Here is a 144,179-nt window from a genome sequence, read left to right as displayed (position 1 = left end):
AATGTAGATGTTTTTAGGTAGGGCTTATATAGTGGAAAAGATATGGATGCAAACTCCCTTCCCGGACTAACTGAGGAAGGAAGATTTCTCAACCTCACTTTCTGTAATCCTAAAAGAAACAGTAGAATAGGAAAGGAGGAAAGGAGAGAAACATAGAAAGAGAAAAAAATTGACTCCACTCTAAAGAAAAAGGTATTGATAGCAATAATACTTATAACAGAGAACAATGGAAAACTACCCAGATGCTTGGCTGGGTGTGATGGCTCATGCCTGTAATCCCAGCACTTTGGGAGGCTAAGGTGGGTGGATCACGAGGTCAGGCATTCAAGACCAGCCTGGCCAACATGGTGAAACCCTGTCTCTACTAAAAATACAAACATTACAGGCATGGTGGCGCATGCCTGTAATCCCAGCTACTCAGGAGGCTGAGGCAGGAGAATCACTTGAACCCAGGAGGCGGAGGTTGCAGTGAGCTGAGATCGCACCAGGTTGCAGTGAGCTGAGATCGCACCATTGCTCTCCAGCCTGGGCAACATAGCAAGACTGTGTCCCCACTGCCAAAAAAAGAAAGAAAATTACCCAGATGCCCAATAGGTAAATGGACAATCATTATAGCAATGCAACAGAAGATAATTAGATCAATTTCACAAATGGCAGCCTAAGTAAATGGGCCATACAAATCACAGAGATAAGTATTTTAGTATGTATTTAAATATACACAAGCATGCAATATATAAATATAGCTGACGTATTTTAATATAATAACTCATGGGAAAATAATCCAAGAGAGATTAAACACACTGGTTAGATTCATGCAAAAATACATTAGACTGTTCAGAAAAATTAAGAACAATATGTGAAAAGATATGAATAGAGCTGTGCTGTCCAATATGGTAGCCACTAGCCACATGTGGTTAACTGAGTACTTGAAATGTGGCTAGTCTGAATTGAGATTTAAGTGTAAAACTGGATTTCAAAAATGTACTATTAAAATATATATCTAAAATATTTCATTAATAATTTTTATGTTGACTCCATGTTGAAATGATCTTTTAAATATATCAGATTAAATAAAATATATTGCTAGAGTTAATTCCACTTGTTTCTTTCTACTTTTTAATGTGGTTACCAGAAAATTTTTAATTACATATTAATTAGTGACTTGCTTTGTGGCTTGCATTGTATTTCTATTGAATAGTGCTGGTTTAGAGTTTAATGTTTACTAGATCCTTTGTTCTACAAAATTACCAGGAAACTTCCTGCTTTGTTTGTATTTATGAGGTATGTGAGTTGTGGAATGTGGAGTGATTTGAAAGCAATATTTCTGCACAGACCAATTCTAGGGTTGGCTTTTTGCATACTATAATAACTCTAGACAAATAATGGAAATTGTGACTTCCCCAGGAAGATGGGGTCTGGGGGGAGAGAAGTACAGAGGAAGGGAAAGGAGGTTTGGAGAGGAAAGGAAGAAGGCCACATACTCTAGAGGTGATAGGATCACTGAAAAAAACTAAATGTGTGGCTTGCAAGAAGAGAAGGTGGCCTCCTTCTAAGATGTCCCTTGTCACTCTGAAAAAGACTTCCTTCCCAAACCAACTCTTTCCCATTGGGCAGTCAGCTTGATCTCTTGAAGCTGAGGAAGGCCCTGCTATTAATTGTCCTAGGAGAAAGAGCATATCCACTGAGCTATGACTCAATGATCTGTCTTAGGGTGGGATTTATTATTTTCATTATTTGTGTGTTTGATTTTGCTGTTAGAGTTCCTTCCTTAAGACTATTTGTTGCCCACAGCTTTCAACGAGGTGGATGGGGGTGGTAGTGTGCTGAGCAGAGCAGTGCTGATGCTGACGACAACACCACAGCAAACAGCAAACAGGACATGCAGAGCAGGAGACAAACTCGCCTTCCCAACCAACCTTTAGCTGAGGACTAGTCAGGGTGTGTGGCTATTATGTTCTAGTAGCTAGGGGAGTCCCAGCATGTGCTCTTAGAGGCCATTTTGGAGAGGATGAAATGGAGAAACTAGGCACATTATTCATCTCAGAGACTCTCTGGACCTGAGAGAGAACAGTAACTGTATTCAGGCCTAATCCCTCAGGTGGCTGCCTTGGCGGCCACTCTCTTTACCACGGAAAATTGCCCCCCAGATGGAAACCTGTTGAACTTGGAAAAACCTCTTTGTTTCCAAACAGACAAAAAAAACCCAAAAAAACAAAAAAAACACATGATATATTTCTTCTTAACAAAAAAATTGTTATTCAACTACTATGTCCCATTTTCCCAATAAACATTAATTGAACTGCTAGTGGGCACCATTCATCCATTTAACAAGTACTGAGCCCCTAGTATGTAGCATATAGTGTAAATGAGACCCTAGACTCTGAAAGATCCTGAATTCAAATTTTGGCTCTACTATTTCCTGTCTGGGTGACCATGGAAAATTACTTAATCTCTCTGAGCCTTTCTTCATCTGTAAAGAGGGGAAATAATTAATACAGTGTTGTTCTGAGATTTAAATGAGTTAATACATAAAAAATACTTTAAAATACATAATAGGCCAAGTGCGGTGCCTCACGCCTGTAATCCCAGCACTTTGGGAGGCTGAGGCGGGCAGATCACTTGAGGTCAGGAGTTTAAGACCAGCCTGGCCAACATGGTGAAACCCCGCCTCTACCAAAAATACAAAAATTAGCCAAGTGTGATGGTGCATACCTGTAATCCCAGCTACTCAGGAGGCTGAGGCACAAGAATCGCTTGAACCCAGGAGACAGAGGTTGCAGTGAGCCAAGATCATGCCCAGCCTGGGCAACAGAGTGAGACTCCATCTTAAAAACAAAACAAAACATGATAAATGCTTACAATGTGGAAAATACTGACACAGAGTAGGTGCTGTAAAAGTATTTGTGGTTATATGCTAGATAGTGTCTGTTAAGGATACAAAGATGAGCACAACACAAACTTTGCCCTCAAGGAGACTCCACCTGGTGGCCTTTCACACACGCTACTTCACTGAACCTTCACTGCCAGACTGAGTTAACATTGTTAATCTGAGGTTCAGACAGATTTTTTTTTCTTTTTTTGAGGCAGAGTTTAGCTCTTGTTGCCCAGGATGGAGTGCAATGGCGCTATCTTGGCTCACTGCAACCTCCGCCTCTCTGGTTCAAGCTATTCTCCTGGGTCAACCTCCCAAGTAGCTGGGGTTACAGCTCGACTAAATTATTATTATTATTATTATTATTATTATTATTATTATTTGTACTTTTAGTAGAGATGTGGTTTCACCAGATTGGTCAGGCTGGTCTCGAACTCCTGACCTCAGGTGATCCACCCACCTCAGCCTCCCAAAGTGCTGGGATTATAGGTGTGAGCCACCACACCCAGCTGGCTCAGATGGATTAAATTACCTGCCTGAGATCACACAAATAATAAATGGCAGGTGTGATTCAGAGCTAGTTTTTCTGACCCTAAGTCCAGGGCTCTTTGCTCAGGAGTATGCTGCCTTTTTAGTCTAGAGGCCGCGTCTTAGCTCAGCCTGTGAAGCAGAAGTCTCTAACCCCAAGAACCTTAATATGGATATTTTTCTTCTGGCAGTATTAGTAAGGGTGTCTAGGGAAGCAAGTAACAGAAAGTCCTAACTTACACATTAAGAAAAATTAATTATCTCACATTTTTACAAAGTCTCAATGTAGGTTGCTGCAAGGTTTGATGCTTTAATGACATCATGAAGGACCCAGATTCATTCCATCTCTCTGCTCTGCATTCCTCAACGTGTCAGCTTTGTGCCAGAGTCACAAGATGGCTACACTCCTCCAGGCATTATATGCATATATAACAACATACCCCAAAAGAAGAGAAGACTTCTCCAGAAGCCTCCCAGGGGACCTTCACTCATGGCTTATTAGATCAGAGCCCCTCCTTAAACCAATCACTAAAAAGGAAAATGGAATTGCCATGAGTGGCTCAGCAAAATCATGATTTACCCCTGGATGGGAATCAGGGTCACATTCAAAGAGCATATGGACATGTGAAGGAGCATAAACACAATCACAAAATCGGGGCTCCCACCACTGGTTGCAGAGGCAGTCAACAGTGTCTGCTACAAGTGACATCAAGTAGCATCTATCAAGTGGCATTACTTTAACAAATATTAACAATAGGATTCCTCATCTCAGTTTAGAAGAAAAATCCAAAATCAAAGTAGACTGAAGATAAGGTAAACGGTGATGTTTGCCACACTAGTGGTGAGGTTTTCATAGTTTTGCCCAAACCAGTTTTTATTTTTAGTGCTTGGTTGGGGTCACTGAAACTTCCAGGTTGTCCTAACCTGTTAAAATCTTTTAAAACATTATTTGTGACTGTTTCTCTTTGGACAGTGCTTTTTGTTAATCACAAAAAACAGGGTAGAAGGTAATGACATATGCAAAGGGATGTGTAGCAATCAAAGGGAAATGTTATCCTTCCTAGGAGACAGGATTTATGGGATTCCTGGATCTTTTTTGTGTCTGATTGTCGAGGTCTTGACAGCCTTTCAATTGAGGAACACGTTCGTGTCTGTTAAACTAATTGTAGCTGTTCACTCCACTATATAATTTTACAACATTTCAGCTTCAAATAGAATGGCTTCAATAAACATAAAGCAGACTGACACATCCCAGATTTCTGCAGTTTATTTTACACCAAGAAATTACATTTAGAGATTTCCAGACACATACTATAAATGAAAATTCAACAGGAAGTTTCTTTCATTTCCTCTAGATCTGACCTATATTTCAAAAATATATGAGTGGGCTATAACCAGGAACTTCTTCTCTTGCTCCCATTATTCACACTGTTTTCTGAAGAGTTTTTTCTCATCCGTGACTCTAATGGCCATTAAGGGAATTGCAGACATTGGAAGATTATACAACCCTAAGTGAAATGAGTGAAATGGTAAATGTTACCCATGAGATGGCCAAATTATATGGTTCTGGGCTACCTATCTCCATCAGATTAACTAGAAAAGCTAGACCTCCTCTGTGCTTTTAGCATGAAATAGACAACACACATCCTTTTCCATTTATACAACCTTAGATTTTATTTATTTATTTATTTTTGAGATGGTGTTTCACTCTTGTTGTCCAGGCTGGAATGCGATGGTGCAATCTTGGCTCACTGCAACCTTTGCCTCCTGAGTTCAAGCAATTCTCCTGCTTCAGCCTCCCGAGTAGCTGGGATTACAGGCACCTGCCATCACACCTGGCTAATTTTTTGTATTTTCATTAGAGACGGGGTTTCATCATGTTGGCCAAGCTGATCTCGAACTCCTGACCTCAGGTGATCCACCTGCCTCAGCCTCCCAAAGTGCTAGGATTATAGGCATGAGCCACCGCGCCCAGCCAAGCTTAGATGTTTTTAATGTGAGCAGCCATTTGGTAGCTACTTCCCCAGATCATATACCACCCACCTAAAAGAATAATGTGACGATGAATTAGATCCAGTGTATGTAATTTCTATGGTTTGAATGTATGTGTCTCTTTAAAATTGTTAGAGCTTAAACCTTAAGGTGATAGTGTTAAGAGGTGGAGGCCTTTGGCCAGCATGATGGCTCACAGCTGTAATCCCAACACATTGGGAGGCCAAGGCAGGCGGAACATTTGAGGTCAGGAGTTCAACCAGCCTGGCCAACATGATGAAACCCCATCTCTACTAAAAATGCAAAAATTAACTAGGCATGGTGGCGCATGCCTGTAGTCCCAGCTACTCAGGAGGCTAAGGCAGGAGAATTGCTTCAACCCAGGAGGTGAAGGTTGTAGTGAACCGAGATCCTGCCACTGCACTCCAGCCTGAACAACAGAGCGAGACTGCATCTCAACAACACCACCAAAAATGAGGTGGGGCCTTTAGCAGGTGATTAAGTCATGAAGGCCTCATCCTCGTGAATGAGATTAGTACCCTTCTAAGAAGGCTTGAGGGAACTAGCTAGGCCTTTTGCCCTTCCACCTTCCACTATGTGAGGATGCAGCAACAAAGTATAATCTTGGAAGCAGAGAGCAAGCCCTCACCAGACACCAGACCTGCTGGCACCTTGATCTTGGACTTCCCAGCCCCAGAACTGTAAGCAATAAATTTCTATTCTTTATAAATTATCAAGTTACCAAACATGATCTAGTGTAAAAGAATAGCTAGGAGAGGTTGAGGTTTTTGTTGTCTGTTTTTATTAGAGATGGTGTGTCTCATTATGTTGCCCAGGATGGAGTATGGGGCTTTTCACAAGAGAAATAATCACAGACTGCAGCCTTAAACTCTTGGGCTCCAGTGTTCCTTTCACCCCAGCCTTCCAAGTAGCTGGGATTACAGGTGTGCATCACTGCTGGACTGGAAGATGGCTGCTTTTTAAGGTCTTGGGTATTTCTGCTTAAAACTCAACTAGCCAGGCTCTACTTCAGATAATGTGTAGAACATGGTGTGCACTAAGACTCACACGTAGTCTTGGGTTAAATGAGACATTGCATATGAAATCTCTCACTGTGCTCATCATCACATAACAACAACCGTAATAACCACCAACACTCATGCAGTCCTACTACGTCCCAGGCACTCTTCTAAGCACTTTACATATATTAACTCTTTTTTGATACTCAAAACAACTTCATGAAGTGGACTCTACCATCTTACAGGTAAGGAAAGAAAGGCTCAGAGTCATACTATTAAGAAGTGGTGGAGGTTAGATTTGAATCAGGACAGATACTCACTCAATGCTTCTCTACTAAACTCAATATAATTTGAGCTTCAGAAGGATTTCAATGGCTTACTCATGATCTGGGGATCACATTAACCCTAATTCAGTTGATTTAAAGCTTGAATTTCAATCTTTAAAACATTTTTATAGTAAGAAATGCATTTTCCTCATAATCCAGTACACAAAATACACAATACAATACTCACCTTCACAATATGCAATGCACAGGCATTTTCTATTCTTTCCTATTCTGTACCTTTTTTTTCAACCTTGTCACAAATAATTAAATTAATTTCTGTAATTTGAAAATCCCTAATAAAAGAATTTTTTTCTCAGCCCAAATGGATATATGGGTCAAACATTGATTGACATGATGTACAGAAAAAAAACCTTCATAAGAATTATCACTATCGCCTGATTTTTACCTCCCAAAGATCAGCATTAGCATACTAGCAAAATAGTGAATTCATGTCACTCTCTGCAAGCACAAACACCTCTTTCACAATTGTCATAGTCAAAAAACAATTAGTATACATACAGCATCAAAGTTCTGTCCTTGCAGCAAAATGTCACATTACTGTCCTCTATTCAAATGCCACTCAATATATCTAACTTAAGTCAGCTAAATAAAAGAAATTCACTTTTTTTTTTTTTTTTTTTGAGATGGAATCTTGCTCTGTCGCCAAACTGGAGTGCAGTAGCGTGATCTCAGCTCACTGCAACCTCCGCCTCCCAGGTTCAAGCGATTCCCCTGCCTCAGCCTCCTGAGTAGCTGGGACTACAGTCACACGCCACCATGCCTGGCTAATTTTTTTTTTTATATTTTAGTAGAGACGGGGTTTCATCATGTTGGCCAGGATGGTCATGATCTCCTGACCTCGTGATCCGCCCTCCTCAGCCTCCCAAAGTGCTGGGATTACAGGTGTGAGCCCCCATACCTGGCCGCTTTCTTTTCTTTCTTCTTTCTTCATTTATTTTTGGCTTTTAAAATTTCTTTTCTTCTATTTTTCCTTTTTTTCTATTTTCCTTTCTTCTTTCATTTCTTTTTTTTTTTTCACTGCAACTATAACAGATAAAATTTCTTTCTTTTTTTTCACCCTTGAATTCAACAAGTATTGAGCATCACCAAGACAGGCACATTCTCTGCCCACATGGAGCTTACAATTCCAATGAAAGAATAAAACAAAGTAGGCCATTAGCTCAGATATTTATGTATTTTGTTTTTGTTTTGAGATACAGTCTCACTCTGTCACCCAGGCTCGAGTGCAGTGGTGCAATCTTGGCTCATTGCAAACTCCGCCTCCCAGGTTCGAGCGATTCTCCTGCCTCAGCCTCCTGGGTAGCTGGGATTACAGGTGTGCACTGCCACACCTGGCTAATTTTTGTATTTTTAGCAAATATGGGGTTTTACCAGGTTGGCAAGGCTGGTCTCGAACTCCTGACTTCAAGTGATCTACCTGCCTTGGCCACCTGAAGTGCTAGGATTACAGGCATGAGCCACCAACACCCAGCCTTTATTTTATTTTATTTTTTAGATATTTAGATGTAGATACCAGTTTAATTCCCTCTTTTTTATAATAATTGACACATCAAAATATCTCTAGGTCGGGCATGGTGGCTCACGCCTGTAATCCCAGCACACTGGGGGGCCAAAGTGGGCAGATCACTTGAGGTCAGGAGTTTGAGACCAGCCTGGCCAACATGGTGAAACCCCATCTCTACTAAAAATACAAAAATCAGTCAGGCATGGTGGCGCACGTCTGTAATCCCAGCTACTCGAGAGGCTGAGGCAGGAGAATCACTTGAACCCAGGAGACGGAGGTTGCAGTAAGCTGAGATGGCACCACCGCACTCCAGCCTGGGTGACAGAGTGAGACTCCATCTCAAAAAAAAAAAAAAAAAAAAAAAAAAAAAAAAATATATATATATATATATATATATATATGTATGTATGAAGCAGTTCAATACATATTTTATCTTAAGACACCAGGCATCTAAAGTGAAAACAAATACAAAACCCAGTACTTCTCATGTATTATTATGCTTTTTCACTGGAAGAGTTTTGCACAATAATCAAGACCAGAGAAGAAATACATATTTGGCTTTAAAGTAACTTCTCTTCTAGTCCCCTAGGTCAGTTACGTATGATTTTTTTTTAATCTTTTTTTTTCAATCTTTTTTTTTTCTTTTTTGGTAGAGATGGGGGGGTCTCACTATGTTGCGCAAGCTGGTCTTGAACTCCTGGCCTCAGGTGATCCTCCCACCTCAGTCTCCCAAAACACTAGGATTACAGGTATAAGCCACCACACTCAGCCCTGATTGTTTATCTTGTCCTTGAGTTTTATAGATATCCTTTGGATTGAGTCCACATACCTACATAAATCAGACATACTGGAGGCAGCGGGGAGGGACATCTCTGTTTTCACCTAATGTCCAAATAATTGAGACCAAGCTGTATATTATTGGTTACCGTTTTCAGTAACTTGATAATTTAAGTTTGGGTCCTCTGCTTAATAAAATTTCCAAGGAGCCTACAGATGGTACTGTAAGTACAACATCACCCTATAAATAGTAGGTAGCAGATATTATGCTGGTGTAAATTTCACTGAGAAATTTTTACAACTATAGAAAAAGAGGAATTGGATATGAGTCCAAAAAACTCGCTCTCCTCCTTCAATTGTTGTCCAAATGCCAGGCTCTCAATGAAGCCTGTCTATGTAGACCCACTCCCAATCCCCGTTCCCCTGCTCTCTTCCTTTTTTTTCCCATTGTACTTAACACCTTCTAACATACTTTATGATTAACTTAATATGTTTATATGTTATTATGTTTACTATATTAATATGATTAATATGTTGATTATTGGTTGTTTATTATCTTGGCCCCCTACTTCATCCCCACTGGAAAGTAAATCTCCAATAGAACAGGAGGTTTATCTGTTTTGCTTATTGATGTATACCAAGCCCAATAAATGAACACCCTGATTGATTGATTGATTGATTGATTGATTGGATAAATAAAGGAAGACTGCATCTATTGACTTTCTAGTATAATCCACAGTGCAAAGTAAGGGCTTTGGAATCAAACTGCCTCTGTTCAACTCCCAGTAATTCTATTTATTATAATGCCCCAACGCCCCAGTTTCCTTAACAATAAAATAAGCACAATAATGATACCTAGCTCTCAAAGATGTTGTAAGAGTTAATTAGAATAATTTTCCTGATGCAGCACATACTAAATTCTCAACAAATATTAGCCGTAATTAAGTGTGTGCCTGGTATCTTCACACACCTTATTTAATGCAGGATCCCAACACTGTGCCAGTGGAGTGCCCTGAAGAATTTTATAAGGACTCTAGGCTGATGTGAATAGAACCCTCAATTTGGGGATCCTTGGTAAAACCAGAATAATTAAAGAATGATCTTAGAATCACATGGAATTTTATGGGAAAGTAGGAGGTACTGACTTTTCTTTCCTCCAAATAGCAAAGAATGAATTCACCAATCATTTCTCCTACACACTAACTTCCCCAAATAGGGGCTCCAAAGAGAAACTCCTGTAAAGCTCAGCAAGAATAAGGTTGTGAATACAAGGATATGTTCTCTTATAGTAAAAATAAGTTGGTCAAGAGCACATTCCAGAAATATTGTCCTTTCAACTCTAGACAATTGATGAGAAAATCACATGTAACCAGCCATTTTCCATTGACAATGGGCCAATACTAAGAGAACCAAATGCTAATACTGTCCCAGCTATGAACATGCTCAGTGTAGGGGCTGAGTGAAATGGAAAGGCTGTAATCATTTGCCAATTTTTTTTTTTTGAGATGGGGGTCTCACTCTGTCGCCCAGGCCAGAGTACAGTGATGGGATCTTGACTCATTGACTGCAGCCTCCACCTCCTGGGCTCAAGTCACCCTCCACCTCAGCCTCCCAAGTAGCTGGGACTACAGGCACATGCCACCATGCCTGGCTAATTTTTAAAATTTTTTTGGAGAGACAAAGTCTCTCTATGTTGTCCAGGCTGATCTCAAACTCCTGGACTCAAGTGATCCTCCCAACTTGGCCTCCCAAAGTGCTGGGATTACAGGCATGAGCCACCGCACCCAGCCTATTTGCCATTTTATGACAGGTAGGGATACTTACCACCATACTAACAAGGAAGACACTTTGCCAACATTTTAAAGTGTCGGAAATAAGACTTTGTATTTTGTTTTCTGTTGCCTATATTTAAAATAGCACATTAAACAGCCAAACTGCAGGGTTTCCAGATAAACAACCTGCTCCAATATTTTAAATTTGTTGATAAAACATAAATATGAGTCATTATTCCGATGTTTCACTCCAGTCCCTGTATCTCCTTACCAAGAATTGGCACTCTGAGCACGTGGAGAGGCAGACCACCTGTGTTCCCCTGGGAATGTGGATTACTGTGGCTTCATCAGAGCTCACTGGAGGAGAAAGGGTAGACACACTTTGACCAAGAATATCTTGTGTTTCTTTTTTCATTTTCTTTTTTCCTCACTCAATTCCCTCTTCAGAGAAAACCAGGAATTTCATTTCTAGAATTTACTGGATATGTAATCTAAGATAGGTCCAATGAATTGCCCACAATAATATTTACTAGAACATTGTGTATTTTAACTTAAAAAATGGAGAGAGCTGGGTGCAGTGGCTCACGTCTGTAATCCCAGCACCTTGGGAGGCCAAGGTGGGCAGATAACTTCAGTGCAGGAGTTTGAAACCAGCCTAGGCAACATGGCAAAACTCTATCTCTACAAAAAATAAAAATTATCTGGGCCCGGTGGCACCCACCTGTAGTCCCGGCTACTCAGGAGGCTGAGGCAGGAGGATCGTTTGAGCCTGGGAGATCAAAGCTGCAATAAGCTGAGATCATGCCATTGCACTCCAGCCTGGGCCAAAGAGTGAGACCCTCTCTGAAAAAAAGAAAAAACAGAGAGAGAGAGAGACAAACTGATGTTGCAAAATTGGAGATTACATAGATCAGGAGTCAGAAAACTACAGTCCATGGACCAAATCCAGCCTGCCTACCGGTTTTGTAAATAAACTTTTATTGGAACACAGGCCCGTCCATTCACTTATGTATTGCCTATAGCTGCTTTTGGTACAATAGCTGAATTAAGTAGTTGTAATAGAAATCACATCTATTTGTTTCCTATTGCTGCCATAACAAATTACAACAAACTTAGTGGCTTAAATAATACAGATTTATTCTCCTAAAGTTCTGGAAGTCAGATATCCGAAAATCAAGGTGTTGACAGGGCAGCACTCGTCCTGGAGGCTCTAGGGGAAAATCCGTTTTGTCTTATCTATTATAGCAACTAGAGATCACCTGCATTCCTTGGCTCTGGGCCCCATCCTCTATCTTCAAAGGAAGTAGCACAGAATCTTACAATTTGTCTCTCTAATCCCTCTGTGTTCCTCTTATAAGGACCCTCGCGATTACACTGCGCCCACCCCGATAATCCAGGATAAACTCTCATCTCAAGATGCCTAATTTACTCACATCTACAAATTCTCTTTTGCCATATGAAGTAATACATTCTCAGGTTCCAGTGATTAGAATGGGAACATTTTTTGGAGGGCCCATTTTTCAGCCTGCCATACCCTATAACCCACAAAGCCTAAAACATTTACTATCTGGCTCTCTACAAAAATGTTTGCTGACCCCTACCTTAGACCTTGAGGCTGACACATCAGAGCAGCAACACATGGCCTGTAGAAAGAACTGCTCTGCCATGTAAACCCACAAGAGCTCCCCTCTAAGCCAGTCCTCATTGGAAACACTTACCTGTAAATAACTATGAAAAACCTCAAAAATATATTTAGCATTAGAAGAAAATCTAAATTTTCAAAACATAATCACGATTGTTTTTGGCTAAACGGTGCCCTTTTTCTTGACTTAGACATCTATATTTTTTATTTTCAATAATATTGGCAGGCATAGCTAATAGCTTAATCAGTATCCATTTTCCCCTTCTTTCTTACCAATGCAACCTCAATTTTTAACCAGGTAGCAATATGCCCAGTTAATATTCATCTCTCCAGCCTTGCTTACAACTAGAGATGGCTCTGTGACTCATTGGATCGATGAGTTAAAAGCAGAAATCTGCTGAATGGAGCCTCTGGGAATACTATTGTTTTTATAGCTTAAAAAGAAATAGTGCTGACTCACTCAGTTAATCCCTGCTGCCCTTTACCACATCACACTACCCTGTCCTGCTGCCTGCACTACCCCCTTCTTGCCACTTCTATTCAATGCGGTACTGTAGGTTCCAGCCAGGGGAGTTCAGCAAGAAAAACGAAAAAAAAAAAAAAAAAAAAGCATCCAGTTAGAAAGGAAGAAATAGTTGGCCGGGCGCGGTGGCTTATGCCTGTAATCCCAGCACTTTGGGAGGCCGAGGCTGGCAGATCACCTGAGGTCAGGAGTTCAAGACCAGCCTGGCCAACATGGTGAAACCCTGTCTCTACTAAAAATACAAAAATTAGCCAGATGTGGTGGCACACGCCTGTAATCCCAGCTACTCAGGAGGCTGAGGCAGGAGAATCACTTGAACCCAGGAGGTGGAGGTAGCAGTGAGCTGAGATAGCGCAATTGCACTCCAACCTGGACGACAGGAGCAAAACTCTGTCTCAAAACAAAAAAACAAAAAACCAAAAGACAAAAAAAGGAAAGGAAGAAATAGTTATCTCTATTTGCAGATGACATACTCTTGTCTGCAGAAAATCCTAAATAATCTGCAAAAAAATTGATTGCAGCTAATAAATCAATTTGGCAAGGTTGCAGGATACAATATGAATATATAAAAATCAATTATATTTCTATACACTAACAATAAATAACTCCCAAATGAAAACAAATCCATTAACAATAGCTTCAAAAAGAATGCTTCTGTTTTACTTGTTTCCAAAATTCTCACCACTCCCTTTACTCTCTCTGCCTATCCCAACCCCTACTCCTTAGCCTCTCAGCCCTCTACTTTCCCTGCTTTACACACACACACACACTCAATTTGTATCACAGCAGCAGTTTATCGAAAACATGGATTTGGATTTGGACTGATCTAACTTTTAATCCAAGTTTCGCTTTTTGTTTGCTTGTGTCCATGAAGCATGTACCTAAGCTCTCTGAGCTGTTTCCTTGTCCATAGAAAGGGGATAATAAAAATACCTAACTCATGGGGGTTTTGTGATGTTTAAATTAGATGTATATAAGATGTTTAGCCCAGAACCTGGCACACTGTGTGTTCTCACCTAATGGTGTATAGTAGCTGTGACTGCCGCAACTTGCTAACCACCAGAGATGTTTGTAACAACAAAACAAAACAAAAAACTCATCCTGGACTGGTTTCATTCTGCTGAAGATTAGAGAAGAAGAGACCATGGCTTACCCATGGGATGGCAAGAATTATATCTGTAAATAATAATAATAATAATAATAATTTCTTGTTCCAGTGGAAATTTTCCTAGATGTAATACTCCACTGTTAAAGTACTGACCTGTCTTTAGATGCTCTTAGTAAATACACGGTTCTATCAAATCTGTTGTTTCTTTTTTCTTTTTTTTTTTTTTAGATGGAGTCCTGCTCTTGTTGCCCAGGCTGAAGTGCAGTGGCGCGATCTCGGCTCACTGCAACCTCTGCCTCCGGGGTTCAAATGATTCTCCTGCCTCAGCCTCCCAAGTAGCTGGGATTACAGGTACATGCCACCATGCCCGGCTAATTTTTGTATTTTTCATACAGATGGGGTTTCACCATGTTAGCCAGGATGGCCTCAATCTCCTGACCTCATGATCCACCTGCCTTGGCCTCCCAAAGTGCTGGAATTATAGGCATGAGCCACCATGCCCAGCCCAAATTTGTTGTTTCTTAATAAGGAGACTTTTTGGCTTACATATAAAATTATTAAGGGATAGAGCAATAGATACTCTGTGAAAGAGATAATAGGAGCAGGATATGGCTTGGAAGAAAGAAGGCAGGATATGTGAAATTAATAATGGTCTTCAATAAGGATTTAACAACCTATTATGAAGAGTACAGTGCTCAGTTCTGTTCCATTTCCACTAAAACAGAGATGAAGTATGAGGCTTAACTGTGGCATTTAAAGTAGAGATTTAGTCAAGTCTGGATTATACACGCTTAGAAAAGGGAGTCAAGGAACGGATAATGAGGACCATTTTATAATGTAAAACTGTGTTTGGCCTTAAAGTGAAGTCACTGACATTTATTCAGGGAATGTCTTTATGAAAACAACCATATTGATTGTCTTGAAGATTGTTTTTTTGCTGTTGCAGTTGCATTCATTAATTGCGCAACTGATTAGATCACTCAGTAGATCATTCTTGGTAATTTTTCATGCTAAGGCATCTAGTTAATTAGGTTTTATCACGATTAAAAAAGAAGAAGAAGAAAGAAAGAAAGAAACAGCCCATTCTTAGATTGGTTTGCAGACCACGGTCAGCCAAGGGGCACATTCCCATACTCATCCCAGCCTCCTGGGACCAGGACTTCTCCACTCGCCTATAAACTGCTTCATACAGGCTCCTGTCTTTCAGTGAGGATTTGGGCTCTGGCTTTGAACTGTCTCCTCCCCAAGTACCATCAGCATCTTAGGTGACCCGAAGCCTACCTCAAGGACCCATCACACCTGAGTTCCTCGCTTCTTTGCCTTTCTTCTCCCCTTCAGCCGCCAATGAGTTAAAAGTACAAATCTGCTGAATGGAGCCTCTGGGAATACTATTGTTTTTATAGCTTAAAAAGAAATAGTGCTGACTCACTCAGTTAATCCCTGCTGCCCTTTACCACATCACACTACCCTGTCCTGCTGCCTGCACTACCCACTTCTTGCCACTTCTATTCAGTGTGGTACTGTAGGTTCCAGCCAGGGGAGTTCAGCAAGAAAAATGAAAAAAAAAAGGGCATCCAATGGACACACCTTGACCTTGTTGTCCCAGATCCGCTTCTCCTCTGAAATCAGAAAACTGAAACTTCTCACCTTTCCAACCAGGAGACTCAGTTACTTCCCAGACACCATCTCCTTGGCCCCTGCAGCCCCACCTTGTTTCTTGAGTCAACTCTCCTGATCTCCTGCTTCAAATCTCCACCCTTCAATTCTGTCACCCCCACCTCACCCTCTCAGCAGATCACCCCACCCCATCAGAAGAAAACAGATGCTCCAGAAGAGAAGATGTGGAACACGTGCCATCACATCTCTACACTGCTTCCGCCTTCTTCCTTCCCTTCCGTTATGACAGAGAAAGTCGCTCATCCGTCCTAGCTCCTGGACACTAGACCGCTCCTCAACTCCCTGCTCAGGGGGAGACTAGCTCCTCGTGTTATGTTCAGTCTCTACCTTTCTCTACAGAAAGGCAGGAACCAGGGAGCGTTTATTATTTTTTTATTTATTATTTTTTTTTTTGAGAGGGAGTCTCGCTCTGCCGCCCAGGCTGGAGTGCAGTGGCGCGATCTCGGCTCACTGCAACCTCCGCCTCCCGGGTTCACGCCGTTCTCCTGCCTCAGCCTCTCCGAGTAGCTGGGACTACAGGCGCCCGCCACCACGCCCAGCTAATTTTTTGTATTTTTAGTAGAGACGGGGTTTCCCCGTGGTCTCGATCTCCTGACCTCGTGATCCGCCCGCCTCGGCGCTGGGATTACAAGCGTGAGCCACCACGCCCGGCCGAAGCATTTGAACACATTTGTTTTTACCCAATCTTGAAAGTAAAGTCAAAGCCCCTTGTCAAACCCCCTTCCAAATCCTAAACTGTCTTTTTCCTCTCCATGGAGAGTCATTTCTTCTCTCCCTCTGCAGCCCTCCCAGGTCCCACAGCAGCTGGGTCTTCATCTCTCCACTGCACCCAGAGCCACGCGCTGACCCAGATAAAGCTCAATGCAGTGAACACTCTTAGGTTTGTATCTGTTTTACCTCCAGGCAACATTTGTTGCTACAGACTACTCCCCGCTCTCTTCCTTTCTGTAATTCAAGTGCTCTCTAGGTCTCATATTTAGTCTCCCTCCTAGACTCCTCCACCCTGGAATAATGTGTTTTGTGTTTTTTCTTAGGGCTGTGTCCTGCATTCTTTTCTCTTCCCGCTCTTCCAGCTCTCACTGGCTGCACTTGTTTCCTCTCGAGGCTTCATTTACAATCTGATGTGTGACAACCTTCAGTCCTTTTTCCCTAGGGTAGACTTTTCTCCAGAGCTCCATGTAGCTAACTAACCACTGGACACCACTTCTTGGAGCCAGCTCCTTCAAACCGCTCAACTCATCCTGTCCCCAACAAAATCATCCTTAGCCCTTCCTTTCTCCCAACTCACCCTGCAGGTTCCCTTGCTCCTAGTAATAACGCCACTGTTTACCCTGTTGCTCAAGCCACAAAGTTAGGAGTTACTCCTAAAGCCTCCCTCTCTTGACTCCTCAGATCCAATCAATCATTAAGTCTTCAGTTCTCCGCTCTAGATATCTAGCTAGCTATTTCTAATCCCCACCAGCCTTGCTTAAGTATAGCAAAACCCTCCTAACTGGTCTCCCTGGTTCCTGCCTGGCTCTTGCACACAGCTTTGAATCTATAAAATGTTAATCCAATTGTGTCCTGCATTCCCTCCCCTTCATCTGAAACCCTCTAAGACTTCTCGTGGCCCTTAAGGGAAAATGCAGCCTCCCAAAGAGGGCTCAGAAGACTCCCAGGGCTCTGCACAATTTGGCCCCCTTACCCAAGCACCGGCCTCACTCCTCTGCACTCTCTGCTGCACTCCACACCTCACTCCGGGGCCTCGTTGTGCTCCCCGCTCTCTCTGGACAGTCCTCCAGTACTCCTCTCCTTCTCCCAACTAGGCTAACCCTGACTCAGGCTTCAAGTCTCAGCTTAAATGTTACTTCCACGTGAAGCCCTCTCTAGTGAGTGGAATGATGCCCTCTTACTCCTCCCCTCCACAAAGGCTATTCTACATCCAGGCCGGGTAGCTCACACCTGTAATCCTAGCACTTTGGGAGGCTGAAGTGGGTGGATCGCTTGATGTCAAGAGTTTGAGACCAGCCTGGCCAACATGGTGAAACCCCATCTCTACTAAAATACAAAAATTAGCCAGGCATGGTGGTGGGCGCCTCTAGTGCCAGGCGCTCAGGAGGCTGAGGCAGGAGAATTGCTTGAACCTGGGAGGCGGAGGTTGCAGTGAGCTGAGATCGAGCCACTGCACTCCAGCCTGGGTGACAGAGTGAGACTCTATCTCAAAAACCAAAAATAAAATGCTATTCCACATCTTAATCCCTGGAACCTGTGACTATCATCTGATATGGTAAAAGACGTGATTAAACTAAAGATCTTGAGAGGAAAAGCTGTTCCTGGAGTGTCTGGGTGGGCCCTGTCTCAGTCTGCTCAAGCTGCTATACAAAATACCACAGATAGTGTGCCTTAAACAACAGAAATGTTTTTCCTCTTGCTTCTGGAGTCTGGAGGTCCAACATCAGGGAGTTGCCGGGACTGATTTCAGGTGAGGCCCTGCTTCCTGGCTTGCCTTTTCTCTGTGTCTCTGTGTCTTTCTTCGGTGCTAGTGCAGGGGGAGAGGGACGTCTCTAGTGTCTTCCTCTTCTTATAAGGGCACCAGTCCTATTGGATTAAGGCCTCGCCCTTTTGACCACATTTACCTCCTTGAAGGCCCTGTCTCCAACCACAGTCACACTGGGGGTTAGGGCTTCAACATATGGATTTGAGGGGGGCACGATCCAGTCCACAAGTCCTAGATACAATCCCATGTATCCTTATCATGTAGACACACGGAGGAGAAAACACACAGAGAGAAAGAGGCAGTGATGTGACCACAGAGGCAGAGACTGGCATGATGCAGCCGCAAGGTGAGAATGCTTGGAGCTGCCCAGTAAGGGAGAAGGAAGGAACCGATTCTCTCCTAGGGCCTTCCAGGGGAGTGCAACACCTTACTTCAGACTTCTGGCCTCCAGAACTGTGAGAGAGTAACTTTTTGTTGTTGTTAGCCCTCCAGTTTGTGATAATTTGTTACAGAAGCCACAGGAAGCCAACATACTTCCATGACCTCATGGATAAGATTAGGTGCCCTGCCAGCTGCTCCCAGGGTCCCAGTACTGTACTTTCCGTAATCCCCATCACATTCGATGTTTAAAGTCAATCTCGACCTCTAGACGTTAAAGTCATGAGGACAGGGACTTTGCCTTTCTTGCACACCACTTCTTCCCCAGGGCTTGGTACATAGTAGGTGCTCAATAAATACATGTGAGATGGATGAATTCATGAGCTGATATTGAGAAGCTCTTGGCTGGGAGAGTAAATAACCAACTAGCCTATGAAAACAAGCTGGGGAAGTTCTTTCCTGTAGGAGACATTCTCAGTCCTTTGAAATAATTAGGTGAGGTCTTGTCTGCAGACCACAGGAATGACCTTTCAGGGAGTTTTCTAGTCCCTGATACTGTGACCCTGTGGTTTTCAGTTTTCCTAGCAACTTGAGCTTTGGTGCCCTCTGGTGACAGAAATTACTTGTCTCTTGGTCTCTTCTACATCTGTCAAGATTGACACAAATCTAGTTACCTGTTGCTGTATAGAATTTTCTCATTATGGAGAAATTGAATTTTGTCTGTGCAGTTACAAGAAATCTGCTAGAATTGTGTGATTAACCAGTCTGTAAAAGTTTCATAAAGCACATAACCTCAAAGACCTTACAGATGCCCATTCGAGTGTTTCCTTTTGAATATGAAGATTTTCTGATGAAACACAACATTTCAGGTTACGTTTGCTACCACACTTTTCTCCTCAAATAGCTAGGTTTGTAATGTCAAATTTAATTACCATTTGGAAAACCAACATTGTAGTTAAGTGGTTGCTTATAATCACTGGAGGCTTACAGTACTTTCCAATGCCTCTAAACCTTTATTGTGACTGAAAAGCAAGTTGTTAGAAGATTGTGTGTGTGCTGTTTGTAAATGAGAAGTTATGGGTCTGGCTGCCTGTCCGTAAACAGACTTGCTTTATCTCCTGAGCTCGTGCAAATGCTGACAGCTCCACAGTCTTCTGATTTTAATTCTGTGAGTTGTGATCCAGACTGTTCCACATGGCAACTGCACGCACAAGTGTGCTCAGCTTCACACCAAAGATGTGTTTCTCAATGTGTCATTTCAAGACGATTTGAGAGGAGGCAGTAAACACAATTTTCTTTCCTCACGGGTGACATAATCCTCCTAGCAATAATTTATCATAATTTCTCATTGAGCTTCAGAGGGACAAATGGGTTTGTAAATATTTCAGATTGAGGGTTTTCTGACTCCAACCACTTAGTCAAATAAATAAGCTGCTATTTCCAGGAATTCAACATTGGTTTCCTTACTAAACGGAAGAATCCTTTATATAATGTAAACAACCACCCTCTCATTTTGTTTGTATATTCCGAGTTTCATTTTCCTATTTATACATCTGTACCTACCCACAAGACACTGATGTCCCCAATCTGCTTCTTATAAAGAGGCAGGGTTATGCAGGCCTCACGATGCAACTGCTTCTGGAAAATGCAACTGCGCGTGTGGTGAATCTTCAGCTGGTGAGATATTACAGGTTTCTTTTAAAATTTTTTCTAGAGAGAAATGGGTTAAGGAAATAAAGATATTGGAATGGGGCGGGAAGGTGAGGTGATTATTTTAAAGACTTGGGAGGGAATAGAGTATAATAGTTGAGTATAGCTTCTAGAGTTAGACTGCCTGGGTTTGAAAGCAAACATTGCTATTTGCTAGTTCCGTGCCCTTAGGAAAGTCACTTAAGCCCCTGCACCTCACATTCCTTATTTGTAAAATGGCGGTAAAGACAGTAGCTATCTTTTAAAGTTGTGAGAATTGAGTGACTCAGTGTTGTAAAGACCCTCGAATAGTGTCTGGCACATAGAAATACAGATACAGTACATATAAAAAAATATATATATAATATGTACATATATAATAAATATATAAACACATACATACATGTAATATGATAATTATATATAAAATATATAATAGATATATACATAGAATAATTATATGTACATATTTATTTTATATGTTTATTATATGTATATTCATATATATATTCATAAATTATATTCATAAATATATATGTATTTATATAGACTTATATGTATATATTTATAAATATATGTATTTATATATACTTAAAATGTATATATTTATATATTTTATTATAAATATATACATATATAAATTATATACAATATATCACATTTATATATAACATATAATTTTTATGTGTATATATGTTTATGTAAATTATATACAAATATGTATATGGACTGGCGTGGTGGCTTATGCCTGTAATCCTAGCACTTTGAGAGGCTGAGGCGGGTGGATCATCTGAGGTCAGGAGTTCCAAACCAGCCTGGCCAACATGGTGAAACTCCGTCTCTACTGAAAATACAAAAATTAGCCTGGCATAGTGGCACACGCCTGTGATCCCAGCTACTACTCAGGAGGCTGAAGCATGAGAATCGCTTGAGCCTGGGAGGCAGAGGTTGCAGTGAGCTGAGATTGTGTCACTGCACTCCAGCCTGGGAGACAGAGTGAGGCTATGTCTCAAAAAAATGTTTATTTATATATATAAAATCCTTCTCCCTCAGTTACTAAACAGCCTTCCCTGGACCTGACTATCAGCAATGACAATTACTCTTCTTTGCCCCATTTCTCTCCTTCTGCCTAAGTCAGAACAATTACTTCTCCTGGAGACAGATTCATTATGAAAGGACTTTAATTCTGGTCTGACAGACTGCTTGACATCGGAGTGAATCCTCAAGGCTTATCGAGATCATCTCATGGAATGATGAGTTGACTTGCACCCACTAAAACAGGGGCAAATCTCCCAAGCCAAAGACTGTGTGGGTATTGGAAAGGCTGTGTGGCAGGGAAAAGGCTTGCTCTAACCTAGAAGCCTGCAAGGTCCCCTCTGCACCCCCAAGCAGGGGGCCCGAGTTCATTAAGGCCAGCAAAGCCAACTGACATCACAGGAAACAGAGCTCGTGGGACACCCCGTGACACGAAGTTTTCAACCTCATTGCTTCCCCCTGAAGTCAAGTTTAGTTACCTGTGCTGTGCTGGACCAGCCATGAAAGTAATGAGGGAACTGGATCACTCCAGGGAAGCCCAGGTGGAATAATAGGTGTTACTCAAAAGTACGGCTTTCAACTTAAAAAGGAAGGAAATTCTGATACTTGCTACGTGGATGAACATTGAAGGCATGATGCTAAGTGAAATCAGCCAGTCACAAAACGACAAATATTGTATGATTCCATTTATATGAGGTACTTAGAGTAGTCACATTTATAGAAGCTGAAAGTAGAAGGGAGGGTGGTTGCCAAGGGCTAGGGGAAAGAGGGAATGAGGAGTTAGTGTGTAATGGGTATATTTCAGTTTTGCTAGACGAAAAAGTTCTGGAGATTAGTTGTACAACAATGTGAATGTACTTACTACTGAGTTGCAGACTGAAAAATGGTTAGTATGGGCCAGGTGTGGTGGCTCACACCTATAATCCCAACACTTTGGGAGGCCAAGGTGGGCAGATCACTTGATGTCAGGAGTTCAAGACCAGCCTGGCCAACATGGTGAAACCTATCTCTACTAAAAATACAAAAAAATTAGCCACGCGTGGTGGCACATGCCTGTAATCCCAGCTACATGGGAGGCTGAGGCACGAGAATTGCTTGAACCCAGGAGGCAGAGGTTACAGTGAGCCGAGATCACGCCACTGCACTCCAGCCTGGGTAACAGACCTAGACTCTTGTCTCCAAAAAAAAAAAAAGTTAGGATGGTAAATTTAATGTTATGTATACTTTTCCACAATTGTTAATTAATTTTTTAAAGTGCAGCTTTTGATGGCACACATATCTCTCCCTCTTCTTTGTCTCCAGAAGATGAGAGGGAGCATGAGACAGCAGACAGGATGCGTCATCTTATTGCATTTATTTCTGTAGACCATGCATTGAGGCTGTCTGACCTTCAATTATTCATTAAACAAATATTTACTGAGTTGAGTACTTACTACATGCCAAGCATTGTTCTAGAGGCTGGAGTTACAGCAGTGAACAGAAAAAGATCTCCCCAGTTCCCTAGCCACAGGGATCTCACCATCTAGCAGGTGGAGAAAAACAATAAATAAATAAGCAAGTAAGATATATGATATTTATATGGCAATAACAGCTATGGAGAAAAATAAAGCAAAGAAGGAGGAAGAAGAAGAGTGTTTCAGGGTTGTATTTTTAAATAAGGTGGTCAGGGGAGACCTCACTGAGAGGATGGTATTTGAGTAAGATTTGAATGAGATTAGGGAGTTAGCTATTTAGGTATCTGCAGGAAGAGTGTTTCAGACAAAATAAAAAGTCAGTGCAAAGGCCCTGAGGCAGAAACATGAATGGTGTGTTTAAGGAAAAGCAAAGGGGCCATTGTGGCTGGAAATGTATAGCAGCAGCAGGGAGACAGTCTGAGAAGAGGTTAGAAACATCACAGAGGCAGCCCAGATCATGAAGGTTGAGACGGAGTCTCGCTCTGTCACCTAGGCTGGAGTGCAGTGGCACAATCTCGGCTCACTGCAACTTCTGCCTCCCGGGTTCCAGTGATTCTTCCGCTATACCTCCCGAGTAACTGGGACTACAGGTGCCTGCCACCATGCCCAGCTAGGTTTTATTATTATTATTAGTAGTAGTAGTAGAGGCAGCGTTTCACCATGTTGGCCAGGCTGGTCTCAAACTCCTAACCTCAAGTGATCCACCCTCCTCAGCCTTCGAAAGTGCTGGGATTAAACGCGTGAGCCACCGTGCCTGGCCCCATTATTTGTAAGACTTTGACTCCTACTCTGAGATAGTAACTAGAGGAATGATATGATCCAACTTCCATGTTAAAAGGATCACTGGGGGTTGGAGCCGGGGGTGTCAAGGGCAGGATCAGGAAGATTAGTAGGACTGCAATACTCTAGGCAAGAGATGCTGAGAGCTCAGCCCAAGCAGGTAGCTGTGGAGGTGGTAAGATGTGGGCAGATTCTGGGTATATTTTGAAGATAGGGCCAACAGGGTTTACTGAGAGACTGGAGGTAAGGCTCCACAGAAAGAGAAAGAAGAGAAACATTAAAGATGACTGTATCAGTTTCCTGGGGCTGCTGTAACACATCACTACAAACTTGGCAGCTTAAAACAACAGAAATTTATTCTCTCACAGTTCTAAGGCCAGGAAGTCTGAGATTAAGGAGTTCTTGCTTCCAGGGGCTCTAGAGCAGCCCTCCTCATCCTTCCAGGAGCCGGTTTTGTGAAAGACAACGTTTCCACGGACAGGGGCAGGAGTGCTGGGGGACAGAGGCAGCAGGGTCGTGGGTGGGTGTGTGTGTGGATGGTTTCGGGATGAAACTGCTCCACCTCAGATCATCAAGCATTAGTTAGATTCTCATAAGAGCACTCAACCTAGATCCCTCACGTGTGTGGTTCACAATAGGGTTTGCGTTCCCATGAGAATCTAATGGCACTGATCTGACAGGAGGTGAAGCTCAGGTGGCAATGCTCATGGGGCCACTCACCTCCTGCTGTGCAGCCCAGTTCCCAACAGGCCATGGACCAGTACCATCGCAGCGCAGAGGTTGCAGACCCCTGCTGTAGAGGATATTCTATTCCTTGTCTCTTCCAGCTTCTGGTGGATCCAGGCGTTCCTTGGCTTGGGGTTACCTGACTCTAGTCTCTGCCTTCTCCTCTTTTCTGTGTCACCTGTCCCTTGTAAGGACAACCATCACTGGATTTAGGACCCACCCAAATAATCCAGGATGATTCCACCATGAAATCCTTAACTTCATTAAATCTGCAAAGACCCTTTTTCTGGCTAACACAAAAATGCTTCTGTTTGTTTTAAAAGATAAACCAGTTTTGTTTAACTTTGTTTACTGCAGGCACTAGAAGTGCAATTAGCCCTCTTGAAATTTGGGATTATTTAAAAATAAAGGCTGGGAGCGGTGGCTCATGCCTGAAATCCCAGCACTTTGGGAGGCCGAGGCAAGCGGGTCACCTGAGATCAGGAGTTCAAGACCAGCTATGGCCAACATGGTGAAAGCCAGTCTCCACTAAAAATACAAAAATTAGCCAGATGTGGTGGCGGTTGCCTGTGATCCCAGCTACTTGGGAGGCTGAGGCAGGAGAATTGCTTGAACCTGGGAGGCAGAGGTTGCAGTGAGCTGAGATCGCGCCATTGCACTCCAGCCTAGGTGACAGTGAGACTCCGTCTCCAAAAAAAAAAAAAAAAAAAAGATCCTTTTTCCAAATCAGATCACATTCTCAGGGCCTGGGGTTAGGATGTGGACATACCTTTTTATGAGCCACGATTCAACTCACTACAATGACTCTAACTTATTTTAATCTGAGCAACTGTAAAGGTGAACTTGCCATTAACTGAGATGGAGAAGAATGCCAGTTTGGGAGAGGAGTCCAGGAGCTCGGTGCTGGACATGTCAGGGTTGAGATGCTTGTCTGACATCCAGTGGAGCTGATGAGTGGGCAGCTGGTGAATAAGCCTGAAGCTTGGGACAGAGGTATGGGTTGGAGATGGAAGTATGAAGGTTCCCAGATGCGGATAGCATCTAAAGCCACAGACCCATGATCTCAACCAGGGGAGGAGTGTGGACAGAGGAGAAAAGCATCAGGAACTGAGCCCTGGGGCACACCAGGATTCAGACGACCCAGCCAAGAGACTGAGAAGGAGCAGCCAGGGAGAGAGGAGGGCAAAACGGGAGAGTATGAGGTCCTAGAAGGCAAGTGACGGAACTGCTTTAAGGAGGAAGGAGTGATCAACTCACAGTAGCAAATTTTCAGACCTGGGTGTTCAAGTAAAAGTTGAAATTTCCTCTGCAGTTTCCTGTAACAAGATTGTGCACTTTTCATGTCACTCCCCTCTTATGAGTGGGAAAGGCAGTGACATCTGCTTAAAATCATCACTAATACACTCATGTTATAATGAAGCATATTTTCAAAGCATGTTGTTACCGTTTTTATCAGCATAGCTTTTCCTTTGGTTCCATGTTCTATGTCTACAGCTCAGAAGGGAAAGAAAGGCACACGTCTCAGCCCCACACGGGGTCAGGAGAGACTGTTGAGACTGAGTCCTGAGCTACTGTTGCCTGGAGTCACGCCATTTTCCTAATTTTTAGTTCCTGCGGTAAAAGTCTTGTCCTTAACAGCAGTGGTGGCTGTGTGAGGAAAATCAATCAGGGAAACTGTTTTAAAAGGTTTTAAATGATTACCAGAGCATAGTATAATCACTTCAGGAACCAAGACAATAATTTGACAAGTGAAAAACTCCCCAAATTCCACTGGCTTGCCTGAAAGCCTGTTACAAAAAAACAAACATCTGACAAATCAATCAATCTAACTTAAACATCCAAACAGAGTGCTTTGTCACTGAGTGAGGGAGAAGCAGCATGAGATGACTGGGTGGGTTTTCCACCAAATAGACATCCAGAAGAGACAACTTAAATCTTGAGCTGTTTGGGAGGTTTTTAGTGAATGATAATGAATGGTTAAATTAGAGAACTGAGTGCTAAATCCTGAAGAATAAATATGTCTTGTGGAAATTGTTTTTGTGTCTCTGCAGCCAAAATATCTCAGGCTTCACTCATCTGTGACCACAAATGCGATTGCATCAATATTAATATCCTAATCTCTATGACTCACAGCCTCCACCAGCTTGACTTCAAAATCCCCCTCCCTTAAGTGCATTTGGGAATCCTCAGGGTGTGTACTGTATTTATAGTGTCCCTAAACTTGCATGCTTGGCCAAGAAGGGACTCAGCCCCCACCCCAGAGAAGCCTGTCCAAGCTGATGGCCTCTAGTGGCCTCTCTGCCCACCTGGAGTCACTTGCCCACCTGGGTGCCCACAGGGCTGTGTCTCACATCTGACGCCTGTGGAGCTGGGACTACTCTGAAACTCCACCTAGGAGACAAGCCTCAGCTCCCTTGTGAAGTAAGAACACTCCCTGGCTACTCCCAGTTGGAGGGTTGACAACGAAAGGTCTCTTGAGCCTCAAATGTCACAAGCCTTAGTCACAAGCTCTTTCAATTTAGGCACAAAGCCCTTTTTTTTTCTCCCCCAGGCATGAAGTCGTGCTGCCTGGGTGGGAAGCAGTTCTGGAAACAGCCCTCTTGCAGCCGTTCTACTTGAGTCTGCCTCACTGACAGCAGGTTCCTCTCTTCCTCAGAAGGCTTCTTACCTCTCAGATATATCAGTAGTTGTGAATAGATTGATGGGAGGAGGCTACCACCTAACTTTACTTCCCAGAATCTCTGAGTCTCCACTGTCTCCAGCTAGGATACTGTTTTTAGAAAGTCTTTTGTGTTTTTTAAAAATTTTCATTGATATGTAATCATTGTACATATTTATGGGGTACAACATGATGTTTCAATACATGTATAAATTACGTAGTGGCCAAATCAGGGTAATTAGCATATCCGTAACTTTAAACATTTATCATTTCTATGTTATGAGAACATTCAAAAACCTCTCTTGTAGCTATTTTGAAATATACAATACATTATTGTTCATTCTAGCCATCCTACTGTGCAAGAAAAAATTGTATTAAGGATTGAAAATGTTCTGTCTATAATGATAGCCCAGGAGACTATTTTCAATTCTAGCAAAAGATAGAAATTGCAGGGAAATAGGAGCAGCAGTCAAAACCTTTTGGAAGAGATCCTCTGTTCCTGTTCCTCTGCAGGCCTCCACGCTCTCCACCTGAGGGAAAACCCATGGCTTGCTTAGAGCAGAGCTGGGGATGCCAGTGGGACAGCCTTCACCCAGTCTCCAAGAACCCAAGTAAAGAGAGGGACTCCTTAAGTGGAGACCAGAAGTATTTCTTTCTTTACCCCCAACTCCCTCAGATACACACTATTTGGGTTATTTTGCAGAGAGGAAAGGATTCAGCAATCCAGAGCTTTTCAATAATCGGTCAAATTTACAATAGTGTTAATAAGAAGCAATTTAATTTCTTTCAATATTTAGTATGTGCCAGGCACTGTGCTAAACATCACACACACACACACACACACACACACATCTCTCTCATTTAATCCACACACCAAGATTATGAAGTAGATTTATTACCCCAATTTTGCAGGAAAGTAAATTGAAGTTCAGAGAATTTTCATCATCAAGACCACACAGCTGATAAGTGTTGACTCGAGAAGCCCAACCCAGTAGAACTCCAAAGCCTGGGCTTTTAACACAGTACCCTATTAGCTCTTCACATTCAGATGTAAATATCAATTCAAACTCTGACTGGAAAAAGAAAAGCCCTTCACAAAACACTATTTTATTACAAAAAAAAATTTTTTTTTAGATAGGGTCTCACTATGTTGCCCAGGCTGGTCTCGAACTCCTGGGCTCAAGTGATCCTCCCACCTTGGCCTCCCAAAGGATTGCAAGCACATGTCACTGAGCCTATGCATAAAACACAATTTTATTGAGGAGTTCCTGTGGACATTATTGCAGTTTGGTCTGTGTTCCATGAAGACTAGTGTGAGTGAGAAAAACACACATCCTGGGGCAGATCCTTGCAAGTTGTGATGCTAGGAGGCCTTAGGAGATCTCATTTCCCTGAAGCCTCCATATCTCCAATGACTGAAAAATGTGAAGTCGCTTGGCGTACAACTCTCTAGAGAGAGCCATGTATGGGGCAGAGCTCTTCCCAAAAGTCTGGAGGCTCCGGTTTTACTTGATTCAGTGGCTGTGTGTCCTCAGAAAAGTGTTGGTGCCTCCCAGGGCTTCCTCACCCCATACCTAGAAGACCAGGCTGAGGCAGCAGGCGAGGTAATGCTCCCACCGCCCGCCCTGAGGGAATGTGCAGGAGATTGGGCGAGGCTGCTGAGAGAAAGGCTCTATATCACCAGAGGATGATGCTTTTTATTATTTCAGAAACCAATGAGTTTTGTCTCTCAGGCTATCACTCTGCTTCTGTTCACCACCAAGTAATTTCACTAAAAATGAACTCAGAAATGATAAATAAAATGGCCATTAAAAATTTTATTACTGTACATGCCCAGTGGCTATTTTAAAATAAAATCCCTTTGAAATTTTATTATTTACATTTTTTCCATCAAATGGTTGGGATTGTTTGATGGATTAAATGAAATTCCACTTTCGAATTATGTTGCTTTTTAACTGCCAAAAAAATGAGGTATTCGTTTTTAGCTCTGCTTCTCATCCAAAAGGAACATCAAATTCAAGTCCAGAGAAAAGCAATTGTGACGATTTCTTCCTTTTCTTCAACATAATTGTATAAGACTTTTAAATAAATCAGTTCAGTTATTAACCTTCAAGAAATGAGGCAAATGTTAAAAACTAGGATGGCAACCAAGACTCACAAGCACATGGAATCCTTGCAGGAACTGTGTGTTGAAGCTTTGTGATAAAATGCACAGACAGAACCAATTCATTTGCATCGCATTTTATAGGATACTAAGTAGAAAAGCTAGTGTCATAATTTTATTATCCTTGTCCCTCATGCATTCTGCATTATGAATTAATGTAGTAATGCAGCATTGAAATCAGCCTGAAAGGAGTAAACATGAAGCTCAGAGCATCTTACTCTAAGATACATCAATTCTGTCAACTAAAATTTTCCATCGTTGTGTTATCTCACTCTCTTGCCATAACCTAATGACATCAGAGGCACTGAATCTGGAAACCCTGAAGTGACAGGACTTGCCTCTGTGCTGCATGTAATACTTAGAAGAAGTAAAAAACTGGAAGGAAAACCCGCCCCTTGGGAAATGGATAGCCAGTGGGAGATTGCTTTGGTGATGTCATGCCTTTTCTCCCTGGTGTGTCCTTGGTTAAATAGAAACAAAGATAACAGTAATGTGCTCCAAGAGTTTGTGAATTCCTTCTGCCTGAGCAACTCCTAGCACTTTGCAGTCATCTCATTGATCTCAGGAGGTGAGCATGATCACTATTTAGAGAATGGCAAGGCTTTAAGACGTGGCAACAGGCGAAAGCCCAAAACGACAGATGGGCCATAGCTGCCTCAGAACAGCAACACGACTCTCTCTGTCCCTAGGGTATGCCAGTCTCCCTGGGATGAGTGACATCACCTGCATTTTTCAGTGATGGTGGGCAAGGACCACTCCAGCTAACAGAGATGGTGGTGACCCTCCAAGAGTGAAGATGGGCTCCAGGGCACGGCTCTAGCATCTAGTTTCACTGCCTCCAGTCTCTCCCACTTGAGCCATTCCAGCCTAGCTCCAACAAAGCACAACACTGACCACATCTCTCCCCTGCTACAAATACAGTTCTGGCATCATCGCTGCAATCTTGTCTTTGCAAATTTAGTACCAGCTATTCTCCCACACTCCTGCTCCAGCCCAGCCCAACTATTCCCTCACTCACACCTGCGCTTTCCCACCTCTGAGCCTTTTTCACACTGTTCTTTCTGCCTGCAGTGCTCTTCCCTCTCATGTGTATACCAAGTCCTATCCAGTTTCCATGTGACACCATCTTTAATGTGTGTCACCATCCACTTTTTCCTCCAAGGGAAAAAAACCTCTCTTTAAAGATGTAAAAAGGTGCAGGATATGGTGTAATGGTGTTCAAATATTTTTGCTTGTATATTCCTCAAATAATTTTCTTGTAAGACCAGAAATGTGTAAGGAGACCAAAATATGTCTCCTTACACATTTTAAATTAACATAAAAATATTTTCATTATCAGTTTAAATAGCTGCAAAATATGTAATTTTTGATGCAGTAGTTTTCAAACTTGAACATGTATCAGAATCACCTAGAGGGCTTGTTAAAGCCCACCAGTTCTCAGAGTTTCTGATTCAGTGGGTCTGGGTAGGGCCTGAGAATCTGGATTTCTATAAAGTTCCCAAGTGATGTCAAGGCTGCTGGCTCAGGGACCACACTTTGAGAAATGCTTGTCTGGTATATCATAAATACTGACATTTTAAAAATGTCGTATCACTCCTTTGAATGTATCCAGTGGAATTTAAAAACCATAGGAATTTGAGAGCCACCATGATTTATTTTTAATAATACAAAGATTGGCTGGGCGTGGTGGCTCACACCTGTAATCCAAGTACTTTGGGAGGCCAAAACGGGTAGATCACCTGAGGTCAGGAGTTTGAGACCAGCCTGGCCAACATGGTGAAACCCCGTCTCTACTAAAAATACAAAAACTAGTCCGGCATGGTGGGGCATGCCTGTAATCCCGCTACTCAGGAGGCTGAGGCAGGAGAATCACTTGAACCTGGGAGGCAGAAGTTGCAGTGAACCGTGATTGTGCCACTGCACTCCGGCCTGGGTGATAAGAGTGAGACTCTGTCTCAAAATAAATAAATTAATTAATTAAAATAAGCTCTTCTTGACAATAGGAAATTTAATATTTTTTTCTTTTTGAACTTTTATTTCTATTCGATTTCTCCAGCAAAATTTTATGCTAATCTAAGATATTTTACTCACAACTTTATCGATTGCTCTTTCACATATCTCTACTGCAAATATGTATAGAAATTGAAATGGAAATTTATTTAAATCTCCTGTGACTATTAGGCTCTGAGTGTTTAAAAATTTTACTCTGGATTAAGTTATCATGACAATTAGTAGTAGTAGATCATTGGAAAAACTAACATAAGTATATATAAATTTTGTGAAATCATTATTTTAAAAAGTAAAGTTTTATTGAAAATATATCTTAATAAGATAGGACTAGTTTTTCTTCCAAATACTTCTTGGTGTGTTTTTTTGTTTGTTTGCTTTTTGGTTAATATTGCTAATTACTAGAATGAAACAGGTTTCTATATGAATTCTATTCCTACTTTTATTTTTTATAGACACAAGCAAGGAATATTGTTGACATAAGTAGAAATGAATTTTGTAATTGCAATTTTACTTAACTTTCTGAATGCCTTCCAAGGTCTCGATCAACAGTCACAGTGATCTGACATCCAAAATTATTTTTAAAATGTTGATACTACCAGCTAAAAACTTGATGAGCTTCTTCTTTAATACAGTTGAAAGCAAAGAATTAGAAACCACCTGGCTTGTCTGTTACCCAAATATTTGAGTCATCCTCTATTTCACTATTAATATCATTATTTCAAATTCTCCTTTGGTTGTTGCACTGGAGGTTTTGCTTATTTGTTTGCTGGTTTGGGGTTTTTGTTGTTGTTGTTGTTGTCTGCCTTTTTAACTATATAAGACAAGGGTTGGCAAACCAAGGCCAGTTTGTGCTGATCAAATCCTGCCTAGCCTGCTTTCGCGCAGCCCTCAGGTTAAGAATGGTTTTCATATTTTTGGTTTTTTTTTTAAAGGAAATACTACTTCTTATTGATCAAATAAATTCTGCTTTCTTATTATCATTATTTTGTATTTGCTCAAGGAAAGCTACTTAAAGACTAAATAAAGAACAGAGTTGGGAGAGGTAAAGTGCCAACTTCTTGACCACATGTAAGGAGTTCTTAGACTGGCCCTCCTGTGTGTATAGTTAGGTCTCAATTCACCACCAAGATCAGGCCTGCTTTGGCATATACTCTAAACTCAGGGATGATGTCAAAATTATATCTTCTTGTTTTGTTTTTTTTTTTTTTTTTGAGATGTAGTCTCACTCTGTGGCCCAGGCTGGAGTGCAGTGGCGTGATCTCAGCTTAACGCAAGCTCCGCCTCCCGGGTTCATGCCATTTCCTGCCTCAGCCTCCCGAGTAGCTGGGACTACAGGCACTCGCCACCACCCCCGACTAGTTTTTTTGTATTTTTAGTAGAGACGGGGTTTCACCGTGTTAGCCAGGATGGTCTTGATCTCCTGACCTTGTGATCCGCCTGCCTCGGCCTCCCAAAGTGCTGAGATTACAGGCGTGAGCCACTGCGCCTGGTCTAGGTTTTCATATTTTTGAAAAGATTGTAAAACATGCATGCTCACCCACCTCCCCAACACACACAGGAGAGAGCAGGTAGCCCACAAATTCTAAAATATGTACTATCTGGTCCTTTCCAAGTAAAGTTTTCTGACCCCTGATCTAGGACACGGAAGCCTGGCAGGAGTCAGGAGAGGTGGGGACACACCTTTACTTTGAAAAATGAAATATAGGCTTTATAAAAGGCACTGTCTTGATCCCAGCTTTCCATCAAGATCAATTTTAGAAGAGTATCTATAGAGGATTAGAATCTGGAAAACAACCCCCTATCTATTGCTGCATAGCAAACAACCCCAAACTTAGCCTAAAATCATCACTATCATTTACTGTGCTCACAATTCTATAATTTGGGCAGGGCTCAGTGAGCAAAGCTTGTCCCTGCTCCATGTGGCGTCAGGAGGCAAGGCTTGACCAAGGATGGGGAGTCTGACTCAGAGGTGGCTCCATCTCACAGATAGCACATTGTTACCTGCTGCCAGCTGGGATCTCAGTCAGGATGGAGGCCAGAGACTCTGGGCCCTGTGCAGAGAAGAATGAAATAGCAAGTCTGACTGCTATCCCTAGCAAGACCTATTTGCAAAATTGGTCTTTAGCTGGCATTTGGGAATTGGAATTTGGGGAGGGTTCCCACCACCCTATCACCACCCTGTGTTTAAACTACTTCTACCAAAAATGTGCTAGGCAAGGAGCGCCTACATGACTAGCTCATGATAAGAACCTCGGGCACTGTGCCACTAAGCCATTTCCTGATAGATGACAGTTCACACATATGATTTGATATGGTTTGGCTCTGTCCCCACCCAAATCTCATCTTGAATTGTAGCTCCCATAATTCCCACGTGTTGTGAAAGGGACCTGGTGAAAATCATGGGGGCAGTTTCCCCCATACTGTTCTCATAGTAGTGAATAAGTCTCATGAGATCTGATGGCTTTATAAGGGGAAACCCCTTTCACTTGGTTCTCAGTCTCTCTTGTCTGCCACCATGTAAGATGTGTCTTTTGCTTTCGTCATGGTTGTGAGGCCTCCCCAGCTACGTGAAACTGTGAGTTCACCCCTTTTTCTTTGTAAATTACTCAGTCTCGGGTATGTCTTTATCAGCAGCATGAAAATGGACTAATACATGGTTACAACTGGCTGCTGGAGAGATTAAGTGTGTCCTGTGGGACTGCCTGTGAAAGGACTGTTGAAAGCTTGTGCCTTGTTTCTTCCTGACTTTGCCCTGTGTGCCTTTTCCGTTTGCTGATTTTGCCTTATATAATTGCACCGTAATAAATAAACCACAACCACACAGAGTCCTGTGAGTGCTCCTAGTGAATCATCAAACCTGGAGTGGTCTTGTGGGCCCCCAACACAGTGCCTTCATGTGGTCCCCACAGTGCTTCATGCCTCCCCATGAGGTCTGGGCTTCCTAACTGCATGGTGACTGGGCTCCAAAAGTAAGTAAGCATCCTGAGAGAGAGCCAGGTGCAAGGTTATGTTATGACCTGTTACGTCCACACCTCAGAAGCCAGGCAGCATCACTCTGCCAACTCTTAGTTGAGATGTTTCACAGAGGCTCACCCAGCATCAAGGGGAAGAGACACAGATTCCTCCTTCCAGGGAGTGAGGCAAGACACCAGAAAAGCAAAAGCAAGTAGATGGGAAATATTGTTTAAGCCATGTTTGGATCATATCCTTAAAACTATCTGTGCCCACATACCCTTTGAAATACCTTTGAATACATCTGGATTAGATTCTCCAGTATGAGACCATTGGTACAGGGAATAAAACATCGGCTTTTTTTTTTTTTTTTTTTGAGACGGAGTCTTACTCTGTCGCCCAGGCTGAAGTGCAATGGCGTGATCTCGGTTCACTGCAACCTCCACCTCCCTGGTTTAAGCGATTCTTCTACCTCAGCCTCCTGAGTAGCTGGAATTACAGGCGTGTGCCACCATGCCTGGCTAATTTTTGTTTTGTTTTGTTTTGTTTTGTTTTGTATTTTTAGTAGAGATGAAGTTTTGCCATGTTGGCCAGGCTGGTCTCAAACTCCTAACCTCAAGTCATCCGCCCACCTTGACCTCCCAAAGTGCTGGGATTACAGGCATGAGCCACCACACCTGGCCTAAAACACTGGCTTTTGAGTTAGAAATACTGGATTGGAATCCTGGCTCTGTCACTTCCTGCTTATGTGATCTGGAATGGGATGTCACTTGCTATCCCTAAACTTCAGTGTCCTTTATTATAAATATCTATCTCAAGGTTGTTTGGAGAATTGCATGAAGCTATTTCTGTTAACCTGCCTGCAGGGCAAGGATGAGTACAAATCAGTTTCCCTTTCCGGCTTCCCCAACCCCAGCATTCTATCTTTGACTCTGCTGTAGCAGAGTCTTACAGTTATTTACACATAAGTCTAACCTTCCTTACTAGAGCATAATCTCCTTAAGGGCATCAGCTGGCCCTTCCACTTTCGGTCCCACCACCTGTCCCCCTTCCCACAAACACACACATACACAACTCCTAGCTCCACGTCTTAGGCATTGCAGTCATTTAGCAAATCTATGAGTGCAAATGTATGAACATTTTCTACTGAGCTCAGTTTAGTGTGGATCACAAAGATTGCACAATCTGGGCTTATTGTCTGGCTGTCTGCCACAAGTCCACCCAAGTCACCACCTTGAGTTGCTTTGAGGAGAATGTTAGAGCTGTGTGCTCCACAGGAGTGCATAAGCATGTGCTTGCATGCTACACAAATGCCCAGTAGAAAGGCCTTGTGGCTCTCTGTTGTTGCCTATGACTGGGAGAAGGTAGAGTGTGTCTGTACCCCTTTAGCCTGTGAGAGGCTGTACGCATCACGGTAAAGCACTGGCTTTGGAGTCAGACAGTACTTCTCTGATCATCGACCTTTTTGTTACCTACCTCTACCTAAATGTTCTCTTCTCCCCAGTTCCAGTCTCTCTGTCCCAGTTCTCTTAATTTCCCTCACCAAAGCCTTCAACTTCTCAAATACAGCAAGGACACAAAGTTAGCTCACAGCCGTCAAGAGCTGGTGGCCTTTCCATGGGGCCCTCAGTGAGTCCTGGATGAGTGGCCCCACAGTAGAGCTTGGAGTAGACCAGCTAGCCAGATGGACAAAGTGGTGAGAAGCTCAAGCTTGAATTGGGACATACAGACAAAATGTAGCCACTTTGTTTTGTCTATAATTAGTTTGATCTTCTTCCTGGGTTCTGACACTGGGTATGTCAGAAGAAAATTTACTTGAGTCCTACCATGTTTAAGTCTGTTTCAATCTAATCATTTATGTGGGTCATTTTAGGGCTCAATCTTTCTTGGATAAAAATGCACACTCCTTCAGACTGACAACTGTTGTAGTGGTAGAAATGTTCTACATCTTGATTGGGGTGGTGGTTACACAAGCATGTTTGCCAAAATTCAAACTATACACTTAAAATCTGAGATTTTATTGTATGTAAATGTCTCAGTGATGTGATTATAAAAACCAAAAAACAAACTCACTCTTTCAGGTAGCCTTTCCCATCCCTGTGTCTCTTCTAAAATGGCTCCTGATGTTTGGGAAAATGGGCCCCTGTGTCCCTGGCTTGTCTGGAATGGGGAGTCTAGCCAGTTCTCCAACAGAAGAGGAATGAAGAATCCAGCAAGACAAAGAAATCGGTGAGATCCGTGTTTGCCTACCCAGGAGGAAAGATGTAGGGTTTTCCAGCTTGGTGTGATCTGAGTAGCAAAATAGGGCACTTTTCCCCTGGGTCCCAATGTAGCTGTGGTCCGGAGTTCTTTCTTTGTGATCATTCATTCCCTTATTGATGACCATTTTCACCTGTACCACGGCAGGGTAACCAGCCAGTTTAGAGACTTGCTTGGCATCCTTCTGATGTGTTGATTGGTGTATGTGTCTGTGCTTGACTGTTCTCATGGTGCTGGGTGAAGTGTGTGACTCTGGCTTGGTTCTTGTCTCTGGATGCAATCTGCTGGTCTCTAGACAATGTTCCCCTTCTCTCTGGTGCTACTGGCTTCCAGTGCTGAAACTGGCAACTGCTAGTTCAGCAACTCCAAGTCAGGCAATGCAGAAACATGGCAGGGTGGGGATGGGGAAGTCCTCTCTTACCAACACTGCCTCATTTCAGTTTTTGCTTCAGAAGCTTGGGCTTCTCACCACTTTCTCCATCTGGCTAGCTGGTCTACTCTAAGCCCTACTGTGGGGCCACTCATCCAGGGCTAACAGAGGGCCCCATGGTAAGGCCACCAGCTCTTGATTCAGCTTCCGCACAATGTGGGAACTTAGGACAGCTCAGGAAACCTAACTCAGGGCCTTCCTTCTCCTTACCATACTACTGTACTCTGCTATGGCTGTGTAAAAGTCTGAATGGGACAGAGATCTTGTACCAGGAGAGAAATGCCCATTAGTAATTTCCAAGCATGCACACGTGTTATAGGTTCTGAGGGCTTAGGAACAGTTGCTTGAGGTCCAGAGTTCCATTATGAAGCTGAGGAATTTACTAATTTATTCATTCGTTGAATATTTCAGGGTCTTTTGCAAGTTGGCACTGTGTGAGTGCTACACTTGGCTCTACAGTGGTTAGCAAATCTGACACAGTCCTCATGGATCTTGCATAACAGGAAAAAACTGACAACCAAATGATCACACAAATGATTAACTACACAGTATGCAATGCTCCACGAAAGGAGGGCCATGGAGCTATCTCCACGAGAATATAAGAACCACAGTGGTTTTCTTTATTTTGTTCATTGATGTACCTAGAATGGGGCCTCACACATATTAAGTGCTAAATAAGTATTTGTTGAATGAATGAATAAATAAATGCATGAAATCTATGAGATTACTTCTGAGAGGTTGGGGATGAATTCCTGAGGAAGTGTTATTTTGGCTGATGTTAAAGAGAAAAAAAAATTTCTTAGTTCAAATTCTACTAGATAAATTTATATTAACCAAACTCTCAGAGGACTAATTTATACAATAGGAAACACTTATTATTTTGTAGTGGAAGATATATCTGATTTAATATTTCCCTAGAGAATATCCTCCCTAAAATACCAAGGGGAACTATCTTTGGTATTATTGAAATTTTGAAGAGTTGAGCAGTACTTAGAGACCTCTCAGGGAGCCCAATTAATTATCAGAACACTAATTTAGAAGAAGTTGGAATTAGTAAAATGGTAAATAAACAGATTAAAGAGATATTCATACAAGTCATTTATACAACTGACATGAAACCACTTTCCCACTCCGGGCATTTCGGGACATTCCTGAGTCATCATCACAGCTCTCCTGTCTTTGGGTTATGCTGGGGAATCACCTTGTCCTAGATTACGAGTGAGGAACTGCATTTATATGAAATGCCAGGGCCCTATTATTTTGCTTTTGACTGTCCATGACTTACTCTCATCAGGGCAAGGCAGTTTTCTCCTTCTTGAGCTTGTGCCTATTTTACCTTTCTCCTGGTTCCTGGCATTCTTTTTTTTTTTTTTTCTTCCTTGAGATGGAGTCTTGCTCTGTCACCCAGGCTGGAGTGCAATGCTGCGATCTCGGCTTACTGCAACCTCCGCCTCCTGGGTTCAAGCGATTCTCCTGCCTCAGCCTCCCGAGTAGCTGGGATTACAGGCAAGTGCCACCATGCCTGGCTAATTTTTTGTGTTTTTAGTAGAGACGGGGTTTCACCCTGTTGGCCAGGCTGGTCTCGAACTCCCGACCTCGTGATCTGCCCGCTTTGACCTCCCGAAGCTGGCATTACAGGTGTGAGCCACCGCACCCGGCCTGGCATTCTTTTAACTCAAGATCCATGAGGGCTTTCATGTGCCTCTTACAGGAAGACCCCCATGCATCCATCTGCTTTCTCTGGGTAATGTGTCTGTTTCTCTATGGATGTGTGTGTTGTTTCTGTGTGGCTCTCTCAACATCTGCATGAATGGGCGTTTAAACGTATGGGTTTAGAGTCTGATCGCAGTGTTTTGCCCCTGACTTCACAAGCCCACATGAGCATCAGTCTCACTTGTGAGGCACACTGCCCAGTGGTGGATACATGCAGTACATGTCAGGGTGTGGAAAGTGTGCATACATGGATTTACTATCACAGGTCCTCCAGGGCACTTTGAAGGCTGCTGGCTCTCCTTAAGTGATACTCTGTTTAAACCAAATGAAAGCCAAGTCAAGAGAGAATCTAGAAGGCTGGGCTCCAGTTGGACTCCAGAGAATCCATCATTTGCTGAGCATGGAGAAAAGAAGAGAATGAGTTAATGTGAGTGCTGGCAGATCTCAGAAGAGTATTTTGCTCACTAAAACTGAAAATAGCCTGTGGAAGTAGGACATTTGAGCCGTATGGAAAAGAATTAAATGATATTTTGTAACAAAATGCTGTTAGGAAGGTAGGGGATCTCTACAGCCCCATCTTGATCTATGCACTCTGGATCTGAAGGGTCATTTTTAGCTCATGAAACATAATAAAGCTAATTTCTTAAAAATGAAGATTTCCCCCATCTGCCTTAAAAAAAAAGAAAAAAAAGATGTTACTAATCATCAACTTCCATATCAACAATAGAACAACAAATTATTTCCTTCAAGCAGCAATGCTGTGGAACTCTTATGGACACCTAGTTCTCTATAATTTCCCCCACTAGATCTGGGAAGCAAGTATCAACAGAGCAGTAAGGAAAGAGTAAGAAGTTGTGGTTGTCTCAAATGGTCCACCCTAAGGCCCGGCGCAGTGGCTCACACCTGTAATCCCAGCACTTTGGGAAGTCAAAGGGGGCAGATCACTTGACGTCAGGAGTTTGAGACCAGCTTGGCCAACATGGTGAAACCTTGTCTCTACTGAAACTATAAAAATTAGTCAGGCATGGTGGCATGCACCTGTAATCCCAGCTACTCAAGGGCCTGAGGCAGGAGAATCGCTTGAACTTGAACCTGGGAGGCAGAGATTGCAGTGAGCTGAGATCACATCACTGCACTCCAGCCTGGGCAACAGAGCCAGACTCTATCTCAAAAAAAAAAAAAAAAAAAAAAAAAGAAAAGAAAAGAAAGAAAAATAAAAAGAAAAGGTTCACCCTAAGACCTCCAAGGTCAATATGTCAGCCTCTCTGAACTGCCCCCTGTGGCCTTGCACCTGCCTCCTCTTCCCCTCTGGGATTGGGCTTTGCCTTCTCATGAGTGCTGAATTATCTTAAATCTAACATTTCATTTTTTTAAAATGCACATTCCTCATGATGTATGATTAAATCAAGCTTAGCCTAAAGCTTCCTTCTTACATATGTAAGTTCAGCCTAAAGGTTTTTTTGTACATCGTGAACTATAACAATTGGAGGTGTAAACCAGCTGTAGCCTACACCTGTGCCACTCACTGAGTTTTGGCCAATCAAATGCAGCCAACTGTTCAAACCATGTTCAAATAAGGCAAACACAGAGCTGTAACCAGTTCAGCTCTTTCTATACCTCACTTCCGTTTCCTATACCTCACTTTCCTTTTGCTGTCTATAAATCTTCCACCATGTGGCTGCAATGGAGTCTCTGAATCTGCTGTTATTCTGGGGGCTGCCCGATTAGCAAATCATTCATTGCTTAATTAAACCCCTTTAAATTTAATTCGACTGAATTTTTTCTCTCTCTCTTTTTTTTTTTTTTTTTTTTTTTGAGACAAGAGTTTTGCTTTGTCACCCAGGCTGGAGTGCAATAGTGTGATTTCAGCTCACTGCAGCCTCTGCCTCCTGGGTTCAAGAAATTCTCCTGCCTCAACCTCCCGAGTGGCTGGGATTACAGGCACCCACCACCACACCCGGCTAATTTTTTGTATTTTTAGTAGAGACAGGGATTCGCCATGTTGGCCAGGCTGGTCACGAATTCCTTACCTCAGATGATCCACCTGCCTTGGCCTCCCAAGTGCTGGGATTACAGGCATGAGCCACTGCACCCGGCCGAAGTTTTTCTTTTAGCAATATTAGTTACCTCCTCTGAGAGAATCATATTACTTCAGGGCTGCTGCCAGTCCACATGGGACTTTTGGACAAATTGGAAGAGGTGGCCCTTATGCTTTACCTTCATCTGTTGAAAAATTGTCATAATATACTGATTCTGTTTGAATAAGACCCTTTAGCACCATCTGCAGGAAAATCATCTGTGATGTCTACGACGTGAACAGGGCTCTGTTAGAGTTAAAATCATGTGGCTTCAAAACCAAACAATTTGGATTCAGCCTCTAGCTCTGCATCTTCCAGCAGCTGACCTTGGGCAAATTGCTTAAGTTTTCTGAGCTCCAGGTTTCCCTATTGGTAAAATGGGAATAATATATGTAATTATCAAGCTTGTCATCAGGATTAAATGAGATGATGTAAAGCATTTAGCATTATGCTCATCAAATACTATGGGTGGTGGAGAAAGGACAGAAACATACACATTAGCAGTGCTCATGATGTACATTAAAAATAGTGAAAATGAGCATAGAATTAGCAGGGTGTTCATTAGGCTCTGAGGTCTCATTATCCCTTGAGAGATCCCCCAGCACAGGGGACAGACACACCATGGAAAGATCCCAAGAGAGGCAAACCACCTTTGCAAAAACTGTATCTGAGGAAATTATGATAGTGAAAGAGACCAGACCTAACCAGCTCCATCTTGCTTCTAACCTTTAAGCTGTCCTTGCTCATTCCTGGGCAAGGAATGAACTAACCTTGGGAAGGAATTTAGTTTATGGTTTGACTCTGAAACAAAATTGTTAATAGCCCTTTCCCCACAAGACTCCCTTCTAGCCTGGGGACCTGCCTGCCTTTGTAGGACTAACAAATTAGCTACAAGATTACAAATTACAGTTTAGGGGTCAGGCAGCTTCTGGCTGCAAGAGTCTGAACCTCCTCAAATTGTTCCTGGGAATAACATCACCATCGTAAAACCTTGGATCAGTGCTTGAGAGATTTCGCAGCCCCTTCACTTGATGGGTCAGCTGACACCACCCAGACTGGTAATCTGGCTCAACCAGTTCTGCGATCCCACCCAGGAACAGAAGATGCAAGAAAACCTCACTTCAACCCCCCTATGATTCCATCTCCAACCTGACCAATCAGCACTCCCCATTCCTGAGGCCCTGCCCACCAAATTATCTTTAAAAACTCTGATCCTGGAATGCTCAGGGAGACTGGTTTGAGTAGTAATAAAACTCCAGTCTCCCACACAGCTGGCTCTTCATGAATTACTCTTTCTCCATTGCAATTCCTGCCCTGATAAATCAGCTCTGTCTGGACAGCAAGCAGGGTGAACCCCCTGGGCTGTTACAAGAGGGGCTGGGCCCTATCGTGCTGCACACACAGAAAGAGAAAAAAGCAGGGTGATATGGTTTGGCTGTGTCCTCACCCAAATCACCTTGAATTGTAATAACCCCCACGTGTCGTGGGTGAGGCCAGGTGGAGATAACTGAATCATGGGGGTGGTTTCCCCCATATTGTTCTTGTGGTAGTGAATAAGTCTCACAAGATCTGATGGTTTTATAAAGGGGAGTTCCCCTGCACAAGCTCTCTTGCCTGCCACCATGTAAGACATGACTTTGCTCCTCATTCATCTTCTGCCATGATTGTGAGGTCTCCCCAGCCATGAGGAACTGTGAGTCAATTAAACCTCTTGCCTTTATAAATTACCCAATCTAGGGTATGTCTTCATTAGCAGTGTGAGAACTGACTAATACTCAGGGGAACATCTAGATAACACGGTAGTGTTGGAGCTTCTCGAGCCAGGAAACAGCTTTGGTAGAAAGGGTAGGCTACAGAGCTCAGTCTCTGGCATCAGCCTCTTTGTCCCTTTGGCTAACCCAGGCAAGACGCCACCAAAGGGGAGGAAATGAGCCCCTAGTGCCATGTGGATTTTCTCTCCTCTGTGAGAGTCACAGAAGAAAACATGAGGAAATGGAAGCATTTGCTCACCCAAGGAATGGGTTGAACTCAGCTTTGCCAGTTTCTATAGCCATGCTGCCTCAACTAACGAGTCAGGCTAGAAATCATTAAGCCAATTTAATTGAAATTAATTCAAAATCTCTTAAGAGTCATAAATTGAAAAAGACTTCAGAGATAATGAAATTCGAGCCTATATTTGTAAACAAAAGTGAGACTCAAAGTGGGTTATTTATTTGGTTACCAGTACAAAGTGGCAGAGTCAGGACTTGAACTTTTATCTTCCAAATTCCATTTCCTCCTAAATTGCAATGAAGTGCAATTTAACACACAAGTCACAGAGATCCTATTAAAAGGGCTTTATAGCTTTAATCTAAAAACGTCTGAGGAAAAGAAAGTAGCTTCCAGAGAAAACCAAGAGAGCAAGGGAACCTAAAGGTGATTGATTAATTTTGTTTAAAACCTTTGACTGCTGGCCAGACTCGGTGGCTTTCCCCTGTAATCCCAGCACTTTGGGAGGCTGAGGCGAGCAGATCAGTTGAGGTCAGGAGTTCAAGAGCAGCCTGGCCAACATGGCGAAGCCCCATCTCTGCTAAAAATACAAAAATTAGCCAAGTGCAGTGGCACACACCTGTGAGCCCAGCTACTCAGGGGGCTGAGACACAAGAATCGCTTGAACCCGGGAGGCAGAAGTTGCAGTGAGCTGAGATCACACCACTGCACTCCAGCCTAGGTGACAGTGAGTGACTCTGTCTCGAATAAATAAATAAATAAATAAATAAAACCTTTGACTTGATAAATAAGAAGGAAAAACTAGATAATTTAGCAAATAAGGCCAGGCGCGGTGGCTCACGCTTGTAATCCCAGCACTTTGGGAGGCCGAGGCGGGCGAATCACGAGGTCAGGAGATTGAGACCACGGTGAAACCCCGTCTCTACTAAAAATATAAAAAATTAGCCGGGCGTGGTGGCGGGCGCCTGTAGTCCCAGCTACTCGGAGAGGCTGAGGCAGGAGAATGGCGTGAACCCGGGAGGCGGAGCTTGCAGTGAGCCGAGATTGCGCCACTGCGCTCCAGCCTGGGCGACAGAGCGAGACTCCGTCTCAAAAAAAAAAAAAGAAAGATAATTTAGCAAATAATGATAAGGAAAACACTATTTATTAAAGCTTATGAGATGTAGTCAATATTTGGTCAAAGAAAAAGTCACAATCTTAAAATCATTTTAGCTTAAGAACAATGAAGGTGAAGGAAGTAGTTATTCAACTCAAGAAAATAGAAAAAGAATATTTTTTAAAATACAAGGAAAGTAGAAGGAGGGAACTAAAAATGAAAAAATATAATTAGTTTGAAAACAATGTTCAAGACCAGACTAGGCAACATGGTGAGACCCCCATTTCTACAGAAAAATTTTAAAAATTAGCCAGGTATGGTGGCATGCGCCCATAGCCCTAGCTACTCAGGAGGCTGAGGCAGGAGTATTAGTGAAGCCCAGAAGTTCAAGGCTGCAGTGAGCTAGGGTCGCACCACACTCAGGCTGAGCAACAGAATGAGATCCTGAAAGAAAAAGAGAGAAAGAGAGAAAGAAAGAAAGAAAGAAGAGAGAGAAGAAAGAAAGAAAGAAGAAAGAAAGAAAGAAGAGAAAGAAAGAAAGAAGAAAGAAAGAAAGAAAGAAAGAGAAAGAAAGAGAAAGAAAGAAAGAAAGAAAGAAAGAAAGAAAGAAGAAACGAAGGAAGGAAGGAAGGAGAAGAGAGAAAAAAAAGAAAGAAAGAAAGAGAGAAAGAAAGAAAGAGAAGAGAGCCGGGCTCAGTGGCTCACGCTTGTAATCCCAGCACTTTGGGAGGCCGAGGCGGGCGGATCACGAGGTCAGGAGATCGAGACCACGGTGAAACCCCGTCTCTACTAAAAATACAAAAAAAAAATTAGCCGGGCGTGGTGGCGGGCACCTGTAGTCCCAGCTATTCGGAGAGGCTGAGGCAGGAGAATGGCGTGAACCCGGGAGGCGGAGCTTGCAGTGAGCCGAGATGGCGCCACTGCACTCCAGCCTGGGCGACAGAGCGAGACTCCGCCTCAATAAAAAAAAAAAAAAAGAAAGAGAGAAGAGAGAGAAAGAAAGAAAGGAGAAACGAAGGAAGAAAGGAAGGAGAAAGAGAGAGAAAGAAAAAGAAAGAAAGAAAAAAAGAAAGAAGAAAGAAAGAAAGAAAGAAAGAAAGAAAGAAAGAAAGAAAAGAAAGAAAGAAAGAAAAAAGAGAAAGAAAGGGCATGAAAGAAGAAGAAAGAGAAAGGAAGAAAGACAAAATCAGTGGGATTGATTGATTGATTGTTGGGAGACAGTTCTCCAGCATCTCTTGGTTTCTGAATACCTCAGGACAGGGGCAGAGGCAGAGGCACTGGCTACCTTTCTTGTGGACCATCTCTTCAGGGAGGTTTGTATAGCAAACAGGTTTGCAAGACAAAGAGAGGGTCTTTACCCAGAGCCAAGCACCCAGCTTACTGTCCTTATAAAAGATTCCGGTTCCCTAAATTTAGGACTTAGATTCCTCTCCTGTAACCCACTCTGTGTGCAGACATCATGAGACTTTCATGATGTTAGGTGGAACTGGGGTTAGGGAACTGGCACAAATCTCTCACCTAGGAGACCACTGGCAGACTAACTTGTTAGCTTGCACGTAGGAGAAAAAAAAATCTCAGGTCCTTTGCAGTTCTTCATATGGATAAAGAAATCCAAGAGCTGGTTCACTGAGGGGAAAAAAAACAACCAGAAACAATAATAAATAATCCATTAACTGGTCTTGAACAGCGCAAGAGGACAGCTTCAACTCCCCATGATTTCATCTCTGACCTGACCAATCAGCACTCCCCACTCCCCACCCACCAAATTATCCTTAAAAACTCTGATCTCCGAATACTCGGGGAGACTGATTTGAGTAATAATAAAACAACTCTGGTCTCCCACACCGTCGGTTCTGTGTTAATTCCTCTTTCTTTTTTGCAATCCCTCTGTCTTGATAAATCAACTCTGTCTGGGCAGTGAGCAAGGTGAACCTATTGGCTGGTTACAGTCTAATTTTTAAAACTAGGGGAAAATACAAATAGATTAACACATATAGGAAACTATAATTCTTACAAAATAATTATTTGCACAACTATATGCTGATAGTTTAAAAATCAGAGTGAAATGGATAATTTTGAGGAAAACGTAAAATATCAAAATTCAATCAAAAAGAAAAACCTGAACCAAACGTTTTTCTGAACGGGCCAATCTCATCCAATAAACTGAGAGGCCAAAGCTAAGGTCTTGGTCTACTCAGCAGATAAGCCACATTCTTCCAGGGCCCACCCACTCACTTTCCCCTGGCTCTTAATCAAAGATTGAGACAACCTCATCAGCCCCCAGGCCCATGCTAGGCTGTGCTCGGAGTTGAAAATGGAGGTCAAGTTTCCCAGCCTTGACCCCAAACACTATAATGCCATCATATGACCAAACTTTCTAACTGCATTTTTTTCACTGGAGCAAAAAGAGAAATAAAAAATAATTTTTATTAAATTATGTTGATATATAGTCCTTATGAGTCCTAACCTTTACCTTTTGAGAAGCATTCTTTATTTATAAAATAATACCTTTGCCCTGGAAATTCTGGCTCAGAAGCACTGATTTTGATTTGACAGTCAGTAAGATCACCAGAAAGAGTCTTTTTGTGCATGTCAGTGCATTCTTTTGGCTTAATCTGCTGCTATATACAACGACTCTTCCCTGTACAATCCACTTGTTAAAACAGAGCGGTGGGCTGGGCGTGGTGGCTCACGCCTGCAATTCCAGCACTTTGGGAGGCTGAGGCAGGTGGATCATTTGAGGTCAGGAGTTTGAGACCAGCTTGTCCAACATGGTGAAACCCCATCTCTACTAAAAATACAGAAACATTAGCCAGGCATGGTGGCATGTGCCTGTAATCCCAGCTACTTGGGAGGCTGAGATAGGAGAATCGCTTGAACTCAGGAGGCGGAGGTTGCAGTGAGCTGAGATCGCCCCACTGCACTACAGCCTGGGTGACACAGCGAGACGCTGTCTCAAAAACTAAAACTAAAAATAAAAATAAAAAATAGAGCAGTGGTTCTCAAAGTGTGGTCTCTGAACAAGCAGCATCAGCACATTTTTGGACCACTCGCTACTGTAATGGACTGAATGTCTGTGTCTCCCACAAAATTTGTATGACAAAATCGTAATTCTCAAGGGGATGATGGTACTAGGAGGTGGGGCCTTTGGGAGGTGATTGGGTCATGAGGGAAGAATTCTCAGGAATAGGATCAGTGCCCTTATAAAAGAGGCCCTAGGGAGCTCCCACAGCCCTTCTGCCATGTGAGAGCATAGTGAGAAGGCATTGTCTATAAACCAGAAAACAGGCCCTCACCAGGCACCAAATCTGCCAGCACCTTGACCCTGGACATCCCAACCTCCAGAACTGTGCGAAATAAATGTTTGTTGTTTAAGCCACCCCATCTATGGTATTTTTTTATAGCAGCCCGAACTGGCTAAGATACAGGGTGAATCAGGAACTCTGGGGGTGGAGCCCCACAATCTGTCTTTCAACAAGCACCCCCAGGTGATTCTGAAGCACGCTTGAGTATGATAAGTACTGTAATAAGCTATATTCATGTGATCTCCTTTAGTATCCATCAGAGCCCACTTCCTGTTGGTTGCATCAACCCTACTCAGAAGGAAAAAATTCCATTCCTTTGCAGCCCCCCTCCCGCTATAAATAGTGAACACTTGCTCACCAGCAGCTGGAGTTCCGGCCCATCCTTGCTGGAGCTCTCCAGGCTCTGTGAGGCAGCTGCTGCAGAATACCAATAGCTGAAAGAACAAGGATATTCACATGTGCTGAAAATTTGACAATCTCTTAGGCCTTGCTCAGTAGAGTTATAAGATAGTTTTGCCTTATAGTAAAGCAAGTATTCCGCACCCCCTTTTTTTAAGTGATGGAGCCAATTCACAGCTATGGTTCCCAATTCTAGCTAAATGTGGGATTTAAAAAGGCAGCAAGATTCAAAGATGAGGCAATAAAACTAGAAGGACCAGAAACCAGAATCCTTTCTCTGTCTCTGTTCCTAATTCACCATATGACCTTGGGAACATCAGTTAAGCTTTTAATTGTTTAATATTCCTGGATGTGAAATATGAGAGATAATGACCCCTTTTTCCTTTTTCACGGACCAGTATTTAGATTCATTACATGATCTAGAAAAACAGGTTTTAAAAAGAGCCATGGGCAGAGCTGGCCCTTGGTCTAGTCTCTACCCACCTTCTTCCAAACTCAGGGAAAGATTGGGAAGGGCTAGTAATTTAAAGACTCCCTCACTCATACACACACATGCATGACATAAGCCGTTAACCCAGCACCAAAGTCACCATCAAGACAAATTGGGCCACTGCAGCCCTTGGCTTGTCTCTCTGACTTCAGGGGTATGAGGGAGGTATAGGGTGCATTTTCATGATTATCTTACCCTATGTTCACCCTGATCAAAATTTTTGAGCCCAAAATAGGGACACATAGCCTAACAAATTGAGGCTACCTATTGGGAAACTAGGCAGGATTTTTAAAATCAAAGGACATAGATTGCAAACCTCACCCCTCCTGGAAAAATCTCCCAGCACTCGCCCTTCCAAGGGGTCTTGTGATCTGCCTCCACCTGCCTCGCCTTGGGAGCACTTTCAGAACCCGAACCTTTTCTTTGCTGTTCCTTCATGCATTCTAGGTGCTCAATGCGTGTTTGTTGAATGAAAGATAAGAGTGTCTGGATGGATTCTTCCTCTTTGAGGGAGTACTTGATGCACATTTTAGCCCACTTTCACCTGCTTGTTACAGATAGCTGCATACTGCTCTGTGTTAATCCCCACCACAGATGCCTGGGGCCATTGCTTCTCAAGATGTAGGATTTGATCACAATCAGAAGCCTTAGCTATTGCTCCTACAACCTTCTTTCACATGATAAGCCAAGGCTCGGAGAGAAGAAATGACCCGGATCTATACTTTGTCTAGAAAATTCATTGTTAATACATTAAGTTATTGACAATTGCTATATCAAAAACTTGGAAATCTTCAGAAGCTAATAATGGATTTGGGATATAAAGGACATCTGGATATTGTCATTGAGGGATGAGGAGCATACTTACACACAATTCGGCACTTACTTCTTTGTTACTACAATCAACTAATTCAGCTACAATCACAAAGAGCAAAAGATAGCGCTTTTGAAACTAGGGCTGATGCAATTTGGCTCCCACAGACCTGCCTGAGTCCTTTCGAGGATTATAGACCTCCCAAAGCTCCAGGCAAGAGGGAATGTGCCCTCAAGGGTTTCTTAATATGTCCCTCAAGGAACACAACCAAGACTTTTATAGTTGCTCTTGATCTATTGCTTACTGTGCCAATCAGTTTATGAGGGAGGCCTTGGGTTTTAAGCATCTTTGTGTTGAAGAAGCTGGCATTTGGAGAGGAGCTTTCTGCCCAAGTAGAGGAATCATAATTAGGGAAATAATTCAAAATTTAAAATGAAGGTCCAGGCCGTGCACGGTGGCTCACGCCTGTAATCCCAGCATTTTGGGAGGCTGAGGAGGGCAGATCACCTGAGGTCAAAAGTTTGAGACCTGCCTGGCCAACATGGTGAAACTCCAAAAAATACAAAATACAAAAATTAGCCGGGCATGGTGGCTGGTGCCTGTAATCCCAGCTACTCAGGAGGCTGAAGCAGGAGAATCACTTGAACTTGGAAGGCCGAGGTTGCAGTAAGCCGAGATTGCGCCACTGCACTCCAGCCTGGACGACAGAGTGAGACTCTGTCTCTGTCTCAAAAATTAAAAATAATAAAGTTTAAAATGAAGTCTACCCAGCAGGGTGAGCCTGGGCAGAATTCTAAGAGGCAGGAGGCTGTCCTATCTTTAGCATCTCCCCCTTCCTCTGCTCATACTTGCCTTGCTTCCTTCACAGAGGCTGTGTCTCCTCAACCTCATGCCTGCCTAACACCTCAGTGTCCCCCTGGCCCCACCACCCCTGGCCTGACTCTATAGTCCTCTCCAGACCCACCTCTGCCTTTGCACCCCAGGCTCTAAACTTAACCTTCTCTCCCAAATGAAAGTTGCTTCCCTTCTGCGTTGATCTCATTTGTGCACAGTAAAGTGTTGCTATTTCAGGTCTGCCTATGGTAGATCAGAAAGGTGGGTAGATGGACAGAGACAATACCTCCTCCTTTGATAGCAAAGTGACATTTCTGTCTGTTCAAGCCCCAAAGGCCAGATTCAAATTATACCTTTTCCTCTGCTGATGTAAGTTACAGGCCCACTGTTCTGCCCTTGGAAGGGTATGTGCAGAAGGCCTCAAATAAGTGATAGAAAAGGTCCCCCAAAGTTCCCCAAACATTATTCTTCCATGATAATAGCACCATGATTTGCAGACTGTCTACCAGGAATGAGGCACTCCAAATCTCACCAGCAGCCTACGAGGTGTTATCACCCTCGTGTTACAGATGAGAAAACTGAGGTTCAGAGACATTAGTATACTAACTGGCTGTTGGTGATAGAGCTTGAATCTGACCCAGGTCTTCTTGGCTTCAATGAGTAAAACAGGGACTTTGCTCTCTAGTGAAGACCAGGGACCATGAGGATAAATTCTGATGACCATTTGAAATCAAGACCCAGTGAGAGGCTCTGCTGCCAGCAAGAGCGGACAGGAGTGTTGTCTCGTGCTTGTCTGGGTGGAAGGCAGAGAACAGTTCACGGGAAATGAGGCAGTTTGTAACATGTTCTTGACAGAGTCCTGCCTGAAAGAATGCTTCCCTCTTTAAACAAAACAAATAATTTGTTTTCAAGTTTACTCACAAACAGAACCAACTTAAGTTTTTGTATCCAAACATTCTTGATAAGCAACAAACTCTTTGGTGATAACATCTTGCAGGGAAGAGACTTTAGACAGCAAAATGTAAAAGAACTTTTACTGTTATGGATTCAATTGTGTCCAAACCCTAACCCCCAGAACTTCAAAATGTGATCTCATTTAGAAATACAGGCTTTGGCCAAGCACAGTGGCTCATGCCTGCAATTCCAGGTGGGAGGACTGCTTGAGGCCAGGAGTTTGAGACCGGCCTGGGCAACATGGTGAAACCCCATCTCCAGAAAAAATAAGAAATAAAAATTAGCCAGGCATTGTGGCACATGCATCTAGTCCCAGCTACTTGAGAGGCTGAGTTGGGAGGATTGTTTGAGCCCAGGAGTTTGAGGCTGCAGTGAGCCAATATTGTGCCACTGCAGAAGGAAAGAAGGAAGGAAGGAAGGAAGGAAGGAAGGAAAGAAGGGAGGAAGGAAGGAAAGAAGGGGGAAGGGAAGGAGGGAGGGAGGGGAGAGAGAGGAAGGAAGGAAGGAAGGAAGGAAGGAAGGAAGGAAGGAAGAAAGAAGGAAGGGAGAGAGAAAGAAAGAAAGAAAGGAAGAAAGAAAGAAAAGGAAGAAAGGAAGAAAGAAAGAAAGAAAAGAAAGAAGAAAGAAAGAAAGAAGAAAGAAAGAAAGAAAGAAAGAAAGAAAGAAAGAAAGAAAGGAAAGAAAGGAAAGAAAGAAAGAGAAAGAAAGAGAAAGAAAGCAAGCTTGGGAGACGTAATCAAGTTGAAATCAGATGATTAGGGCAAGCCTTAATCCGATATGACTAGTGTCATATTGGAGAAAGTTAGACACAAAGACTGATGTGCACACAGGGAAGGCAATGTAAAGACACAAGAAGAATGTGGTCGTGTGCCACCAGTGGCTCACGCCTGTAATCCCAGCACTTTGGGAGGCCAAGGTGGGCTGATCACTTGAGGTCAGGAGTTGGAGGCCAGCCTGGCCAACATGGTGAAACCCCGTCTCTATTAAAAATACAAAAATTAGCTGGGCGTGGTGGCATACACCTGCAGTCCCAGCTACTCAGGAGGCTGAGGCACGAGAATCGCTTGAACCCAGGAGGCGGAGGTTGCACTGAGCCAAGATCATGCCATTGCACTCCAGCCTGAGTGACAGAGAGCCACTCCATCTCAAAAAAAAAAAAAAGAAGAAGAAGAAAAAGAAGATGGCTGTGTGACTGGAGTGACGCATCTACAAGCCAAGGAAACACTAGAAACTTAGAAGAAGCAAGAAAGGGCCGGGCGCGGTGGCTCACGCTTGTAATCCCAGCACTTTGGGAGGCCGAGGTGGGCGGATCACGATGTCAGGAGATCGAGACCACGGGAAAACCCCGTCTCTACTAAAAATACAAAAAAAAAAAATTAGCCGGGCGTGGTGGCGGGCGCCTGTAGTCCCAGCTACTCGGAGAGGTTGAGGCAGGAGAATGGCGTGAACCCAGGAGGCGGAGCTTGCAGTGAGCCGAGATGGCGCCACTGCACTCCAGCCTGGGCGACAGAGCAAGACTCCGTCTCAAAAAAAAATAAAATAAAATAAAAGAAGAAGCAAGAAAGGATTCCCCACTATGGGTTTCAGTGGGAGCATGGCCCTGCTGACACCTTGATTTCAGACTTCCAGCCTTTTGACCTGTAAGATAATACTTTTCCGCTATGTAAGTCACTCAGTTTGTGGTATTTTCTTTAGAGCAGCCCTAAGAAACTGATGCAATCACCAACCTAGATTTTAAAATAATAACAACAACAACAGAAGCAATAATGGTGTGCAATAACACATGTCCTCATTTAATCCTCTCAATAAACCAGTGAAGTGGGTATTATTATTTTCCCATTTTAGAAACAGGCAGGCCGGCACAGCTAAGTAAGGCTAAGAAATTTGCTAAAAAGGGATGGGGCTTTGATTTGACTCTGGGCCACCTGACCTGGAAGCCTTCCATGTTTTATACTCCTGCTGACACTGTAGAGCAGGTTCCATGGAAAACCCCAACTGCCTGGAAAGGAAACCCACACAACTCCCCAACCAGGGAGGCCAATATTTATGGCCTTGTCTTATAATTTCAGTTAAAGTAAAATTGTAAGTAGCTACAAAATGTAAGTGCTCCAAACACATTATTAAGTAAAATGTAAAGTAGTTTTAAATTAGTAATAATCTGGGATTATCTAGACACTGCTTCCCACTATTAGTATAAATTAGTCACTAATTGAGTCTCTGTATTTATAATAGAGATAATAAAAGAAGTTATGTAAGAAGTGTGACTGTTTTCATTTTTTCGATTTGATAAAACTGAAACACAGAGAGACAACTGACTTGTCCAGAAGATGTGGCTGCAATAATAAATCTTTTATCATACTTTTTTTTTTTTTTCAGATGGAGTCTCCCTCTGTCACCTAGCCTGGAATGCAGTGGCACAGTCTTGGCTTACTGCAACCTCTGCCTCCTGGATTCAAGCGATTCTCCTGCCTCAGCCTTCTGAGTAGCTGAGATTACAGGCGCACGCCACGTCACCCGGCTAATTTCTGTATTTTTAGTAGAGTCAGGGTTTCACCATGTTGGCCAGGCCAGTCTTGAACTCCTGACCTCAAGTGATACACCCACCTCAGCCTCCCAAAGTGCTGGGATTACAGGTGTGAGCCACTGCGCCAGGCTTTATCATAGTCTTAGTCCAGTATGCTCTGCCTCTTTTAGAAGCAAACTTGTACTGATGTATTCCACATATGCCTGAATGCAAACAGAGGACATATGTAATACAATTCATATTTTTCCAATGAGATTCTCCCTCCCCCAAATTAGCCTAATTGGATATATAAACTATTAGGATGTAGACAAGATTCAAATGTCTATGATATTTCAGAGATTAATTTGGTTGCACATATATATTACTTTTTAATTGACACATAATTGTATATATTTATGGGGGACAGAATGATATTTTGATACACATACACCATGTGTAATAATCAACTCAGGGTAATTAGCATACTATAACCTCAAACATTTATCATTTATTTGTGTTGGTGACATTCAAAATCTCTCTGATAGTTATTTGAAAATACGTAGTAAATTACTGTTAACTATAATCCTACAGTGCTATAAAAAACTAGAACTTATTCCTCCTCTCTAGCTGTAATTATTTTTTTGGTCTTTTTTTTTTTCCTTTTTCTGTAGAACGGGGTCTTGCTATATTGCCCAGGGAGGTCTCAAACTCCTGGGCTCAAGCTATCCTCCCGCCTCTTGCCTCCCTGAGAGCTAGGATTACAGGTGTGAGCCACCGTGCCCGGCCATTTTTTTTTTTTTTTTTTTTTTGAGGCAGGGTCTCACTCTGTGGCTCAGGCTGGAGTGCAGTGGCATGATCTCTGCTCACAGCAACCTCTGCCTCCCAGGTTGGGGTGATCCTCCTGCCTCAGCCTCCCAAGTAGCTGGTATTACAAGTGTGTGCCACCACACTTGGCTAATTTTTGTATTTCTAGTAGAGATGGGGTTTCACCATGTTGGCCAGGCTAGTCTTGAACTCCTGACCTTAAGTGATCCACCCACCTTTGCCTTCCAAAGTGCTGGGATTACATGTGCGAGCCACCTCGCCCAGCCTCTAGTTGTAATTTTGTATGTTAATCAACCTCTCCCTATTCTCCCGCTCCCTCTACCCTTCCCAACTTCTAGTTACCACTATTCTACTCTCTGCTTCTGTGAGCTCAACGTTTTTAGCTCCCACATAAGAGTGAGCGCATGTGATCTTTTTCCTTCTGTGGTGGCACATATGTTTAAATCACACATTACATAAAACAATACCTTAAGAAATACAGCTTTTTAGGCCGGGCGTGGTGGCTCACGCCTGTAATCCCAGCACTTTGGGAGACCGAGGTGGGTGGATCACCCGAGGTCAGTAGTTCCAGACCAGCCTGGCCAACATGGCAAAACCCCGTCTCTACTAAAAATACAAAAATTAGCCGGACGTGGTGACACGTGCCTGTAATATCAGCTACTCGGGAGGCTGAGGCAGGAGAATCACTTGAACCCAGGAGGCGGAGGTTGCAGTGAGCTGAGATCATGCCACTGCACTCCAGCCTAGGTGACAGTGAGGCACCGTATCAAAAAAAAAAAAAAAAGAAAGAAAGAAATACAGCTTTTTAAACATTTGTATTAACTTATGAGGTACAAATGTAATTTTGCTACATGAATAGAAACATAGCTATTTTCAATCCCACATTTCGTGAAACAATTTTATTCAAACTCTTCACATACATCTTTGACACTAATGTCTTCATCACTAGACCCCGTTTCAGAATTATCCCATATAATTTTCAAGAGCATACTCTTTTTCCTGCCTAAGCACTTAACATTCCGTATAAGACACTCTTGTTGGAAATGTTACCCCATTTTGTAATTTGTCCTCTAAATTTAGATTCATCATCTAAAATATAACTATTTACTGCTATTGCTTTTAAGTGATGTTTAGGAGTTCATTTACTTGACATAAAACACTTAATAATTATGAAGTACTCTTTGCAGGAATAATTCCTAACTGTGTCTTCAATTTCTTTGCTTCCTTCTTTACCAGTTCTACTGGGGTACTCTTTCTACAAGCTTCCAAAATTAGGGTTGATTTCAGGATAATGGGTCTTTCCCAAATAGAACACTTCCTTATTCAAAATAGGAGAAATTTCAAATTCTGGAAAAACATGAGAAATTTTAGAAGACCTCCTCTATAAGGAGATGGCCCCTGTTTTTGGGGCCTAACTTTTAGGAGATAAAAAGCTTTTGCCTCAAAGTAGCAGCACAAAGATCAGATATAGGGGGAAAATGCCTGAAATTACCTTGTGGTAAACACCAACAAAACTAAAACTGAGCCCATTATTTTTTAAGATGTAGTGTCATGTTTATACTCACATAACCCAGGCAGAAGCTCTCTGAGGAACTCTATGAGACCCGGGAGCCACCCCCGTCACACACTCCAATTTCGGCCTCATGGAAGACTTCCTATAGGTTGACTCCAGCCTCCAGAATTCACTGGAGAGAAGTGTCTGCATCAGCCCTGCCTGCCCTCTGCATGCTGTGCATCTGCAGGAATGTTCCTCACACGGGCTCAGACCTGCCCAGGCCCAGCTGCTCCAGGACAGACTCGGCTTTCGTCCACAGCCCTGTCAGATGCAGGACTGTGGCCTGGCCATGACAGCTGGGCTTCCACTCCGTTCTCTGAATCTTCCACACCCCTGACCCTTGCTGCTTCATTCTTCTTTGTTGGAAGCTGCTTTTCCCCAAGCACTAATATTCAACAGAAACATTTAAGTTGTATTTCTTATTCATTTTCCCTGTTGTGTTTCCTAGAATTTAAACACATTTTGTTTTCTACTTAGCATAGTGGGTTAAATAGGCTTTTGTGGGCTAGTCTGGGAACATTGTTTCCAATGAAAAATGCATTCTGTGTTGGAAACAAACAACATACACAATGAAACTTTCGGAACACAACCTCTTTGTAGAGTGGGGACTGCCTGTCCTGCCCCATGTATCAGAATTAAAGTCTGCAAAGGTTCTCTTTTCAAATCTCGGCGGCTTTAAAAACAAAACAAACAAACAAACAAAACAAACAAACAAAACAAACAAACAAACAAAAAACCCAATCTGGGATGGAAAGGTAGGAATCTAGCCACATCTGAAAGAACATGAGAAACAGATGTGTTTTTTTGTTTGTTTGTTTTGTTTCGTTTCGTTTCGTTTTGTTTTGAGACAGAGTCTCGCTCTGTCGCCCAGGTTGGAGTGTAGTGGCACGATCTCGGTTCACTGCAACCTCCTCCTCCTAGGTTCAAGCGATTCTCCTGCCCCAGCGTCCCCAGTAGCTGGGATTACAGGTGCCTGCCACCATGCCCAGCTAATTTTTGTATTTTTAGTAGAGACAAGGGTTCACCACGTTGGCCAGGGTGGTCTCGAATTCCTGACTTCAGGTAATCCACCGGCCTCGGCCTCCCAAAATGCTGGGATTACAGGCATGAGCCACCATGCCCACCGTTTTTTGTTTTTTTAAATCATCCTCTTTCTAACTGGGGGTAGTGGTGGAGGGTGGGGGATGTAGAAATAAAGTGACATAATTGCCCTCTGCCTCCTTAGGAAAACACCAGACCTCTGAGAAGGAGGTGATTAAACCGTTCAGTCACTTGACAAAGATAATCTAATTAATTAACGAAAGGATTTAACACCCACGTCTGGAGCATTTGCAATGTGCTAGACACCCTTCTGCATATGCCGTGACAGCTCTGACATGACAAACAAGGTCTGTGGAGAAACGCAGACTAGGTAACAGAATAAACAAGAATGTGTAAGGTGGTGACAAATGCTATGATGAAAATTAACAAAGGGAAGTATTAAACCAGAGGAGTATTCAATAGAAGTGTGGCTGGGTAGCTACCCTTGGTTGGGTGGCCAGGGAAGCCATCTTTGAGGAAGTGACTTTTATGCTAAGACCAAAAACCAGCTAAGAGAAGATAAGGGGAGGGGAATCCCAGGTAAAGAGGAACTGCGAATGCAAAGGCCCTGAGGTAGGATAGAACAAAGCAGTCTCGGCCTCCCAAAGTGCTAGGATTACAGGCGTGAGCCACCGCTCCTGGCTACACTGGAAGGCTTTAAGCAGGGCAAAGCCTTCTGTGATCTGACTTGAAAGGCCACTCTCCTACCCGTGAAGAACAGGCAAGAGTAGAGGCAGAAGCACAAATGAATCAGATGACAGCGGGGATGCTGGTGGCCACCACATAGTGTACACTCAACCGTGTGCCTGGAGCTCCTTAAAGCCCTTTATCTGCATTATCCATTAATCCACACAACCTCTCTATAATTTCTAGAATTTCCATATTACACATACAGAAAATAAAGTCTGGAAAAGTAATGTGCCTCCAGCTGATAAGGTGTGTGTGTGTTTTTTAACAACCTCTATTTATAATTATATAAGTCAATAATAGTCATCATAAGAAACATTTTTTAATGAGCAAAAAGAAAAAATTAAATCACTTGAGATCACGTCATCCTGTGATAAGTACTATTAACATTTTGGCTTATTTTTACTAGATGTTGTTCCATGCAAGTATATTATCTACTGTTCTCAAAAGCATATGATTGCTTGCTTCTACACATTAAATAATTTCTAGATTACAAATGTTTACAATTTTATTATTAATTTTAAGAACACTGCCTACAAGTTCATTTTTTTTTCTTTTAAATAGAGACAGGATTTCACCATGTTGCCCAGGCTGGTCTCAAACTCCTGGGTTCAAGTTATCCACCCACTTGGGCCTCCCAAAGTGCTAGTATTATAGGCATGAGCCACCACTCCTGGCCTGCAAGTTCACCTTGAATGACACTATAAAAAAACAGTGGCTCACACCTGTAATCCCAACACTTTGGGAGGCTAAAGTGGGTGGATCACGAGGTCAGGAGTTCAAGACCAGCCTGACCAAGATGGTGAAACCCTGTCTCTACTAAAAATATACAAAAATTAGCCAGGCGTGGTGGCGGGCACCTATAATCCCAGCTACTTGGGAGGCTAAGGCAGAGAATTGCTTGAACCTGGGAGGCAGAGGTTGCAGTGAGCTGAGATCATGCCACTGCACTCCAGCCTGGGCTACAAGCAAGACTCCGTCTAAAAAACAAACAAACAACAAAAAAAACCGTGGCTGGGTGCAGTGGCTCATGCCTGTAATCCTAGCACTTTGGGAGGCTGAGGTGGGTGGATCGCTTGGGCTTAGAATTTCAAGGCCAGCCTGGGCAACATGGCGAAACCCCATCTGTATAAAAAAATTTAAAAATTAGCCAGGTGTAGTGGTGCACGCCTCTAGTCCCAGCTACTAAGAGGACACATTTAATCTATGCATATATATATATATATATATATATATTTTTTTTTTTTTTTTTTTTTTTTGAGACAGAGTCTCGCTGTGTCACCCAGGCTGGAGTGCAGTGGCACAATCTCGGCTCACTGCAACCTCTGCCTCCCGGGTTCAAGCAATTCTCTGCCTCAGCCTCCCAAGTAGCTGGGACTACAGGTGCACACCACCATGCCCAGCTAATTTTTGTATTTTTAGTAGAGACAGCATTTCACCATGTTGGTCAGGCTGGTCTCGAACTCCTGACCTCGTGATCAGCCTGCCTCAGCCTCCCAAAGTGCTGGGATTACAGGTGTGAGCCACCATGCCCAGCTATGCTTATACATTTTTATAAACTGTCTGAAAGGGCATATACCAGATTGTTTATCGTAGTTACTGTTGGTTGTTAGGATTTTGAGAGATTTTTACATTTTCTTTTTGATATTCTATTTAATATCTCTCCAATGAATGTTTTTCTTCTAAAATTAATAAAGTAAATGGTGACTTAAAATTATAGATTAAGACTGGATTTTTAAAAAATTAATGAAGTTTGGCTGGGCTCGGTGGCTCACGCCTGTAATTCCAGCACTTTGGGAGGCCGAGGGGGCGGGTCACCTAAGTTCAGGAGTTCGAGACCAGCCTGGCCAACACGTGAAACCCCGTCTCTACTAAAAATACAAAAAAACTAGCCAGGCATGGTATTGGGCACCTGTAATCCCAGCTACTTGGGAGGCTGAGGCAGGAGAATCGCTTGAACCCAGGAGGCGGACGTTGCACTGAGCTGAGACCGTGCCATTGCACTCCAGCGCGGGCAACAAGCAAACTCCATCTCAAAAATAAATAAGTAAATAAAAATTAATGAAGTTCTTCAAAAAGCATTTTTCTGTCTTCCATTTCCACAGCTCAAAAGTCATCTGTCAGCTGTAACTTGCTCCTAAGATGGTCATCCTTATCCATGGCCAGCCAGCCTGCTCATGGTGGGCTTGTTTGCATTGGGCCCTCAGTGATAGAACAGTTTTTCCTGGCAATATGCTTGCCAAACCTCCTGGACACCTATACGTCCAGCAGCATGCTAGGCACTGTGAAGGATGGCACATCTGCTGCAGAGAGAATCTCTGCCCTCCACTCAGCCACCAGAACCAGAAAAACAAATGAACAACTTGAACCCAATAAGTATATCATCTCAAATAAGGGATGGGGGTCACTTGGGACACCTCCACAAAAGCATACCCCCAGAGACAAGGCCAAAGCTCTCCTCTGCCCCTAAAGGCCAGCCATGTATACGCTTTTGTGATTTTGTCATTTCCCCTATGATGCAGTTTGGATGTTGTCCCCTCCCAAATCTCATGTTGAAATGTAATCCCCCATATTGGAGGTGGGGCCTGGTGGGAGGTGGTTGGATCATGGGAGTGGATTTCTCATGAATGGTTTAGCACCATCCTTCTGGTGCTGTCCTCATGATAGTGAGTGAGTTTTGAAGAGATGTGGTCGTTTAAGTGTGTAGCACCTTCCACCTCTCTCTCTTGCTCCTGCTCTGTCCATGTGACTGCTGCTCTCCCTTCACCTTCTGCCATGATTGTAAGTTTGCTGAGGCCTCCCCAGAAGCTGAGCAAATGCCGTCATGCTTACTGTATAGCCTGCAGAGCCATGAGCCAATTAAATCTCTTTTCTTTCTAAATTACCTGGTCTCAGGTATTTCTTTATAGCAATGTGAGAACAGATTAATACACTCCATAAGTCCATCTTGTATGGCACCATAAAATTGATGTAGAGCTTCTTTAAGAACTTTTCCTTTACTCAACAATCTTCTAGAATTATTTCTCCAAAACTGTCCTGTTACTTCCATTTTCTCTATCTGTGCCTTTTCATGGTTTGCACGGCTGTGGTTCCAATCCCACTCTCACTACTTATGTGACTCCAGACAAGTTATTTGAACTCACAGTCTTGGGTTTCCTCATTTATAAATGGAGATCATATTCTGTAAGGTCATTTTCAGGATGAAATGAAATGATGTGACTCAGTCTCCTGGGAAACAGCACACTGTCTCTAAATGCCATTTCTTGTTGCTTCACCCCTGCCCTCCGATGCCCACCTTCTGAGGAGTCTTGTCACTCTGCATGAAGTGTGAGGTATGGCTGAAGACCCAATGGGCCTTGATTTGAGCCTCATTTGGCCACATTTCAGTTGTGGGATCCTGGGAGAGTCCTTAAACATCTCTGGTCTTGGGGATGAATTATTGTGTGGTGCAAATGAGCTCAGAGATGCCAAACTACATTCCATTCAGGATACATTCCATTCAGGATAAACCTTTCCAAATACTTGAAAGGTATATGTCAGCAATAAAAATAGCCCCTTAGATGAAAATCAGCCTATAAACAAGATGACTCTACTTGGATATAACCAATCCCAAAATTCTCAATGCACATTTTCAGGATTATTTTGAAATATTAAGGAAAGTTAGTTGCAGATACTCCAAATTCTATAGGATTGGCAAGAAGGGAGAGATCACTGACTTGCCCCTCTCTCTTATCTTGTCTACAACTGAGAATGAACCTGACCTGGTTCAAATCACATTTGCCACGCCATCTTGGGGGAGAGCACAGAGCAGGGGACACAGGTGATGTCGAGGTGCGAAGACTTTACAGCTGAGTAATGACCAGGCTCCCTGCTCTGCTGAAGAACTCACACTACCTGAGACTTAAGGCATTCCCCAGATGCCAGGTTGGGAAGTGATGCTTATAACTTGCAGAAGACCTACTCTCAACTGGCATTTTTCTCCAAGGAGACAGTACAAGGCCTACCACAGGGCTGCTTTCTTTTTGGTCCTCTATCTTGAGCACAGGAGCATATGAGCAGGGCTCTTTAAATTTGTCTGAAAGACATTCCAAAAGTTGGCCACAGCATCTTTTCCCAAGAATTGATCTATGGACTCAGCAAGGAGGATCAATAAGACCTTAAATGACCTGAAAGAACACGCCAGATCCAAAGAGGCTGCAAGACAGGTCTCCAGCAAATACATACAGGAAGGGATGGCTTAGCATCAAGCCCCTCCGGGTGAGGGCTGCCTGTAGATCGAGGGTTGTCATTTCAATGCCAGGTCCCAGAAACACTTTAATCAACCTGTCTTTGTTTGTGACTGAATGGAGAGGACCACATGGATATTTTCATTTCTGGATATTGGATTCAAAGCCAGAGAGTCCCATTTGGAAAATGAAGAGGACACTTTGCCCTCCATCTATGTTATAGTAGATGGAATCTGCATCCTTGAGGTGGCGTTCTGTTGCCTAAGCCATCATAGCAAAGAGCCAGCCTCTCCACTCCTGCACAGAATAGAAATATCTTTGAGCTGAGTGCCCAGGAACACGTGGATGACTGTATCACAGGACAGGCCACATGGGTCTTAATATGTCTCTGGTCTCTTTCTCAGAAATCATGGTAGTCTAAGAAGGATGGCTCACTGTTGATGGCTCGTGAAGCAGAAATGAGGTGCTTTCCCAAGAACTTGAGAACCAGGTTGCTCTCAGAAAGTTTGACTACCAAAATCTGCACACTCAATGGTTTTGGCTAGGATTTGGGCATAAACAAAGAGAGTGACTCAATTTGTGACTGAAAAGTTTGAGGATTACCTCAAATTCCCATTAAAGTGACTTGGTTGTAATGCCAGGAAGATAAAGAATGTCATTATGACTTAGAAAGTGTAAATCTGCCTAGTGGGCTGTATAGGACACTGTGTGGAGAAACAGGTTTGAAGAAACTACAGCACGGAGAAAGAAGCTTGAAGCCTCAGAAGCCACAGGGCCATCTAAGCAGAGGTGAGTGGGATGGGTAGGCAGCCTCATTCTTTCAGAACACTGTATCAGGAGTATTTGTCTTGTGGACCACACAACTAACGTCCTTCATTCTACTCCAGATAGCTAAGCAAACTTTTGGATGGAATTTGTCTTCTCAAGTACATTTATTTATACAGAAAGACCTTTTGCCCTGACAATGTGAGTATTCTGATCTGTCCATCATAATTCAGACACACATCTCAGTCTCTCAGGGTCTAGTTAGTGTGAGTCCACTTGAGGAAGGTCAAGAGCTGACCCCGATGAATGTTATGACATTTGTGATAAATAGGTCAGCTGGAAATACTCCTGTGCCCATCCTGGGTATTGTAGTGTCAAAAGAGTATACCATGTACCTGCCCTCTGCAATGTCTACTTTTGCAGAGGACCAATTGCAGGACCCAATAATCTTAATTTTAGCCTAGTAAAGTAATTTTTCAAAAGCAATTAGAGAAAATAATATCTAAGAAAACATATTTGGTTTTGGTGATGGTTGTCTTTATTTTTCAAATTTCTGCAATCCTATTGTTTTTCTAAAGTAATTTCTAAAACAAATGCCCCTTTGAAAACTATTTCCAGTTTTTCTTTTTTTGTGTGTGTGAGAGAGTTTGTTTTTTTTTTTTTTTTTTTTTTTTTTGAGATGGAGTCTCACTCCGTGGCCCAGGCTGGAGTGCAGCGTAGTGGTGCCATCTCAGTTCATTGCAACCTCCGCCTCCCAGGTTCAAGTGATTCTCCTTCCTTAGCCTCCCGAGTAGCTAGGACTACAGGCATGCACTACCAATTTTTGTATTTTTGTATTTAGTAGAGACAGGGTTTTGTATTTAGTAGAGACAGGGTTTCACCATGTTGGCCAGGCTGGTCTTGAACTCCTGACCTCAGGTGATCCACCTGCCTCTGTCTCCCAAAGCGCCGGAATTACAGGCGTGAGCCACCACGCCTGGCCTCATTTTTTTTTTTTTTTTAATCATTTCACTCAGCAGCTTCACCAGGCCCAAGCCTGACATAAGAGTTTTCATATCCCATAATGCAAAAAACCCCAAGAACTCTGTGAAGGAACAATATTGGCCCAGAGTCGACCCAAACAGGGAGATCTGGGCTGCATCTTCCCTTCCCCCACCGCCCCACAAAGTCTAAATTTAGTTTACTGGATACACTGCAATGACATTAACACGTTGCAAAAACAAGAATCAAGCAAAAGAGAAAGAGGAAGCTTAATGTGGCATGAGGTATTTTAATACCATGGCAACTGTGGTGTCTTCTCTATTATTTAATTCACTTCCTTAGGTCAGGTTATTCTGCCCTCTCTCTCCTGCACTTCCTGTTGCTGTAATCAAATCAGGTCACCCTGAATCTGTAAGTCTTCTTCCTGACTGCAGTCATGTCTATTTCCAGCAGAATGAATTTTCTCCATTTCTTTCTTTGCTCCCTGGACCTTTATTTGATGTCCTTGATGTCCCTGCTCTTCCCAGTGCTCCACAAGCTGCAACCGCTTCCCTTTCATCCCCATCTCCTCCCCCACCCGTTTCTTCGCTGCTTCTCTCCCAGCCCCTCCCTCCAGATTCTGCAGTTGTCACTAACACGGTTAGCCACTTGATTAGTGACTCAGTGATTCAGAACCCAGGAACCTTGGTTCTCCTAAAACTTCCATGCTTCCCTCCCTAGAGTCAAGATAAAGGTTCTCCCCTCACCTGCCTGCCCAGATAGAGCCATTAAGGTGAGAGGACTTGAGTATTCAGTTTGTTAGAGTTGCCCTGGCTTCTTCCCATTTCCTTTTATGTGCCTTTTCCTGGGGCTCCTCAGGCTCTCTTTTCTGGAGAAAAGGTGGACAGAGAATGTTTGAGCTTCGAATTTATGTAGCTCAACTCTTCATTTACAGATGGCAAAACGAAGGCCCCCCCAGAACTGAATTGCCCAGTTGCTTGGCTAGTTCTTGGTGGAACCAAAACAGACAAAGTAAAAAGTCAATCAAACTGGCTAATTTGGTGGGAAAAAATCTTATGAAGGAGTGAGCAGTGCCAAAACGAGACTTGATGATTATTTAAAAGCTCTTTCACTAATTCTATCTTTGTCTTCCTGCTGGCGGTGTAAGCAAGTGGTGGAAACCAGAGCCAGGCCAGCAACCATAAAACCACCAGAGCACCTGGCGTGGCTCTGATGCGACTTCCTACTGCTGAGGTCTCAGAGGCTCCTCCCTCCCAAATACATGGAGACCCAGAAGACTGCTTGGGCCCCTCCACTCCCTGCCAGCCAGCAGGATGAGGAGTCAGTAACAGCCAACAGTAGTGAATCCCACATAAGTTCCACATTCACTACTTGTTTCACAATTCGCTTAGCATGCATAGCAGCGAATTGACAGAATTGTTTCCCCTAAATGTAGGAAGGTGCATAAAATACAAGAAGCTTGTAAAAATATATTTATTGCAAAAGTTATATCAGTCTTGTATGTAAGCACCAGCCTTCTCCAGGGAAAGACAGGGGTGGTAGAATGAATAAAATTAACTCAGTATTTTGACTGCTTGCTGCAGTGGAAGAGGGACTTATGTTTCCCAAGCTGGGTATGAAGAGAAGGAATATAGCCTTGGAGGCAATGGAAACTAAGCCAGAGCAGCTTAGAAAAGTCACCCCTCCTCCTGATTCAAGACCAGAGACAGGAAAAGAAAAGTCACTCTCAGTGTGAACAGGAAAGCAAGTCTCACGCAGCCTAGATGTTGGATGTCCTGTGCAGTCCCGTTCCTCCCTGGTAGAGCTTGTTCTGTCTCACTGGGATCTGCCAAGTTAGGAGCTGAGCCACGCTGCTGCTGCTGCTGCTGCTGCACATTGTTTGTGATTAAGAGTTTTATTGATTTTTCTAGCCCATGACCACATTGGTGGGGACAGAGTACGACAGGGGAAACTGGTGGAAAGCCAAGTAGAAAGAGAGTTTACGAAATGAGCTCTCAATGAAGAAAACTGTGGGAAAGAATGCAATGGAAGCAGATTTGGGGCCAGTCGATGTGGGAAAGTAGAACAACTCATAAATGCTCTTCAGATTTGAACTGAAACAAAGCACTTTGCCAAAACATAGGAGGAGAATCCAGTCTGTGAGAAAGACTCAGCGCTGTTTATATAAAACAGAATATTCCTATCTGCAAAATCATTGCTGACAATGCTTAACCCACATTCTGTACCAGGCACTGTGTTGTGTTCTAGGACCATAAATAAGAATCAGTCCGTCTGGAGAAGGAGACTCGAAACATAACACAACATGATTTGTAAAGATACAAGTGGATCTTAAGAGAGTCATAAAAACATTTTGCCCCAGCTTTGGGCCCAGAGCCAGCAGGAATGAATGGTGGGGGAAGAGGGATGGGACTGTGTCCCTGCTGCTGCCTGCCTCATGTGCAGATCTGGTGAAGGTTCTCTGTAGTTTCACCCCGCATCACTAATGACTTTGCTAGAAAGACCCTGCTCCCTTCCTGTCCCTGCCTCTTGTAGGTCCGGAGGACCCCTGCTTCACCGACGGCGGGGGGCAGGTGGGGGGGGTGCGTAGGCAGGGTTTCAGGTGTTCTCAAGGTAGTAGGTAGAAAGGGAGCGCTTGACAGTTTGGGTGCTTAGTACAGGCTGGGAAAACCTCACAGCACCAACGGGACAGTTGGACACTTGCAACATGATTCCTCCCCTCTCCTTCACTCCCACACGTACGCACCCACCATGAACCTGTGTCTTCTGTGCGTCTTGAGAGGAGATTTCTTCCAGCCTCCCAGCCCTGCCTCACTCCCTTTGAGTAAGAGAATAAAGTCTTTTTGCTGCTCCCTTCAGCTTTCAGCATTGTTTTTGCCCCTGAAAATCAACTGGAAACTGGGGAAGACGAGTATCTGGTATGTTCTAGTGCACCAGTATAATATGCAAGACAGGAGGTGATATGTAAAAAGGTTAAATGAGAAAAAATATCATATAATTCAAAACCAGTGAGTGACCGAGCTCAGTAAATGATGGCTTTTAAAAAATCAGATATAAAATCCTGTTTCTGTGGTTCATGTTTGAAGATGATGTAACCTAAAGTGGCTCTTTCATCTTCCACTGCACGTACACCTTCTCTGTTTAGCCTTGGACTCCCAGTATCTGCACTGGAGGACTTTAAGGAGGTCAAACCTAAGCCAAGAGACTTCAGAGAGGTCTAGACTAAGCTAGAGGGTGTCTTGCTTGAGCCAGAGAACCTCAGAGTGGTCTAGCCTAAGCCCCAAGGGCCTTATTTCTATGTAGACTAAGCCTCTAATCTGGAGGAATTCAGGCTGGCTGGTTGGGCTCCCAAGACACCTCTGCAGGTGAGCAGCACCAGGACTCAAGTCTCCTAACTTCTGGTTCAGGGCCCTCCCCTTTCTAAAACAGTCAAAGGGGCTGAAATTCCTGGAAGTGTGTGGGGCTAATGTCCCTAGCATTGTTCTCTTTTTCACAGAGGAAAAGCTGACTTTAAGAAACAAGCCGGCAATACTTGACACAAATATCTACCATTTAAGCACAGAGCCAAAAGCAAGGAGTAGTCTCCTGGGCGCTGGAAGTATTTTGAAATCCCCAAAGTCTCATTCATTGATCAGAAAACAAAATGGAACTACTTTTTTTTTTTTTTGCTCCCTCCTCCCCTCCATGCAGTAGCTGTTCTTGGCAGGTGCCCAGAGCGGCACCCGGTAATTCCACGGTACATTGTGTACATTTGCATCTGTTTAATCGGCTATTTACAGTCGCCCTTTACCGCCACCTGTAAGAGGCAGCGCCATAACGACACTAAGTGGCCGGGCCGGAAGCCGGGTGCCCAGTGGTTTTCTCCACTTGAGGACGCCTGAATCTGTGAAGTGGTTGGCACTTGGAGAAACAGAGAGACAGCTGGGGACATCACACGTACAGGGCGGGAGGCGCGGGAAAGAGGCGCGCCAGACGGAGGGTCCTTCCTTCCTCGTTAGCTCCACTCGGCGGCTCCTTTTCCATTACCACAGCCGCGAGGAGGAACCTGCCGAGCCTTCGCTGAGGCTTGTTTCCTGCCTGACAGAGAGCCCGCTGCCATTTGGATTTGATGAATTTCTGAATCACCCGAGGGCCTGGCGACCCGAAGGAAGGCGGGGAGTGGGGGCGCTGGGGTGGCCCCGCCATCCTGCGGAATCCGGCCAGATAACAGCCCCCGAGCTCGGGAAATCGGCTTGCGGATGTGATGCGGGAGCGCGAGGACACCTGCGCTCCCTTGCGTGTCGCACTCGTGCAGCTCCCGGTGGCGAACGGGGTGATGTGGGGGCGAGGGTGAGAGGAAGTCCAGGCGCCAGAGCGTCAGAAACGCTTCCTTAGCTTCCCTGGCACTTTGGAGGTTGTCTCGAAGGAACACGGACAGTGCACCACGGACTTTCAAGTTGCTCCCAGCACAACGGGAGGTCGGGAGCTCGGAGCCCCCACGGGCGATCCAAGTGTCCTCGACAAGCCCGCAGCTCCCAGGACCGCGTTGAGCGCTCGGGGCGCGCCAAGCCGCACCTAAGCAAAAGAGAAACGCTGACGGGCCGGAGGCGGGTTGGCTGGGACGCGGAATACGCGCTGCCCCGGAGCGCCTTTCGTTTTAAGGAGCCTTACTTCTGGAAAGGGACAGGGAACTGTCAATCAGCGAGGGAGGGAGCGCACCGGCGCTGGGTGATGTCAGCGGATCAGCTGCTCGATAACAAAGAGGGGGTATTACAGGAGAAAGTTGCAGCAGCGGCGACGGCCAAGGCGGCACACCGGAGCCTCCGAGGCGAGGGGAAAGTGGGCGAAGGGAGGGGGGGACGACGGCTGCTGCCGCAGCAGCTGAAGGCCAAGGAATTGAAAGGGCTGTAGGGGGAGGCAGTGCGAGCCAGCCCCGACTGCTCCTCCTCTTCCTCCTCCTCCTCCAAACTCGCGAGCCCCAGAGCTCGCTCAGCCGCCGGGAGCACCCAGAGGGACGGGAGGCAGCCGCGCAGCCCCGAGCTGGGCAGGGTCCCCAGCCGCCATGGATAGCGACGACGAGATGGTGGAGGAGGCGGTGGAAGGTACAAGCATTTCTCCGGGGCCGGGGGAGGAGGTGCAGGGGGCCCGGAGCGCGGAAGGAGTGGCGGGCTGCGAGCAGCGCGGCGCCGGGCCGCGCGGCCGCCACTGTCCCCTACACGGGTGGCCGGCTGCCCGGCTCGGGCGGGGGCCCGACAGCCACGGTCACGCCGCCGGGAGCGCGCACTGCGCGGCGGGGCGCAGGCCGAGAATGGGGCTCCGCCAGGCCGGGGGCGCTGGAAAGGCACGGCCGCTCCATCCCGCCCGGCCACAGCCTGCATCCACCCTCGGAGTTGCGAAACCTGCCCCGCGCTCTGGCCTTTCCGCCCTCGGGCGCGGAGGGTGGGTGCACTCCGCAGGGCAGCCCCTTGAGGCCGGCGGACTCCGCGGAGCAATCCTCTAGCCCAGTTTTGGCCACCCCGATCCCCTCCCGGCCGCCAGCCCTTCCCTTCTGCCGCCTCTGCGCCCCGCGGCGGCCGCGGCCGCGGCCGCGTCCGGGTAGGTCCCCCGGCGCAGCGCACGGGGCCAGACCAGGCACGTGGCAGCCGCGGCCCAGGCGGCAGCTCTTCCGAAAAGATGAAATCATTGTCGGGCGACGGACAAGTCTCCCGACCCGGGACTCGAACGTGCGCCGTCCGGGAGGCGGGCAGCCCTCCCCTCCGCTGCCCCCGAGCGAACTCAGTCAGGCCTCTCCCTCCCCCTTCCTGCTTGGCTGGGATGCAGCCGCCACGCTGTGCAGGCGCGCCGCGAGTCCGCACCGAAATTGCTGGGTGACACTTAACTTTCTGAATTCCATGCCGTTGGCTGTGGGTGATATCACCGCCTCGGTGTCGTGTTTCTCCGCCCCTTCTCTTCTACCGCCCCTCCCCCGACTTTTCTCGCCACTTTGTTTTGCTGAGTTTCTCCACCTTTTTTTTTTTTTTTTTTTTTGCTAGTTCTAAAAAAACGATGTGGGGACGTTATACAATCTCGTTGTTTGTATCATAGGATGTTATGATTTTGTAACAGCGAATACTGGAAAATACTCTTTAGCGTATTTATTTGGTTCCACTACATACAGTACGTCGTGATGTTTTTCAGTGTGGTGTGGTATGATACCAGAATGTTTTAAACTAAGTATGTGAGTAAATAATTTTTAGCTGTTGGTTGAATCAGGTTTCTGTCTGATTTGTATAAACACAAGTTCTGACGAAAGATAAAGAAAAAAAGTGGCGACACTACAAATGCATAAGGATACATGGTTATTGTTACACTGGGAAAAATCAGTTTTAATGTTTTCATAAACATAACTCCCTTTGCAGTGCTTCTGAGATCTTAAGGGGAGATTAAGCAGACTAATATTTCTGAACTCTTGAAAAGTATCCAATGTAATGCCAATATTAAAACTTATTTCTTTCTCTAACTTCGAAGCCAATTAAAGAGTGTGTGGTTTTTGTTAAGAAAATTTTCACCATGTTGTGAACTCACAGAGCTATTTATCTCTCTAATAAATAAAGCCAGTGTTGGGGCTTACTGGAGTAAGGCCCGGATACATTGATTGAGTTGATCCACAGGGAGCCTTCTGAGAAGTTAAAAGTTGTTGACTTCTTGTGCCTCCATGTTGTGAAAGATAAAGGAAAAATGACCTCAGATTGTTAGGGCTTGCTCTCTTTCTTCAACGTTTACTTTTACTTGTAAAAATTAAATACAAACCCTTGATTGCTGGTACTGTTCTCCGTGTTAAACCACATCCATTCCCCTTTGAAGCTGTTTACAAACATATGTCCAGTTGTCCGTAGTCCTCAGGCTCCTTTGCAGACTGTGACCAAGAGCTTTAGAAATGGCAGTATTGTTTTTTGAGACCATCCACTGGATTTGAAAACAGGGAGGTTTATATAAGCAGGGATGGTTTTGTTTTATAGGGTAATTATGTACATTATTGTCCAAAATCAGAACTCCCTTGAGAATGAGAGGGCACACTATTAATAATGATGCTGGGGCAAGTAGCTTAAGCCTTGAATGTCTGGGGCAATCTGGGACACATGGTCACTCAGTTGTAGCTAACTAAACAATTAGAGCAGCACAGAATCTTTAAAAGCCCCTAGAAGCATCTCAGGCTCTAACTTGCACAGTGCCAGGAGTGTGTGTGTGCACATGCAGTAAACTGTACCTGTGCGTGTGCTCTTGTCCAGCCATTCTTGGCCTTTTTAGTGCTGTTTGCAACAGTCTTTACATAACATCTAACACTTACATAGGGGACTGGTATAAACTGCTTCTGCTCTTTCCCAAAGAGAAGCTAGTCTGAATATCTTAGTGTTTAAGTACCAACTAATCTACCTCTTTCCATAAACAGAGCCTCTGTTCTCAGTGGTTTCATTGTCATAGCTATTATTATCATTGCTATAATTGTTTAGCTCCTATTAAGTGCAGGCTCTGTGCTAAGTGTTTCACAGACGTTATCCATTCAGCCTTATTCAGTCTTATGAGGTGGGTACTAATATTATCCTAATTTTACAGAGGCGGGAACTGAGGCATACAGAAGTTAAGGACTAATCCAAGAACACTCAGTGAGGTGGAGAGACTGGCTTGGACTTCCAAAACGGCCCTCCACCAGACCAAACTGTCTTCTTACATTTTTTATTTTTAATGAGTTAGTCAAATTTATGAAACACTTGATAACCGAGTTGGAAGCAACAGTTAAATATTATGTCAGTGCCATTTTTTATCAGTGTAACTCTGTAGAGGTTGGTTCTGATAGAGTTCAGTGACTTTCAGAAAAATGTATTTGGGGAAAAAAACCTGTGTCCTCTGCAGTAGACATCTTTTTCCTTCTTCATTAGAGATTTACTCTGGGGAAGAAATTAGTCTCTTCAGGATTGAGTTTAAACGTCTTATATATCATGTGCATTTGGTTCTCTGTCAGGGTATGATTGTAACTCTGGGAAAGTTCTGAACTCAGGGTGGACAAATCCCTGAGGTGAGGGGAGTGGCGGAGGCTGTGTCGATAGAGTGTTCTGTGTACTGTGTTGGCTGTGCTCTTGTGGGAAGGCAGCAAGCCCTGGGCCTCAGAGGGCCTCAGAGCTCCACCTGAGCTCTGGTGTGGCTTTTGGAAAACACTTTGAGACACGCTGGTTCAGTGAAGAGTGATGTTTAGTTTTCCAGTGTCATTCCTCTGGGCATCTGGAAACAGAAATTTATTACAGCATCTATTTATTTTTCTACCCATAGATACAAAGATGAATATGATGTGGTCTCTAATATAATTTCAAATAAATATATCTATACAGATGAATTGTGACGGTTGAGAGGAAGTAAAAATTAGTTCCAGCTTAGGGAAGTCAAAGGGGAAAGATTTTCCACAAGAGGTGCCATAGAGCTGAGTCAGGTTGAGAGGGGAACTTCGTGAGTGAAGACACGGAGGCATGGAATTCTGCGGGTGCACCCAGAGAACAGTCATTTGATTTTGCTGCAACATGGAGCTTACAAGGAGAAAAGTGGAGGGGAACACAGGGAAGGGAGGCTGGGTAGCAGGCTGAGAGCATGGACTGTGTGCTGGAAGCCATGGAAGCCGTGGGGGCTCTTTAGAAAAGGGAATGACAGGATCAAGGCTCTGCTCCGAGAAGATGAACAGGCAGTGACCAGCAGGACAGTCAGAGGGGCTGACACAGCAGATGAGGTACCTTGAAGTCTCTTTGCAGTGGTCCAGATGCACAGTTATGATGGCAGGAAAAACAGAAGGGCCTGGAAGTGTGTAGGAGACATGGAGGAAGAATGATCAAAAAGGGGAAATAGCAGAACAAGGGGCCAGAATGAAAATAAGCAGCTCAGTGTTCCACTGCCACAACCCCTTCAAAATATTAAGAATATTTTTTATTAACACTCCCCCTAATATCAGATTCTACCTGTCTCTACTAAGACTGCTCATGCCCTGTATCTAGGGAAAATACATATGAAGTGTATTCGTAGCACCCTTTCTGTGTGGGCCACACATTAAAATTATGACCCTCACAACTAATGGATGAACCCTTGCCAACAATTACCCTTATAAATAAAATTATCCAGGTAACAAACTTGCATTTGTGCCCCCGGTTCTAAAATAAAAGTTGAAATAATTTTTTAAAAACCTAAAAAGTTAAAAAATTTTAAAAAGATCAAAACATCAAGCTATGTTTTTAGGAGTCGGTGATTGAATGCATAACCAGGAGGGCATGTTCTTTCCATTAAACAGAATAAGGTTGCCTTTTATTATTGTTGTTTTTTGTTTTTCAATTTATTTATTTATTTAATGAGATGGGGTCTCACTGTATTGCCCAGACTGGTCTCCTGGGCTCAAGAGATCCACCTTGGCTTCCCAAAGTGCTGGGATTACAGGCGTGAGCCACCGTGCCCGGCCTATTATTGTTGTTTTTTAAAGCAACGTTCTAGTCTACAAAACCAACAGTGTATGTGTAGGGTCTCTGGTTCTAAGGGAAATACTCGCACGCCACTCTCAGATCTCTAGTGAGTAAGCCTGAGACATTAAGCAGCTGGATGTCTGATCCTGAGGGAGTTTACTTTGCTGAGATTGAGATGTACATTGCTGCTTAGAATATAGGCCTGGCTCTTATCAGATTCGAGAAGAAGCTCCCTCAGAAGTAACTAGAGGGAAAAATTGTAACTTTCTATCTGTTCAATAGATAATGACCATAGAACAAAGTGAAAAAGTAGACTTGTGAACTGATACTTTTTTCCTTTCTCTAACTTCTGTAAATATTTAAAATCATGCTACAGACAGATACACAGAACATTAGCTCGGACAACGTTATAAACACAGAGCAGTCATTCAAGTTAATTTTCCCTGTTGCTTGGGCCTGGTACTCATCCTCTGTTCAGTGGGAACTCGCCTGGAAGGCTGTTGGCTGACTTGGCGCATTTTACAAATTGACCTCATGCAGAGCAAGGAGGACTGGTGTTTCCCTTAAAGTTAGATAACACTTGGAAGAGATAGGACTTTGCAACTGGGATATGCTGTTGGAAACCTGGTCGTTCTATGTGAATGATCTTAACCACAAAGCCTTCCTCCACTTCCCTGCCAGGGACCTAGGGGTTCCTACCATTTTAGAGGTACCTTCTTACCATCACCAAGGAAGAGTGTGTTCAACTAGTTTGCCAGTGTCTAGAATGGGAATTAAAGGATTTGGAGAAGGGGCTTTCAGTATTCATCAGCACACTCAGAGTGGCAGTGTCTCTTGGGCAAGTCTCATAAAGCATTGGTGTCGTCATCTGTAAGATGAGAATATGGGAGACTGTTTTGAGGCTTACATTTGATAACAGGAAAGCACATAACCCAATGCCAGATCATAGTAGATTCATACACTTTTTTTCTCCTCTGTTTATCAGTACCCCTGTGCATTAAATTGACTTACTGACATGACAAAATATTACATGATCTTATTGTCCAAATATTACATGATCTTATTGGCATTTGAAAGAGTTATGTCAGACTCTGTTCTAGCACTAATGTTGAAAGAAGATGTAAGAGCACTGCAACCCAGTCTCTTTCTCATGGAAAGTCTCTGTTATTGTTTTGGTTGTGGCTGCTGTTTTAGATATAAAGTTCTACTGCTAGGAAAACTACTCCGGGATATTAAATATTCAGAGTGGAAGTCTCAAATGATCACAATCCTTAATCTCTAGTTCCTTTAATTGATCACACCCTAAGGATGTAAAGAAAACAAAACAATCCAGGAAGGGGCTCCTGCTGTCATCTAATAGATTTCAGAACTCTCTCACAACCAGCAATCTAAAAGCCTTTAGAATGACAGGGCGTGGTCACATGTCCAAGCACCTCCTTAATGTGCAAGGTCACCCAGAGTAATGGCCATCATTTGGTAGCTCTCCCCTGTCCTTTTCTCTCCCAAGAGATTAAGATGATGATAGGGCTCCTCTTCATTTGCCTGTTGAAAAGCACTGAGGCCAGGTGTGGTGGCTCTTGCCTGTAATCCCAGCACCTAAAGTGAGTGGATCACTTGAGCTCAGGAGTTTGAGATCAGCCTGGGCAACACAGTGAGACCCTATCTCTATAAAAAATTTTTTTTAATTAGTCGTTTGCGAGGCTGTGGTGGGTAGATTGCCTGAGGTCAGAAGTTCGAGACCAGCCTGGCCAATATAGTGAAACCTCGTCTCTACTAAAAACACAAAAAAATTAGCTGGGCGTAGTGGCAGGTGCCTGTAATCCCAGCTACTAGGGAGGCTGAGGCAGGACGATTGCTTGCACCTGGGAGGCGGAGGTTGCAGTGAGCCAGGATCGCACCATTGCACTCCAGCCTGGGCAAAAAGAGTAAAACTCTGTCTCGAAAAAAAAAAAAAATTTTTTTAATTAGCCAGTTGTGGTGATGTCTACCTATAGTCTCAGCTACATGGGAGGCTGAGGCAGAAGGATCACTTGAGCCTACAAGTTGAGGTTACAATGAACTATGGTCTCATCACTGCACTCCAGCCTGAGTAACAGGGTGAGACCCTGTCTCTAAAAAATAAAGGAAGGAGGAAGAGAAAGAGGGAAGGAGGGAGTGAGATAAGAAAGGAAGAAAAGGAGGGAAGGAGGGAGGGAGGCAAGGAGGAAGGAAAGAAGGAAGGAAGGAAGGAAGGAAGGAAGGAAGGAAGGAAGAAAGAAAGAAAGAAAGAAAGAAAGAAAGAAAGAAAGAAAGAAAGAAAGAAAGAAAGAGAGAAAGAAAGAAAGAATTCTTCATGGAGTGGAGTTGACATTTTTGTTGTCATCTCAACTGGGATCAGTACTATCCTCCAAGGGCTTACAGTATGTTATATGACGCTTTCAATTTTCCCTAATATCTAAATTCCATTGCTGAGGGTGCACCTTCAGTGTTTTATTCAGAAATAGGACAGGGCTGAAGGAAGGTGGAAATTAATTTATATTGGAAATTTTTTTCTTAGTGTTCAGATTTATTGTAATTCTCTCAACCTAAAGTGGAATAACAAATTTTATCAAACATAAGCTTTTAAAACTCTGAAATATGTGAACTGTTTTCTATGGTGAAAGCATTTTCAACAAGTTAATAAATGCTCTAGTATGAGTCTAAACTGATTATTTGGATATTAATACCTAAATCAAAAGTAGGACACTGAATTTATATGCCTAAATTTAACTTGATCGCAACAACATTTCACTAAAAAAAGCTCTTAGCAATACAGAGTGGCTTTTTTTAATGAAAAGAAAAAAGCAAATTTAATTTATTTCAGTGAGAGAAATGGCATCAGATATTTAGAAAATAATTGTCCAAGTGATTTCATATAACTCAAATGTCACTGAATTTATGTCATGTACAGTTAGTTTTTGAGCAAGAAGAAAGCAATTATGGCCTAGTTCCCTTCTGACCATTAATTTCCTGGTCCTTTCCTCTTTTGTGTTAAGAGGAAGAGATCCATACTGATTATGATTTATTTAAGTAGATGTGTCTTATTGTAAGATATTCTAGGTAACCCACTGTATACAGAGTCAGATGTAGCAATAAAACACTGTATTTGTTTGCAGCTATTTTATGTTTATGTAATTAATAATACAAATAAAGAGCATATTTATTCTTTTTGTTGTTGTTGTTGAGATGGAGTTTCGCTCTTGTTGCCCAGGCTGGAGTGCAGTGGCACAATCTTGGCTCACTGCAACCTCTGCTTCCTGGGTTCAAGCGATTCTCCTGCCTCAGCCTCCTGAGTAGCTGGGATTACAGACACCTGCCACCATGCCTGGCTAATTTTTTGTATTTTTAGTAAAGACAGGGTTTCACTGTGTTGGCCAGCCTGGTCTCAAACTCTGGACCTCGGGTGATCCACCCACCTCAGCCTCCCAAAGTGCTGGGATTATAGGCGTGAGCCACCACGCCCAGCCGCATATTTATTCTTTATAAGAGTGTGTACTTACCATCTTTTCCAAGGGCTAATATTCTTTTATCATGTTAGAATAAATTATTTTAGGAGACTAAAGCTTTCATTGTGGTAGTATGGTTTGTGTTTCCTTTTATGTCTGTGAGCCATCTGGAAGCTACATTTCAATGTTTAATGTCCCTGCATTAGACACAGTGTTTAATGTTTTCGTACCTTTTCTCTCCATGACCCAGGTTGTTACCCCAAGAAAAAGCCAGTAGAATAACTACTGCCTTCATTTTCACCCACCTCTGCAAAATTAGCTCACCAGAATGATTGGGAAGACACCAATAAGGTGATTCCTGGGTTTTGTAAAACATGTAGATGGTAATAAAAAGCATAAACATTGACTGTAAATGTCAATATTAAACTATACCAATCTTTGACCTAGGAAGAACCAGTGACTTAAACGTCCATGTAATAACTTCTGCTGATGTTCACAATCATTGCTTAAATGACCATGTATACACTCTGGCTCCATTTAAAATACAAGCCCTCTGAGACACAGTGGTGGACGGTGTATGATAAGGTTATTACTAAACATTCAAAGCTGAAAGATTTTGTAAAGTAAAGCAGTAGGTTTAAGGTTAAGCTTAAGTTTAAGGTGAGAAGGACTCTGGGTTTCTGTGTTTCTACAATGAGCTGTATAAATCTTAGGGCAGTTTTAAAGATAGGACTATGTTCCTCGTGTGAATATAACAGTAACAGTGAGATTTTCAGACTGGCTAGCAGTCCTCCACATCATATTATAGAATGATATATAAAATCATATTGCATACTTAATGTTCTAGAATTAGATAATTTATTCCAAAGACTGTGTATGTGGCAATTGACTATAAAACAGTGGAATCTCAACCACACTTCAGTTAAGCATGAGAGATTAGAGGCATCAATTCCAAATATGAGGACTCTTGGGAGAGTACTTGGTAAATTGTGACATGCCCTGCAGAGAATATTACTGATAATGACTCTCAGTTCCAGGTAAAAAGCAAGCTTATTTAAAGTTCATATTCTGGAATGTGTCTAAGTCTGTTCTGGACCTATCAGTTCACAAAGTGTACATAAGAATCAATTTGGTACTGCTGGTGCCAATGAGGTGAGAAACCTTTGCACGCTGACTATCCTTTCATGCCAGGGAGGGGACCCTTTGGCAGCGGGAGGGGAGTTGGGTGGGGGACTTGTCTGGCAGCATCTGAATGCTTAGACGTCAGATGGGAGGAGCACTGAAAATGTTAAGGTTTGCCTTGTGGTTCCCTTTCTCCAGGGCACCTGGATGATGACGGATTACCGCACGGGTTCTGCACAGTCACCTACTCCTCCACAGACAGATTTGAGGGGAACTTTGTTCATGGAGAAAAGAACGGACGGGGGAAGTTCTTCTTCTTTGATGGCAGGTAGCACTCACAGTTTTATTTTGTTCTTTGGGGGTACCGAATTATTTTATGTTAAGGAATAATACAAACGAAAGAATTCAAGTGGAAGTTTTTCTACAATTTATTCAATGGGTAAAATTAATCCCTACCTGTAGGCACTGCTTTGGTGACTGGGGAAGTCACCCTGTGGTTATGGGGAAGCCAGCCTAAGGCTTAGCTCTTGTCATCACTGTCTCCCAGAGTGTGCTTGGCCAAAAGATATCAGATTTGGGGGCCCCCATCTTGCATAAGTTGGTTACATGGTCACCCAATTCTTTGATGGATTTCACTTGATCATTCCGGTAGTGCATCTCCCTGAAGTCACACAAGTGGGGATCGTTTTTGTCAGTGGCCACTTTGCACAGTTCCAGTAGAGTCAGATTCACACTTTTTTCCAAGGGTCACACACACTCTATTGCGTTCAGCACACTCTCTCAGATGTCACGGTCTGGCATCTTAGTACCCCAAAGGAAGATTCTGTCACCTTGTTGGTTCTTCTGCTTCATCGGTTTCTCAGCTTGTTGCCTCTCCTCATGAGATTGATGAAAAAATGCTTGGCAAAGTTCTTCAAAGCCACATCATTGCAGTCCCAGTAATAAGACATAAACAGGTACACACAGGAGGGCAACTCTCTAGACTTCAATTTTTTAAATGCCTGTCTTTGGGATAATTGGTCTTTTTGTGTGATAATTTAATGGTAATGTCAGAACTATGATTTTCCACAGTGTACCTCTAGTTTCAGTATTTTTCACAACAGGATTTCTTTTATTTTACTCTCATCCCCTGTCTGAGGACGCTAAGAGGCAGAGGCTCCTTACTCGCTTGTGATAGATAGAAATGACTATAGGACATTTTTCTTTCAAGAAGAGATGGGGTTGCCCTGGCCCAGCTTCCCAACAGTGACTTTTAGGCCCTGTCAGCTTCAGGAGCAAAGAGTGACCATGTGAATTTCTCAAGCATTTAGTGGAATTCAGAGCCGCAAAAGGGCTACCTATTTTCAGACCTGTTGATTGGGTAAAACGGAAACGGACTTCACCAAAGCAGGTTATACGATTCTGTGGGATACCGCACCACTTACTAAACTCCTGACATTGATAATAGGCCAAAGCTTCCTTTGGGAAAGAAAATGTCTAAGCTGACAACTGAAGGGTGATGGCAGAGACTGGTATGTGACCCAGAATCCCTTTTCTGTAGGCGAAGTGGGTTGTTTTAAATGGGGTAACATTTCTCAGGCTGTCAATGATCTGATGCAATGAGGTGTGAGAAAAGCAATAAAAACCCTCTAAATAACTTTTGTAAAATTTCATTTTAATTATAATTCCAACCTTCATTTTCCCATTGCCCCCAACCCCACCTTTTTGTAAAGCAGCGTTTTGCTTACAAACTGTACATTTTAAATTGTCAGATATTTTAATTCCTTTCTTTTGGGTGGATACTTGAGCGCCATAGAGGCCCGTTTCAACACGTCGGTATTGGCCTGGGCACGCTGGCTTACATCTGTAATCCCAGCACTTTGGGAGGCTGAGGTAGGAGGATTGTTTGAGCCCGGGAATTTGAGAACTGACTGGGGCAACATAGTGAGACCCTGTCTCTGCCACCAGGTGTGGAGACCCTGGGACCTGTGGTCCCAGCTGCTGGGGAGGCTGAGGCAGGAAGATTGCTTGAGCACGCCAGCCTGGGTGACAGAGCAAGACCCTGTTTCAAAAAACGAAAGTTGGTATCACTGCTTTTCTCTCCTATGACTCCTTTAACCTATCCAGAGGGAAACTTTTCCTGCCCCATTTCCACTGGAATTTTTTTATAGCTCTTTTTTCTGAGAAGTGTCACTTTTAACCTGATTCTGCAAATTATTTTATTCATTCAACAAGTACATATTTATGTAAACGTCTCCTTCATCTCCAAGGACAGAAGTTTCCTTGAGGGCAGAATCTGTGTCTATTACATCTTTTATGCTTCATAGCACTTTCACTTAATTTAATACTAAAAAGAAGTCCTTGCTAAGTGAGAGTGGGAGCTGAAAGAGAGGGTAGAATTCACCCAGAACACCCCTCACCCACCACACACACACACACACACACAAACACAAACACACACACACACTTTAAATCTGGTAGTCTGATGATGGTGATAGCCAGTAACTGACTCTTTGGGAAAACAGTCCAGCAGATTTGTTTGAATTTGGTGTTGGTTACCTGCTTGCTTTATGGGGCTGATACACAGAGTACTGATGGGCTAGACTAAAATTCTGAACCAGTGTGCCGAGAATGAGCTACTTGTTAGCTTCAAGATGCTGATCCCCTCAGCCCTAGGGTAAGATAGCGAAGTGGGGCCTGAGTCTTCCTGGGTACCTGTCTTCTCATATCCAGATAGTAACTTCTAGCCCCAAATAGCTTCATCCGCTTACTGCAGTGTGTCAGACAAATGCATTAATTTGCAGGTGTGTCATGATATGAACAAGCTGAAGCACCAGGCCAAGTTGCAGCACTAGCCCAGTAACTATCTGTAGGCTAGAAATACATTCATTGACTTTTTTTTTCCTTTTGAGGCACTAATTCACTATTCTTTTTATTTTATTTTATTTTATTTTTTTGAGATGGGTTCTCACTCCATTGCCCAGGCTGGAGTGCGGTGCCATGATCACAGCTCACTGCAGCCTCAACCTCCCTGGACTCAGGTGATCCTCCCACCTCAGCTTCCTGAGTAGCTGTGACTATAGATGCATGCCACCACGCCAGGCTAATTTGTTTTGTATTTTTTATAGAGATGGAGTTTTGCCATGTTGCCCAGGCTGGTCTCAAACTCCTGGGCTCAAGCGATCCACCCACCTCAGCCTTTCAGGTGCTGGGGTTACAGGCATGAGCCGTTGTGCCCAGCCTAACCAATTCACTAATTTTTGTTTGTTTGTTTGTTTGAGATGGAGTCTCGCTCTGTCTCCCAGGCTGGAGTGCAGTGGCGCAATCTCGGCTCACTGCAAGCTCTGCCTCCTGGGTTCATGCCATTCTCCTGCCTCAGCCTCCTGAGTAGCTGGGACTACAGGCGCCCACCACCATGCCCTGCTAATTTTTTTTTTTTTTTTTTTTTTTTTTTAGTAGAGACGAGGTTTCACCTTGTTAGCCAGGATGGTCTCGATCTCCTGACCTCGTGATCCACCCGCCTTGGCCTTCCAAAGTGCTGGGATTACGGGTCTGAGCCACTACGCCCACCCAATTCACTAATTTTTATATCTACCACTCAAACACCTGTGGAGATGTTGATTAAATAGAATCAAGGAAAAATAGTGTTAGCGAGGACCTCAAGAGATTATCTTGGTTATCTTCAAATAGATGGGAGTTAATGCCTCAAGGGGAAAATGTCAGTATCATTGCTTTTATTACACATGATGGAGCAGTGTGGTGACAAGATCTCAAAAGGTCGTCGTCATCTTCTTAAGCCCAAATACTGATCATGTTACGAGACATCTGCTAAAAGGATTTGCTGTAAAAATTAGTAAGAGAGTCTTACAACTGAAAAAAAGGCCGAGAATCTACCAGGGTTTTCTAAGGCAGATGTGGGATTTGATTATGGATAAGTCAGTTGTTTCTACATGAAGCAGTTTTTATTTATATTTGTCTATTACTTTTTCTCCCTGTTCCCATCCCCGGCTTTTAGGGCTTGATGTGTTGGGTAAAATTAAATGGGAATGCTTTGCCTTTATTGTCAGTCATCAACCTTCGGTCTGGAAAAATTCCTTAAAAAATGCTGGCATTAGGTTTTGAAATAACAAGCGAGGAGACAAAAACTTTGTATTGAAAAAAGTTGTTGAAACCTGTTAAGCTGGTTTATGTCCCCATCAAAGAGTTTGTCTGCAGTTGTGGGAACCCATGTTCCCACAAGGAAAGGGACAGGGAAAATCACAGTGTAGTAACAGAAGACTTGGCCTAAATATTCTAATCTTATATGAACACTGAACCCCAGAATATGATTTATGAGAAGTATCCAAACAAACATGAACATATCAAGAAAATTCTAGAATCAGTGTTTCCCTTGATATCGAATGAGATAAATCTGAATACGAATTTCAAATACCCAGATAACTAGGAAAAATAGCCCTGTGAAATTTTAAAACCAAATTTGTAAATAGAAGCAGAATATTTTATTTAATTTTTAAATTGCAAACATAACAAATGCTTAGTTGAATAAAACAAAACTTCAGGAAATTCAGAAATGTAAAAAGTGAAAGTGCTCCCCCCCTTTTTTTAACTCCAACCCATGCCATAGAAGTAATTACTATTGGCAGAGAATTTGCACATCTTAACTAAACATATTCAAGGTAAAATATAGAAATAGCTATTTTTAAAGTTTTATTTTAATTGACACATAATTGTACATTTTTCTGGGGTAAAGTGTGATTTTTGATACATAAATACATTGTGTAATGATCAGTCAGGGTAATTAGCATATCCATCACCTCAAAGATTCATCATTTCTTTGTGGTGAGAACATTCAAAATCCCCTCTTCTAGCTATTTTGAAGTATACAATGTATTATTGTTGACTGTAGTCACCCTATTATGTAATAGAACACCAGAACTTATTCCTATCTAACTGTAACTTTGTACCTGTTGACCAACCTCACCCCATCCTTCCCTCCTGCCTTCTACTCCCCAGCCTCTGTTAACCACTGTTCTATTCTCTGCTTCTGTAAGATCAGCTTTTTCAGATTCCCCACATACAAATGAGATCATGCAGTATTTGTCCTTTTGTGCTTGGCTTATTTCACTTTACATGATGCCCTCTAGGATCATTCATATTGTCACAAATGACAGGATTTCGTTTTGTTTTTATGCTGAATAGTATACCATCGTGTACGTATATACCACATTTTCTTTATCCATTCATCTGTTAATGGAAACTTGGGTTGATTTCATATCTTGGCTGTTGTGAATAGTGCAATAAAAATGGGAGTGCAGATACCTCTTCAACATATGGAAGAAATAGCTATCTATTTCTAAATAAGTTTAAGCAGCCAAAGGTACATTGTTTACCTGTTCACAACTGTCTCAGATTCAGAATATTTGCTAGTTTTGAGATTATAATACTTAGTCTTTTCTTCATTATGTGACAAAATGTGGAACAGAAAAGCTAAGTTACAACCAGCTTATTAAGTCAGAAACCTAAAATCAGAATACTCATGCTTTACCAGATGGTTTGCCCTACAAATAAGGAATGAATGAGAACATAACCTTATTTTTAAAATTGTTTTTAAAGCAGCTATTGTGTCCATTCCCGCCTCCTCTATTAAAAGGGAAGAAGAAATTATCCTGAGATTCAGTAACTGAGACTTCTTAACATCCACTCTGGTCCCGAGATAAAGGAATTTATGCAGTGCGGTGACAGGAATCTTGAGGCTTTGTTGGTGTGAATCTGAAGTCTGTCTGGCACCAGTGGATTTGCTGGAGTACCATGGGGTGTGATGAAAATGTGTAGTGTTCAAAATACTTTGATACACACATCTCTAATTTTTATACTAATCCTCGATTCTGGATGTTTATTTTCATGTATCTTTCTTTAATTGTTCTTATTTTGACCATGATTTATGAACCTAAAGGCAAGACTTTTCACAATCCTAGAATGGTGAACAAGAAGGAGATATTTCTTCAGATTGGCTTTGTGGGGGCTGTGGAATATTAGGGTCATGTGGTTTTTAGCCTAATTATGAGGTGGAGATTAGGTCATTCATTCAACTTTATTTGTTTATATTGTTGATGCCTCTCCTTCACATGCCAATTTGATTTTAAAGGATTTACTACTCCTTGGCTTCTTTCTCCTGTGCCCAAGTCGTTTTCTGATGTTGCTTGGCTACCTTTGCCAAAAGGGCTCCTTGTAATTTATCACTGGCCAAATAACCTAAGCAAGGTCACCCGTCTGATGAGCCACTGAGAAAGGATGGCATTCTCCAGGTGTCAAGTCTATGCAGGATTTCTTGTGTTTGGTTTTCAGAAAGTCCTTTATCACAATTCAGAGAAATTGGAGTTGGATCGGACTTCTGAAGTCATGCATTCCAACCTCCCACATGCAGCAAAAGTTTCTTTTGTGTTCCTGACAGTCCTCTAGCTTTTGTTGGAACCAGACCCAGCAAATACATTCATCTGTATTCCAACAAACAGTTCTGATTGAGGCCAAAAATTTTTGTGACATGCAAGAAGAGAGTGCAAATGAAATGGATAACATTGAACAACTACCATTTCTTCAACACTGGACACATGGTCTTCATAACAATCTGGGAGGTGGGTTTTATAGTCCCATTTGACATATGAAGAAACTAAGGCACAGAGTGGCTAAATAACTTGTCCCAGGTGACCTTGTTAAAAATGATTGCAGCTGAGACTCACACCAAGGCGAATTCAATTCTAGAGCCAACCCTCTTTTTCACTATATCCGCTACCGTCTTCCAACTTGAAGCAGGGAAATAACTGTGGGCCTGACTGCCTTTCTTCCCTTCTTTAATTTTCCTTGAAGTTACTCATCAGCCATAGTTGTGAAATGTTCAAAGGAGTCCTGGAGTGAATTCAGTTATGTTCTTGTAGGGGCCTTAACAACTTGGGAAGAGCTTGGAAGATTGACAGAAGGTTTTCCTGAGGAATCAATTCAGAAGAATTCTGTTCTAGCTATTTGGCCTCCCTGAACTTCCATTTATTTAATTTGTAAAATGGAGATAATTATACTTGCTCTTCAGGATTGCTGTGATTGAATGAGAAAACCTATAAAGACCCTTAAAGTGTAGGACACTCAGAAGGTGCTTAGGGGAAAGGATGGATTATTTTGTTGTTGTTACTATTATTATTAATTAATAATTATTAGGAGAGTGTCTTAGTTTGGGCTGCTATAACAAATTCCATAGACTGGGTGGCTTGGACAACAGAAATTTATTTCTCACAGTTCTGGAGGCTGGGAAGTCCAAGATCAGGGCACCAGTACACTTTGTGTCTGTCGAGGGCCCACTTCCTGGTTTGCAGATGTCCATCTTCTCCTGATATCCTCGCATGGTGGAGAGTAAAGGGAGAGAAAACAAGCTTTCTGATGTCTTTTTATAAGGGCATTAATCCCATTCAAGAGGGCTCTGCCCTTGGGACCAAATTACCTCCCAAAGGCCCCACCTCTTAATACCATCATATTGGGTGTTAGGAGTTCAACACAGGAATTTGGGGAGACACAAACATTTAGTCCGTAGCAGAAAGTTTTCTTGAGGTTTGTTTTTAGAAAGCAAAACTAAACTTCATTATTCACTCTTCAAATATTTTACTGTTATTTTGAGGCTTTGTAATAATTAGATCTATAGTAGACTCATAGATCTTCTCTTAAAGGATAAAAAAAGAAAACCTTCAAAGATAGACAGTACATTATATTATATGGAAGCATTAGAGCTCTCCATCAAACTTGCTCCAACACCTTGGGAGAAGTTGAAGTTTCTGGCTGGAAATAGTTCTAGCAGATGGGTTGGATCTCCTTGTTGCTGCTCTTTGCTCAGTTTGCAGTGTTTCAAAAGGTAATATATATTGTCATATAAAATAATTCCTAAAATAATGTTTACACTAAGGGTCACAATGCAATTTGGTTAGAGATGGGAGTTTAAGGAGTGATGATTCATTTTTTAAATTTCCTCTCAGTTATTGTGTTGCTATGGCTGACAAAAGGAAGGGAACACAGTGGAAGGAAGGGAACAGAATTTAGGCCCCAGGAGGCAGAAAGTCCGAAACCTTCTAGACCCCAGAACCATGAAGAAAAGCCAAAACTGTTAAGTCTCTAAGAACAGTTTTCTATATTCAAATACTAACAGAAATTTTTAATGAAAATACAGCAATATCTGAATAAAATGCAGATATGTAAGTCTAGGAAAACAACTATAAAGTTTGTCCATTTCTTTGTAAGTTAGATTTAGATTCCTTAACTGATTTCTCGAAATTTAACTCTTAAGTACAAGAGGTTGGATAAAACAGGCAAAATTGGTCTATGTGCAGAAAAAGAAATTTAATTAAAATTTATGTTTTAATTTCCTCAACATTTTCCAGTTGTTTGATTCAGATGATGGTACTAGAAAAATCAAACAATTGCAAGACCATTTTTGTAATTTCTTAATATACTAAAGAATTTGCCAAGGTGTTGAAAGGAACTTTAAGAAAATACAAGTTAAGCATGTTAAGAAAATTATGCATAGTATGATCCCATTTTTATTAAAATAACAAAAACAGAAGGTAGGAAAATGCATGGTATAGAAATGAAAAGAGTGGCCTGGAGCAGTGGCTCACACCTGTAATCCCAGCACAGGCTGAGGCGGGTGGATCACTTGAGGTCAGGAGTTCGAGACCAGCTTAGCCAACATGGTGAAACCCCATCTCTACTAAAAATACAAACATTAACCAGGGTTGGTGGCACACACCTGTAATCCCAGCTACTCAGGAGGCTGAGGCAGGAGAATCGCTTGAACCCAGGAGGTGGAGGTTGCAGCGAGCCGAGATCGCACCACTGTATTCCAGCCTAAGCGACAGCAAGACTTCATCTTAAAAAAAAAGGAGTGAAAAAGTCTTAAATACTGTAGGTGAAATTGGAGAAGAGGACTGAGAATTTGTACTTTCTGCATCTTAGTATTGCCTGAATTGCTTTTTATGTGTTCGTTTTACAATGAACACATATTGCTTTTTTTTTAGAGGCATTTATTTTCTTCCAGTCAATTGGATCACTCATAAATTATTGCAGATAGGAATTTTTCTTGCTTATTCTTTAAAAATAGATTTAATGCAGTTTTGTAAATTTCTTTATCTATTTCAGTGTTTCATAACTGTTTCTTTGATGATGCTTTTTAAACCTAGTTTTTTTGTAGAAAGCTTGCCATCATATACATGAATATGCATGTTTAATAATAATAGCTGTTCTTTATTTAAGCAATCACTATGTGCCCGACCATATTCTAAGCATTTGATATATATTAACCCATTTAACCATTATAACAACTCTCTGAGTAGTCCAGTTTACAAATGAAGAAATGAAGCATAGGAAGTTTAAGAAACTTTCCTCACGTACAGCCTATATGCATATGGAATTATTATAAGGATGCTCCCTGCACTTGAATAACACTGTTATGTTCCTTCTCAATCTTCTCTTCTCAATGCAAAATGATCCCAGTTTCCATTTCTATTCTTTTGCTTAGGAATTATCAACATGAAGTTTATATGTTAGGGGAGGGATACGTGGATGCATATTTCCTAATTTGTTCCCATAAAGGGCTTACAATCTAGTTAGAGAAATAGGACACGTAAATTTAACATCGATAAAGACATGGAGTGTTCTGTAATAGTACATGCCTAGGCTCCGATGAGTAATGTGCATGGCAGGGCCGCCAAGATCAGGATAGATTTACTTTGTAGGAAAACGAGGTTCCCCGTGGATAATGAGTAGGCTCTGTTTAAGACAGTGACCAGCAAACTTGCTCTGAAACCCAGCTCTCAATCCAATTTCACCAAGAAACATTAGAAGGTTATTTCTATGTACCCCCTTTTCAAATATGACCCGATATTAACATTTTAATGGCTACAAGTCTCGCTCTGTTGCCCAGGTTAGAGGGCAGTGGTGCAGCCAGGCGCGGTGGCTCACGCCTGTAATCCCAGCATTTTGGGAGGCCGAGGCTGGCAGATCACTTGAGGTCAGGAGTTCGAGAACAGCCTGACCAACATGAAGAAACTCCGTCTCTACTAAAAATACAAAATTAGCCGGGCGTGTTGGCGCATGCCTGTAATCCCAGCTACTTGGAGGCTGAGGCAGGAGAATCACTTGAACCTGGGAGCCAGAGGTTGCAGTGAGCCAAGATTGCGCCATTGCACTCCAGCCTGGGCAACAAGAGTGAAACTCCATCTCAAAAAAATAAAAAATAAAAAAGATTGCAATGGTGCAGTCTCGGCTCACTGCAACCTCTGCCTCCTGGGCTCAAGCGATTCTCGTGCCTCAGACTTTCAAGTAGCTGTGGTTACAGGCGCCTGCCACCATGTCTGGCTAATTTTTTTATTTTTAGTAGAGACAGGGTTTCCCCATGTTGGCCAGGCTGGTTTCGAACTCCTGACCTCAGATGATCCTCCTGCCTTGGCCTCCAAAGGGCTAGGATTACAGGCATGAACCACCATGCCCGGTCTATTTTTTTTTTAAGACACTCTCGTTGTCACCCAGGCTGGAGTGCAGTGGCACGATTTCAGCTCACTGCAACCTCTGCCTCCTGGGTTCAAGTGATTCTTGTGCCTCACCCTCCTGAGTAGCTGCAATTACAAGCATGTGCTACCACCCCTGGCTAATTTTTGTATTTTTAGTAGAGCTGGGGTTTCACCACGTTGGCCAGGCTAGTCTTAAACTCCTGGCCTCAAGCGATCCACCTACCTCGGCCTCCCAAAGTGCTGGGATTACAGGCATGAGCCACTGTACCCGGTGGCTTCTTTCTTTTTTGATAGAAAAATGCCAGAGGTTTCAGAATATTCATTATTAGTCCACGATTATTTTTGTTTTCAATGAAGAAAAAAGAAAAGAAAAAAAAAGTCATAACTCTTTTTCCCCCTGGCTGGCCTTAAGGATTTTAAAAGTTTGCTCACATATGTTTTATGGAAAGCAAGGAAAAATATAGTGTGGAAGCTAAGCTAAATAAAGGTCAGTGAGTAAACTTTCAATATGAGCAGAGCTTTTTAGAGCAGGAATTAGCAAACTTTTTCTGTACGTGGTGAGAGTAAAATCGAGGCTCTGTGGGCCACATACGGTCTCTGCTGCAGCAATTCAACACTGCTGTTGTAGTATGAAAGCAGCCATAGATGATGTAGAAAGGAACATGCATGGCTTTCTTCCAGTAAAACTTTATTTACAAAAACAGTCGGCAGGCCATAGTTTGCCAGCCTCCTCTGGAAAGAACAGTTAGAGAGAAAGGTAGTGCCTTGAATGCCAATCTAAGAAATGTATATTTTATTTCTTCAATGACAGAGGATTTTAAAAACATCATTTTTATCACCCTGGAGAACCCAGTTTATGTGTATAATATGCCCTCTTTTGTCATCAGATTTCATCTAACTTAAAAGTTGCCAAGAAAGCTAAGCTGTGGCCTCAAGCAGATGGCTGAAAAAATAACGCAGTAAGATTTGCTTTCCAATGCCTTAAGAATTTGCATTTGTGTACCTTGAGTCAGTTGGGCTAGGAGGGAAATAGCAGTTTGTTCTTTGTACTCTGATAGATGGGACGATGGGCTCCACAGGTAAGGGAGGTTAGGACAAGCCACTGAATACAGTTGGGGGAAATGTCTGCAAGTCCATATTATTTTTTGTCTGATTTGCAAGACCTATGTCTTGTAGATTTGATCATAACCCTGGGAAATATTGGCAGACTAGTCTGTCAGGGAGTAGTATTCTACCCAAACTCACACAGGAACATTTTGAGTGCTGCTGAGAATCCAAAGTCAATAGGGTTGCCAGGATGAGCAAATAAAAATCTAGTTAAATCCAGGACACCCAGTTAAATTGGAATTTGCTCAACAAAAAAATGTAGTATAATTATATCCCATTCACTATTTGGGACATTCATAAACTAAAAAATTATTTGTTGTTTATCTGAAATTCAAACTTAGCTGGGAATCCTGTATTATACCTGGCAATCCTAAAAATGAAGATAAATGAATAAATAGTTTCTTGCACTACGTAAATTACATCATTATGTCACTTGATTAGTACCCTTCACCAAGGATTTTTTTTTTAATTCTGAGAGTCTAATGACAGTTGAATCTCATTACTTCCAACCTCACTATTTTAGAATTTTGATTATTTATGCAAGAGCTATGCTAAAGTGCACTTTATTCTCTTCATGAATTTAGGAAGCCTATTTGTCATTGATAGTACAAATAAAACTGAAAGAAAGCTATTTATCTCCTTGGGAGACTACAAATAGTATAATTACCTTTTAACCAGAAGCTGTCGTTATTTAGAATGTGCTTTTCGTTTAATAATTATAGACCATTCACAGTTGTTCATTGAAATAAGTCAATACTTTACCAGACAGAGTCAGGTGCAGCCACCTAAGTCCTCATGGCCCGCTTTGCGTCCCATCTGCTCCAGTTCACAGTGTGTCTTGCCAGTCTCTCCTATACCATTGTGTTTGTTTTGTTCCTCATCCCCTCTAGAGCCTCACACAATGCTTACTACTGAGAAGACACACTGTAAATGTTGACTAGTTGTGGCTGGGAGGCCGAGTTGGGTGGATCCCTTGAGCCCAGGAGTTCGAGACCAGCCTACGTAACATGACAAAACCTCATCTCTACAAAAAATACAAAAATTAACCAAGTGTGGTGGCACATACCTGTGGTCCCAGCTACTTGGGAGGCTGAGGTGGGAGGATGGCTTGAGCCCCAGGAGGTCGAGGCTGCAGTGAGCCATGATCATGCCACTGCACTCCAGCCTGGGCAATAGAGCAAGATCCTGTCTCGAAAAAAAAATTTACTAGTTGAATTAATGAATAAATGCTATCTGCCTATGTTAAAATAATCAAGCTGTCTTTCTTTCAAAATTTTCTTACATTTTAAATTTTAAAAATAATTTGAGTTGGTCTTTCCCTATTCCAAATTTTAGTACTTAAAGGGAATTTTGGGTAGTTTCATTGCATAGGACCTTTCAGAGGATAACAATGAAAACATGTTCCTGAACTTGCAAATATGTATTACAAGGAGAGAGATGGAGAAGTGCTGGTAAAATCGCATGAGCATCCCTGTGAGCTTTCTTCTGGTGTAGGACCATGGGTCTCAAACTATCAGGATGCTAATGATATTAGCAGGGTGGAGCCTGCAGTCTTCCTTACTTGCCCCTACTGGCCATGATCATGGATGTATGTATATGTATACACACACACATACACATGTATATACATAGATATACATACATACATAGATATATAGATATACTTAAATAAATCCCCATATGTCTTCCAAGGAGATGGAAGGGATTTAATTTGACTGGATACCAATTATGGCTATCGCTGATAAATAATACATTAGTGACTTGAAACAAATGTGTAGACATTGACACACTTTAAGCCACATTTGTGTCATGAGAGATTGCTATATACAAGCCATCTGAAAGACCCTTGAGAACTACCAGTGAATTCTGGAGCACTCTTGAGGGAAATTAGACATGAATGGTTTGCGTGTGGAACAGGTAACACCAGAATTTCTATCGCCTGGAAACATACTCAAGTGAGTTTGTTCTCAGTTTCCATCAGTAGCTTTTTTCTTCTCCATTTTCTCCAGCAGAGTAAAAGGATTCCCAGGAACCATGAAATTAGGTATTAACTCTCCGTCTTTCTTCTCAGTCTTACCCACGTCCCTGAAGCATCTCTTCCTAGCAGTCGATGATAATTTAGGAGGCTGCGCTGAATCCATGTCAGGGCTGACACAGCTGGGCATGCAGTTCCTTGGATATGATCCTTTCTTCTAAGAGAGTCGAGTCATGGTCTGACTATTCCTTTTTGTTTTTCCTTTCCTCACAGCACCCTGGAGGGGTATTATGTGGATGATGCCTTGCAGGGCCAGGGAGTTTACACTTATGAAGATGGGGGAGTTCTCCAGGGCACGTATGTAGACGGAGAGCTGAATGGTCCAGCCCAGGAATACGACACAGATGGGAGACTGATCTTCAAGGGGCAGTATAAAGATAACATTCGGCATGGAGTGTGCTGGATATATTACCCAGTAAGCCCTGTGACTGTTCACCCTGCTGGAAAGTAACATACTGTGACTCTTCACAATGAAGAGTAAAATGTATTCTGTGTTAGAACTTGGGAGCTGTGAAACCTGAGAGTCACCACAGCTGACGCCAAGAGTTTATGAGGCATGCCCTCTCACTGTTACTCACTATTGGCTTAGATTGTTGGCCCTTGAATCCATTATTAATTATTTTTCAGCGTTGTTTTGGAAAGGAGTAATTAATCATGATTAAAACAAATTGAGACAAATTGGTTTTATTGTATCACTAATAAAGGCAAAATATATTGCTTTTAATTCTTTTGGCACTCAGAGGGAAATAGTGGAAAATTTCATTGTTGCTATTAGTTTTATTCCCTGTTTCTCATATGTAAAAACCAGTCCAGCAATTTTTAATTTGGGGGAGCTTACTGCACTGTTGTCACTTGATTTTACAATTCCACTAACTGCTTTTTAAGGTGTTTTATGGTTTATATTGTTTAAATTAAGGTGATTAAAATTAACTTACCTTTGAGTATTTGATAGCATTTTATGATATTTCTGGAGTCTATTAAAGTAAAAAGATATGGCAGAACCCATGGTTGGAAATTAATGCTCTAATCTGTTTGCATTTCAAATGTCCCATCTGTTGTTAGTGAATTTCCAGAAAATGTTTCAGAGAATAGACCTTAGAAAACACTCTATTTTTATTTTATTTTATTTTTTATTTATTGAGACAGGGTCTTGCTCTGTTGCCCAGGCTGGAGTGCAGTGGCACAATCTTGGCTCACTACAACCTCCGCCTCCCAGACTCAAGTCATCTTCCCACCTCAGCCTCCTTAGTAGCTGGGATTACAGGCATATGCCACCACATCTGGCTAATATTTTTATGTTTTCTTTTTAGAGACAGGGTTTCTCTAAAACCTACTCTTGAACTCCTGGGCTCAAGCAATCCACCTGCCTTGGCCTCCTGAAATGCTGAAATTACAGGCATGAGCCACTGTGCCTGGCCAGAGAATATTTTGCTTAATATTTTATTTTGTTCATAACTTAAGTCAAAATACTTTTTTTTTGTTTTGAGACAGAGTCTCACTCTGTTGCCCAGGATGGAGTGCAGTGGTGCCATCTCGGCTTACTGCAACCTCCGCCTCCTGAGTTCAAGCGATTCTTCTGCCTCAGCCTCCCAAGTAGCTGGGATTACAGGCACACGCCACCACGCCCGGCTAATGTTTTGTATTTTTAGTAAAGATGGGGTTTCACCATGTTGGCCAGGCACTGGGCTCAAACTCCCGACCTCAGGTGATTTCCTTGCCTCGGCCTCCCAAAGTGCTGGGATTACAGGTGTGAGCCACTGCGCCAAGCTGAAAATACATTTTTTACTCTGAAACCTTATGATTAAAAAGTGCTAATAAAAAGAAATGATCAGTTACATATATAACAAGAAAAGCAATCCCAGCTAAATCCACTTATACATCATTGTTCTTAAAAAATAAGTTATAATCTAGGAATGGGGCATAAGAAAAGAAGGTTGTAAAACGTTTTCTAAGAATTGCTAAAGCGTTAAATATCCTCTTGGTAGGATCTGTGATAGATCAAAAGTTGTAACATGTACTGCTTAGGAGAAGAGAAGCAGAAAGATCAGAAGCGGTGGAGGTGCTGCCCAGGGTAGGAGGACTGAAACCTGGCCCGTGAATAGCCAGGGTGGGCATCTTGCTGCCCAGTGCTGGGGCGCTGCTGATGTGACAGTGCATCTTGAAGTCAGGGGAAGTGGAACTCTCTACATAGAGATGAGTGTTGGATTACCAGATTCTCCTATTACCTGTCATTTTACTTGTGACATTGTCAATTAAAGTCCCTAGATGGGATTAAAGATGAGCCAAGATTGGTGAATGGATTGGCCTCGCTCAATGTGGTTGCGTTTTGAAAACCAAAAATATAGCTACATTTTAACCTTTAGCCTTAATTATCTTATTAAATCTCAAAGAAGACTCTGCCTTAGGAAGGTGCGTTGGTGAGCAAAAAAGCAGCCTTTGTCCTCTTAATCCCCACCCAGTAGAGAAATGGGTGTCAGTAGGTGTCAGACCCTGGCTGCTCACCAGTCAAATGAACGATTTCTCCCCCCACGAGGAGGAGCCAGTGAGCAGAGGAGAGAAAGCAGCTGTTTCTTCCCCCACACTCCCTGATACCTGATACAGCAGAGGAAGAAATTTCTGTAACGGGCCAAAGCAGGAACAAGGGGAGAAAAAAGTGATGATTTTCCCTACAGTCCATATTTGTAAGCTCACTCTGAGGAAAGAGTATTTCTTTCAAAAATTTACCTTGAAAAAGTTTTACATATAAGGTTTTTAATTAAAAATGTATAACTCCTTTTGGAAATGAAAGAAGTTCTACTTTATCATTCTGGACAAATAAATTCACTCCCTCTGAAACCAGAAATTTAAACATTTAAGGGGAAAGGTGTGAGGCCCTGGAAAGACAGACTTCTGTTTTAAATAAATAGTAATGTTGGCTTACGTTAGTCATGGAGTATAAGAAGCACAAATGCTCTTATACCCTTCCATTCAATAATCATCACTAAAAGCCTGAAGGCAGATCTTGCAGGAAGTATCATCTCCATTTATGCTCAATTATTAAGAATTAACTTGAAGAGAAGAAAGAGCAATGACTATATCCCTAGTGCACTTTCTATCCATTAAAAATGCTTCTAAGTATTTTTCTTTCTATGTAAGTGCCATGATTCATTTTTAAATTTACAGCCCTTTTCCTAGAAGGCAAAAAAAAAAAAAAAAGGCAGCATTTGGGATCACTCAAAAGTCATCCTACATCACTGACTTTGAGTAGCTAGCTGTTCCTAGATCCTCAAGTTGGGGAAATTAACCAAGCTTTTAAAAGATGTCATGGCATTACTATTGTTAAATCAAACTCCCTAAGGTCTTAAATTTTCAAAGTTATGCTATGAGGACCTTCTGGATGGAAAAAAAAAAAAAGAAAGAAAGAAAGAAACATCTCTGGCACCCTAGCTTAAATTATTCATTACTTTTTGGTAACCCTGTTCAATTTAAAAACCAGTTATGAATCACCTACTGTGTCCATACCACTTATCAAGATATAGAATTATATGATAGCCTCTGCCCTAAAGTACTCAATGACCCTTAGGAATGAAGTAAATGAAAGAGTTAAGCATGAAGCTAAGTGGGCTCCTCTGCTAAAAGGAGGCAAGAGGGAGCAGGAAATAGAGTGGGAAGAAAGAATTGAGATGGGAGTGGAATTTAGTTAATCTTTTTTCACTTTTTTTTCTAATTCCAAAAAAGGTGATGGTATAGGAGTCTCAGAAAGGCAGTGTCCAGACATCCTTTTGTTTGCCTCTGAAGAAGTGCAGATAGCTCTCTTTACTTGTGTACACTAAATTAATTCTTAAGTACATTTGAACTGAATATTTTCCTAACACACCAGAAATCCAAATTTTAATACTGAGAAGGGAGATCATATGAATAGTGGGTAGGAGTGTCTTGCTAAAGATCGTCATCATATTTGATTTTGGCCAAAAATAACACTTAGTTACATTTCCTTTAAATATTGGTAATTGATGTTACAAATATCAAAGAAACATTATTTATTTATTAGATAGAGTATGAGTAACTTGTCCCGGATTACAAACTGCAACGGAGTCTCCCACTCTCTAAATCAGGCATACATGCCCCAAATGTGTATGACTTTCTAGCAGTATATTTGTATGGAGCTGGATGAGGAGCTGTGCATCATGTTTTTCTTACCCAGGTGAAAAGCTCTGGGTTCCTAAACTGTTATTATCGCTACTGGTGCTATATTAATAATGGGAGTGCAGAGGAGAAATTTCTTGGAACTCATGTCCTAGACATACTATATATAATATTTTCTGGTTTTTGGTTTCTCCCATCAGGATGGAGGAAGCCTTGTAGGAGAAGTAAATGAAGATGGGGAGATGACTGGAGAGAAGATAGCCTATGTGTACCCTGATGAGAGGACCGCACTTTATGGGAAATTTATTGATGGAGAGATGATAGAAGGCAAACTGGCCACCCTTATGTCCACTGAAGAAGGGAGGCCTCACTTTGAACTGATGCCTGGAAGTAAGTTGAATCTGCTTCAGATGGGTTGCTCCAATTCCAAAGCAGGTTGTTAGGGCTGATTTGAGAGAAGCTTCTTTTCTCTTCCTCTCTGGGTAGTTCTCTTCAATCGTGTATTAGTCAGGTTTTATTGCATAACAGACACTGCACCTCCCCAGTGGTTTACGACAGCCACCACAGCTCTGCCGAGCAGCTGTACTCCAGCTGGCTGAGGCTGGGCTAAGGGGGCCAGGCCAGACTTGAGGCTTCTGGTCAGGTTTGAGTCAGCTCTCTTTGTCTTAATTCTGGGGCCTAATCTGAAGGGACAATGGCAGTGTGGGGCAAGATTTTCCCACAGTGGATCACAGAAGTGTCAGAGCATAAGCAGATACCTGTGATGCCTTTTGAAACCTCACCTTGGAACTGACATGGTGGCACTTTCACTCACTTTTCACTGGTCAAAGCAAGTCACATGGCCAAGCCAGACATCAGTGAGACAGGGAAATTACACCATACACATTAGTGGGAGATACTGAAAAGTCATGTGACAAAGGGCCTAGGTATATAATCCTCATATAGGGAGGGAATAAAGAAATGACAGCAGTAATTCGTTTGTTTTTTTTTTTTATTTTGAGACGGAGTCTCGCTCTGTCGCCCAGGCTGGAGTGCAGTGGCGCAATCTCGGCTCACTGCAACCTCCGCCTCCCGGGTTCACGCCATTCTCCTGCCTCAGCCTCTCCGAGTAGCTGGGACTACAGGCGCCCCCCACCACGCCTGGCTAATTTTTTTGTATTTTTAGTAGAGACGGGGTTTCACCGTGGTCTCGATCTCCTGACCTCGTGATCCGCCTGCCTCGGCCTCCCAAAGTGCTGGGATTACAAGCGTGAGCCACCGCGTCCAGCCGACAGCAGTAATTCAATTGATTTCAAATGGTTATCTCTCCAAAAAACTGTGCTATGATAATAAAGAACCAAATCAAGTAGATCTCTAAACTGTAAAGTTGATTGAGCCTGAGCTGTGACTGGAAAATATAAATGCATATTGGCATCTCGAGCCCAACATCTTGCGTGGAGCACAATGTATGAGTGAACCCAATGGAATCCATATTTGAAAAAAGTATTATTTTCCTTTTAGAAGTACACATGTCACACTAAACATTTTTTCTGAGTATAAAATTACTAAGTGTAGAAAATCTGGAAAATATACAAAGAAAAATCAAGAGTATAGGAAAGAGGCAAAGTGTTGGATTACCATATTGCATTTTGAGTGGCACAGCTTAAGAAAGCTATTTGAATTGGTCTGATTCCCTGAAAACAGTATATGCATGTATTTCTGATCCAGGTTTGGTTATAGAGAGAAAAAAATAGAAAAGACAATAAATCTAGGCATTAATAGGCTTAAATAGTATTTAGTTATTTGTGATCTGAAGAAGAGTCTCCAAAGGAAGCTTGTCCAAAAGTGGAAAATTTAGCATTTATATTTAGGTCCAATTTGGGTTGCTTTAAATGTCTTTTTTGTTTTTTTAAGTTAAAAATGGAGACAGTCTAAATGCAATGTGGGATTCTGGATTGGATCCTGGAAGAGAAAAAGGACATTAGTGGAAAAACTGGTGAAATCTAAATAAAGTCTAGAGTTTTGTACATAGTAATGTATCTGTGTTGGTTTCTTAATTTTGACAAATGTACCATGCACTGTAAGAAGTTAACATTAGGAGAAACAGCGAGGATGCTCTGTGCTTTCTTTGCAACTTTTCTATATACAGTCATGGGCCCATAACAACTGTGGTACCATAAGATTATGCCATATTTTTTTTTTATTTCATTTTATTTTTTAAAGGACAGGATTTCACTCTGTTGCCCAGACTGCAGTGGACTGGTGTTATCATAGCCCACTGCAGCCTTGAGCTCCTGGGCTCAAGCAATCCTCCTGCCTCAGCCTCCGCAGTAGCTAAGACTACAGGCATGCACCACAATGCCCAGCTAAATACTTTTAAATTTTTTGTAGAAACAGGGCCTTGCTGTATTGCTCAGGCTGGTCTCAAACTCCTGGCCTCAAGCAATCTTCCTGCCTCAGACTCTCATAGTGCTGGGATTACAGACATAAACTACTGCACCCAGCTAAGATTATATCGTATTTTTACTGCATCTTTTCTATGTATAGATATGTTTAGATACACAAATCCTTCCCATTAGGTTACTGTTGTCTATGGTATTCCCCACAGTAACATGCTGTACAGGTTTGGAGCCTAGGAGCAATAGGCTCTACCATTTACTAATAGCCTAGATGTGTAGTTGGCTATACCTTCTAGGTTTGTGTGAGTACACTCTCTGATGTTTGCATAATGACCAACTCACCTCACGACACATTTCTCAGAATGTATCCCCTTCATTAAGTGATGCATGTCGTATATTTGAAATTACTCCAAAACGAAAAGTTTATTTAAGAAAAAAAAGGAAGCAGTAATCTTTGAACTACAAACTCTGATATCTATGCCCTTGATCTGTGTTCTGAAAGGAGACACTATCATAATATTTAGAAATGAGGAGGCTCAAAACAAGGGAGGATCCCAATTGGTGATGCCAGTTTTAAAACTTCAGAAGTAGCAGCATTTTTAGTGGCAGGTGCCTGAACTTAAGAATCACCTAATTTGAGACCCATCTCTAACATTTACTATATTGTCCTTGGGCAAGTTATTTATTTTTTCAGAACCTGTTTCCTCATTACCAAATGTGGATATTAGCACCTACCATAAAACACCGTAATGAAAGTTGTTGTTATTACATTCTTCTTGCTATAAATAAGAAACAGTAGGCCAGGCCTGATGGCTCACAGCTGTAATCCTAGCACTTTTGGTGGCTGAGCCAGGTGGATCACTTGAGCCCAGAAGTTCAAGATCAGCCTAGGCAGCATGGTGAGATCCTGTCTCTACTAAAAATACAAAAAAAAAAATTAGCTGGGCATGGTAGCATGTGTCTGTAATCTCAGCTACTTGGGAGACTGAGGTGGGAGGATCACCTGCAGTGAGTTGAGTGCACTGCACTCCAGCCTGGGCGACAGGAGGGAGACCGTGTCTTTAAAAAAAAAAAAAAAAAATTGTTGAAAGTGAGAATTCTAAAGGCAATTATTATTTTTTTAGAATTTCTGGTTGCTTTAGCTGGGTGTGGTGGTGAGTGCCTGCAGTCCCAGCTACTCAGGAGGCTGAGGCACAAGAACCGCTTGAACCCGGGAAGTGGAGGTTGCAGTGAGCCAAGATAGCACCACTGCACTCCAACCTGGGTGACACAGAGACTCTGTCTCAAAAAAAAAAAAAAAAGCAACAACAACAACAACAACAACAAAACTTCTGGTTGCAAATAAACATTCACTTCAAATTAACTTAAGGCAGAAAAGAAAGGGGGGATTTATTGGCAAGATTCCTGCAGACCTCAGGTGTTTTGAAATGTTGAATAGTTTGAGCCTCAAAAGGGCCAGGAACTGTGGCTGCTCTGGCACTCTGAAGATCCCATGGACAGATCTTTAGTCTAATGTTCTGCCATGTTTGTGTCTCTCCTCTGCCCCTTCCAGTTATAATTATTGACCTGCTGACTAGCCACTGGGTTAGGGGGTACAGGGTCCTGTGACTGTAGGGTCCAGTGGTTGGGGAAGGAGAGAAATTAATGCAAATATCTCACGTAAAACACTCCTTGACCTGTTGCCTCACCAGCTTCTCCCTTTCTCTGTGTGCTTTTGTAACCACAAACTACTTCTAGTTCTCTACTTACTTCCTGTGGAGTTTCTCACCTATGCCACTGCTTCTCACCTGGTCAGCCCTACTCCACATAGTAACTGCTTTTCCTTGGCTAATTCCTACTCAATCTTTAAGGCTTAACTCACTTTTTATAATGAATGTTTGTCCATTGAATAAATGAATTCTAGTCAAAGGGCATAGCATACTATAGAGAAAAGGAGGGAAAGCAAAGGATGTGTAAAATCTGTAAAAGTAAAGGATGTGCCTGCAGCCTGGGCATGTCTAAGGGAGCAGAAGAAGGGACAGTAGGCATCGGAAGAGATAGTGTGCACTCTCTGAAAGCAGCAACAGAGGTTAATCCTTTTTGTATCTACACAGTCCCTAGTGTTGTACATGTAGTTGGCACTCAGTAAATTTGTCATAAAAATTTTAGTCTAAGGAGCTAGATGGAAGTTCATAGGAAAATTTCCACTCAATAGAACATATATTCCACGCACAATTTTGGTTATTTATAGAAAGTGGCAGCTGGGCACAGCAGCTCACGCCTATAATACCCGCACTTTGGGAGGCTGAGCCTGGTGGATCACTAGAGGTCAGGAGTTTGAGACCAGCCCGGCCAAGAGGGCGAAACCCCATCTCTACTGAAAATACAAAAATTAGCCAGGCATTGGTGACAGGCACCTGTAATCCCAGCTGCTTGGGAGGCTAAGGCAGGGGAATCACTTGAACCCGGGAGGTGGAGATTGCAGTGAGCTGAGATCACGCCATTGCCCTCCAGCCTGAGTGACAGAGCAAGACTGTCTCAAAAGAAAAAAAGAGTGGGGGAGGGTGGTTTAAATTCTTTTCGTGGATTGCTTGGTGGTCTGTTACCACTTTGCTCTCAGATCCAATCCATTCATCATTCTTTCACTGCCCGCTATTATTGCAAGGGGCTGCTGCCCCTTGCGGCCTGTATTTTTCAGGCTCCTGTGCATCTGACTTCTGTCTGAGTTTGGCCAAAGGGAGGCCACTGGCTGGCTGGGGACAAAGCAGGAGAAGGCAGCAGGAAGACACCCTCTTTGTGTCAACCAGCATCTCCAGCAGTGGCCCCATCACCTCCTGATTCCATCTCCCATGAAGGAGGCCCAGGCTAGTTCCAACTACCCCAGCTCCAGAGATCCAGGAGTACCACTGTGCCCTCTGTCCCTCTGGCCTCCAGTGGCAGCTTCCTGCTCTTGCCAGTGTCTGGGCTTTTCACGGCTCCATCTGGCTTGTCAGCATTCCATACCCTGTATGACCAATTCCCTGAACTGAATTCTCTTTGAAACACTCAAATGGTCTGTTTCTGTTGCAGACACTGACTGATTTGGATTGGTTTCTGACTTTTAGTTTGAGGTATTCATTGCGGTTTTGGTTGTACAAAAAAAGCCACTCACAAACAAACAGAAAGAGGACCTAGTAACCATTGGTAACTACTGAAGCATTGCTTAATGGGATTGTGAGTTTTCCCTTAGTGTATATAATCATTTGCTTTGCAGGAGTAAGCCCTCTGATTCTAAATCTTGTTTCTTTACCTATCAGTCTTCAGAGCATCTATCTTCAGTGCTCTGTATGAGGATTCTCTAAGGCTAATCCTTCACAGAGAGCCAGTGTTCATTCTAGGGTGGTTGTGTGCCTTGATTTCTAGACTAAATTACTAATTGGCTTCTAAACCACCGTAATAGAAAGGAGATTATTTTGTTAATGCTTTATCAAAAGCAGTGCTGTTCTCCTTAATTCTGGTGAGGCAGAATTTTATTCTTAGTGAAGGAGACAACTGCCAGGGTTCAGTTGCTGGATTCTGTAGACTGTGTCTGTAATGAAGAAAACCACCAGAAAAATTTAAAACCATCCTCCAATTTGATCTGAGCCAAGAGATCTCAGAATTTCATGACAAAGCATTTGATTGATTCCCAAACATCCTTTAAGTCATTTTAATAAGGAAAATTCAAGAGTGAATTGGAATGTTAAGAGATGCATCTGATGGCTGTTCATGAAGGCCTGAAAATAAAACTGAAGAGTAAATCTAAAATGTATCCATTTAAGTTGAAGAACTTCATTCTAGTTGGTATAACTTGATTAAGATTTTTGGTTTTTTAACTCTTTGTTGTCCCATGAATAGAGAGAAGTGTTATAAATGCTCTTCCCTAACTCTGCACCTGTACTGATATTTTTGTTTGCTTTTCAGATTCAGTGTACCACTTTGATAAGTCGACTTCATCTTGCATTTCTACCAATGCTCTTCTTCCAGATCCTTATGAATCAGAAAGGTAATTTCCTCCTTGTGGTTTTAATTGCAGTGTTTATGTGAGGTTAAATAAGCCTAGTGGTAGGAACTTATGTGCCTCTGTGGCTCTCTGCCCAGGCTGGGTTCCAGCTCAGACCAAGCTCCTCATTAAAGTGTCATTTTCCTTTGCAAACCCTCAAATAAATATTTCTATATTCTGAGGAAGAATACTTTTATTCTTATGTAGAATCTGACCCTGTAAGAGAGTTTCCTCACCCATAAATCACAGAACAGCTTGTGTGTCTGTCCTAGAGTAAAACCTCCAGGTAGAAAGAGCAGTTGAGGCCGGGCATGGTGGCTCATGCCTGTAATCCCAGCACTTTGGGAGGCCAAGGCGGGTGGATCACTTGAGGTCAGGAGTTCAAGACCAGCCTGGCCAACGTGGTGAAACCCCATCTCTACTAAAAATACAAAAATTAGCTGGGTGTCATGGCATATGCCTGTAATCCCAGCTACTCGGGAGGCTGAGGAACAAGAATTGCTTCAATCTGGGAGGCAGAGGTTACGGTGAGCCGAGATCACACCACTGCACTCCAGCCTGGGCAACAGAGCGAGACTCCATCTAAAAAGAAAAAAAAAAAGAGCAGCTGGGCCAGGCAGCCAGCTGTGTCGTGGCTGAGCATTCCCTTTCTTAGGGTCTGTGCTGCAGTCACATGCTGGCCCTCTAGGGGAACATTTCATGCTCTTTAAAGCTCTAGCCTGTGCGCACAGGGTGCCTCCATTTCATCTTAGTCCAGCTGAGGTGTTCTGGAACACAAGACAATTTCTTTTTTCACAAACAGAAGACAAGAGTGAAACAAAGAAAGTATAAGAGGCCTAAAAACATTCTAGCTTACAAATGACAAGTTTCTGGTTTGTAAGCCCATCCCCAGAGGGTCACATCCTGTTCCACTTCATGTCTTATTTATGAAGATGGCTAAACTCTAGCTCTTGAGTCTTGGTATGGCTTTTTCTGGTACCCTCTCTGGGATTCTTCTTATTCCTTAGCAGCAGATCTGTTTATGAATAAGCATACTATCTGAAATTGATTTTCTCTTTGCCTCGTGTTTTGTAAGCATGGCTTACCTCCCATTCACTTTCTGTTCCCATCTGAGAAATAGGCCTCTTCCTCCATTCAACTGACAGGGCTGACCCCACAATGTCACAATGATGAATGGACTCTTTTTTGACATGAGGCTCTGGCCCAGTTACAAAGGGAGGGGTTTAGCTTCTTTGTTAGCTCCGAAACACAAGACCGTAGCCACACGTGTTAGTCTTATCTGTTATTATTGTTGTGATGAGGCTGCATAATGATGCCCTCAGAACTTTCAGTGGTTTACAGAGTCAAACATTTTGTTTTACACTCATAGTTCTGTAGGTTGGCTGAGGTTCAGCCACTTTTGACTGGAATCAGCTAAGCTCAGCTGGCCTAGGCTGGACTCCAGGTTTCAAGTTGGGTTCAAGTCTGTTTCACATGTTTTCTTTACAAAAGAAACAGGGAGCAACAGCCCCCTAGGGCATATTCTTCTAGTGGAGACAGTGAAAAGTCTGGAGGAGGCCAGCAGAAATTTGCCTCAGCCCTTCATACCTGAGACTTGCCTGCAGCCACTTCTGCCCGTGTTCTACCAGCAAAACAGATCAGATGGCCAAGCGAGAAGTCAGTGGGGCAGGATGTATCCTCCACCCACCCTGAGGGAGGCACTACAAGGTCACGTGGCAAAGTGGCAGGATGTATATAATTCTATCACAGGGAAGAAGTAAAGAGTTGAAAGCAATAAATCAGTCTTCCAGTTCATGAATAAGCATAAGAGCCATGTAACTAAAATTACAGATGATCAGTTCCTGTAGGGTCATTCCATCCCAGTGTCTGATTAAATCCAGTTCCATAATTATGAGCACTTTTTCTTTATTTTTTTTAAAGACAGAGTCTTGCTCTTGTCCAGGCTGGAGTGCAATGGTGCGATTTCAGCTCACTGCAATCTCCGCTGCCTGGGTTCAAGCAATTCTCCTGCCTCAGCCTCCTGAGTAACTGGGATTACAGGCACCCGCCACCACACCCAGCTAATTTTTGTATTTTTAGTAGAGATGGGGTTTCACCATGTTGGCCAGGGTGCTCTTGAACTCCTGACCTCAGGTGATCCACCCGCCTCAGCCTCCCAAAGTGCTGGCATTACAGGCATGAGCTACCACGCCTGACCAGCTGTTTACTTATAAACCAGTGGTTGGCAAACTTTTTCTGTAAAGGGCCACATAGTAAATATTTTAGGCTTTGCAAGCCATATAATATCTGTTGCAACTACTCAATTCTGCCTTTGTAGAGCTAAAGCAGTCACAGGCAATACGAAGCAAATGGGTATGGCTGTGTCCCAGTAAAACTTTACTTACAAAAACGAGCAGCAGCCAGATTGGACCCTCAGGCCATAGTTAACTGACCCCTGTTATGAACTCTTTTGCTGGGAAATGCTTATTGGATATATCTTATTAATTGTTTGTCACTGTTTCATAAAGAAGATACATCTTGAGGCTAAACTAAAACAGCCTCCTTTCCCTCCCATCTAACACTGACAAACTTAGATATAGCTTTAATTAACTTTGAAAAAATGTTTACTTGTCCAGTAAGACAGTGAAAATTGTCATCAACTAAAAACATAAAATTCTTCCAAAAAATACCTCATATCAAGCACTGAGCATCTTTATGAAAATATAATGATAATTTCTATATTAGAAAGCAAATTTTAAACACCACTCTTAAAAGAGACGTAACTACCATTTGTTTAATTTCCAATGCCAAAATATTGTGGTTTAACTTTTTCTTCCTCCCTCCCTTCTTAGTTGAGTTATGAATTGACATTTTGGATTCAGTAGCCTTAATGATATTTTGGCAGTTGATGTAAGCAATGACATATTAAGCTGAAAAGGTCACTATTGAATTCTTTTTTCAATTTAGGGTTTATGTTGCTGAATCTCTCATTTCCAGTGCTGGAGAAGGACTTTTTTCAAAGGTAGCTGTGGGACCTAATACTGTTATGTCTTTTTATAATGGAGTTCGAATTACACACCAAGAGGTGAGTGGGGCTGACAGTGGAAAATCAACTTTGTTGGTTAAAAGGCTTTGCTTCAAACAAAATCCCTTTACCTTAGTACTCACTAGAAAGTTAAAGAAACAGATTGGCTTTTTTGTAAAATTGATTGGACATTTTCCTCCTCTTTATTTTAAGCCTTAATACGATTTTTTTTTAAAGTTCCACAGCTATTTTATAGAGATTGAGGTGATGCTGTCAATAAGACAGTAATTGGTATATTAGACTATACCGATGTCTTAAAAATTGAGGTCCAATCAGACTCTGTAAATAACTAACTCATGACCTTGGGTGGGGTGCTCTATAGGAAGGCCCCCTACATCTTCTTGTGCAAAAGCCATGCCATACTATAGCCTACATTTTGTCAGGAAGAGTTCTTTTGTCAAAAAAATTAAAAACAAAATGTTAAAGAGTTGAATCACGTCTTGCCTTTAAGATACAACCTTTGATATACTTCAAAGGCTTCATATATGTTTTCTGTTTTTGTTTCTTCACTTTACAGTTAATTTCCCTAAGTGTCTGCCTAAGGGCAAAAGTTCGATGTTTTTAGAACAGCTTATGCGCTCCTTCCTTGTCTGACTTATATTACGTGTATGGGACCTTAAGCTTATGGCTAATATTCCACATTTATGTTCACCTTTGCATTTATTCCTATGGAACAGTAAGAGAGAAAATGCTGTGAAATAATAAAGTTATTACACTTTCAAAGCAGTTGCACAGGCAAAAGAGGGCGACGTATTCAAACTGCACTGTGGTCTGTCAGACTATGTCCCATGCAAAGGCCAGACTTCTGTCAGCAATCCAGAGAAATTCAGCATACAAAAGGTGACTTTGGGATACTGATATATTATTTACTTACCCATTTTACAGATAGGGAAACGGAAGCCTAGAGAGATTACACAACTTGCTTAAAGTCAAAAATACAGCAAATAGCAGAGTTCAAGTAGGATTTCAAACTGCAGAATCTGGCTTTGTGCTGAACCTCAATATGCTGTATTGTATAAATGAATGTGACGCCTTTCTTGCCCTGATGAAATTTAGATTCTGTTGGGGAGATAAGAAAAATACACAACTAATGGCAGCATAAGGTAGATGGTACCAAGTGCCACATATCGGTATCACATGACTGGTTTTGAATATTAAGGTCCATGAAGCTTTTTTTCCACTTTTGATCACTGCTGTATCCCCTGCACCTGGAACAGTGCCTGGCACATGGTACCGCTTAGTAAACATCAGTTGAGGGACTATCACATATGAATAAAAGCACAATTACAATTTAACAGTGGGGGAAATGGTATACCTTGAGAGTCAACAGTTTTGTATGAAAGTGTCATCCTGTTGGCTTCAAAAGGCTGGGCTGCTGTCATCACCAGCTCCTGGGGTGAGTTGGTCAGGAGTGGTTTGGAGAAGAGAAGCCTGATGGTTACACTGCTGTAGATAAGAAGGCATGCTGGTAGTCGATGGCTGCCTCCTGGTCACAATGATTTCCCACCTGTAACAAAGGTGGAGGACTTTCCTAGAGTACATTCTTGCATCCCTTACATTTCTGGTTCCATTTGTGTTCTTACTTTGTTTTTTTTCTTTTGCCTCCTCTTCTTTATCTACTTTTAATTCAAGTTATCTAGTTATATTTGTGTGTGTATTCATCAGGGACTTGAAATCCTTTTTTTTCATATAGAACAAGGAAAAATGAATAAATAGTAAGTCGAGCTGCCTGGCACTGACCACACATGTCATTTGCACTCTCAGTATGTGGAGACATGCCTTTTGTTTTGTTTTATTTCATTTCATTTTGTAGTGCTCCAACCTTGAAGTTTTGGCTGAGTGCGGTGGCTCACACCTGTAATCCCAACACTTTGGGAGGCTGAGGTGGGCAAATCACCTGAGGTCAGGAGTTTGAGACCAGCCTGGCCAACATGGTGAAATCCCGTCTCTACAAAAAATACAAAAACTAGCCAGGCGTGGTGGTGCACACCTGTAATTCCAGCTACTCAGGAGGCTGAGGCACAAAAGTTGCTTGAACCTGGGAGGCAGAGGTTGTGGTGAGCCAAGATCACGCCGCTTGCACTCCAGCCTAGGTGACGGAGTGAGACCCTGTCTCAAAAACAAAAATAATAATAAGATAAATGAGTTAATATCTCTGATGTCCTTTGAACTTTGGGGAGAAAGGTCCTCTCTAAGGCTCGCTTTCTTGTTTTCTGCAGGTTGACAGCAGGGACTGGGCCCTTAATGGGAACACCCTCTCCCTCGATGAAGAAACGGTCATTGATGTGCCTGAGCCCTATAATCATGTATCCAAGTACTGTGCCTCCTTGGGACACAAGGCAAATCACTCCTTCACTCCAAACTGCATCTACGATATGTAAGTATTACCCGGAGCTGCTGGGGCAGATCTATGCCTCAGGGCCCTGGGACGGAGGAGAGCAGTAAAAGGTGTTATTCTGCCTCAGATAAAGGCTGCTTCATCCGAATGACCATGGGTCCTCTGCCATCGGCCTCAGGGTTATGACTTGAAACTCAAAATCTAAACAGCCTCACTCTGTGGCTTTGGCAGTCTAAGAAATGGAAAGTGCTTTGAAGAGGAGAAATGGTATGGAAATAGTATACCATACCGAGGGGTTGCTGTTTTATAGCTCCTTTTTTCGTCCTTCAGTTTTCTCGTTCTGGACAATTAAAGATAGCATTATTTGAAATAATAGTAAAAATTTAAATTACTCTGCACAGTGGAGAAGATGAAGGAGCCCTTTTTTTTTTTTTTTTTTTTTTTTTTGAGATGAATTTTCCCTCTTGATGCCCAGGCTGGAGTGCAATGGCGAGATCTCAGCTCACCTCAACCCCTGCCTCCTGGGTTCAAGCGATTCTCCTGCCTCAGCCTCCCAAGTAGCTGGGGTTACAGGCATGTGCCACCACACCCGGCTCATTTTTTTGTATTTTTAGTAGAGATGGGTTTTCACTATGTCAGTCAGGCTGATGTCGAACTTCTGGCCTCAGGTGATCCACCCGCCTCGGCCTCCCAAAGTGTTGGGATTACAGGCGTGAGCCACCACGCCCAGCCGGGAGCCCTTTTATGATGTGAAAGGAAGAAGGAAAATAAAGTCCTAAGCCTAGGGCATGACATCTCAGCGTTGGAAAAGACCTATAAAATCAGAATCCCTATTATTTGATAATAAAAAGGAATGAAGTACTGACATATGCTACAACATGGATGAGAATTGTAGACACTATGCTAAGTGAAAGAATGTATGACTCCATTTATATGAAATATCCAAAATGTAGGAAATCCACAGAGATAGAAAGTAGATTAGTGGTTCCCTAGGGCTGGGGTAGGGGGATGAGGAGTGTGTGCTAATAGGTATGGGATCTCATTGCGGTCTCATTTTGGGCTGATTAAAATGTTCTAAGGCGGGTGTTCTAAAATTAGATGATGGTGATGGTTGCTGAATTTTGTGTGTATTTGTGATATTCAGTGGTTGAAAGGCCACTGAATTATCTACTTCAAAAGGTAAATATATATAAAGGAGTACATATATTTACACTCTGTATATAAATTATATATTAACAAAGCTGGTTTTTTAAAAAAACAATCAAATAATCCTCTTAGAGTTTGAGCCTTCTCTTCCATCTGCTCATTGAACCTCTTCTTGGAAACCTCCATTGGTGTGGAGCTTACATTATCCACAAAGGTCCAGACAAATAGACAAATGAAATAGACATTACAAAATTAGCTTCTGGGCTCCGATGACTAGAAAGTTCTTTTTCGTTGTTTTTTGTTTTTTTTTTGAGACGGAGTCTCGCTCAGTCTCCCAAGCTGGAGTGCAACGGCGAGATCTCGGCTCACTGCAACCTCTGCCTCCCAGGTTCAAGCAATTCTCCCACCTCAGCCTCCCGAATAGCTGGGATTACAGGCACCTGCCATCATGCATGGCTAATCGTTGTATTTTTGTAGAGACAGGGTTTCACCATGTTGGCCAGGCTGATCTTGAACTCCTGACCTCAGGGGATCCGCCCGCCTCGGCGCCCCAAAGTGCTAGGATTACAGGTGTGAGCCACTGCCCCGGCCTAGAAGTTTCTTTATAATGAGCCCAAATGAGTTTCCCTGAAATATTCAGCCCTTGGTCCTAATTGTCTCCCTTTTTTCCCTGTGTCCCATGTCAGACTCTTTTACATGGTAGCCCTACAAACACTTTAGTAGTTTTTATATGACCCCTGAATGTGTTCTTCCCAAAGCCAAACATCTCTGACTGTTCTCTAGAGGATATAATTGGGATTCTTTGTGCCATCATTGTTGCTCTCCTTAGCTTGGCCTGAGAATGCCAGTTCTTCTTGGGAGCCAGTGAGCTGCCTGCAAACTTTACTGTTCAGTTATAGCTTGCAGTCCCTCAGTCATGTTGCTTGTTAGCATAAGCAGAATCAGATTATGTGTATTTAATCTGTAGGAAAATTGCCAGGATTTGGAGGTTCCTCAAGAATGTCCATCCCTGCATCCTTGAAATGGCTTAAAAATTTTCCTGGCAACGACTTGCTCTCCTTGGCAGCCCGTAACAAGCACTGAAGCTACAACTTCTGTTTAAAGGACGGGTAGAAATGGCAAAGGACATGTGTCATGTGAAATGAAACTGACACTATGATTAACTCCAAGGCTTTCATGGCCAGGGTGAATTAGGCCAAAGCGTCATTTCAAGCTGCACACAGCTTAACGACAACTCTTTAAAGGGGTGGTAACAAACAATCATAAATGCTACTTAAGACTACTCTTTTAAAACAAACCAGGTTGTTGATTTCATTGCAAGGACGTGATTTTTCTCACCAAAAGGAAGAAAGCACAGGAGATAAGAGAAGGTTTCATTTGTACAAAACCAAGTCCCTGTACTCTGCAGGTTTTCATCTTGTTTATTGTTGTTTGTTAGTTTGTTTGCAAGCAAGCCCAGGGTGACCAAATCTTAGTTATTTGGGGTAATGAGAAGACTACTTGAATAATAACCCAATATGAAATTCAGGTACCAATTCATGGTATTCATTTGTTTCAAAAATCATTGGTATTGACATGTACTCTTTTTTTTTTTTTTTTTTTTTTTTTTGAGATGGAGTTTCGCTCTTGTTGCCCAGGCTAGAGGTGCAATGGTGTGATCTCAGCTCACTGTAACCTCTGCCTCCCAGGTTCCAGTGGTTATCCTGCCTCAGCCTCCCAAGTAGCTGGGATTACAGGCATGCACCACCACGCCTGGCTAATTTTAGTATTTTTAGTAGAGACGAGTTTTTGCCATGTTGGTAAGGGTAGTCTCAAACTCCTGACCTCAGGTGATCCACCTGCCTCAGCCTCCCGAAGAACTGGGATTACAGGGTTGAGCCACCACGCCTGGCCCTGATATGTACACTTTAACCTAAACAAAACACTTCCATAAGCTGTTTGAAATGCCAAGTGGACAAATAGATAAGAGCTGCTTTCCTAGACAACCTGTAGACAAGAGGCTAAGACACTTGACACAGAGGTTTGGTTTGACTGCTAATCATGTAGCTCATGTTTATAGACCACGCACTCCGGGCTGGTGCTGTGCTAGATGCTCTTCATGCATTGTCTCATTCAGTCCTCCCAGTAACTCAGTGAGGCCACTACTATCACCTTCAAGATTACAGAAAGGAAAAGCAGGTCTCCAAGGCAGAGCAGTTAAGGCTCTTAACCACTGTGCCTTCGGGTCATCTTCAACAATCAACACCTGAAATTGAATTCTTTCTTTTCAGTCTGTCCATTATCTACACTCTGAAAATGATGACGATAATGAACAGGAAAATGAAAATAAAAGAGGATTATAAGAGAAGCTCTAGGCCTGGAAATTCAACACAGGGTCTGTTTTTTGTTTTTTTCAGTGTACCAGAGGTTAACCAACCTGTATTTCAGGAACATTTTTTTTAGTGAAATATGTTAATTTACTTTAATTTTTTTTTCTGAGATGGGGTCTCTGTCATCCAAGCTGGAGTGCAGTGGCATAATGTCGGCTCACTGCAACCTCTGCCTCCCAGTCTCAAGCAATCCTCCCACCTCAGCCTCCCAAGTAGCTGGTACCAATAGGTGTGCACCACCACCTCTGGCTAATTTTTTGTATTTTTGGTAGAGGTGGGGTTTTGCCATGTTGCCCAGGCTAGTCTCGAACTCCCGAGCTCAGGTGATCTACCCCCCTCAGCCTCCCAAAGTGGTGGGATTACAGGCATGGGCCACTGCACCCAACCAAGTGAAATATTTTAATTTAAGCAAAGAGTTGTGATTTTCATGAGGAATTCCTGAATCCACAGTCCAGGCATCTCCTTTGTGGTGGAGTACAGGCTGATAATTCTGCTCACTTGTGTGTTCACACATGCATGCTCACAGGCAGGCAGTAACCAATATTAGTTGAATAGTTGAATCCTACTTTGTGCCAGGCACTGTATAAGGTGCTTTCTATATGTGACCCCATTTTGTCATGACAAAGACCCTATGGGATAAGTATTACTAGTATTATCATGATTTTACAGATGAGGAAAGTGAGATTCAGAGATACGAGGTGGACTTTCTAAGAGGACGCAGTAAAAATGTTTTGAATCAGGACTCACACCAAAGTCTTCTGACACCAAGTGTCCTTTCCACAAAACATGATATGATACCCAAGAGGGTGGACATAGAGGCCCCTTTGGTGTGAGGTAAAGGTTGTTCCTTTTTACTCCACATAAAAGAAGTCCCAAAGCTACAGACATGCCCATTCCTCCACCACTGATAGAAGGAACCAGCCAAGTACTTACTATCATGCCCCAAGCACCAATCTTTTTTTTTTTTTTTTTTTTTTTTTGAGACAAAGTCTCACTCTGTCATCCAGGCTGGAGTGCAGTGGAGCGATCTCAGCTCACTGCAATCTCCACCTCTTGGGTCCAAGTGATTCACATGCCTAAGCCTCCTGAGTAGCTGGGATTACAGGTGTGGGCCACCACACCCAGCTAATTTTTGTATTTTTAGTAGAGACGGGGTCTCCCCATGTTGGCCAGGCTGGTCTCCAACTCCTGACCTCGAGTGATCCACCCACCTCAGCCTCCCAAAGTGCTGGGATTACAGATGTGAGCCACCGTGTCCAGCTGCCAAGCACCAATCTAACTTAGGGCCTGGAACCTTCTCCTTTGCTGTCTCACCAACGCTTTGTTCAAAATATGACTATAAACTGGGTGCAGTGGCTCACACCTGTAATCCCAGCACTTTAGGAGGCCAAGGTGGGCCAATCACTTGAGGCCAGGAGTTCAAGACCATCCTGGCCAACATAGCAAAACCCTGTTTGTACTAAAAATACAAAAAATCAGCTGGCCATGGTAGCGCACACCTGTAATCCCAGCTGCTCGGGAGGCTGAGACATGAGAATTGCTGGAACCTGGAAGGTGGAGGTTGCAGTGAGCCGAGATCATGCCACTGCACTCTCGCCTGGGCAATAGATCAAGACTCTGTCTCAAAAAAAAAAAAAAAAAAGACTTTAAATGAATGAGATTGATTTGACCAGATGCATATAAAAATAAAGCTGATTTCTTCCTGGCCATGCCTTACATATATCCATTTCAGCAGCTGTTAGGTGAGCTAAGTCTATTTATTGCTTATTTATCTGCCTGTTCTGCAGGGAGCTGTGCAGATGAACAGGATTGGGAGCCTTTGGCAAATGAACATAGCCATAGTGTTAACCTCATTTCTGGTCCCAAGAGGACTTGTTGTAGGAAGGAGATACTGCTCCCTTCATAGGATGCTTCACAGGGAAGTACTAAATAAGCAAGTTGGCAGAGAGGTCTAGACTTCCCTCTTGGGAAGAAATCTTCATCTACTTTCATGCTAGAAAATAATATTTCCTCTCTATGTATAGGGTGGAATACAGAGTTTTTGCCTTTGAAAATCCACAGGGCTCTTTCTTACAACTCCAAAAGCACTCTGGTGAAGCCTTCTCCCTGAGATACAGCCAGGTAATCTGATGCTGCTAGCCAGACAAGCTCAAATGCTGGCGGGCTGCACTGGATCTGATTTCTCATTAACGACAGATTTTTGATGTTGATCATGATTGTTGGTTTATAAATGCAAGGTGCCAAATATGCTTTAAAAAACAGAGCAGTGCTTTTCAAACTTTAATACACCAGTGGATCACCTGGGGGTGTCGCTAAAATGCAGATTCCAATCCAGCAGGTTTGGGATGGGGCCGAGGTGCTCCATGTCTAATAAGCTCTCGGGTGAAACTGATGCTGGGTGACCATACTTTGGGCACATGCCAGGCGTGCCCAGGGAAGAGTGCCTGGGGGTGATTCCTGTATCAGCCCCTCCCTAGCCTTTGCTTCCAACCTCCTGGTCTGGCCCGGGAATGACTGTGTGCATCTTGATGTTTAGGTTTGTCCACCCCCGTTTTGGGCCTATCAAATGCATCCGCACCCTGAGAGCAGTGGAGGCCGATGAAGAGCTCACCGTTGCCTATGGCTATGACCACAGCCCCCCCGGGAAGAGTGGGCCTGAAGCCCCTGAGTGGTACCAGGTGGAGCTGAAGGCCTTCCAGGCCACCCAGCAAAAGTGAAAGGCCTGGCTTTGGGGTTCAGAGACCTGGAATAGAAACTTGGATCTATGCACTACGTTTATCTGACAATGGGACAACCAGGGACTGCTCATGCTGTGACGTCACATCCTCTCACCATGCGTTAGCAACGACTTTCTCGCATACTAACTAGGTTTGACTGTATTACTCATACCAGATTTAAAATTAGCTAGCCTTGCAACAACGTCCTACTGAGAGGTATTGTCGAGCATTTGACATAAGACAGCGTGATGTTCTTTGGTGGTTCAAGTCTAAATCTGTACCACATTCAGAGATGCCAAATGATTAGACCGAAACAGGGAAACGGGGTTTTTCAGTCGTTTTTAGTCAGTGGTTTTTCCATAGTGCTTTTTTCCTATGGCCAGTGCAAATTGTGTTACCACATTTGCATATGTGCCGTATTAAGGGTTGACAATTACTACATCTTAATTCTCTAAATATAGTATAATTTGCCTTTTAACCTTTGATCTGTATCTTGCAATAGAATGGCTTTGTTTTTTACCTAGTGAATAGAAGCCCACTTCTAAAGTCATTTCACCCCTCAGCCCTATTCTCTTTCTTAGATACCCTTTACAAGAGAAAACTTCCAAATGGATTTTTGCATCAATAGCAGTGTGTAGGTCTCTCTGGTTCTTTCTATATCATCATTTTATTATTATGTCCTAATATAAAGTACTGGCTCATAGGGCCAGGGTATTATTATAGAATATTATTCTCGCATGTAAACAAAGATATCTTTGCTTTAAGATGTGAGAAGAAATGAATTTACTTTGTTTGCATTAAGTTATGGAAGAGTTGTAATATATACTTTAAGAAAGAAGAGAAGAAAACTAGTATTTCTAAGCGGTAACTATGGCAATTTTGCAATATTTTCAATAGTGCTAGTAATTTTTTCCTCCTTGAGTACACATTAAATGTACATAACATAGTGCGGTCAGGCTTGTGGCACAGTGCATTGAATTCAAAAGTCAAATAGCAAATTTGAATTCTAACAGAATTCAAAAACAAAATTTTTTTTAGTCAGTACTACTAAGGCAGACATACTGATTACTAAGTACAAATCCAGCCTTGATGCTAAAACTCTTCATCATTGTAATTTCAAAGCATTTACCTGCTTCAAAACATTGTAAACTAAGACTGAACACCTGTATAGTTTAAAAGCAACACTATCAATAGCATTTCAGCCATTTTGCCAGCCATGTGTAATCACAACTGCAGAAATAAGGAGAAAACCCCTTTTTTTTTAGTTTAGCTAATTAGATCTGTAACATCACAGGGATTGCTCTGAATGAATTCTGAGAGTTTTGTTTTTTATAAGCACCCTCACCACATGCCATAGCTATGTCTCTTTTAGACACCTCGATGCAGCGGCTGGAAGGACTGGAGAGCAGCTGTTGTGCTGATCTGCAGCTGTCAGCTGTGATTCCTGTCACCTGAGTCAGTTTGGTCTGGAAAGCTAAGGCCTTCCAAGCTGTAGCAGATAGTGAGCTCCAGCTGATGAGAGAAGGCTTCAGTGGAAGAAGAGTGAGGACATAGGCAGAAGGAAGTTTGCTATTTCTTGTCAGTTGCACATTGCTTTATGAAGACTACAACTAAAGTGCTTAATCCCAGGCTGCTCATGACTTTATTTCAGGTGGCCCCTGGGCACATTGACAGAGTTGCCCTTCCCTTCTTTGCAAGGCCAGGCTTCCTAGAGCACCTGGTTGCATGCTTTGCAGCTGGGTGGCAGTGGTTTCAGGGAGATCCAGTTGGATCCCTGCTTGAAAGCTTAAGCCAATGGTTCACCCATGAGAGGAAGTTTTCAGTGCTTCCAGGAAGATTGCCCACCAAAGGAACTGAATAGAGTTTTTAGATTTAAAGGCACCAGGATAGGGTCACTCTTACTCTGTAGAAAGAGACCGTTCTATACACTGTGACAGATGGGCCAGGGCCTCTGGACTTGCATTCTGATAGGTGCTTTAATTTAAATGTGCCCAAAGGGAGTGACTGTCTTCAGGAGAAAGATGGCTTGCATTAACCTTGCTCAGGTGGGTTGTGCAGCCAGGTCAGGGAATGCGGTCAGGGAGAGGATAGTGCTGGTCATGCCCCCGATGCAGCTATGCTCTGAATGATTTCATTCCTGAGAGTGATAGCATTCTGGTCCTGGCTGCAGTGGGGTACAATTTACGTCCTAAGTGGGGGCTACTCTAATTATCCCATTCAAATGGAATTTTTTTCAAAATTGGATAAAAGGAATTGAAGAGTTGTAAGTAGTGATTAGTCTGCTAATCAGTTCTTCAGATGAGATATTGAATGGTAACACTCTGAGCTTAAAACTCAGCAGTGTCCGTGACCTCCACGCAAATCAGAGGAAGCAATGCACCCACGCTGAGCCTCACTGTGTCTTGCTCCCAACTGTCTTCATACTCTCTGTGTCTTCCAGCTCTTCTTTCTCCTGCCGGCTCTCTTTCCTCTTCTCTCTGCATGTGTGAGAACGCCTGGGCGTCCTGGGTAACAGCAGCCCCAGCTGCCCTCTCCCGTTCCCTGTTCCGAGTCCTCTGCACTGTCCTTTCTTGAGTCTCTCTGGCTCTGTGCATGTCTTTGGGACCTTCCTCGTCTGGCTTTTCCTCTGTGTGTGCCTCTCCGTTTGCTTATGTCTCTGGCTCTGTCTTCCCCACCCCTCCCCTCACAGACACACATACTGCCAAATGTAAGGCTCCGTCGCAGGTTGGAATCAGAGTGGGGCTTGAGATTCACTGAGTTCTGTAGGTAGGGAAAGAAGTCAAGGGAGCGGAGGTTCTATAAGGAATTAACAGCTGAGGGTGGAAGGGTGTGTTTCCTGTTTGAACCTAAACGCAAGTGGAAAAGAATACTCAGAATGTATTTTTCTACTTTACATCTGCTGAGGAAGGAAATATGTCAGGAAGCCGCTGCATCTGGTCATTTCATCAGCATCAGAATCACAGCAGACATGGAAGATTCCATGTGGTGGGGAATAAAGAAATAACTTTATGCTCTCCTGAAAAACAGCGGGAGCCTATGTGTGTGTGTGACACTGTAATCTCAAGGAGATTCACTCAGAGCTGTCTCAGTCCAACTCCTGCATGACCAGATCTTCCCTTAGCATCTTTTCTGTGATGAAATATTATCTTGTGTTAGAGTTAGGAATAGGAACTAACCTGTAGGAGCATGTCCCCAAATGGATATTTGAATGGACTAACAAAAACAACTGGAAAGATTGAATTTCCGACACAAAGGAATGATGAGATCAAAAAGAAAGCAGTGAGGAGTTCTTGAGTCTGGTAGTACCTATTCTTATTTTAACTTGCTTCATCCTTGATCTACCTGAGACACTAAGAAGGAAATTAGTTTTCCAAGAGCTCTTTGAACCTGTCTAGGACTGTAGTTAAACCTATCTGCCCTATGGGGGTTCTTTACACTCGAAAAACTATTTCCTTATCACCAACGACCCACCCAGAAAGGCCAATGAGGCCAAATGTAACCATTTTTAACATTTAAATATAACTATTAAAATTGCATTAATTGTGAACAGTGAATTAAAGGGTTGTCTTCTCCGGGAGACAGTATGTGGCACTTTTAGTAAATTTCATTTAATATATAAAAATTTAAATCACTCACTGCAACATGCATTTAAAATCTTCCAAGAAGGTAGAGGTATCATTTTCTGTTTTGCTTTGTTTTAAAACAGTTGCCTCAAGCTTCTGTCCTAAGAGTAGTGACTTAGAAACCAGATATTTTTTGTTTTAGAAAAACAAGCAAAACTATGTTGCAAGACTGACAGTTGTAACGTTTATTTGCCACAGATCAAAGGTTCACAAAGAATATCAAATTTACATCTACTTGGGGTACTTTGATAGATGATTATTGTTTTTCTTTTATCTTTCCCTTCAGGAATTTGGAAACTCATTGTCACTTTTTTTAATTTAAAAAATACTAAATTGTAATAGTTTTCTTTTGCCAAATGTGTGCATACATATTCAAAGCAATGAAACTATTTCAAGCCATACAACCACAGGGATGGGAACCCTTTTCACAAATTTTAATGTGTTTGTATGTAAATAGATGTTTGTATGAAATATTTTCATGATAGAATGAATATATTTAAATGAAGTTGAATTATTCCAGTGCTACTTAAACACATTACAAAAATTTTGGTGAGAATTATCTGAGTCTATTGAGATGTAATGCAGATCAATTTTGATTTTTAAAAATCAAAAGCCTACAATAACTCTGACTCTCAGCAACTTCCTCGGCGTTGTTGCACCTGACGTGGAGAGAGCTCGTAGGCTTCCCCAGTGCCTCAGCCGCTTCCTGGTGGAAGTTAGGTGCTAATGGAGGTGTGTTCACCTTTTAGTGATATCACTGCAGGCCTTTGAGGGGCCTGAGAGTGAATCAGAGGCATTAGAGACACCGGTGCAGTTATCTGGAGCACAATTTCTTTGCAGGGCAGCAGAATCAGAAGCCAGACTTGGCCATGTGAACCTCGAAACTCGGTTTCCCGGCCGCCATCAACCGCCACCCTTACTGCCTAGTCACACACGTCAGGGAGGCTGCCCTCAGTGGAGTTGGGGTTCAGACCCCAGGGTGGGACTTCACAGTTTTGCCAGCAATCTCTACCTTCGGACTTCCGCCTCGCAGAGAGGAAGGAGAAGGGAGCATCTGGCAAGGGGCCCATTTCTCAGCACAGTACATTTCCTGTCTCAGCTCTGGAAGACTATGCACCCAAGCACCAAACTTCCAACCAGAGAGAGAGACGTCCTCCAATAACAAAAATCCTTGCTTCCTCTGTCTGTGACTTTACACACAGTTGTTCAAAGTTGTTAAATATCAAGACCAATCACATCCCTAGGACATACCTCCCAACACTCCTGACTCTTATGTTATTGAAAAAACAAACAAACAGAAACTCCTTTATGATGATATTCAACTTGAGTGGGTTTTTTTTTTCCACTTTGGTCCTGGATATAATGAAATGATACATATTAGGATAAATTTTCACTGTGTATAGTAGCAATACGAACACACATGCCAATGTATCAACATATCTACTTGGTTACATTTTGAGTTACGATAATTAACCTTGATTCATGTACTGGGAAACTGCAGGGACTATGTAATGCCTGCTTATCACATAGGAAAATTATGTCCATGATTCTGAGCTCCCTTCTTCAAAAGTTTCCTCCTGGGTTTTCTATGTTCTCTCTTTATCCTGAAATACATTTATTAGGTTGTGAGGTATGTTTAAGAAGTAGAAGCCAGGGGTATGCTTTCGGCATTTATTGCAACCAAAAGTTAACCCCATCACAGTTAACGAGCATCTTTGGTCTCTTGTGGAATTTGAACTAAATCTATGAGCCTTATTCAATATCTATAATTCTATGATTTTTTTAAATTATGGGAAATTAATGAAAGATGTTTACATGAATAATGTTTGCCCTTACTGTGTTATGAATGAGTTTTTTGTAGTGTGTCTGGGTGCATGATGCAAGAGAGTAGGAAAAATGTTTCTGAAACAAAACTTGACAAATATTTGTAATGAAAGTAAATTTAAAGATTGCTATAATTGCGCTATAGAAACAATGCAAGTATTAAACAAAATATACAATCATCTGTCGTTGTCTTCCTTTGGTCATCTAGGTTAGAAAAGCAGTAATGGTTTTCTTATAATGTGTCTACCTGTATATTTAAATTACTAAGTGAACTTTACATTTTAAGTTGTTTTAAAATATTATTAGCCATTCATCATTTTCAGAGCATTCTAGTAAGAGCTGAGGATTTGATATGATTCCACATACACCCATAAATCCAGAAGGATTAGCCACACCAACAGAAAGTGTTGGATTGAATATATACATGGTAAGGGTATGGAATGCAAATGAGATGATCAGGGCAAATAGCTGAAAGACAGGGAACTTCACTATTTAAAGAAAATATAGAAATTTTGTTAGACGTTGTGGTAGATTTTGGCAGTCTGAGGATGAGTCTGAGCTGAGAACCCTAGCAATCCCTTATTCCTGCCCTAATCACAGTCAACATTTCCTTTTTTTTTTTTTTTTTTTTTAAATCTGAGATGAAGTCTCACTCTGTCACCCAGGCTGGAGTGTAGTGGTGCAATCTTGGCTCACTGCAACCTCCACCTCCGGGATTCAAGCGATTCTCCTGCCTCAGCCTCCCAAGTAGCTGGGATTACAGGCGCTTACCACCCCACTCAGCTCATTTTTGTATTTTTAGTGAAGACGGGGTTTCACCATGTTGGCCAGGCTGGTCTTGAACTCCTGACCTCAAGTGATCTGCCTGCCTTGGCCTCCCAAAGTGCTGGGATTACAGGCATGAGTCACTGTGCCCAGCCAGTCAACATTTCTAAACCACAAAAGCCAGTGACAAAGGGAGTCAACATAGTACCTCATTATTAGCTGGGCCTTCTGCCCAGGACCCCAAAGAAGTGAATTCTAGGAAGTTTGGCAGGGCTACATGAGACACAGTTAGGCCTCAAACTGAAGCAGGCCGTGAGATCTCCTGCTTTATTTTACCTCCCTCAGTTGCCCAATCCTTGATTTTATCCGTGGAAAGAAGGAAACAGAAACAAGTGAGATGACTGGGTCCAAACTGATGTTGGATCAGCTTTTCCACCTACACAGACATGTTCACATGATAGATCTTTCAGGCAGGGCTTCACCCTCTAACACACATGGGTCAAATCACAATATTAATATTCTTCCTCCTTGTGGGAAAGGGGGATACAGGATTAGAAATTTAATACAAACTGAGGTAAGCTTAAGAAGCTAACCTTGAAAGTTAAAGATTGGGCAACTTTCATGGGTTAAGATGATTGATTTGGGCCCAAGTGTTGTAGAATGAGGTAATATGAAAAGACAAAATTATGTTAGACCAAATTAGTAACCATCCCATCTATACTAATGGGATGGTTACCAACATCTGCCTTTGGGTTTAAATGTTCGGAATCATTCAGACTACCAGTTTATATTAAATGTGAAATTATTTCAGCAGTCATCTCTAGAACTAGGTAACAGCTATTGAAGGACTTTATGCTGTAGTTTCATTTAGTTTCAACTCAGCATCTCACTGATTTGGGATTGTTCAGTAAGAAGGCTCTAGTTGAAAAATAAGAGGAGGAAGAAGAAATTCTGTTCCTCTTCTTGAAGCTGAAAAAAAAAGAAAAAACAGAAAAGGGGTTTCTGCTCCAAAAGTATTTCAGAAAATGACTGTTATCTTGCAGAGATAGATAGATGACAGATGATATAGATAGATAGATGATAGATAGATAGATAGATAGATCGATCGATCATGGTAATTCCCCCACAACATAGTGGTATGCTTGGTAAATGTGTTTTTCCTTAAGTTTTATTTACAAAAACCAAAAGCCAGGGTTTTGAATTTAGAGCTTCACTTCTTATAATGTACATAGAAAAAGATTAATGGATCCATCTAGATTGCTACCAAATTTTTACTTCTGTAAGTATCAGAATGCTTCCAGCTTCAAGAAACATCAAAGCCCAACTCAGCATGGCCTAAGTAATAAAGAGGGTTTACTATCTCACATAACAAGAAGTGCTGAGTGGCCCTACAGTTAATTCAGCAGCTCCACCAAGTTCTTCCCATCTTTCTGCTCTGCCATTCTCAGCTTGTCTGCTTTGCCTTCAGGGGCCAGCTCACCTCACAGCCACAATATGGCTGCCCGGGTTCCAGCCATCACAGCCAATTTGGCCCCACCCAATAGACGAAAAGAAAAGTCTCTTCTATGGCCTCTATCACTGAGGAAACCTAAGCCAATCACTGGCAATGGCTACAGGGGCACTGTGATTATCTGAGTGAAGCATATGGCTGTGGCCTGAACGAGTTTGGGTCTCTCCCAGCAAGTAGGAAAGGGAAATGATAGTTGGGTTGACCACTCACAGTGTCTGCCTCATCTGCATCATGAGTTTTGTTTACTTATTTTCCTCAGAGAAGAAGGGAGGTTAGTCTCTTCAAATAAATTAAATACACGGATTTTTAAAAATAATTCAAATCAATTTAGAGAATTTCTCAGCAGGGGCTGTGGAGGAGTGTTTACAAAGATATATTTATCTAGAGTTTATCAGGCAGTTTTAAGTGTTTCAGATTATTCATTTAATCTTTTCAACAATCATATGATATAGGTAGTGTTACCACACCATTTTACAGAAAGAAAAACTGAGGCATAGAGAGGTTAAGGTACATGGTCGCAGAACTAGAAAGCCATAGAGGCAGAGTCTGAAGCTGGGCAGCTGGGCTCCTGGCTGCTCTCCTAACCATACTTATGGGAGCTCTCTCTCCTGCCCTTCTCTCCTCTTGCTCTCCATGGGTTAAGGCCAACCTTTAATATCCTGTGTCTTCCTTTCCCTTGATCATCATCAACTTAAGCCTACCAATCAACTGATCTCTCTGACTGGGTCCCTCTTTGATCCAATCCATGCAACACACAGACCAGCTTCTTCTTCTTTTTTTTTTTTTCTGAGACGGAATCTCACTCTGTCGCCCAGATTGGAGTGCAGTGGCGCCATCTCAGCTCACTGCAACATCCACCTTCCAGGTTCAAGCAATTCTCCTGCCTCAGACTCCCAAGCAGCTGGGATTACAGGAGCATGCCACCACGCCCGGCTAATTTTTCGTATTTTGGTAGAGACGGGGTTTCACCACGTTGCCCAGGCTGGTCTCGAACTCCTGAGCTCATGCAATCCGCCCGCCTCAGTCTCCCAAAATGTTAGGATTACAGGCGTGAGCCACCGCCCCCGGCAAGACCAGCTTCTTATAATTTTATTCTCAGCCAATTTCTATGCTGATCCCGAACTTCCACCTCCTCTGCCTGGGTTTCCAGCATAGCTTCTCCATCCCATCTTATTTCTCATTCTTTGCCTCCACCACGTGAAGCATCCTCCGTGATGAGGTTTCCCTCTTCCCGCCTCTGCTTCTCTCTTCCTGCCTCTCTGCTGTGGCAGAGGGAGGGTTGTGTGGTGGAAAGGACTTGGGATCTGGAGTCAGACTGGTTTCACCTGGCTTTGCCACTGTCCCTGTGAAGTTGGGCTTTCGACTACTCTCTGGCAAATAAGGATTTGCTGTGGGGTTCAGAAGACTGTTTGCATATCCTCTCTCCCTCTTCCTTTCTGCACTCCAACCACGCCCACCCCCTTACAGTCCAGGAGAGCCAGGCTTGCCCCGCTCTTGGGCATGTCTTTCTCCCAGAGAGCCACAGGCTCTGCCCTTGTGCCCTTCAAGTCTTTGCTGCATGAGGACTTCATTGACCACCCCACTTAAACTGCAACATTCTCCTCCCCCAGCATTCCCAGGCCAGTTTACACTCCTTTATTTTTCACCATGCTTCTCATTACCTTCTAGCATACCGTAGAACTTAGTTATATTATGTTGATTGTTTATTATCTTTCTCCTCCCTCTATAATAGACAGGGATTTTAGTTTGTTTTATTCACTAACATATCCTTAACATTTGATACACAGTAAGCACTCAGTAAATACTTGCAGAGTGAATGCATGAATGAGAGATTGTGATGATTAGGAGAATTAGGTAATTGTCTTAGGTTGAAATCCCAGCCTTGCAATTTCTAGCTGTATGACATAACTTCTTTGTGCCTCAGTTTTTTCTATTTGTAAAATTAAACTATAATGATAACTGGGGGAAAAAAAGATTGAGTTTTGACCCATGGATTGAGCTCACTAACTTTGCTCCGCCTGCTCTGGGATGCCACCTTTCCAGGCATAGCCACAGCCTGCCTCCTTCCACACAGTCCCCCGTGAAAAGCCCCTGCCCCAGGAAGCCTGGCCTGACTCTTCGGGACCTGCCCTGTCTCCGCTGCCCTGCCACACGTGGATGGACACTGCCAGACCATTATTGTGTGTTCTCGATTGTTTAATGAGTGAAGCATCTAGCTGGCCTCTCCCTTAGATGACAGGCTTTGCGGGGATCACTAGGCATATCTTCCTGGATGTGTACAAAGCACATGTGGGAATGACTGAGCTAGAGTACTTTTATTTATTTATTTATTTATTTATTTATTTATTTAGGGTTTTTTTGTGTACCTTTTTAAAAAAAATTTCAATAGCTTTTGAGGTACAAGTGGTTTTTTGTTACATGGAGGAATTATCCAGTGGTGAATTCTGAAATTTTAGTGCACCTATCACCTGAGTAATGTACATTGTACCTAATATGTAGATTTTTATCCCTAGCTCCCTCCCACCCTCCCCGTTCTGGGTCTCTGAAGTCCATTTTGTCACTCTGAATGCCTCTGTGTACTCATAGCTTAGCTCCCACTTATAAGTGAAAACATAATGGGTTTTGGTTTTTCATTCCTTGGTTACTTCACTTAGAATAATGGCCTCCAGCTTTATCCGAGTTCAGCAAGAATTTCTTAAGCTTTACCGCATAGCAGTCCCTCTTCTGGGCCATTAGCAAATCAGCAGTGAATAAAAACAAAATCCTTGCCTTTGTGGAGCTTGCATTTTAGTGAGGGAAACTGATAAGAAGCAAGTAAATGACTGTATGTGCCTGGGTAAGTGGTATGGGACAAAGAGAGGGGAATAAAGAGGGTGAGGAGGTGTGCAGGTCCAAGAGGGGTGCTATTTTTTTGTGGGGGAAGGTCAGGGAAGACCTCATTTCCTGAGGGAGAGAACAAATTATGGAGATTCCAGGGGAAACATTTCAGGCTGAGGGGGGCCGCAGAGAGCCACGACCTGAGGTGGGAATGCTCAGGGAAGCTCAGGAGGCCAGGGGACCGGCCAGTGGGGAGAGAAGAGAATCAAATTCTACAGGGGCCCCGAAAACCATTTTAAGGACTTTGTTTTAAACTCAGGGTGTGAGGTGCAGTGGTGCAGCCAGGCAGGTGGCTCACGCCTGTAATCCCAGCACTTTGGGAGGCCAAGGCGGGCAGATCACCTGAGGTCAGGAGTTTGAGACCCAACCTTGCCAACATGGCGAAACCCCGTCTCTACTGAAAATACAAAAATTACCTGGGCGTGGTGGCGCGTGCCTGTAATCCCATCTACTCAGGAGGCTGAGGCAGGAGAATCACTTGAACCCAGGAGGTGGAGGTTGCAGTGAGCCGAGATGGCACCACGGCACTCCAGCCTGGACGACAGAGCAAGACTCCATCTCAAAAAAAACAAAACAAACAAACAAAAACCACCAGCTTTCTTAAACTTAGTTTACTACAGGTTCTAAAAATGCTTTTGAAATTGTAATTGCTATTGGCCCTTTCATTGGAGGGATCTCAACAGAAGAATGGCAAGATCTTCCTCCCACGTGTAAAAGGATCACTCAGGCTGTTGTACTGAGAATAGGCTGGAGTGGGAGTAGGGACCAAGGTGGAAGCAGGGGGTTCATGATGATGGTGGGCAGGACAGAGGGGCCATGGTGAGGAGAAGTGGTTGAATTGGGGTACATCATAGGAAGAAACAGTAGAATGTGCTGAGATATGGCATTAGGCATTTCACTGATTATTCAGGAATGGTGAGGCCAACAGATCAGAAGACAAATGCCACTCTCAAAAATTTGCTGAAAAATCAACTCAAAATCAAAAAGCAAATTAATTGGAGAAAAAGCACATACATTTATTTAATGTGTATACACAAGAGCCTTTAGAATGATGATCCAAAGATATAGGGGAAATTGGCCATTTTTATGCTTAGGTTCAATGAAGTATGAAATATGTTTGGACAAAAAGGGCATGATCTAATGCTAACAGGCTGAGTGGGGAAACCTAGCAAAACCTCTCTGTCTAGATTCTTCTTGGCCTCTCTGAGCATGAATTCCTTTCTTCTGGGCACGGGGCAGCGTTGTCAGAGCCCAGTGGGTTCTTCTTGCCCACTGCCCTGAAAAAAAAACAACAGTGCACCAAGAACAGCAGATGTTGCAGCGAAGAAAGAATTTAATGATCACAGGGCCAGCCAAGCAGGAGGACAGGAGAAATTTCTCAAATCTGCCTTCCCGAGAATTTAGAGGCTGGGATTTTTAAGGGTACTTTGGTGGGAAGGGGGCTGGGAAACTGAAAGTATTGATTGGCTGTGGATAAAATCACAGGGGTGTCTAAACTGTCTTCATGCAGCTGAATCAGTTCCTGGGAGGGGGGGTCTTGGGACCAGGTGACATCTCTGGGTCTGCTGAAATGCTAAATCTGAAAAATATCTCAAAGACTGATTCTTCAGGTTTCGCAGTAGTAATGTTATCTACAGGAGTAGTTGGGGAAGTTATAAATCTTGTGACTCTGGGGCAGTAAGCAACTTACAGAAAAACAAGTTCGGCAATGGCAGGTCATTGTTTAACTCAGCCTATTCTTTAGCAAAGTTCAAGCCACTACCATAATTCTAACCTCGTGTCCTCTTGTTAGTCTTTACAAATTCGATTTCCATTTTTGAACAAGGAGGGGACCAGTTCAAGGAAAGGACTACTATGGCCTCCATACAAGAATGAGGAAAAGCAAGTTAGCCTGGTAGGAGCAAGATAGTCAGTTATGTCAGATTCCCCTGACTATAATTTTGCAAAGGCAGCTTTAGGGCCCTTTCTGGAATGGGGGTCTTCTGACTACAGTCAAATAAGGTAGGTCAGAAAATTTCTTTTTCTTTTTGAGACAGAGTCTTGCTTTGTTGCTCAGGCGGAGGTGCAGTGGTGCAATCTCGGCTCACTGCAACCTCTGCCTCCTGGGTTTAAACAATTCTTATGACTAATTTTTGTATTTGTAGTAGAGACAGGATTTCACCATGTTGGCCATGCTGGTCTCCAACTCCTGGCCTCAAGAGATCCACCCACCTTGGCCTCCCAAAGTGCTTGGATTACAGGCATGAGATAATTTCTTTATGGTCAGATTTTACACAGAAAGGCAGAGGGAAAGTTAGAGTGATATTTTTAGGTTTTATGGCTGGCTTTGGGGAAAAATTGTTCTGGTTGCCAGGATCTGCCTTGGGGTCTATAGGCAGCCTCTGGGAAAGACAGGACTCAGAGACAGAAGGGCAGGAGAAAGAGAAAAATCTTTGCTCCTGAAGCTGCCTCTGAGGCCTTCATTTTCGGATATTGTTTTCTGAACCCCAACAATAGTTTGTTATTCACAGTTCCCAAGAGGAGGGGGCACACCATGTTACAGGGGCCACATGGGGAAGCACCAGTATTAAGTAGGAGGTAGACGGAGTGAAGAGAAAATGTGGGCAAGAGCCTGTATTGTGGTGTCTGCGGGAAGAAATGGAGAGGCAGTCAGCAGGCCTGGGATTGGCTAGCTTGAATAACTTCAGTAGATTCTGGGGTGTACTGGCTGTCTTTAGTTGTCTGGTACCTGACCCTGGGGTGATGGTGGCTTGGAGTGGAAGAGGCCTAGGAAGGAAGTGGTTGCAGGCACAGAGGCTGATTTGGTTGGGTTGCATGTGAAAGGTGCCAGGCCTTTGCTATCTCTAGGAATCAGCTAGCCCTGGGAGGGGCAGTCCCTCCAGAGCCCGCAAGGCCCTAGATGTTAAAGCGTCAGCATTAAAAGACATGCTTTAATATAATAGGAAGTAAGGAATCAGGGATGAACTCCGCAGTTTTTGATCTGAGCAACTGAAAGAATGAAGTAATCACTTAGTGCAAATAACGGTCACCACTGATGATACTGATGGTCTTACCGTAAATCTCCTGCACTTTCCCAGTTTTTATTTCTATTTCCAAAACAACCCATTAATTTCTTCATGGTCCAGCTCCCTCTGGTGGTGAGGATTTATTCTCATACTGTTTCTGACATGCTGTAAAACAAACATCTCTAGGGAAAGGATGATTTAACACATTTTAAAAATCCCAGCACTTTGGGAGGCCGAGGCGGGTGGATCACCTGAGCTCAGGAGTTCAAAACCAGCCTGGCCAACATGGTGAAAACCCGTCTCTACTAAAAATACAAAAATTACCCGGGCGTGGTGGCAGGCGCCTCCTGTAATCCCAGCTACTCGGGAGGCTGAGGCAGGAGAATCGCTTGAACCTGGGAGGCGGAGGCTGCAGGCTGCAGTGAGCCGAGATTGCGCCACTGCACTCCAGCCTGGGGGACAAGAGAGAGACTTCATCTAAAAAAAAAAAAAACCATGAAAACTCGGTTGATGTTCTTTCCTATCATCAGATTGAACTTTGATTAGCTAAATTAAGACACCACTTCCAGGGCTTTTTAAATTTTTTTATTTTTTATTTTTTATTTTATTTATTTATTTTTTTTGAGACGGAGTTTCGCTCTTGTTGCCCATGCTGGAGTTTAGTAATGGCGCAATCTCGGCTCACTGCAACCTCCGCCTCCTGTGTTTAAGCGATTCTCCTACCTCAGCCTCCCGAGTAGCTGGGATTACAGGCGCCTGCCACCATGCCCGTCTAATTTTTGTATTTTTAGTAGAGACAGGGTTTCACTATGTTAGTCAGGCTGGTCTGGAACTCCCAACCTCGGGTGATTCGCCCACTCGGCCTCCCAAAGTGCTGGGATTACAGGCGTGAGCCACCGTACCCGGACTTTATTTTTAAATGAGCCCAAATTTCAAGAGGGCTAATAGCACTTCTGGCACCTACAATAAACAAAGTTGAACAAAACTGGTTTATCTTTTAAAACAAACAGAAACATTTCTGTGTCATACAGCTCTTTAAAATCTCTCTCTGCCTAGAGCACAGTTATCTGTAAAACATGGGTTATAAGAGATCGTTACTACAGATCGTTAGTACTGGCTGGGCATTACAGGCGTAAGCCACTGTGCTTGGCCTCTGAAATTTCTTTACATATCAGAATTATTATAGCACTCGGACTCTGTGTGTGTGTGTGTGTGTGTGTGTGTGTGTGTGTGTGTGTACAGGAACACAACTTATCTAGGTAAGATGTACAGAACCTACAGCTATGTGGAACACAGCCAGAAACCTGAGACTGAGTGACTTCTGAGCAGTCACTAGCTATTTCAGTTCATGCACTTTACTCTGTAGAAGAACAACTATAACACAGTCCCTGTGGAACATGAGGTTCCAGCCTTAGAGCCTCTGACCCGGTGAAAAGTCAGAGCCAGCAAAAGACAGAGGATGGAGAAGATTTAGAAAAATGCAGCTGAGTTTCTAAAAGTCTCCTTTCTGGCTTTTCAACACCATGGCTTGAGATCTATGTGCCTTAATAATCTCTGAAAACGTTCTCAGCCTGTTGCTTCTCCAATTTCAGTGGCCAGAAGAATCACCTGGGAATGTGTAAAAGGTGCAGATTTGGGGCTCCACTCCCAAAGATCCCACATCTGGATCAAGCGCCCTGGGTAGAACACAGAAAAGCTGGCATTCCTCTTTACAGTGCAGCCCAAGGGCTGATGCTCATAATGATGTTCCTGAGTAATTAAGAAAAGATAAAAGCGAATGGAGTGTGCTCTGCCTAATGATAATGGCAATTGTCAGAACATAGGCTTCCCTGAAGAACTCAAAATCGCACTCTGGGAGCCATTTTAAGATCTGAAAAGAGATACCTAATAAGTCCCGCGGGAGAAATCAATAAATAAAGTCACCAGAGCGGGGAAAAAGACCCTCAAACCAGCAGGACTTGATTAGATAAAATATCTTTTAAAACAATCAGGATATTAGGAATTTTCTTCAGGCTAATATGGGCGATAAGGGAAGTGAAGTGTGGGTGTAGATAAAACCAGACTGGCCACAAGTTGATAAGGATTTCAGCTGGGTGATGAGTATGAGTTCATGATCTTATATGTGTGTTTTTATATGTTTTTGAAATCTCCACAATAAAAAATTACAGGCTGGGCGCGGTGGCTCACACTTGTAATCCCAGCACTTTGGGAGGCCGAGGCGGGCGGATCACGAGGTCAGGAGATCGAGACCACGGTGAAACCCCGTCTCTACTAAAAACACAAAAAATTAGCCGGGCGTGGTGGTGGGCGCCTGTAGTCCCAGCTACTCGGAGAGGCTGAGGCAGGAGAATGGCGTGAACCCGGGAGGCGGAGCTTGCAGTGAGCCGACATTGCGCCACTGCACTCCAGCCTGGGCGACAGAGCGAGACTCCGTCTCAAAAAAAAAAAAAAAAAAAAAAAAATTACAAAAAAGTTTTAAACCCAGGTTATTAGGTATAAACGTACCAAAAAACAGTGTCACAGAGGCAAACATTACCTAACTCTGCCCAAGCAATCACCCTTCTTGAATTTTCTGGCGCCACTGGCAACTAATCCCTATTATAAAGTGGATATATCAGAGATCATTAAACATTACATTTATATAACTGAAAACTCCCTGATATGGTTTGGATCTGTGTCCCCACCCAAATCTCATCTTGAATTGTAATCCCCATATGTGGTGGGAGGGATCTGATGGGAGGTAACTGGATCATAGGGGTGTTTTCCCCCATGCTGTTCTCATGATAGTGAGGGAGTTCTCATGAGACCTGATAGTTTAAAAGTGGCAGTTTCCCCTGCTCTCTTTCTCCTGCCGCCTTGCGAAGAAGGTGCCTGCTTCCTCTTTGCCTTTTGCCATGATTGTAAGTCTCCTGAGGCCTCCCCAGCCATGCAGAACTGTGAGTCAATTAAGCCTCTTTCCTTTATAAATTACTCAGTCTCCGGTAGTATCTTTAAGGCAGTGTGGAAGTGGACTAACACTGCCCCTGGTTCTGATTTCCTACTCACTAAGCAATTCTCTGATTGCCGAGGAAAATTTTCCAAGGTAACGAATGTGTCCTGATGTAACCTCTAAAAGAAGACAGCCAGGTGAATAAACACCCCATCAGCTTGTGGTTGCCTTCCTTGAATTTCTGGAAAAACAATAGCTGTAATTTATTGAATGACTTACTCTGCAGCAAGCACTGAACTGGGTACTTTTCATTAGTTAATTCATTTAATTTTCACAGTAGAAATGATATTACTTGGAGAGATTTCCATCCAAACTGGTCAAAGGAAAAACGTACAAAAGAATGAACAAAAGAGATTCTGCATTAATCTGGAAAAATATGTCCACTTTAAATACTTACTGCTTGTAATCTATAATGTCATATTCTGGCTATAGTGCCATTATACATAATGTTTACATATATATCTCTCATGATTAAACATTGTTTTTCTAAGTAGAATTTCATGTGCATTCCCCAGCTTATTAAAAAGAATTATAGTTTCCTATTTAAGATAATATTATAGTAAATTCACTTAACCAAGCTCTTTATAAACTCATATCATCATAATCCATGAAAGTGAGTGAACCTCGAGGATGCTGCTAACCACTCCATGCTGTAGAATCAGAATTCCTGAATTCCATAGGCATAAGGCATGTGCCTGTCCAACACCCAGTATCAATTTATGTATGAGACATTAATAATAGTGAACTTCTGTGTCTATGTTGATATCATCTCTGGCCTTACAAACACAGAATTCTAATACTTTTCCCATACTCCAGTGGAATGTCTTTCATATCCCCTGGGGTACATGCTCTACACTTTATCATTGTGCTTGGTGGAACAATATTTCCTAGTGTAACAAAAGACATTGTTTATTGATTTATTTTTTCCTCCCATATTTTAGAAGGCTCCTGTCTATTCTAAAGTTAGGTTCAATAACCTAGCATCCTCCCAGTGCCTGTTTAGTCATAATAATTGCTCAGGTATGCTGGATATTGAAGACAGAGTTGAAAGAATGGTTCACCAGTAGACACGGCAGGACATGTGTGACCAGGATCAGTTCATTGCAGGCATTGCAGGGCCTAGAGTAATGAAAGGTAGTGAGAGAGTACATTCAACTTGAGATGAAAAGATCTGGACTCAAGCCCTTGCTCTATTACCTATGATCTTTGTGCTTTTTAACCATCTTCCCCCTTTATAAATTAATCAAATAAGAATTGCCTCGTCTATTTCACAGCCTTGTTTCAGATACAGTGCAGATGACCCTAGTGGCAGATACTGTGGATTGCCTACCCAAAAGACATTCACAAGCCATATTTCCCTTGTCTTCCTGTGCCTAAAATAGTTACATTCCAAGGATCTCTTGCAGCTAAGGCTGGCCACCAGATTCAGTTTTGGCCAACGAGAGGTCAGGCAAGGGAGGCAGGCAGTCACTGAGTGAGCCTCCAGAAAAGTTATGTATAAGAAATAGAGTCCATTGGCATGCTGCCTTCATTGCTTACCCTCCAAGTCACTTCTCACAAAGCAACCAAAGTAATGTAAAACAGTAAAGCAGCCAGCTGCAGTGGCTCACACCTGTAATTTCAGCACTCTGGGAGACCAAGATGGGTGGATCATTTGAGCCCAGGAGTTCGAGACCAGCCTGGGCAACATAGCAAAACCCCGTCTCTACAAAAAATACAAAAAGTAGCCAGGCCTGGTGGCGCATGCCGGTAGTCCCAGCTACTCGGGATGCTGAGGTGAGAGGATCACTTAAGCACAGAAAGGCAAGGCTGCAGTGAGCTGTGACTGTGCCACTGCATTCCAGCCTTAGGCAACAGAGTGAGACCCTGTCTCAAAAAAAAATAGTAAAGCACATCTTGCCATCACCCTGCCGAAACACTTCAATGGCTTTCCATTGCAGCTAGAATAAAAGCCAAGCTATTTACAATGGACTGGCTCCTGCTCCCTCTCCAGTATCATTCAGTCCGTTCTCCCCCACCCGCTGTACTCCAGCCAGACCTTCTGTTCCTCAAACTTGCCAAGTGTTTTCCTGGCTCCAGGCCTTTATACCTGCTGATTCCTCTGCCTGTTTGCCTCTAGCTCTTTGCATAGCTTCTCTCTGTCACCCTTCAGCCCTTGACTCACACTGCCCTCATCAGAGTTGCCCTCCTCGACCCTCATGTCTCAGAAGGCCTCCTCGACTTACCCGCTGTCTTACCACCCAGATTGTTTCATTGTTATCCCTAATCCATAGTTATTTTGTGTATTCGTTATTCGTCTGTCTTCTAACACTGTAATATAAGCATCACTGGGGAACAGCTTTGCCTGTCTTGTTTATTGCTACATTTTTAGTCCCTTACACAGTGCCTGAAACATAAGGGATGCTTGTTTAATATTTATAAAATAGAATGAACTTTCCCTATGAATCTCCATCTCCTATTTATTCCTCTTCATCAAAGGAAATGCAAGGCTAAACATGAGTGCATAATGGGAATAACAAGTGTTAACACAGGATTTGCATGATGGGTGGATGACTTCCAGGAAAAAGCAATCAGAGGAGCCAATTTGGTGGTAAAAAAGAAAAGAAAGAAAAAAGGAAGGAAGGAAGAAAGGAAGGAAGGAAAGAAAAAGAAAGAAAGAAAGAAAAAGAAAGAAGAAAGAAAGAAAGAGAAAGAGAAGAAAGAAGAAAGAAAGAAAGAAGAAAGAAAGAAAGAAAGAAAGAAAGAAAGAAAGAAAGAAAGAAAGAAAGAAAGAAAGAAAGGAAAGAAAGAAAGAGGGAGGGAGGGAGGGAAGGGGGCAATTGTGATTGGATGAGAGCAGAAAGTAGCGGAAAATGCTGTGTCTGCATTATCAACCAATAGCAATTTGGATTGCCACAGCTACAGACACCTCAGGAGGTCTTGGAAGAAGGCATGTGGAGGAGAAGGCAGCCTAGTCAAGGTGACATACCTGCTTCCTGCAAATTCAAAATCACATGCCAGGGGTGAGGTGGCTCTCATTGTCCATAAGAATTTCCATTTCTTTTCACTTCCTTTCTTTACCCACCTTCTCTATTCCACCTCCGCCTGCTACGATTCATCTCCTTTGAGGTTCCCTGTATTGGATAAATTTTAACCCAAGCATTAGGCAGCAAAGGTTTCTGAGAGGAGCAGAGGCTGCAGAATCAGACAAGCCTGGCTTTAAATTCTTGCTGTATTCCATTGCTCTATTTCTTTTAGCAATATTATTTTAGTAAAGTTAACTTCTCTAAGAGAAGCAATAATACCTGTCTCATAAAGGTTATTGTGAAGATTAAATGAGATACTATATTAAGCCCCTGCCCCAGTATGGAGCAGAGTAATAAAGTTATATAACTTCCAAACAAGCAGGGTGAGGCTGGGGAGGAGAGGGGTGGTTAATAAGAAAAAGCAGAAAAAAACAGTATTTGTTAAAAACCTACAGGAGACATCATATTTAATGGTGAAATGTCAAAAGGATTCTACTTTAGATAACGAACGAGACATGGATGTCAGCTGTCACCTCTCTTGTTTAATAACATGCTGGACATCTTGCCCAGTGCGATAAAACAAGAGAAATGTAAAAAATTTATAGGAGGTGGAAAGAATGAAAAAAATTATTTTTATTTGAAGGTGATATAATTTTTGTAGAACACCAAAAAGAATCTCCAATAATTAGGATTAATAAATGTTTCACTTGGTTCTTCAATACAAAATTAATATATAAAAATTGGCCAGGCACAGTGGCTCACACCTGTAATCCCAGCACTTTGGGAAGACAAGACAAGAGAATCGCTTGAGGCCAGGAGTTCCAGACCAGCCTGGCCAACATGGTAAAACCCTGTCTCTACTAAAAACACAAAAATCAGCCGGGCATCCTGGCACACACCTGTAATCTCAGCTACTCGGAAGGCTGAGGCACAAGAATCGCTTGAACACTGCAGAGGTTGTAGTGAGATGAGATAAGATCACACCACTGTACTCCAGCCTGGGCGACAGAGCGAGACTGTCTCAAAAAAGAAAGAATTCAATCAATCAAACCCTTTAAGAAGAAAATTATAAAACTTCACTGAAAGACATTAAAGAGGCAGGGGATGGTGGCTCATACCTCTAACCCCAACACTTTGGGAGGCAGAGGTGGGAGGATTGTTTGAGCCCAGGAGTTTGCAGCCAGCCTGGGCAATATAGCAAGACCCTGTTTCTACAAAAAGTAAAAAAAAAAAAAAAATAGCCAGTCATGGTGGGCTGCACTGATAGTCTCAGCTACTTGGAATGCTAAGCCAGTAAGATTACTTGAGCCCAGGAGTTCAAGTCTGCAATAAACTATGATTAGGCCCCTGCACTCGACAGAATGAGACCCTGTCTCAAAAAGAAAGAAAGACTTAAAGAAAATGTAAATAAATGGAAAGATTTACCATATTCTTGGCCAGGAAAACTCAACATTGTTAAGATATTGATTCTCCTAAGTGGACTGATAAATTCAAAGCATTCCAGTCAAAATCTCAACATTGTTTTTTATTTGATGAGTTAAATCTAAAATTTAGGTAAATAACAAAGGCCCAAGAATTACCAAAACTGTGGATGAAGAGCAAGATGTGGGACTTGACCTATCAAATATCAAGATAGAAAGCTTTAGGAATTAAGGACGTGTAGTACTGGCCCAGAAACAGACAAATAGGCCAATTAAAAAAAGCCCAGAAACAGACCCAGGCATATATGGAGCCTTCATTGATGATAGAGTGGTCACTATCGTTCAATAGGGAAAGAGTGGGTGACTTAATAAATAGTGTCAGGACAATTAGATATTCACGTAAAAAATACAAAATTAGATCCTCAATTCATACTATATAAAAATCAATTGTAGGTGGATTAAAGACTTCATTTTTTTAATGTGAAAAATACAGCCATAGAACATTTAGCATAACATATAGATGGAACAGTTTTTTTACTTCAGAGTAAGAAAAATGTTATTAAACAAGACACAAAAGCACACACCATAAATAAAATTATCAATAAATTCAGTTGTATTAAAATTAAGAACATCTGTTCTGGCCAGTTATGGTGGCTCACACCTGTAATCCCAGCACTTTGGGAGGCCGAGGCAGGTGGATCACCTGAGGTCAGGAGTTCGACACCAGCCTGGCCAACATGGAGAAACCCCATCTCTACTAAAAATACAAAAACTATGTAGGTATGGTGGTGGGCATCTGTAATCCCAGCTACTTGAGAGGCTGAGGCAGGAGAATCGCTTGAACCCAGGAGGCGGAGGTTGCAGTGAGCCAAGATCGCATCACTGCACTCCAGCCTGAGCAACAGAGTGAGACTCCATCTCAAAAAAAAAAAAAAAAAAAAAAAAAAAATCTGTTCTTTGAAAGACACGTAAAAAGAGTGAAGAGACAATCTATAAACAGAGAGAAGATATTTGCCTCACATATGATTGGCAAAGGCATCATATCCAGAACATATAGAACTTTTACAAATCAGTAAGAAAAAGATAAAGAACCCAACAGAAAAATAAAAGACCTGACAAGAAATTCAAGAAAACAAAGACATTACCAGAATTTAACAGATAAATGAAAAGTTTCTCATTAGTAAACAGAAAAATACAAACTAAAATCATTAGAATCCATTTTACTCTCACCAGATTAACAAAACATCATTTAGTTGGATAATATCAAGTGTTGTGAAGTCCTGCCTCAGGACCTTTGCACATGCTGCCTCCCTGAGCTGGAATACTCTACCTTTAAATCTTAGTGGGGCTTGTTCCTTCACTTCATTCAGATCTGGTTCAGTTGTTACCCTACTAAGAGGCTTTTTCTGACCATAATATCCAAATAATGCCCTTCAGCCTCCAACATTCTGTAGCCTGTTACCTGCTTTATTATCATTTTCAAAGCACTTGTTAACATTTTGCTACATTTATTCTGTGTGTGTGTGTGTGTGTGTGTGTAGTATAGTATATGTACACATAAGCATTCACACACATTTGTTATTATTATTTTGCAGAACCTTTTGAAAGTAGGTAGCTGACATACTAAGTGATTTTCAGATGGCGAACTCTGGGGAAAAGGATGATTATGTAGAAAACAAATAACATTCAAATAGAGCATACTGACTGTGAAGAGGTGGAGATTATTATAAATATTCAAGGCTACTGTGAGCAGAATTAAGGAAATTAGTTCCCACTCACCGTATAGTTACTGTTATTTTGCAGAACATCTAAAAGCAGATTGTTGACATCAGGACACTTCATCCCTAAATACTTCCATATGTATCTCCTAAGATTCTCCCACTTAACCTCAATACTATTATCACAAGTAAGACAATTGACGATCATTCCCTAATACCATCTAACACGCAGCCAGTATTCAAATTTCCAAGTACTCCTTCTTTTAGAGGTCATAATCATATCAATTATATTGAAATGCACCCATGGTACCCTAAGGTTTTTCAGAAAATTTTTTAAAAGATAATTTTACTTCTGAAATAATTTAGCTACAATCAAACCACTTAATTTGCAATCAGTTATAGTTTCTTAGCAAGCATAGTACATGCTTGGGAACTCTTTTGAAGGAAAATAATCCACTAATTGTTTTCAAATATAATTACATTATATTTTTACGAATACTAACATTTTATCAACTACTAATGTTAGCATTAATTTTTAGTTTGCAGACATTTAATTAAATGCTCTTTAATTCTGTTTTATTCATTTTTATTTTCATATTTTGGGGTCAATTCTTTTTTTTCTTCAGGTCTCAAAAATTTTTATAGGCATCTGAAAGCTCCTTTGTCCTAGGCATGGTACAGAAGCTGCCTGTAGAGGCCTTGCTGAGGACAGGAGATAGCTTTCAGTGCATGGCGTCTGAAATAGAAACTGACTTAAGCCCAGCACTTTCTCCCCACTAAGGCAGCTTCTGTGGTTCAAGTTCTAAAAACTGGACAGCAATGAGAAGTCCTGAGGCTCAGAGGGGAAGAAAGAGAGAAAGGTGAAAGCGGTTTCTGGGAGACATCGCTTTTCTGCCTGTGTAGCTTTTTAATGTGTCACTCATGGTGGAAATCATCTTTGAGAAGGTAACAGGACATCTTCTGAGCAAAACTGGTCAGAAACTCCAGATTGAGGCACATCGTTTGGAGAATCTGCTGACTTTTATTTTGTTTTTGCTAAGGAGTATATCTGAAATTGAGGGTATTTAATTAGAAGTCATTCAAGGCTGTATAAGTTTCTGGCTGCAGTAAATTGGGGATAATGAGAGATAACACAAAATACAATAGGAAGTACAGAAGTTTGTATCAGAAACTAGTTTGTCAGTTGCAGAATGAAGTCCTCCTTATGTTTCTAAGAGGATTTAATTGGTATAAGTCAATCTGATAATAAGTTAAGTGTCTTAAGGCTTAAAAGGGAGCAGGTTTTGTTACCATCCCCACTTTGCAGGTGAAAAACTGAGGCTGAGAGAGAGCTTCAGCTGTTTGTAGGAGTCTTGGCTGAGATGCAGCTGGCAGAACTGGATCTTGTTTGCTATCATGATACAAGAGAAGAGATGAGGAATTCAGTATTTTAAGATCATTGTATTTTTTAAATTCAGAAATGCAGATTTCTTTTTTTCTTTTTTTTTTTTTTTTTTGAGACAGAGTCTCACTCTGTCACCCAGGCTGGAATGCAGAGGCACAATCTCAGCTCACTGCAACCTCTGACTGACTCCCTGGTTCAAGCTATTCTCCTGCCTCAGCCTCCTGAGTAGCTGGGATTACAGGCATGCACCACCACACCCAACTAATTTTTGTGTTTTTAGTAGAGATGAGGTTTCACCATGTTGGCCAGGATGGTCTCAATCTCCTGACCTCGTGATCCGCCTGCCTCAGCCTCTCAAATGCAGCTTTGTTCTCTTAAGCTTAGCAGAGACATTACAAGCAAAGTGACTTCAATTTTTTTTTTTTTTTTTTTGAGACGGAGTCTCACTCTGTCGCCCAGGCTGGAGTGCAGTGGCACGATCTCGGCTCACTGCAAGCTCCGCCTCCTGGGTTCACGCCATTCTCCTGCCTCAGCCTCCCAAGTAGCTGGGACTACAGGCGCCCGCCACTGTGCCCAGCTAATTTTTTTGTATTTTTAGTAGAGACGGGGTTTCACCGTGGTCTCAATCTCCCGACCTCGTGATCCACCCGCCTCGGCCTCCCAAAGTGCTGGGATTACAGGCGTGAGCCACCGTGCTTGGCCCAAAGTGACTTTTAATTTTTTACTATCATATGACAAAATTCTCAGAAGACACATATTCTAGGCAAAATCTTAGTGCAATTTGGCCATAGCACCATGCTAGGCATAAATTGCTCATTTTCACAAATCATGACTCACCCATCATGTCAGGAACATTTTCCTCTTGTGAACCTCTTGGAGCCAAATTGTTAAAGAATCAAGAGGAACACTTCAGGATATGAGTGATTTTCAGATGGAAAACACTTTGGGGAAGAGAATTATTGTGTAGGAAACACGTGACATTCAGTTACAAGATACTGACCACAAAGATGTGGAGACTATTCAACCTAATGAAGGCTACTATAAGCAGAATTAACAAGGCTAGGTGCTCCTTTTCCCCACAAGAATACTCTAGGGGGACTGGAGCAAAGGGAAGATGCTTAGTATTACATAAATTCTCAAGCAGTGGCTCCTGTCTCAGCCTCTTCCCACGCAGCAAAGAGGCCATGAAGCCATGGAGCCACAAAGCTGAAGAAGACACAACTGTCCCTCTGTAAAGGGCTGTTGTACAGACCACTGACACTCTTTAGATCACACCCTTGTCAGAAAAAGTGTTTCAGCAAGCACTTCCAATGCATGTTCATTGGTTCACCTAAAATTATAATCACAAACCGTATGAGCTAGTAGATTAAGAAATATTTACAAAATAGAAATTTAAAAGGATGAGGATGAAATACATTTTTAAAATAATTTGTATTTCTTTTCACTTACCAGTCAAAAAAAAAACCTGTTTATTCACAGATACACCAGCCTATTTTGTTGATAATATTTTCTTTTTCTCTTCTTTTTTTTTGAGACAGAGTCTCACTCTGTTGCCCAGGCTGGAGTGCAGTGGCACTATCTCAGCTCACTGCAACCTCTGCTTCCCGGGTTCAAGCGATTCTCCTGCCTCAGCCTCCCAAGTAGCTGGAATCACAGGCGTGCGCCATCATGCTTGGCTAATTTTTGTATTTTTAGTAGAGATGGGTTTTCACCATGTTGGCCAGGCTGGTCTTGAACTCCAGACCTCATGTGGTCCTCCCACCTCAGCCTCCCAAAGTGCTGGGATGACAGGCATGAGCCACTGCACACCTGCACCCATCCAATAATATTTTTCAAAGTCATTTTTTGAAATTAAATATGCTTCATTATTTTGAAAGTTCTGATTTATTACTTCATGATGAAGCAAGGTGAAGGTTGTTTCTAAATGCAGTTTATGTTGATGCTTGCATTTAATAACTATCAATGGTGAAAACAAATGACCTTAGAAGATCCTCAGATCCAAAACGAACAAAAGCATCATCAGCCAGGCTTGTTAAACTCTGATCCAGAGTTTTCAGTTCCACCTACCAGCTATGCAGAAGGTGGTATGTTTATACTGAAGTTTAACTTCGGTATAAAGTTATGCAGAAGTTTATACTGGAATTCACTTGCTAGATTGCCATCTCCCCAAATTGCTCTTGCAAACCAATTAAGCATTATATTTATATTTTTAACAAAAAGATCCAAAGCCTAGTCTTAGTTTGGAAGAATTTTAAACAGGATGGAAAATTCTAACTCTTAAAATGCTTGAGTAGGAGAATTTTTATAGGTGTCACAGACTAGAAAAAGAAAACACATCAGATGAAAACATTTCCAAACATCCACTAGGAAGAGATAGATTGTTTATCTAAAAATAACTATTAAGGTAGCATATTCCTTAGCATGAAATATATTTCAAACACTAGCCATCCTGGCTAACACGGTGAAACCCCGTCTCTACTAAAAATACAAAAAAATTAGTTGGGCGTGGTGGCGAGCGCCTGTAGTCCCAGCTACTCGAGAGGCTGAGGCAGGAGAATGGTGTGAACCAGGGAGGCAGAGCTTGCAGTGAGCAGAGATTGCACCACTGCACTCCAGCCTGGGCGATAGAGCGAGACTCTGCCTCAAAAAAAAAAAGAAAGAAAGAAATGGTCAACAATTTGGATAGGTTATCTGTGGGAAAAAAATGTGTAGCACATTTTTTCAGTTTAGTAAGTCTTTTAATTACTCCATCATGAGATAAACAGTGGACCATCCAAATAGTACAAAACATCTTCATAGTCACCTCCGATAGTTTGTAGAAAGGTCCACAGGTTTTCTGACGGGCTTCTCATTTACAGAATTTACATCTCCTCCCCTTAAAACCAAGCAAGATTTTGCGATTGCTGTTCTACATGGATACAGAGTGACCTTCGAGCTAAATTAGAAAACGTCCCAGGGCTTTTGCAGGTTTATCTTGGGCCACTTACTCTGGGTGCTTGCAGCCACCATGTAAGAAGTCCTGCTACCTTGAGGCTGCCATATGGAGCAGCACAGAGAAAGAGAGAGAGAGAGATGCCCGAGGAGTGCCGGCTGCTCTGCCCCAGCTGCTGCGTCTTCACCTGGCCTTCAGAAGACTGCAACCTCAGGAGAGACCTCCAGCCTGCACTGCCTGCACACTCCTGCCTTGCCACAGCAGCGAGACAACCAATAATTGTGGTCTTATCTACTCAGTTTTGGGGAAGCTTGTTACACAACACTAGATACTACACATATATTATTTCATTCTCACAATAACCCCATGGGTTAGTGTCAGCCCTTTTTAAAAATGAGGAAATTGAAGCATGGAGAGGTTTGACTGTTAGAACATCTAGGATTCAGGCTGGGCACAGTGACTCATGCCTGTAATCCCAGCACTTTGGGAGGCTGAGACAGGCGCATCACATTAAATCAGTAGTTCAAGACCAACCTGGCCAACATGGCAAAAACCCATCTCTACTAAAAATACAAAAATCAGCTGGGTGTGGTGGTACACTCCTGTAATCCCAGCTACTTGGGAGGCTGAGGCAGAATTGCTTGAACCTGGGAGGCAGAGGTTGCAGCGAGCCAAGATCATGCCACTGCACTCAAGCCTGGGCAACAGAGCAAGACTGTCTCTTAAAAAATAAAAAATAAAATAATTTGTTTAAAAAAGAACATCTGGGCCAGGCACGGTGGCTCACGCCTATAATCCCTACACTTTGGGAGGCCAAGGAGGGCGGATCACCTAAGGTCAGGAGTTCGAGACCAGCCTGGCCAACATGATGAAACCCCGTCTCTACTAAAAATACAAAAAAATAGCTGGACGTGGTGGCACACGCCTGTAATCCCAGCTACTCAGGAGGCTGAGGAAGGAAAATCACTTGAACCCAGGAGGTGGAGGTTGCAGTGACCCAAGATTGCACCACTGCACTCCAGCCTGGGCAAAGCTCCGTTTCAAAAAAAAAAAAAAAGAACATCTGAGATTCAGCTTCTTTGTGGTCTCACTCCGCAGTTTAAGCACGGCGTCCTCTGCCTCTCAGCAAGAGAGGACAGAAGCAAGGGTCAAAGGCAGCGGAAGTGATAGATCCAGGTAGGAGACTAGATGTGGGAGTTGGGGAAAGGGTAGCCTCAACAGAAGCTGGAGGTTTTGAGGAAACACAGGAAGAAAAATAAATTTAATGAGGAAGATTGAGTTTATACATTTTATTTTATTTTTTATTTTTATTTTTTTGAGACTGAGTCTCACTGTTGCCCAGGCTGGAGTACAGTGGTATGATCACGGCTCACTGCAGCCTCAATCTCCTGGGCTCAAGCGATCCTCCCACCTCAGCCTCCTGAGTAGCTGGGACCACAGGTACAGACCACCACAGTCAGCTAATTTTTAAATTTTTTGTAGAGGTGGTGTCTCTCTTTATTGCCTGGGCTGGTCTCAAACTCCTGCGCTCAAGTGATCCTCCCACCTCAGCCTCCCAAAGTGCTGGGATTACAGGTGTGAGCCACTGTGCCCCACCATTTATACATTTTAAATTACATGTTTGAGTGGTCCACAGATACTGCAAAAGAAAGATGGCCCACATGCAGCAGCCAATTCAGGAATTCAGAGGTAAAGTTGAGGCTCTAAACATAGGTTCAGGAATCAAGTGCCTCTGAAGGTGAGAACGTCGTAAAGGAAAGGGTGTTCAGCCAGAAGAGGATGGAAGAAAAAGGCTCAGGGAGTGCCTCCCTGTCTAGCTGGTCATACACCTTATCCTACGTGATTAAGTTCCCAATGTTTTCAGAATTAAAAAATGTGTGCTCCATAGCGCCTTTGGATGTACAATGGAAGAATACACTCTCAGAAGTAGGCAACAGTTACTAATCTTATATTTGCATAAGGAGTTTATGAAAATATAACAAATCACCAAATTAGCAAGGATTTTTTAGTTCACACTTTAGAAGTACTTCAGAAATGCATGAAAATAGCAGTATGCTGTGTTTCCCAGTGAAGAGCTTCAGAGGCGTAGTATCACTTTCTGCAGCAGATGCTGACTGGCTTACTCGACGCCTCTCCATCCTCTTCTAGTGTGCTTTCCTGCTGCAGAGCCTGGGATGATAAAAACCTGTCATTCCCAAGATATATTTGCAGCTTGAGTTCTAGGAAGTGAGTAGCGAGAGGGTCACAGGGAGAATGGCCTTTCTTTCCAGTGTGATGTCGGAAGATTTCAGTACTTCTGGGACAGCTTTGGGGACATTTTGTGGCCAGTCCTGAGTGTCATAGGTGCTAAGGAGAGATAGTGGTGACAGTGAACTTTCTACTACAACATCTGGGCATTTATCTTGGCTACTATTGTTCCTGTCTTTGTAGCACCCAAATTTTGGGCCCAGGTCCTCCTAAAAATAACATAAGCTACCCCAAATTCTCTAAGTCCCTTTCTTCTTCTTCTTCTTCTTTTTTTTTTTTTATTTTTTTTTTTTTTGAGACAGAGTCTCGCTCTGTCACCCAGGCTGGAGTACAGTGCTGGGGTCTCGGCTCACTGCAACCTCCACCTCCCAGGTTCAAGTGATTCTTCTGCCTCAGCCTCCCGAGTAGCTAGGACTACAGGCGTGCACCACCACTAATTAGCCCAGCTAATTTTTGTATTTTTAGTAGAGACGGAGTTTCACCATATTAGCCAGGCTGGTCTCGAACTCCTGACCTCGTGATCTGCCCGCCTCAGCCTCCCAAAGTGCTGGGATTACAGGTGTGAACCACTGCGCCCGGCCAGTCCCTTTCTTCTTAAATGAGCTAGACGAGATCCCTAACGTATACCAGTTCCATAATAGACTTTACACATATATTTTCATACAGTAGTAAAATTGTATACCATCAATTTTCTCACAGACTGACAAATTTTAACAATTTGAAGCTAGATGTACTTTTCTAGGATAACTTAGATGAGGTATTAGTTAAGCCCAAATAACATTGGCTCAAACAAGATGGAAGTCTTCTACTTGACTCTCACTTACTGGTCCAAGCGTAACTGTCTGGGGCTGTGATGGTAGCAGCACAGCATCTGGGACCCCAGTTCCTTCTCTTTGGTTGCTCTGCCACTCCTAGGGTGTTGCCTAGGAATGACATCTGCATGGTGCACCCATTTTTCACTAAGTCCCTAAAAGGGTGTTTTCCCCTGGGGCAGGTTTAAAGGCTGGTAGAAAGGCACTAACTCAGGCTCTCCCAGCAAGTTCTCCTTGAAGGACTGATGTGCCGGGACAGTGAGTGGGCCCCAAATCGCTCCCTGACCGCACGGGCAATCACTAAACAGGGATAGTGCAATCGTCGTCCAAAAGTTTTAGTCCCAATGTCCCCAAGTCTCTTCCACATTTCACCTCAAGTGTTCTTCCAGTTAGAATTGCATTCATCTACAGGTACCCAAATCCCCTGAACAGTGGGGATTATTTTTCTCAGCAAAGTCATGAGGTAAGTAGCCTGAGCTGGTGTGGTAGCTGCAGGACACTATTCTCCAGAGCATTTTGAATGCCAAGGCATCCATGCCAGTGCTATAGCCTCCCTCCCACATGCCAACCATGGACAGAGGAGAAGGAAGCAACCAGAGGATGTGGCCATACCTAGCTGCAAAGGAGGCTGGGAACTGGTTATCTAGTGGGCTATGTGGCCAGGCAAAAAGAAACCAGGGTTCTGTTAGTAAGAAAAGAGGGAGATGTGTTATGAGCTGAATTGTGCCCCTGCCCCCCCCAAAAGATATTGGGAGTTCTAATCCCTAGTACCTCAGAATGTGACTTTGTTTGGAGATAGGGCCCTTAACAGAGGTAATCAAGTTAAAGTGAGGTCATCAGGATGGGCCTTAATCCAGTATGACTGGCGTCCCTATGAGAAGAGGAAATCTGGGCTGGGTGGTGTGGTTCACATCTATAATCCCAGCACCTTGGATCACCTGAGGTCAGAAGTTTGAGAACAGCATGGCCAACATGGTGAAAACCTATGTCTACTAAAAATACAAAAATTAGCCAGGCGTGGTGGTGCACGCTTTTATTCCCAGCTACTCAGGAGGCTGAGGCAGGAGAATCACTTGAACCTGGGAGGCAGAGGTTGAAGTGAGCCGAGATCACGCCACTGCACTGCAGCCTGGGCAACAGAGCAAGACTCCATCACACACACACAAAAAAAA

The 144,179-nt window shown here is 42.7% G+C and overlaps 1 protein-coding gene and 1 long non-coding RNA gene across 3 annotated transcripts in view; both read left to right on the top strand.

Annotated features, from left to right (window-relative positions):
• LOC105740095 overlaps nucleotides 1–4,647 on the top strand; it is a 5,123-nt gene extending 476 nt beyond the window's left edge. Inside the window, exon 2 of the long non-coding RNA XR_001116116.2 lies at nucleotides 3,679–4,647. This is a non-coding gene — a long non-coding RNA (uncharacterized LOC105740095). The remainder of the gene's footprint in view (nucleotides 1–3,678) is intronic.
• A 62,434-nt stretch (nucleotides 4,648–67,081) lies between these two features.
• SETD7 (SET domain containing 7, histone lysine methyltransferase) lies at nucleotides 67,082–128,666 on the top strand. 2 transcript variants are annotated; one of them, XM_012508253.2, is made up of 8 exons: nucleotides 67,082–68,142; nucleotides 77,295–77,424; nucleotides 90,972–91,173; nucleotides 95,084–95,273; nucleotides 101,183–101,264; nucleotides 104,208–104,325; nucleotides 106,545–106,702; nucleotides 128,092–128,666. In XM_012508253.2, exons 1-8 carry the CDS (start codon nucleotides 68,103–68,105, stop codon nucleotides 128,258–128,260), a joined length of 1,089 nt encoding a protein of 362 aa, XP_012363707.1. In that variant the 5' UTR covers nucleotides 67,082–68,102; the 3' UTR covers nucleotides 128,261–128,666. The 2 variants fall into 2 exon arrangements, with proteins under 2 accessions (XP_012363707.1, XP_012363706.1); XM_012508252.2 differs by lacking the exon at nucleotides 128,092–128,666 and adding an exon at nucleotides 112,715–118,521.
• Nucleotides 128,667–144,179: the final 15,513 nt, after the last annotated feature.

This window comes from Nomascus leucogenys, chromosome 7b (assembly GCF_006542625.1).
Source record: "Nomascus leucogenys isolate Asia chromosome 7b, Asia_NLE_v1, whole genome shotgun sequence".
Taxonomy (NCBI): domain Eukaryota; kingdom Metazoa; phylum Chordata; class Mammalia; order Primates; family Hylobatidae; genus Nomascus; species Nomascus leucogenys.
The sequence above is the reverse complement of the archived record's forward strand: the minus strand, read 5'-3'. Positions and strand labels throughout refer to the sequence as shown.

What these genes read in the sequence shown, in the direction of transcription:
- SETD7 (XM_012508252.2), top strand. Translation starts at nt 68,103, where the DNA reads ATGGATAGCGACGACGAGATGGTGGAGGAGGCGGTGGAAG. An exon ending in TGTGCTGGATATATTACCCA is followed by an intron (nt 91,174 to 95,083) that starts GTAAGCCCTGTG and finishes TTCTCCCATCAG; the next exon opens with GATGGAGGAAGCCTTGTAGG. An exon ending in GATCCTTATGAATCAGAAAG is followed by an intron (nt 101,265 to 104,207) that starts GTAATTTCCTCC and finishes TTTTCAATTTAG; the next exon opens with GGTTTATGTTGCTGAATCTC.